This window comes from Carya illinoinensis, chromosome 4, assembly GCF_018687715.1.
Source record: "Carya illinoinensis cultivar Pawnee chromosome 4, C.illinoinensisPawnee_v1, whole genome shotgun sequence".
Classification (NCBI taxonomy): domain Eukaryota; kingdom Viridiplantae; phylum Streptophyta; class Magnoliopsida; order Fagales; family Juglandaceae; genus Carya; species Carya illinoinensis.
Window position 1 is genome coordinate 43,567,107 of NC_056755.1, and position 120,558 is coordinate 43,687,664.

The window sequence follows — 120,558 nt, forward strand, 5'->3', positions numbered from 1 at the left end:
ATTGTCGACCTTTGCATTTTAAAAAAAAAAAAAAAAATTGGTTAAGGCCTCGTGAGTGTTATTATGTTAGCTTCAAGGTAGGTCCAATATTCATCTCCTCTCTTCAGCACAACCTACTCTTCTCCCTTTTCAGTTTTTATTCTCTATTTTTGTTCCCTCTTGTTGATGCCAAACGAACTAATAAATAGTGGCTTTAGCAGAGTTGAAGATGCCACCATCTAACGGAATGTGCGGACTAAGCCATCTCTCTCTCTCTCTCTCTCTCTCTCTGGTTTGACCCTTCGACTCTAATTCTGACAACTCCAATCAGAGTCGAACTTCGACTCCAACACTCCGACTCCTATTGGAGTTGGAGTCCAAAATGATCTTCGACTACAGTAAGAGGTTGGAGGTGGGATTTCTGACTCCGTCAGAATCATAGCCCACTGAAGATGGCACTTTTTAAAGGTGAATAGGAACCGACTAGACCGACTGTCACCAACAGTAGACCGACCACCAGATTCAGGAATTGGCCAAAACTTGCGGAGAACCAGTTAGTCGGTGGCAGAAAATAATGCTAATTTAAATTTTGAATATGAAAGAATCAGTATTAGTATGTAGATTAGTACGTGACTTTACTTATACATAGCAAAACTATTTTTTTAGTGATGTGAGAATTTATGAGTTTAGTTAATCAACCAAGAATAATCTTTAATATGGATTTCCATATAGAATCTGAATACAAAGAAGATCCATTGATCGTATCCGCCCAATCCACTACAATTTACCACGTGTCCAGTTGCATTATGCAAATTATTTTCAGAATACAAATGACCTGATATTTTAAAAGAAAAAATGATATTTATAATTATAGACTGTGTAAGTGTTGAGCATTCATTTTGAAAAAAGTAATTAAATATGATATCACATGAAAAAATTAATTTTCTAATAATATATTGTACTTTTTTTCAAAAGAATTGTGTAATATTTACAAAATTTATGACTATATTTAGTATTACTTGAATGTGTCATTTGTAACTTCATGGTATAAAGCTCTTCTTTTAATTTTCAAGAGAATATTGGTCAGGGCTGGAACCAGAAAATATAAAATAGTGGGTAGGTAAATTATATAAATATTTTTTTTGTGGGTCAAAATTAAATTGTATCAAGATTTTCTTGTGTAAAAGCCATAAAAATGAAGAACTTTGGGTCTTTTTAGATTTAATTTTGCAATGTCATGTGCATTCATAATTTGATACCACTTATTTTCTTGATCAAGAGGAGACTTGATAAAATTGAATGCATTTTAGGTCCGCAGGGTGTTTAGACTTTCAAGAAGGCTAGAAATTCATATGATGAACATGGAGGGCATATATGCATGCATGGACGGTGATGGGACCCACACAACAAAGGGTTTTAATTCCAGCCGTATGAAATTGTACTTACATATGAACACAATATGCATGTGTGTCCAGTCTATAGGACATAATCTTGTGTGAATTGTAGTAATATTGATGGAGTTAATTGTCTTTTGCTTCATGATTGTTAGATGATTCCCTTTGAACAAAGAATATAATGTTATTAATATGCTACACTCCATTCATTTAACTAAAAATTAATCTTCGGATCTTACCCGACTATTAAATCTGAAGGATATGATCATTTAATAGTAATAAATATACTATATTTTATTTAATAAAATAATAATATGGTATATAAAATTTTCCTAAGGATATACATGTTGACCTAAATAAGTCATCACCCATCTTAAATATGAGACGGTGTGATAAACTGTCGAAAACTCTCTTCATTTTGAGAGAAACAAGAAAAAATATATTTCTAACTTTGTTTTTAGATACACTTAACATAACATTAAAGTAAATGCTGCAATGATAATAAAGTATTAATAATCCCACAACAAGTAGTCGGAAGTACGAAACTCACAAATAGCAAAACTCAATAGATTATGCCTATTTTAGTGGCATCAATGTCCTTGGAGTGCATATTTGTACCGGATTAAATTGAAATGTATTTATGAAATTACTTTGAGGGCCTTTTGATGATCCAAACACAACAAACATGGCATGGGATAAGCATTGCCAACTCCATTTTCCTAGGAAGAAAGGGATAGGGTGAAGATTAGGGGTGGGCAAAAACTTTGCTAGCTTTGACTCCAGCTGACGTCTGCTCCAATTTTGACTCTATTAGAGTCGAAAAAATTGAAATTCAAAGTTGGAGTCGGAGCTATTGTGAAAAAAAATTGTTAGAATTAAGAGTTGATATCCTCTCCAACTTCTAAACTCTGAACTATGACTAAAAGGAAAATATATGGTGCGATCTCATTTTCCTTATTCGAACAAACAAAGAAAGTCTACATTTTCTGTTTGTCATCAATTTTTAGCAATCTATCATCTCTATCTCAGTCTATATATCAGTCTGTCTCAGCTTGTATATCTCTTTGTCACTATTTTTAGCAATTTGTCACAATCATTTTACAAGCTTTTCTTTGAGTTCAAAATTTAAATCATTGTTGACCTTTGCATTTTTTTTTTTTAAAAAAAAAAAAATTGGTTAAGGCCTCATGAGTGTTATTATGTTAGCTTCAAGGTAGGTCCAATATTCATCTCCTCTCTTCAGCACAATCTACTCTTCTCCCTTTTCAGTTTTCATTCTCTATTTTTGTCCCCTCTTACTGATGCCAAACGAACTAATAAATAGTGGCTTTAGCAGAGTTGAAGATGCCACCATCTAACGGAATGTGCAGACTAAGCCATCTCTCTCTCTCTCTCTCTCTCTCTCTCTCTCTCTCTCTCTCTCTCTCTCTCTCTCTCTCTCTCTCTCTCTCTCTCTCTCTCCCCCTCCCCCCGGCTTTGACCCTTCGACTCTAATTCCGACAACTCCAATCAGAGTTGAACTTCGACTCCAACACTCCGACTTCTGTTGGAGTTGGAGTCCAAAATGATCTTCGACTACAGTCAAAGGTTGGAGGTGGGATTTCCGACTTCGTTAGAATCATAGCCCACTGAAGATGACACTTTTTAAAGGTGAATAGGAACTGGCTAGACCAACTGTCACCAACAGTAGACCGACCACCAGATTTAGGAATTGGCCAAAACTTGCGGAGAACCAATTAGTCGGTGGCAGAAAATAGGTAAAATGACGTTGACCGGCTTAGTTCCAGTTTAAACTAGGTTAAAACAGTCGAACTGGCCAATATAATATTTTTTTATATATATTTCTGATACAAAATATTGCTATTTCACTTAATTAATTTAAATAACATCGTTTGGTTTAATACACCAAACAGAGCCGTTTTCCCCCATCCCCCTCACTTCAGTCTTCCTATGGTTGTTCTCTCTCTCTCTCTCTCTCTCTCTCTCTCTCTCTCTCTCTCTCTCTCCCCCCGTCCGATGCCATCTATCCATCTAAGATTTGTTGATGGTTCATTTGTGCCGTTTCATGCTCTCTCATCTATGATTCATTTGAGGTTTGTTGATGGGATTTTTTTTTTTTAATTTTTCTAGTGATTTTTTTGTGAATCTTGTGATATTTGTTTTGAGATTTGTTTATGGGATTCTTTTAGTTTTTCTAGTTTTTTGTTATGGCTCAATTCTATGATATTTGTTGTGAATCTTGTGATATTTGTTGTGAGACTTGTAAACATATGAGAATACGGATGAACTAATGGTCACTGATGAATCGATGGTAATCGATTTTATCCCCCTTCATTAGCGGTTTCAGTCGATATCTCCTCCCAAAAAATACATCGGTGCGGTTTCAATTTTTAGGATCGGTTTTCATCCCTAGCACTTTTTCTTGAGGTTTGTGACCATTGTAGCAAATGATGTGAGCAACAAGATCCTTAGAGTGTGCATCAATAGTAAATTGAAGTCTACGCTCTCGCTTGTTAATTTAATGGGTTTATAGAATTGAAGTCCTTTCAAATAGCAATTTCTCAGATTCCATTTCAAATTAAAAATGGGCTAAATCTAGAGCTCAGCACCATTGCACAACCTGTGAGTAGTTCCAAAAGTTAACCAGGCTGGCCAATCATATGTCATATGTGAAAATCAGATTGGTTGTAGGACAAAGTGATCCCACAGATAGTGTCAACTGTTATGGACGTGTTTTACCGCCACTCACGTACGATCACTTGTAACCAAAGAGTAGAATGGCCTGGGGTTCTTGGGAACATCTCCAATGCTTAAGTTAGTAATCATAATGAAACTCTCTTCAATACCAATGAATCAGATAATCTTTACGTACCTGGGCCCTCCGCTTATATAGAACCCGTGAAATGTCTATTATTATGTGATAGCAAACTTATCTGCTATTCAAAATTCAAGTCTTGGGATGAGGGGCTTATCTAGTATTCAAATAATAGCTACCCTCATCCAATGAACTTCCAAATAGTTATCCTTTCGGTGACTAGGGTGGATTGGCCTTGGGTTGGACCCTTTGAGGTGGGCTAAGTTCCCAGGGACCGTACCGTGGGCTAGGGGCTTGATTGGCGACCCAGATCCACTAATCAGCCCCCATAGGCCTCATAATAGTATCGAGCTCTCTCCAGCCATGAACAGTGATAGAGGAATTGTGAACTAGTGTGCGGAAGGGTTGACACAGCAGAAGTTGATTTGTTTAAAATAAATTAAAATTTTTAGAAATGTTAAAGCCACAAATGTTGGATCTGACTGCTTTTTTTTTTTTTACTTGGTGATTAAGAATGTATTTTTTAATAATGTTGTGATTTTCTTTAAATATTTAAAGACATTAAAAAATACATAAAAAAATAATATATATATTGCACTATTGGGATTCCTATGCGTGGTTATAGAGCTGCTCTAAATTTTTTACTTTTAAACCTTTTCAATTTGACGTGTCAATAGTGTAAATGATGTATGTCCACGTTGACTTATACATAAATTATTGATATATTAATGTGTCTCCGTATATATATGTGTGTGTGTGTCGTGTGTAAGTGGTCCCTCCCATATTTTATGCATCTTTTTCTCTTTTCAATTTCAATTACTTTTTTCCGTATTGAATTGGGAAAGATTGACCCTTCGTATCCCCCAAGGCCGAACCCCAAGAGGCAAGGACAGAGCCCATTGGTATTAAAATGCTTTTGCCTCGTTAGTATGCTATCTGCATGCCCGAATGGTATGCCTTTTCCACAATCAAACGGGCAATCAGCACTATTATAGTCAAGTTTTTGTACCCTTTATGGAGGTGTAATGCTAATAATCATTGGGGAAAAAATAATTGAAAAAGAGCTTTTGGAATAGCTATCTTGTTATTCTCAATAGAAAAATGATATTTATAATATGAGTGTATAAGTATCATATAATTATTTAAAAAAATAAATAAATAAGGAACTTATGAAAAGAAAATTAATTTTTTAATAGTAGATTCTACTCTTTTTCAAAACGACTATACAACACTTGCATACTTCACGGTTGTACTTAGCATTACAAAAAAAAAAAAGCAAATATAATCTATACAACCTCAACTGATCAACCCTCTTTGCTGGAGGTCACGCAGTGTTTATAGGATGATGCCATTGGTTTATTCATATTTGCACAGAAATTGTCTTTGCCACTTTGCATCACATGCAGAGAGACAAATTAGGCTACAGTAATGAATCTATTGAAAGGAAACCAAAAAAACCCTTTCTTCTTGGTCAGTTAAATCTTGTTGTCTACATGAACTAAATGATCCTAGCAAATTCCTAGCAAACATTACAAGAGAAATATTTTAGAGTTACATATACAAACATTTTCCTTCACTTGCTTAAAAAAGGGCTTCCTCGGAAGTCATTCATTAGATGCCACTTGCCTGCTAGCATGCAGGTTGGGTAGCTTTCTGCTTGGTAGTTAGGCATCAAACATTTTAGAGGAGAGTGGGCAGCCACTAACCTGTTTAAGTACATACAGACAAGTTGTGGGATGATATCTCTAATATTGAAGTTTATAGCTTGTGGTGATGGTTCAAGGAATAAGACATCTTTTGGACTTGTGATACATCTGCATGTTTGTCTTTTCTAACGTAGGACCTCAATGTTTGCCATGATTATTCTATTTTGACTTCATTGGAAGATTCTCATGATGCCAAATGTCAAATGTCAATTAAACATTTCAAACATTTGGAAGACAAATGAAAGTTTGATCATTAACACAAATAGATTTGAGAAAAAGATGTCAACTGCAATGCTTTTGATTTAACCATGGCCAATAAATGAAAGAGGAAATGAGCTTTTAAACAGAAAATATCTATTTGCAAGTCTAGTTATTGACACCCAACGCATTATTAATATGATAGTTTTATCAAAGGAAACTAGGGTTTTCTTTTCTTAAGATGTGACAATCTCCTAATAGGTTGTGTTTTCTAATAGTTATCTTGTATTTAAATTCAACTTGTACATATTTAGATAAGATAAAATCAGATTAGTTTAGATAGAGATAAAGATTTAGTTTGTTAAGATTAGATAGAGATAAAGATGTAGTTTGTTGAGATTCAAATTTGAATTCTCAATCTTATCTTTGTAATTATTTCTATATAATGAGAATGAAACACCTCAAATGGATTATTCAGCCAAATCTGACATGATATCTAGAGCAGGTTCCTAATTGCCGTACCTTCTGCAATTTTTTTTCCTGGGATTGTATTCTTGGTCTGGGTATTCTTGGCACTTCTGTGCCTTCATGCTTATCATAGACAACCAGGGTTCTCTTAGTCTGTCGGCATTTTCTGTGCTGATTTATACTGTTTTCAGCAACTGGGTTGCCTTGTTCTGGCACTCGGCTGTTTAGTGACTTTTGTGATCTTGGTCCAGACCACCAGGGAATTTTTTGACAATCTATGTCTCAGTTTTTGGCTCTCGAGTAGGGATGAGAATCGGCCGGTCCAGACCGGCCAAACCGACTGGACCGGCCATTTTTGGACTAGATCGGACCGGATCGAATGAAAAAAAATAAAAAAAATAAATATAATTTATATAAATAATTTTATAAATTAATTATATAATTTTTTACTTATACTAATATTTATAATTATATACTAATACTAATAGTCTAATATGGTATTAAAAAAAATAATACTAATAGTCTAATATTATAATATACTATGGTTATACTTATATTAATATAGACTATATAGTTATATTAAATACTATAAGTAATACTAATACTAATATATAGCTAAATCACTATAAGTATAACTATATAACTATATATATTTAGTATGAATATATTATTATATTCTTTAATGTATAACTATAATATATAGTACTACTATATATATATATATTAATATATTAACATATTATAAGAGTTATAGTATAAATTATAATATAGAAATTATAATATACTAAATCACTATAACAATGTAACTAATACTAATATATAGCTATACAATTAGTCTACTATTAATACTATTATATAGTTATACTTTTCACTATAATTAGTATTAATGTATAGTTATACAATTGTACTAATACCATTAATCTATTATATAATCTAAGACTCTTAAGTCTAATATAGGATATATGGTTATAACTAATACTAATATTATTAATACTAATAATAAAGAAAATAGTTATACTAACTGATTGATTCAACATAACTAATACTACTGATATAATATAGCTATACTAAATTACTAATAGTTCAATACAAATTACTGATAGTTATACTAATTGATTGATTCAATATAACTAATATTACTAATACTAGTATAAGTCTATAATTATATATATTACTAATAGTTATACACTATTAGTATAGTCTATAAATTCTTATAGACTATACTAATAGTCTATACTAATCGTAAATTATAATACTAATACTATAAGTAATACTATACTAATTTATACCGTAACTCTTATAATATGTTAATGTATTAATATATATTAGTACTATTTATTATAGTTAATAGTTATACATTAAATAGTATAATAATATATTAATATTAAATATATATAGTTATAGACTTAAAATGGATTCGTAATATATAGACTTTACTAATAGTCTATAACTAATCATAAATTTATAATAATTAAATTATTATAAGTCTATAACTATATATATTTAGTATCAATGTATTATTATACTATTTAATGTATAACTATTAACTATAATATATAGTACTAGTATATATTAATATATTAACATATTATAAGAGTTATGGTATAAATTATAATATATCATATATGTATAAATTTATAATAATGTATTAGTATAGTTAACTTAATATGTAATATGTTAGTATTAAATCACTATAACTATATAGAGTATTAGTAATATAGTATTTAATATAACTACATAGAGTATTAGTAATAAGAGTATTACTATTATTTAATATAGTATGATATAGAGTATTAATAAATGTGTAGTGTTTGAAGAGATATAGTAATACTAGTATATTACATATAGTATTACTATTATTACATATAGTTATTAGTTATAGTATTAGTACTAGTGTATTATTAGTTATAGCAAATAAGTTAATAACTATTACTAACTTACTATATACTAATAGACTAATAGTATTAGCATATTATTAATATATATAATAGTATACTATATATATTAAATATATCACAACATAATTACATAAGCATTCAACAAAATGTCATAGGATTAAAAAAAAAAAAGTCAACTGTGGATCGAATGGATCGACCGGACCGAATGGGACCGGACCGTCCTAACCCTTAGGGAGTTCGGTCTAGTCTAGGGTGGGAAAACCCTAGACCGAATAGGTTCGGTCTGGTCCGTAAAACCTCCCCGGACCGGACAGGACCGGACCGAACTCACCCCTACTCTCTAGACTCTGTTTGGTGGTGATTTCCCAATTCTGGCCATTTTTTTACTCTTGGAATTTGATAGGTTTGTTCTCATGGCATCTGAAAAATCTGATTCCTTGTGCATTGAAATAAAAATTATTCTACATGCGCATTTCATTTTCAACTTCTTGTCAAGGGTAAAGAACTTTAGGGTCATATTGATGGCAATAATCCAGCCCCAAAAAGTGATACGGAGAAGTCTAAGTGGGAAAGTAAGGATGCCAAGATTATGTCTTGGACCCTAGGCTCTATGGAGCCTCACATCATTCTCAATCTTCGACCCTACAGAACCTCCAAGGCTATGTGGGAGTATTTGAAGAGAATCTATACTTAAAATAATTCTGCTAGACTGTTTCGGTTAGAATTTGAGATGACTAATTTTTCTCAAGGTGCCTAATCTATAGAGGAATTCTATTCTGATTTTTCAAATCTGTGGGCTGAATACACTGACATTGTGTATTCTTCTGTCATTATTGCTGGTCTCCCTCATGTGCAAAGAGTGCATGAAACCAGTAGGAGGGATCAATTTCTTATGAAACTACGTCTAGATTTTGAATTTGTTCATTCTCAATTAATAAATAGAGATCCAATTCCTTCTCTCGATGATTGTTTGGGTGATTTACTTCGGGAGGAGCAACGGTTATTTACTCGAAGTACAATGGAACAGCAGCTGGCTCCTCCAGCTCAAGTGGCATTTACAGCATAAGGGAAATCAATGGGCCGAGACTATAGCACTACACAATGCTATAGTTGCAAGGGTTTTGGTCATATTGCCACCCATTGTCCGAAGAAATTTTGTAATTATTGCAAAAAATCTGGACATATTATCAAGGATTGTCCAATCCGACCACCTCGAAAGCAAGAGCGTGCCTATTCCACTTTGGTTGATTCGTCAGGTGCATCCTCTTCTATAGCTCCTGCTGTTGCCACTCATGTTTCAGTGCCTGCTGGTTCCAGTTCTACTACTCTTACTCCTGATATGGTACAACAAATGATTATTTCTGCCTTTTCCGCTTTAGGCCTCTTAGGTAAAACAAAATCATCCCCTAATTCATGGCTTATGGGTTCTGGTGCCTCAAATCATATGACTAATAATTTCACTTCCTTACATAATCTTCGGTCCTATAACGGTCCTCTCAAAATACACACGGCAAGTGGTAGTTCACTACCAATTTCTGCTGTGGGTGATGTGTCTACTATCATTCGAAATGTTTTGGTTTCTCCTAACCTTTCCTCCAGTTTACTTTCAGTTGGACAACTTGTTGAAAATGATTGTAATGTCTCTTTTTCATCTTCTGGTTGTATTGTACAGGATCGAGTGTCCAGGAGAATGATTGCGAGGGGTCCTAAGGAGGGTCGGCTATTTCCAATAAATCCTAGTACAGCTTTTCTTGAGTCTAATTTTTTTTATTTCTTGTAATGTTGCCAAAACAAGTACTAAAGATTGACATCGTCGTTTAGGTCATCCCAATCCTAATGTACTCCAAACTTTGTTTAAATCTGGTGCTATTGACAATAAAAATTCAGTTTCAATGGAAATGAGTTCTTTTGATTGTACCTCTTGCAAACTTGCTAAAAGTAAAGTGTTACCGTTTTCACAATCTGGTTCTCATGCCTCTCGGGTGTTTGATATAATTCATAGTGATGTTTGGGGTATATCTCTGGTTATATCACATGCTCACTACAAGTATTTTGTTACTTTTATTGACAATTGCAGTAGATTCACTTGGATATATTTTCTTCGTAATAAAAGTGAAGTTTTTTATGTTTTCAAGCTTTTTTCGCACTCATTCAGACACAATTTGCTTCCTTTATCAAGGTCTTATGATCTGATTCTGGGGGTGAATATATGTCTCATGAATTTCAGAATTTTCTTTAAGAAAAATGTATTATTTCCCAACGTTCTTGCACATCTACACCACAACAAAATGGGGTAGTTGAACCTAAGAATCGACATTTACTTGATATGGTTTTGATATGGTTCGGGCTCTTCTTATTGATTCATCTGTTCCATCTTGTTTTTGGTGTGAAGCATTAGCTATTGCTGTCCATTTAATTAATCGATTGCCCACACCAGTTTTACATAATATTTCTCCCTATTTCATACTATTTGGTCACACACCTAACTATTCTGATTTGCATATCTTTGGTTGTGTATGTTTTGTTCATCTCCCACTACATAAAAGACATAAATTGACTACTCAATCAGTTCGGTATGCTTTTCTTGGATATAGTTCAACTCAAAAAGGATTTCTTTGCTACGATCTTAATGCACGAAGAATTCAAATTTTCAGGAATGTCGTGTTTTTTGAACATCAGCAATTTTTTCTCTCTCATGTTGATCCTATCTCACCTTGTTTTTCAATTCTTCATGATGAGTCCATTCCCTTCCCTATGCCAAATCCAGATATTTTGTCTGCTCCAGTGACTCGTTTTAAACCTGGTTTTGTCTACACTCAACGTCATCGCACTCCTTTGGCCAAGTCTTCTATGACTTCTCAAGATTCTCCTCCTCTGGCACCTGATCCGACACCCACCATAGCTTCTGTTGCTCCAGTTCTTAGGAAATCTATCCGTGTCTCTCGCCCACCTGATCGGTATAGTTTTTCTTCCCCTACTTCTATGACTACTACATTATCTTCCATTGCTATCCCTTATTCTTACAAACGGGCTATGGAACATGAGTGCTGGAAGCAAGCCATGTAAACAGAACTTGATGCACTTGAGGATAATCAAACTTGGGATGTGGTACAATGTCCTCCTTCGATCAAACCCATTGGTAGTAAATGGGTATACTCAGTCAAACTTCGTTCCGATGGCTCACTGGAATGATACAAAGCTAGATTGGTTGCTTGGGAGAATCGCTAATAGTATGGTATAGATTATGATGAGACCTTTGCTCCGGTTGCCAAGATGACTATTGTTCGCTTGTTACTTGCCATTGCTTTGTCCGGTTGCCATCGCTTGTTACAAGATGACTAAATCTTGGCAATTATATCAAATTTATGTCAAGAATGCTATCTTCATGGCGATCTAAAGGAAGATATCTACATGAAGCTCCCATCTAGTATGCCTATTTCCTTCCCTACAATTGTATGTAGGTCTTAAACAAGCTCCCCGAGCTTGGTTTGAGAAATTCCGTAATACTTTGCTAGGGTTTCTTTTTTTAAGCAAAATAAGTACGATGCTTCTTTATTTTTGCATAAGAGCAATGCTGGAGTAGTATTTTTCTTGGTTTATGTAGATGATATTATCATCTCTGGTTCGGATAGACCATTGATTCAAAAACTTTAGCAACATCTTCATAATGTGTTTCACATGAAGGATCTTGGGGATCTTACCTATTTTTTAGGGTTGGAAGTTCTGTCTCAGCCACATGGTTTATTTCTTAATCAACACAAGTATATTCAAGATTTAATTCAGTTAGGGAGATTGGAAGATACTACTCCAGTTGATACTCCTCTGGAGGTGAATGTTAAGTATAGAAAAGATGAAGGCAAACTACTCCCAGATCCTACCTTATATCGTAAGTTAGTTGGCAGCTTGATTTATCTCACCATCACGCGCCTTGATATCTCTTATGTTGTCCACACTGTTAGTAAGTTCATGGATTCACCTCGACATCTCTATTTGGTAGCTGTTCATCAGATTATTCATTATCTACTTGGGACTCCTAATGGTGGACTGTTTTTTCCTAAGGGTTCTTCTCTTCACTTGATTGTCTATAGTGATGCAAATTGGGCTGGCTGTCCAAACTCTTGACGTTCTACTACTGGATGGTGTGTCTTCCTTGGGGATTCACTTATCTCTTGGAAGTGTAAGAAGCAAGCTTGTGTATCTAAGTCTTCTACAGAAGCTGAATATAGGGCAATGTCTGCCGCATGTTCAGAAATCATGTGGTTGCGTGGTATTCTTTCAGAACTCGGGTTTGCACAAACACATCCCACACCTCTTCATGGTGATAATACAAGTGCCATTCAAATTGTAGCCAATCCAGTTTTTCATGAACGTACGAAGCACATCGAGGTTAATTGTCACTATATCCGAGATGCCTATGAGTCTAAAGCTATCATTCTCCCTCATGTGCCAATTAAACACCAAGTAGTTGATATCTTCACCAAAGCTTTAACTCGACAACGACAGCAATATCTAGTTAGCAAATTGCTGCTAGTTGACTCACTAGCATCAATTTGAGGGAGGGTATCAAAGGAAACTAGGGTTTTCTTTTCTTAAGATGTGGTAGTCTTCTAATAAGATATGTTTTCTAATAGTTATCTTGTATTTAAATTCAACTTGTACATATTTAGATAGGATAAAATCAGTTTAGTTTAGATAGAGATAAAGATTTAGTTTGTTAAGATTAGATAGAGATAACGATGTAGTTTGTTGATATTCAAATTTGAATTCTCAATCTTATCTTTGTAATTATTTCTATATAATGAGAAGGAAGCACCTCAAATGGATTATTCAGTCAAATTTGACAAGTTTTTGCATCGGTTAGCATTTAAAAGTACAAAAACAAAAAAGTAACTCCTCCAAGAGTTTTTGAGGTGACAATATGAAATCATTGACAAAATGGCAATAAAGGCCAACCTATTCTTTGTAAAGCAAATATGTCAACAAAAAAAAACAAAAAACAAAAAAACAAACTCAATACACAACATATTTCGAAAGAAAAATTATTCAAATAGTTCTCATTTTTCCTACCCACTTTCATAAAACCTAATATAAAACACATCTCAAAATTTGCTTCAAGAATCCTAAATCAAAATTTTGACTAACCAAACATGGCATCCAAACTTTTATTAGTAAGAGTTTACTGGGCATCACTGTGCATTCTCCATCATGAAAAAAATATATGAATGCTCCTACCCTTAAAAATCTATTTCAATTTACCAAGAGAAATTGGAGGCATTACAGGCCTGTTTCGAAGTTGTCAACCAGGTTAGCTAAACACTTCAAGAATAAAGGATCCACAGAACTTCATGGCCAAGAATCAGGAGAGACTTTTTCACTGACCGTAGAACCAAACTGGGGACCACCCTTACGATATTGTATAAGGTACTCGACAGGGTATCCTTTTAGTTTATGAGGCACAATCCCAAGATCATTGAAAGGCAAAGCTGTAGATCCCATCACAAAATTCAAGAGAAATGATGGAATATGGTAAACAAAAGGGAAAACTTAGTTTACCAAAAAAGAGGAGATCATGAGACAAGAAATGTGAAAAGAAAGCATGACAATCCATGAGCTAAAGTTCAATGAACTCACCATTTTCTGAAATGACGGTATCTGTAGTTGATGCAAGGATCTTATCTAGGTTGAAAATCTCAGGAATGGGTAATGGAAAGGGAACTTTTTTAAGAAGTATTTCTCATGGCATAGCAAGAGCCTGAAAGCATTTATACACATTTTATAATTAAGAAAGCATGCAAAAACAAATGTTAAATCCACTCATTCACTAAGACCTACTAATAAGCACATACAACCACAAGCAGCAATGCCTATGCCTTAAAATAAATGGCAGCCAGGGTAGGTCACAGTTGATTGGAAACGAGCTACCCATGAGAGCCTCACTAAGATGCACTCCCAGGTATATATAGCACATATAATCACTTTGACAAGGATGATTTGGTATGAATGGCATCCTTCTACATTTCATAATCGAGCTGCAAAAAGGCAAACTTGATCTCCCATTGGGATGATGAGGAAGAGAAATTATTTGACAGTTTATCTATGTACCTTTGCAACAGGAAAAGGAACTTTGACATTGCGAGGCCATTCCTGAATCATATCATACATAACCTCTGCCTGCAGCTCACTAAAATCTCAGTAAACATCAGATCATATAAATGCAACAGCTAGGATGATGAGGAAGAGAATTTACCAATTCATGTGTGGTAGAGACCTCTGGCTCATCAAGCTCATAGATTTTTCCCATGCTGGTGCCAAAACAATTGCACTGGCAACATCAACAACACAGACAGGTTGGATTCTGCAAAAAGCAGAAAATGTCCGTAAAAAACTAGAAATTATATCCATGACTTGTAATGGAAGGTTTCTATCCATGACTTGTAATGGAAGGTTTTGAAATTAATTGTTAAATAATTTTAGAAGCAGGGAATTCAAAGATTTGAGACATAATTGGTAGATCCATCCCTAATGAGTGGAAGAAAGCCATATTTTTTTATGACGTGTGCCCATTGATTCAAAATCCTATCCTCCGTGCCAATCATTACAGCAGGTCTCATAATTGTGGCCTGTACAAGGAACTGCATGGCATAAACTCTGCACTCCAAAGCAGTATGGTCAGATTTAAAATTATGAAAGCTCATAGTATAGACATTGTTTTCTCAATCATTCAAGCAAATCTTTGCAGATAAATATCATGCATTGATACAAATTCTACAACCATCACCATTAAACCACTAATACATCAAACTTTTGCTTGAGGATGATATAAATTTATTTCATAAGTAACCTAGGATAATCATAAACTATTATTTGAAGTGGAGAAAGAGTCACAAAGATTTTTAGAAGGACTTTCACACTCGTCATCAAGAAGAAGCATGAAGCCCGTAAGCATGTAAGACAAAGCACATTACAAGGACATATGATAAAGTAATGCTATATACAGTCACTTTTGCGTACTCTCTACATATTTCACTGATATGATTGACTGCATCAACTTTTTTTAATACACAACCAATCACATCAATGAAGTGCACAAAAAAGTACGCTAAAGTGACTGCACATAGAATTTTTACAGATGATATGAGAAACTATATAATGTAGAAAATAGGGATGATCGAACGCTGAAATGGGGGTGAATCTGTGGACCATCTCCTATTGCACTGTGAAGTAGTTCGAGGGTTATGGAACGAGGTATTTAGTAGATTAGACTTGGGTTGGGTTATGCCCAAGACAGTAATGGCGGTTTTGGCTAGGTAGACGGACCTAAGAGACAATCAACAGATCAAGGCTATATGGAAGATGATTCCTATATGCATCATGTGGTGTGTGTGGTAAGAGTGCAATGAACGGATATTCAAGGACAAAGAGAGATCGATGGAGGAACTTAAAACTTTCTTTTTTAGAACTCCTTGCACTTGGGCTATCGCCGTTAATTTTAATGGTCTTGATTTTCATGATTTTCTTATATCTATTGTCCCTACGTAGTTAGGGCATTCTTTGTACTACACATGGCTTTGCCTATTCTTTTATTAATACATTTTGTTTACTTATCAAAAAGATTTGGGCTTGGGCATTGAATATAAAGCTAAGTGGCTCACGGGTTCCTATATCCTTTGAACCCCATATGAATGATATACTAATACTATAATGCCTCACTGCAAATCCACCCTAACAATTGAAAGTGCAAGATAAAGATGAAGCCCATTCTGCACTCAGCTTTCCCAATGTATAGATTTATTAGTTAATTTTCCTCTCGTTTACAATAATTTATGTAAAAGTCACCAAAGAAAAAAAAATGTAAACGTCACAATAATGGCATTATCAACTTAGGCTTCAAAGAACCAAAAAAAGTTTACCTCCAGTAATTCTCTCAACACAGCTTCCTCTACTGCAGCTTTAGCCTTTAGCAATCTGGATGGAGATGATGGAGATGTCCCAAAGCAAGAAACATGAATGAATCTCATGATACCACCATGTTCTTTGGCAATTTGCACAATTAAAGACCACAACTTAATAAGATGAGAAAGTTCTCCAGGAAATGAATGTATATTTAAGTCTCACAAATCAACTTTCAGATATACACAAAACATAATATATTACATCCTATAATTTCAAGCTTTTACCTTAAGGGAATGCTTGAGGAATGAGATGAGATGAAATGAGAATTTTGTAAATGGTAGAAAGATGGTTTGTGAATAGTAGTGAGATAGTTTGAGTTAAGTATTTATTGGGTAATGAGAAAAAAAATTGAATAAAAAATATTATGAAGTTAAAATATTGTTAGAATATAATTTTTTAATACAATTTTTGTTTTGAGATTTGAAAATGTTGAATTGATTTTCGTTAGAAAGTTTGGGAAAGTTGTAATAATTAGTTTGAAAGTATTTGTATTTGAATGATATTTGAAAAGGAAATGAGATGGGATGAGATTAAAATTATTTCCAAACATCCCCTTAATTTTGACCACTCTTTGCCTCTACTATTCTCTTAAACTTTTCTGAAGACTGACAAATATAAAACCAACGGAACTCCAATCTCTTCACCCATAAGCATCATGCCTATTGTTCACCCCCACCCCCAACCTCCAAAGAAAATTGAGGAGTGTGGTTGACATTTTAATTTCCAATGCTATCTCATTTCTGAATTTAATTTCCACTTTCTCTCGATTTCCAGCGCATCACTTTTAGAGCATATTATAGGCACTATTAAAGACCCTATCAGTAATACTCGGTCCCTATTTTTGATAGATAATAATATATTTTAATAATTTTATTCCAAGTAAATAGGTATAGCCCAAGTACACAGGATCTATACAAGTGAAAACTCGATCCCTATGATCTGAGATAGAATGAAATTTCATAGCTCCCAAAGCTGAGCTTTTCTATTTTGTTTCTTTCTTTTTCTTTTTTTTATTTTTTCTTTTTTTTTTTTATTTTTTCACTCTTCCCACAATGTACACAACTAGTAGTAAAATCAAACCTAGAAGGAATGCTCAGTTTAAGGCTACATTCGTCAAGAATCAAACATATTCTAGAATATCCTAGGTGTCAATTTTTCCAACACGTCTAAAATTTGTTGAAATCATAGACATCCAGTGAGAATGTTTGCAGTTTTTCTCTCTTGTTATTGATGATGCTTGCTCAAATAAACATGAAAGAGTAGGGCAACAATAGTTTTACGAATGAATAGGAACTATAAAATAAAGCCATCGTATGTGCAAGAACCTACCCCTGCAAGTTGCTCAGCCATGGAATGGTTCACTTCCTCAAAGCTGAAGTTTCTTGTCTCATATTCCCTTCCTCTCAACAAGGGTAGTTACTTAGGTAAGTTTTTTTATTTTATTTTGGCACAATGTGTCTGAATTAGAATCCCGACTAATCCCAGGGGTGCATAGGCTCTTGGCAAGAAGTTTCCCGCAAAGTGCACCTCGGGTAATTCAAGGAGAAAATCCCTCAGTCCAATGACCCCTAGAAACTATTTGCACCTAAGGGGATTTGAACCTTAGACATAGGGGAAGCATACCCTCAAGTCCAAGGCCTTTACCACTTGAGCCAACCCCTAGGGAGAAACAAGCCTGTAACACATAAGTTCCTTCAAAGCCTCCAAGATTGATGAAACTTTAGCAAAAAGCTATAACATGTAGAAATACAAGTGACAAACTCTTAACAATCAGATTGAGAACAACATTAGGCTTCACCATTACAGCCTTAATTGAATTTTCATCTCTTGGGTTGTATTTCATTGGTACAATCTGAGCAAGTGAACAGTGAGATTAACAAGTAACACAGTCGAATGAGGATATGAATGCTCTGCAGCATAACTTGAACGTAAAAAATGAAAGTAGAAAGACTTAAATTTCAGAAAGATGAAAACATTATCGACTATTCTACCTGTCCCAAATCACCCATCAACTTGAAATGGCGAAGAGAATCCTCAGAACCTTAGAAAGGAACTAATATTTGAGATCTCATTTTAGCTGAATGAAAAGTGAAGTATCAGCACAACCCATACAAAGTGCCACACTTACTCACACAAGTGCTTGCACGCCTTTTTTGCAATAATCATGTTCTGGCTAACTCAAATTAGAATTGCTCCCAAATAAAGAAAATGCACAGTACATTCAACTCACCAAGTAGTTGCACAACATAACAACCAAGGAAGCCTGTAGCTCCAAAGACTGTTGCAACAAGACCGTTGCAAAACACAACATTCTTCTTTTCAAAATTATATAAGCAATCACATTAAGGTGCCTTCCAAGATTGCTTTCTTGGTTTGGATTGCGTCCCTTGGGAAGATTCTTAACATTGACAATTTGAGGAAACAGGGTCTCATTATTATGGATTGGTGTATTTTATGTAAGAAAAATGGGAAAACTGTGAACCATCTATTATTACATTGTGAGGTGGCTAGGTTTTTATAGGATGAGATCTTTAACCAGACCGGTGTGGCATGGGTTATGCCTCAAAGAGTAATGTATATCTTTAAGTGTTGGAAAGGTCTTAGGAGTAGTGTTCACCTCACTGCTGTGTGGAAAATGATTCCTCGTTGTAATTATCAAAAGAAGAAAATGATTCCTCATTGTATTATGAGGTGTTTGTGGATGGAGTGAAATGTAGGTGCTTTCAAGATCAGGAACATTCATTGGATGAGTTGAAGAGTTTTTTTTTTTTTTTTTAACTCTCTATTTTCTTGGGCTTCGGTAATTGTTTGTAATGGGGATAGTTTTCATAATGTGCTTGTAACCATCACTTGTGCTTAGTGGGTGTTAGATGTATTTTGGATATACTTCCTGTGTACTTTAGGCTATGCCTTTTACTATCAATAAAGTTTTGCTTTTATATATTAAAATAAAAAATAATAATAATAATAATAATAAATAAATAAATAAATAAAAACTAGTATGAATAAACCATTTATTGCTGCTGTATCTGATCTAGATTTGAATCAATAAAAAGACAAAAAAACAAAATGAAAATTTTGATTTCTCATAATTTGAACTCTGGTTTTCATCTCAGGTTACACCTTCCACAAATAGTTTTCTTCTCAAGTTACATAACAAAACGAAAAATTACGCTTTGTTTGGTTACTGATAGAATATCAGGAAACACAAAAACGACACGCAGTGATGAAAATTTCATATTACTTTCACACCAGGCCCAGTTGAGTTCAAGTTTTGTTTCCTCGAGTCGAAAGTCCCGAGAGAGGGAGAGAGAGAGAAGGAGAAGAAGAATGTTGAACCCAAGGTTTCAAGTTTCATATGATTATAAATCTACACATGGATTTTGATGATGACAAATGAATTTAAAGAATAAAGGAGTTTCAAGCTCAAGTTGTTCACACAATAGAATCAAGCACATCAAAGAACCAAGCATGAGCAAGAAGGAAACAAGTTCACATTAAAATCATAGAGTAATGTTGTAAATCTCTTAAAATTCGAAATTAGGATTAATGCTCAAAATTAATATTTTATCATAAAGCATTAAAATACATTTTCCACATGTGCATGAATATTTTTAAAAATTAAATTTGAAAATTTTGAAAGATGATTGATTGTCATCTTTTACATGTGCATGCCTTGATTAAAGGGTTGAATTTTGAAAATATTAAAGATGATTGATTGTCATCTCTCACATGTGCATGTTTTATTTGAATATTTTTAAAAGTGATTGATGCTTTTTTAGACTTATATAAAAGATAGATGATTTTGTTTGAAAAATTTGAAAAGTAAAGTGTGCTCATTTTGTCATATACAAAAAGTAAAAGATTAGGTTTGAATTTTTTGAAAAGGAAAGTGTGCTCCTTTTGTCATATGCAAAAAGTAAAAGATTAGGTTTGAATTTTTTGAAAAAAGAAAGTGTGCTCATTTTGTTATATGCCAAAAGTAAAAGATTAGGTTTGATTTTTTTTGAAAAAGTGAATGATGTTGTCTTTGACAATTGAAAAAGAAGAACCTTTTATTTGAATTTTTTGAAAAAGTGAATGATGTTGTTTTTGACATGTGAATCTTTTTAAATTTGAATATGTAGTCTCATATGCCTATAAATAGATCATTTGAGAGTTTCACATTTACAACACCAAGAGCATACAACATTCATTCAAAACTTTCATTCTCTCTTCTCTAAGCATTGAGCCTTAATCCTTATTCATTTTGAAAGATATAGTTTGCACTGTATTGTTCTTATTTTACTTATTGAGGAGTGTTTTCTGATAACCTACCCACTATCAGCTATTGTATTAGAAAAAGGGTGTGTATAACCCTTGTGCGTGTAGAAAGTATTCTACACGGGGAATAGTTGAATCACCACGTGTAAGGTGATTGCAAGTGTAGAGGGTGTTCTACACGGATCCTTTGTAACGGTGTTGTTCAAAGGTGTAATAGGTTTCTATCTCCACCTGAAGAATGTTGAATAGTGAATTTGGAAATCCTCAAGGGGTAGCTTGAGGCGAGAACGTAGGCAGTGAGGCCGAACCTCGTTAACATACTGAGTTTGCTTCTCTCTTACTCTTACTCTTTATATTTATTGTTATTTCATATTTTGTTTATATTTTATATTATATATTTGATTTATAATTGTTATTTTTTTTAATACAACTCAATTCACCCCCCCTCTTGTATTAGTCATCTGGGCAACAAAGAAGAAAAATTCATTTCTAAGAATTACAACCACGACTCTCTCTCATTTCCCTATATTCTCAGAGGAAATACGTACCTAACAGATGATCTTCCACCAGTGCCGTTGCGTACGAGGTGCTCCACACCCTTTGTTGCCAAAGTAGATTTGTACCAAGGATGATCAACTCTGTAACCTGAAGACAGTCATTGATATCCAAATATACCATATCAATTAACAAAAACTACAACTATAAAAATTAAAAAAAAAAACAAAACAAAAAGGAACTGGTGGGTGATTCTTCTTTACAGTTGATCGGAGATGGGGCAGATGGAATTGAGGGACGAGACTGAAGGCGAGGGCTCGAGGTATTGGTGCTCTAAATTCCTCGAAATAGCCTGCATCCTTTTCTCAGCTACAAAGCCAGAGAGGGAGAGGAGAAGAAGAGGAGGAGGAAGGTGTGAGGTAGTGTCAACTGTCAAGTATAAGTGGAATATTGATAATTAACTATGATTAATAGTAGTTTTCATATTCATAGACACTCATAGCTTATTAATGGATTATGCATATATAAAAGATAATTTTGATGAATATAAGATAAATTTAAATTTTAACTATTTTATTTACAAAAGTCTTTATATTGAAATAGTTTTTTTTTATTATATAATAATAAAATAATATAAAATGAATTTGAATTTAACTATTCATATCAAATTTCTATATTGTATATTTATTTATTTATTTATTATATAGTAATGAGTAATTAATAATTTAAAAAAATATTTAATTTTTTTAATTATTAATTTATTTTAATTTATCATATTTTAATTATTAATTATTATTTTATCACATTTTATTATTTAATTTAAAGAAACTTATGGAAATTTGTATATGTATATAGAGAAAAGAGAGAGTGTTATAAAAAAATAAAAAAATAGTATTTGGTATATACACAGTAATATCAAATTTGATATTTTCTTTATCATTATTGTAACTAAAAGTTATAAAATTTATTAATAGTTAATCTATTACAAGTGAATTTTCTATCTTATAGTTAAAAAGTATACTGACTTTTAGATATAGATAATCTAACGAGACTGCTTTTAATTCAACTTAAATGACAGCAAGAGTTCGCTGTAACAACTCTAATTATATAGAAATGATATTTGACATATCTTTTTTTAAATAATATTAATTGAGAAAAAAATAATAATAAGACTAATCGAGTTGGTACTCTATTATTAAAAAGAAAAATAATATTTATATTTAAAAGAAAAATAATATTAGTAGTCATGTTCAGACTATTGAAAATGGTACTTATGCGACCTCTTTCACTAACTCGATTGAGATTCAGTTTGGACTATTAAAATTTTTATTTTAAATTTAAAATTTTTATCTTATCATTATAATTTTGTCAAATTTTTATATAAAATATAATAAATAATTTAAATTTTTCTTAATTTTTTTAAATTTTAAAATAATAATAATATTAAAATATAATATTTTAATATTTTATCTTAAAATTTAAAATTTTCATCTTACTATCAAATCATACCAATAGTCAAATGTTGATCTTGCTTACATGTATGTCATGACACTATCATATCAGCATGATTGCCAATATCATTTCCGTATATTTAATTTGTTAAAAAAATTATATTTTTAAGTTTATATATATAATATATTTAATAATTTAATAAAGTGTTTATATGATACAATTTAATTTAAAATATAAAATTTTAAATTTAAATTTTATAAATTAAATCTTATTATTGAAATAAAATTAATGATATATTTCAATTTAAAAATAGAATAATTCTTATGTGAGAGTTGTGTGCAAGTTGCCATGTTATGGGTAACATTTCCTCCCGTAAAATATGTTTTGGGTTGGGCCTGGTCTACATTTCAGTTTCCAATATACAAAATGGGCTTTGTCGGGCCAGATAGTGTAGCTTGGTCCATAAGCAATCGAATCATCTTCTACCGTAAATTGCAGTCGAGCCGAGACGACGAAGCAGAAGTAGCTAAGAAGTTTAGCCGAGAAGCGAAAATGGAGGACGATGCGGAAATATACGATGGGATCAGAGCTGAGTTCCCTATGACATTCGGCAAGCAATCCAAGCCTCAAACCTCTCTCGAAGCCATTCACAGCGCCACTCGTCGCACCGCCACCGCGAACCTTCCAGAAAAACTACCCCCATCCTCTTCCTCCTCCGCCAACCAGGCCAAAGACCTCCCTTCTATTTCCTCCTCCTCCAAAGAATGGCTCACCTCCCTCCGTAACTCCAAATCCGCCAACCCTAAACCTGATTTTTCGAGCAACGGAGGGTCCGCAACCGACGAAACTGGATTAGTTGGGCCGCCTCGGCCTCCGGCGTATCCGAATTCGAATTCGGATGAGGATGGAGGCGTGATGATTGGTCCGCCGAGGCCGCCGCCGGTCCAATCAGGTTCCGACGATGAGGAGGAGGAGGAGGAGATGATTGGACCGCCGAGACCGCCTCCTGGACTGAATGAGGGCGATTTAGGTTCGGACGAAGAAGAAGAGGAGGAGAATCGGTACCGGATTCCGCAAAGTAATGAGATTGTTCTCAAGGGACACACCAAGGTGTTTCTTTTCACCTCCCCATCTATAATTTTCTTTTCCAATAGCTCGCACATATCCAATTGAAAACCCAAAAATGAGATTAAGCTGATTGAATACTTTATATGTAAAATATTTATTTGTAGTGTTGTGCGTCGTTTTGAGTTTAGGCCAATAGTTGGTACTGAGAACTTGGTTCTTTTTCATCTTTTGACAGGTTGTTTCAGCTCTTGCAGTTGACCACTCTGGCTCTAGGGTTCTTTCCGGCAGTTATGACTATACAGTACATATGTATGATTTTCAAGGAATGAATTCTCGTCTGGCTTCATTTAGACAGCTTGAACCGTCTGAGGGCCATCAAGTTCGTAATCTTAGCTGGAGTCCGACAGCAGATCGTTTCTTGTGTGTGACTGGCTCAGCTCAAGCAAAGGTATTAGACACCATCTTTTTTCTTTTGTCATTGCTTAAAGCTGTCGTCTATGGGGGACAAAGCTCATGTTGGTGTTCCTTGTCCTTCAGATTTATGACAGGGATGGACTTACTCTAGGTGAGTTCGTTAAGGGGGATATGTACATTCGTGATCTGAAGAACACCAAGGGCCACATATCTGGGTTGACTTGGGGAGAGTGGCACCCTAAAAATAAGGAGACAATACTAACGTCGTCAGAGGATGGATCACTTCGTATATGGGATGTAAATGACTTCAAAAGTCAGAAGCAGGTTTGTCTCATTTTGTTACCGGGGAATGACGCCATGCATTTGTCAATGACCTTAACTTAAAAAGCTGACTAGGTTTTGCTCGATCTATTTCTCTCTTATTTTCTTTAAACGTTTTACACAAACGTATGGCCTTGAATGAATAGTCATGTTTTGCACACATTGGCCCAAGTGATTCCTATATCATTCATAATTTAGTAATTCATGCAAGCATATTATAAAGGGAGGTGGTGAGTTGCTCCATCCTGACCTCCCTCATTCTGTCGTAGTTTGATATGCAACCAGGAAATTAAGTGACCTTAAACTAAATGCTTGAGTTATTCATATGGTAGGTCATAAAACCAAAACTTGCAAGGCCTGGAAGGGTGCCAGTTACCACATGCACTTGGGATCGTGAAGGAAAATGCATTGCTGGTGGCATAGCAGATGGTTCTATACAGGTACTAGCTGCTTTTCTCCTTTTATATTTGATAAGTGATTCAATTTTTTTACTTATAAAAAAAAATAAGTGATTCAATTTTTTTTACCTATCAAAAATAAAAAAAGCAATTCAAATTTTATTGAATGCATAGGGCATAGAGTGGCACAACCCAAGCACATTTATTTATTTATTGATTAGTAAGAAGGAAATAGGAAGTATTTACCAAAGAAGGACCTAGGAAGTATACAAAAGGATAAAACCCACTAGCAAGAAGAAGAAGAGCAAAATTTGCTAAAATTTTATAGGCTGGAAACTTGAGGGCTGTTGTGAGCATTTTTCTGAGCATAGAGATTGTTGAGTGTTATGGCTTTTAGTCAGTCGCTGTCCTCTCACAGCCTTCAAAAGTTCAGGCATTACTTTCCTTCCAAACTTCTGAGTTTCTGCGGTCATGACAAGGATTTTGCCAACATGTCAACAGGTCTACCACCCTCTGGGGACGCATTCCAAATGTGCTAATTTCTTCTTGTTTTTCTCTTGACATCTTGGTGCCAATTGATTGCAATAGGATAGAAATATCTACGTTCTTGATGTTTGCATTGTGATAGCCGATTGTTATAGTGTGGACCTTTGCCATGATGGACATTTCATCAGCTTCTTTTCACATTGGGTGCTCAATTTATTTTTCAGATATGGAATCTTAAGCCTGGATGGGGAAGCAGGCCAGACATATATGTTGAAAACAGTCATTCAGATGATATTACTGGTCTTAAGTTCTCTAGTGACGGGCGACTTCTACTGTCAAGAAGCTTTGATGGTTCACTGAAGGTGCTAATAGACATGTTTAAAGACTCTTTCTATTTAAATTCCATTGAATTTGTAGCTGTTATATATATCTACCTAGCTCATTTTGTCGTTGTAATTTGTGAAATGCATGTCAGGTTTGGGATTTACGCCAAATTAAAGTGCCGCTTAAGGTGTTTGAGGATCTCCCAAACCACTATGCTCAAACTAATATTGCATTCAGTCCAGATGAGCAACTATTCTTAACTGGAACATCTGTTGAAAGGGAGAGCACAACTGGAGGTTTGCTATGCCTTTATGATCGAGCCAAACTTGAGCTTGTTTCAAGGGTTGGGATATCCCCTACTTGTAGTGTTGTGCAGTGTACTTGGCACCCAAAGCTAAATCAGGTAAACATGATATCACATGCTTTATGGTACAAATAACATTGTACAATCCTGATTCTTACATGCAGTACAGCAGCATGATTGTAGATCATAGTCATATAGTCCTTGTAAACTAATAAAACTTCAGTTCCCAAGCAATTTTGTTGTGAATAACTAAAGATTTTGTTCTACTTGGATTGCAGCTTTTGCATTTTTTTATGAAATCTATATTACTAAAAAGAAAGGAGCGAGAAAACATACTGATTTTCATCCATGTTTTTCTTTGTTTCTGAAGATCTTTGCAACGTCTGGGAACAAAAGCCAAGGAGGAACTCACGTATTATATGATCCAACCCTCAGCGAGAGGGGGGCTCTTGTGTGTGTTGCTCGGGCTCCAAGGAAAAAATCTGTTGATGATTTTGAGGCAAAACCTGTTATTCACAACCCTCATGCTCTTCCTTTATTTAGAGATCAGCCAAGTCGAAAGCGCCTTCGAGAGAAAGAATTGAAGGACCCGATGAAGTCCCACAAGCCTGAACTGCCTGTAACAGGACCAGGCTTTGGTGGAAGGGTTGGCGTAAGTGCAGGCAGCTTATTGACCCAATACCTTCTTAAGGTAATGGTTCTCTCTCTCTTTCTCTCTCTCTCTCTCTCTCAAAATTTGAAAGTAGTGGTTGAGACTTATTTGAGTTCCATTGCAGCAAGGGGGTATGATCAAGGAGACATGGATGGAGGAAGATCCAAGAGAAGCTATACTAAAGCACGCTGATGCTGCAGAAAAAGATCCCAAGTATATTGCTCCAGCATATGCACAAACCCAGCCTGAGCCAGTTTTTGCAAAGTCAGACTCTGACGATGAAGAGAAATGAGCCGATGGTGGTTCTTGATAGCAGCTGCTACTGCCAGGGGAAGGCCGCCACCAAAGGAACTAAGGCTGGCTGGGGTGGAAAATGTGAGAGCCCCATGGCCTTGCACCTTCAACCCCCTATGTTTTCGCAGCCATAGAAGGTGCTGCTCGCATCAAAGGGAGCTGTGCCACTTTCCTTCAACCATACTGGATTCGGGATCCCTATAATCTGGGATCAAATTCTCGACTGAGAAATGAGAATCTGGTAGTTGGTCAAAGCGGACTTAACAGGATTTGCTTCAAATAGTATTAGTGAGTGATAAAATAGAATAACAAGATTTTGCTGGAGCTTTCTTGAAGAAACAACCTAACACTAGGCATGTACAATTATCAATGTAGTGATTATTCTCTTCTATTTTCCGTCAACTCTCCATCCTTTTTAAGGTTTCTTGACTAACTAAACTGTGTTGCAATTGGCAATTTTCTGTTTGATATGGAGTGGTATCTGGTGGATCATCTACATGCGAGATGGAAAATACCACTACCACTGTGGTATTTTCCTTTCATATTCTTTTCCTTTTGGTCTACTTTTTAACGATTAGAACGGAGAGTTATTGGCATAGATATAAATCAATTTTAGTTTTAGTACAAAATATAATGACCACGATTGTTAAGTTGCCAAGCGAAATTTGTAGAGTTCTTGAAGCTAATGAAAGAGGTAAGCAGATGTAACTTTTATCAAACGTGTTTTAACTCTAGTTAGTAGTTACCAATCCTTCTTTGGAAGCCCCTTCAGAGGACATGCCATATTTGCAAGTTTATTCAAATGTTTTTATGTTGCATGCTTCCCAAAGGAAAGACTGAAAGGAAATGAGGATGATATATGAATGATTGTTAAGTGAAATAAATCAGAGACAAAATCATGCGATCAGGTAAAAGTAAAACTCTCTCATTGATTCTTTCAAAGTTATTTACAGAAATTTTGAGTGAAGCGAAGCTATATAATAAGCCCAAAATGCGATCCACCATAAAGATTGGGATCATGATCCTTTCTGCTAGGCATTACAACGGGTATCGGTGTGTGGTATTTGTTACAAGCTTCAGCTATGTGCAAGTTCACAGTCAATGCTCCAAAACTGTTGAATTTGACACAAATTTGTTGAGAGATCGTCATGATCAGTGAGAGAGGACAATTATCCCTCAATTAGTCATTCAGACAGATAGAATCTTTGTTTGTACCTATGAGTTTTGAAGTGTTACATTGCTACTAACAGGATTGAGTTAAGTGTACCCATTCTCAAAACTGGACAAATGAGAGTCTGATAGAACTGTGAACAGTTGTGTATCTACAAATAGCTGCAAAACCCAAACAATGAATTCATAAGCAATAAAATCATTGACTTGACAACTTGCTAGAAACCTAAAAATGAAGATTGTAGATTTAAATGCACTCAATTATCAATCCAATTAAGTCATTCAAACTCAACTTTAAATTATGACAAGTTTTGAGTCACAAATAGATATCAATCCAGTGGAAACATCACCGATCCAAAAATAGTTAGCACCAGCAAGTACAATGAAATTTCTTGCAATTACTTAAGTGTACTAAAAAAAGGGCTAATTAATAATACTAACAGTTCAGCAGTCCATAAATGAAAGGGCATGGAAAGCACCCAAAAAATAAAGTAAAGACAAAATAATCTAGGACTCATTTTGGTCATTCCCGAGTGTTTTTTAGGAGATCGGAAGAAATTTCTATCCCGAAATCACAACCTTCAGGTGGACCACAAGAGCACTAGGATTCTTTCATAATATACTCGAACAAACATGGATCAAAGTAAAACATATCTGCTGTGCCAGTTTGGAAACCCAATACCTGCTTGTGTCTTATACTTTCAAAATAAACAGAGAGAGGGACAGCACATAAAAACACAAGGAATGTGCAAATGGGATGAGATATTTAAGCTCAAAAGGGTATTAAAGGAGTATTGACTTCCAAACTGAACTTAAGGGTGAGTATCCAAGTTACGACTAAGAAAAATCAATGAACTTGTCAGTCCAGTTTTCCAGTGCTGAGCAAACATGTAGTTTCTGCAGGAAAATAGGTAACCAAAATGCTCTATTTGTTTTCTAAAAATAAATGGTTCACAAATCTTCAAGAAAGAGGGCATCCTCTGAACATTAGCACAGAATCAAGCATATTTTTTCCTGGGCAGAGACTCATTAAGCTAGGATGTGTTAGAAATAGGTAGCCGATGTAAATATTTTCTATTGGCTTTTGCCTGCTGATGTAGGCCAAAGGCTGAACCATGTAAATTGCACTGCCCTTCATCTTATAAAAAGTTAGCAACCTGACTATATTGTGGATGAGTATCACCAATTCACAAGAATTTGGACCATGACACTGTGTTCCATATATTGTTGGTGAAGACTCATGATGATGATGATGATTTCATCACTTCTGTACTTAAGCTAAATAAATGCACAAAGTTGTGCCTCATCTGGCTAGATGTTGCCAATCCTTCCATAGGAAATTACTAAACTGCTTTTACATTGTGAAATCACCACTTGTCCCAAAAGCTTAAGTTGATGGGAATAGGTAAATTTTATTATTTATATCATATTCTTGACACTCCCCTTCACGTGTGAGCTAGACTCTCTCAATAAGTGGCCCAACATGTGAAATATTTAGGTATGGTTTGGTAAGTGAGAATTTTGAGTTTTAAGATGAAATATTAAAATATTATATTTTAATATTATTATTGTTTTGGGATTTGAAAAAGTTAAGAAAAAATTAAATTATTTATTATATTTTGTATGGGGATTTGGGAAAATTGTAATGATGAGATGAGAATTTTGAGTTTGAGATGAGAATTTTCTTGGACCAAACCGAACCTAATTAAATGGTGTAGAGTGTAGAGCCAAGGTTTGAACTCAGGACCTCTGCTCTGAAACCGTGTGAAATCATCACTTGTCTCAAAAGCTTAAACTGATGGGAAGAGGTAGATTTTATTATTTATATCATATTCTTAACATACACAATAGAACAAACTTGCAAATATAGTGAAGAACACAAAATTACCTTGATAAATGGTCTGTCCCTACCAAGAAAGGAATCGATAAAGCTATCTTTAAGAAGTAAAGATACCTGGAAAGGTAACCAAAGATTTAGATGTCAAAGAAGCATAACAAGCTAGTCTCTCCAGGTATTTGCTGTATTTCATGGAAAATTTATGGAAATGTCAGCCGATAATGAGTTTAGTTACTCTAACCCTGTCATTGTTTGACTGTACACTAGTTATTGTATAAGACCTCAGATCTGAACAAAGTGACTCCAAGTAGCGCCTCATGACATTCAAAAACTTGGCTGCAGCTTCAGCCTGGAAATTGGTACTACAAAGATTACTTGCTGCCTAAAAGAAAAGACATGAAGAGCAAACTATCCTATATACGGTAGTAAGATGTTGAAAAAGGAGGAAAATGAAAAGGCATTTCAGTGCTTGATGCTACAAAAATTTGGGTTTTAGGGTGGTACAGAGCAAAATGATAAATTAAGTACGATCAGAAAAATTAAAGTTCTAGAGCAGGGAAGAGCGCAAGGAATAACAAAATTGCCCTTTGAAGCTACAAAATTTTCATAAAGCCTATTGCAAAAATGTAAAAAAAATCTCAAAACTCCTATTTTTGTCAGTTATTTACAAAGTCGATAGGTTTTGTACCTAAGACTTCATCCTCCACTTTACTTTTACAAGAGAAGTGATATGGCAAAAATAAGACTTATTAGCTTTTCAAACAGTGCTATGCATTGACCCCCATCTCTCTCTCTCTCTCTCTCTCTCTCTCTCTCTCTCTCTCTCTCTCTCTCTCTCTCTCTCTCTCTCTCTCTCTCTCTCTCTCTCTCTCTCTCTCTCTCTCGTTTTAGCAACTAGCATTTATATGATAACAGAATATAACTTTTATATATATATATGTATATGCATATATATATAGTTAGGGGAGAGCATTGACCAGTCTGGACCTGATAAACTGATCGGACCAGATCGGATTGGTCTAGACCGGTCCTAAAATTGGGAGGACCGAATTCATTCGGTCTGGTCTGAGGTTCAGGGAGTTTTCACCCTGGATTGGACCGAATGAAAAATTAAAAAAAAAATGTATATATATTATTTATATAAGTAATTGTATAAATTAATTATATATATCACAATATTACATAACTATTATATTCTTTAATGTGTAACTATAATATATAGTACTAGAATATATTAACATATTATAAGAGTTATAGTATAAATTATAGTATACGTATAAATTTATAGTAGTATTAGTATAGTTAACTTAATATGTTAGTATTAAATTACTATAACTACAAAGTATTATTTAATATAGTATTACCAATTTATCACTAACATATAATATATTAGTAATACTACTAGTATAGTTATTAGTTACAGTATTGGTACTAAGTCTATAACTATATATATATATATTTAAATCAATGTATTATTATATTCTTTAATGCATAACTATAATATATAGTATTAGTATATATTAATAATTGTACAATTTATTATGTAATTCTCATTTAATAAATCACTCAATTTTAATTTAGTATTTTAAATATTTTTCTTTATTAATTAATTTTTTTTTTTTTAAAAAAAGGTTGGACTGACCGGGCTGGAACGATATGGGAATAATTTACAGAGAAAGGAGGTAGGACAAATCACATCTAGTGCAGGGAAGAAATCAGCGTCCTCCACACACCCAGAAAAGTACACGATATGGGAATAAAAGTGATCACAGAATCCTCCAAAGGTCCTTCCTCAGCCTATAAATCTGTTCCAGAGTTTGTCATCTTTAAATTCGTTTCAGATAAAAGTAGAGACAAGTGTGAGGATCTCTCAGAATCTTGATGCAGAATTTTAACCCAACAAACAACAATAATGAACCACTCATAACAAGTATCTTGGTGAATCCACGATGTCAAGATTCCTCATTGTCCACTTTCCATCAGTTGGGTACAAAACGGCTGAATGATATTTCATAATTTGTAAGTTCTTGATAGCAGAATGAAGTGAAAAAAGCAATTAAAATTCAAATAAGATTTCAGTTTAACTAATAAAGTGAAATTCTAAGTTCGGGATAATTTAGCTATTTTCTATCATGCTTCTGCTATTTCTATTAATGTCACCCGATGCAGTTTCTAACAAGAAAAACAAGCAGACTTGGAAGATGAAACATCAAATTCTTCAAGTGTGGAACAGAATAATAACCTGCACTTCATTGCACCTATATACAGGATGCCTCTTAGCAATTGAACTTTCATGTGACAGTCTAGCATGGATTGGCCCCAGTTGAGAAACAAGCTCTTTATGCCTGGGAAGTGTTGGCAAATAACACGTTTTCACCTGCTCAAACAAAAAAGTAACACAGAATATATTGAACTTAACAAGATTGAAAAACTTAAACAACAATTAACTTAAATATATTGGAAAAAGATATTCCATAAATATGTTTTTAAGATCACTGCAAAGATCTTCGACTTCCTTACTCAATTTATTGATTGTTGTGACACGTGATACATGTACATGATGAAAACAAGTGATACAGTAATATCAAAGTGGGGCACTAGGAAAACCAAGCGAATATATTTTTCTTATTTTGCTTTCTTTTTACTATTCAAGTACTTGATATTCTGCACTACAAATAAAACATGATAAGCCCGAAAGATTTACTGTTACATTTGGTATATGGCTGGGAACCAATTCCAGCCTACACAATTAAAAAGGACCTTCCCCATTATGTTACCGAAGACAATATACTTCTCAACTAGTTATGTACAATATAAGAACAACAGAGAATGCTCCAAGGCCCTAACCAACCTGGTCATTGAGAACATTGACATGCACAAGATTTGATGTTTTCATCTTCAAATCAGTGTGTATATGTTGTACACCAACCTGAAAAATGTGACATCAAAAGACAATGTTGAAACATTGATACAATTATCTAATAAGTTTGGATTTGAAGCCCCTAAACTCAAATTTCTGTGAACTATGAAAATATGTTTTGGTTTTATACATAATAATACTACACAAACTCACAAAGCACAACATCAATCCAAGAGACTCAAGCATACAAGTTCTTGGACGACTTTTCACATAATAGACACCTCGAATCAATATTTTTTGTAACAATTTAGTGAAAAGCCTCGCCAATAGAGAGTTTGGACTTGCTTCAGAAACTCTTGAAAGAAAGTACTACACGAGCAATTCTAGTTGAATTAGTTAAAACGCTCACAATATAAGGAACTGGAGCATCAAGAAAATCAAGCATCCTGCCTGGGAGAACCTGGAAAAATCAGTAGAAACCTGGTGTCAAGAGTAAGCAAACCGAAACTGGAAATACCTAACCCATGTAAAAATCCATTTCTTATAAGTAAAACAATGATATAATAAGCGCAAGCCCATGTGAAAATACATTTAAGACAAAATTTCCCACAAACACTTCCAAAATAGTTTTTGTGTGTGTGTGTGGGCGCGCGTGCACGAGAGAGAGAGAGAGAGAGAGAGAGAGAGAGAGAGAGAGAGAGAGAGAGAGAGAAGCAACTTACCTGATTAAACTACAAAATATGAAGTCTAGGCTCATTTATTTATACTGCCAACTTCTGTTTCTAAAAACAGGAAACATTCCTTTAATTTCTAAAAATAGGAAACATAGCATTTCCAGTTTTCAGGAACTAGAAAGTATTTTTGGCATCAAGGCATTGTGGCAAGCTTGGATGTCTTGTACAATTGTGGTGGTAGTAGAAACCTAGAGTCGATGGTTGGGAAGACAGTGATATTGTTGATGCCAGTAACAGTACCAGTGGTTAGGTGGGGTGGTGCTTCTTGTGAATGGCATTAAAAATATTTGCCATTTTTCATGGAAAAGAAACACTTTTGGGTACCAACAATGAACCAATAGTATTATTTTCAATTGCTGCCCCTTATAACAGAACAGAAAATAGAAAGGGCAAAGTAATCAACAACTCTAATTAACTAAATTAACATAAAAGTTCATGCTTTGGATGTTATCCCCGTCAAAGGAAATCCTTGCCCTATTGCAGGGTGATAATAGTAACCTAAAAGGTTTCGAAACACTTGCAAAAGAATCAAGACATAGAAATTTCTTTATACTTCTTTGATAAAGGGAGTATAAATGCAAAATTGTCAAAATCCTTTTGAAAACCTTTGTTTTCTGGCTGAAAAATGTTAAAATAGCCTGAACATACCAGTAAAGAATGTCCAACCATCACTAAGAATGACCAATCCCATCCCCTTCTCTATCTCTCTCTCTCTCTCTCTCTCTCTCTCTCTCTCTGAAACATAGTGTACAGATCTTATGTTTTAAGGCATATGTCTCGCCTTGAAGAAATTAAAACACCTAATTGTAGACAATTCCCTTCAACAAAAAGTACAGCAGATTAAACAATTTTTACCAACTGATCAGAAACTTCACGTTTAAAAAATATTTCAAAAAGAAATGATCATATGTGTTATGCTTAATTTCAAGGTTTTAGCTATATCCAAAGTGCTTTTGATCGATAATTGATCCTAAAAATGCAAAAATGCTGATTGAATTGCATCAAACTTACAGGAAGCAATAAACTCTGCCACTGAAATGGACGGATCATGGGAATAAAAGACAACACTATAGCTGATAGAACACCCTGCATAATTTTAATTTTGTGTCAAAGCATAAACCAAATAAGAAAAATAGGAAATTTATGCAAGTAAACAACCAAGTATAAAGCATGGTCACAAGCAAATATTGATTTATGGGTTGAGAATTGTTTCTGGTAACGCAACAACCTACCAAATTTGGGCACACTACAACCACTTGTTTTTCTAATAATACTCCTGCAATCAATGTCAAAACCTGAAACAAACACCATTTATCATATTCTTGACACAACAAAAAGGGCCAGTGCTAAAGTTATAACGTCAAAAAATCACTTATCCAAAAAACTTAAGCGAATAAGAAGAGATGGGTTTAATCATATAATCTATGTTCTAACATGTGCTCTCCCAAGTGCTGGTCAGATTATCCCTTAATAAGTGGGATCAACTCATTTGATACTTAATTAAAGTGTGGCAAAGGGTGTAGTCAATGTTTGAACTCAAGAGCTCTCTACTTTGATAACCATGTTAAATCACCACTTATCCTAAATGCTTAAACTAATGGAAAGAGGGGAAATTAATCTTATAATTTATATTTTAATAAGTATATGGCTAAAGTACTAGAACAAAGGCCTATCTATCACATGAATAAAAAATAAAATGTCGGACAGCATTAAAAGTAGAAAAAGTTGATTAACATTCACATACCATCAACTTCAACAAAAGCTTGATCTATTGTTAGAGTTCATTTCTCTTGTCATTTCTTGAAAAGTAGCATATATCTCGCCGATACACCTTAATTAGCCAACAAGTAGGCTTACGCTTGCTCTTGCACCCTGACTTTTGCAATTTTGGATTTATTTATATCATAAAGAAAGCCATCAGGCATTAATTGCATCTCACAAAATGTGATACAATATTACTTATGGCATCAGGCATTCAAAACTGTTTCCATATATTTAAAATCTGGCTTGCAATTTTGCATTGTAACAATGATGATAATTCAAACAGATTGAAGGGCTACTTTTGATATTGTTTCAACAACCTTTATAGGTTCTTGAGAAATATCTGTGTTTTTTAAAGGCTTTCTACCTTTTTAACAAATTTCAGAAAATATTGATCAGAAGAAGAAAAGTCCCAGACAGGGTGACAAGTCCAAGACATGTTTTCAAAGAACTACTCAAGGCAGATTCTGGAAAAGAAGAACACTTTTTAACTCAAGCCAAGACAATCATGCTTACACTTTCAAGGGAGAGCACTCGGCAAATAGTTGCAGTTGTCCATATTGATAGAGTAAGTGCTTCCTCAGCAGCTGCCAACTTTGCATTGACCTTTTATCAAGTTCAGTAATATGGAGAAAGTAAAAATGAAGGAGCAAAGACTACAAATATACTACAAAGCATTGAAACACCTAGGGAGTGGAGTGTCCCCGTGTCCAACAGAGACTGCTAAATAGAATGGACATTAGGCATATCTCCGGCCATGTCAGATTCATGTTCACACATATTTTAAAAGAATCTCATAAAGGTGTATTGAAATCTTCCAAAGTATAAATTGGGCCTGGCTTGAACACATTAAAACCGTTATTAAATGGGTTTTGGGTAGATATTAATGAAGGTGAAGGACTTCTTTAAAATTACTGAAACAATGAGAAACCTGATTCAGGTTTATCTTTTCCATTTGAGAGAAAAAGAGAGGAGTGTTTTAACTCCAAGAATTGACCTCAGTTTCTCCTATGTTTTACTAATAAATGAACAATTGAAGACATGATCACTCAAATTGTGTGAGTGGGGTGCGTTGTCATGTTCGTGTTTGTGCTTCCAAGATGAACATTAACCAAAGAATTACCTCAGCAGCTTCAAATGAAACTAAATTATTTTCTTGTAAGCCAAGGGTAGAAATTGGAGGTCGCCTATACTTGATAGCCTGTAAATGCTCAAGAGGCTTAAAAACTAATTCACTTCCTTGTGCAGGAAGAGGCAGAGCATGATATCCACAAACTATTTGTAGCAAATCGTTTTTATTCTCCTGTCCAAGGACACACGGGAAAAAAAAAAAAAAGTAACAAGAATGATCAAATGACAATAATACTACCACCCACATTGATAAAAATGCATAAACACGGGCAACAAAGTTGAACTAACCTTAGCCCATTCCATTATTAAGTCATCCCCAAAATCCTTAACCCCATTCGCCAAAGTTTCATCATCATTATCCTCTGATGCAATGCTTCTAACTGGACTGCCAAAATTAGCAATATATTACTGGAGTTATACCAGAGATTCAAAGAAAAGAAGTTTACTAAATATAAAAAATGATGCCTAGATATCAAAGATGAAGTCCATCCTTAGGACAAAGGTGATACAAAATTAACTTCAATGAAAATTGTGTAGATTTATCAAGTACTAGCCATGTGCATATAATTATTTTTTTATAATCAGTAAATAAGAATTTTATTAAAAAAAGCGAAGCCAAGTACATGGGACATATACAAGAGAAGCACCTATGCATGATACAAGGAACTAGCCATGTTGGTATGATATCTGAATAAGATATAGTGAACAATAATCCACCGAGTTTAGTCTTATCTATAATGAAATAGCACAGCAAATAAAATAACTCTACCACCTGAATAAGGATTCAGAACTCCCAAGACGATCCAGTGCGGGATTCCTAGAGGAGAATGATGTCCCTACCTCCGGAGAAGTTTGACCATTTTCATAGCATTTGCACATTTTTTCCAAAGGTTCTGATCGAGTTTCTGAGGCCTCAAAAGCACACTCATCAGAATACCTTGAATTCTTACTACCATCTTTGTCTATTTCCCTAGCTAGGCTAGAATCTGAAGCCTCACTGATGGCAACACTTTCAGGGGACTGAGGTTCCCACATCCTCAATGGAGAAGGTGGTATCTCATCATCAGGTATAATTCCTGCAGCAGCTGCAGTTAGCACCAGCTCACTATCAACAGGTATGGCAGAAGCCATCCAATCGTTAAAGGACTCCCTTTCAGTGGAATCAACATTCCCATTCGTTTGATCATGTGATTTTCTTACCGAAGGAACATAATCACTGAGAGTCAGTTCACTAACAAACTTCGTTATTCGATTCAGACGCTCCTGTGCAATGATACTGCATCCAGACAAGAAAAAATCATACTTTATGTGTGATAATTCATGACAGCCAATGCTTGTGAGTTTTGAATGAGTTTCAGCTAACCTGTTCAACATCTCAAAGTGTAACTCAAAGAACGGAACTCTTGTAAGCACACAATAGCAGCGAGGAGCAGAAACCAAAAAACGCTTGCATCCTCCAGATGGATGAGAAGGAGACGATGGGATGCCTAAGATACCAGGTGGCCTCTGAACAATTTCAGGAATGTGTAAACAAACGCCATAAAGTGTTGCATTGTTTGCCACCTGATCAAGGGCACATGAAATTCTTCAGCAACCACATACCCAAGATTCTTGCATAAACCATTGCACTAAAAAGCAAATGGATTCAAACTAGGGAATGACAAAAATTATAATGTGCAGCAAAAGATCCTATTTTCTTTTTTCTTTTTTCTTTTTTTCCAAAATATAAGAAGACCATACATTTCTTTTAATAAAATACCCATCATATATATATATATATATTACTCCATCTTCCAGAAATAAATGTTTTCCTTTTCTTTGGCACATCCCAAAATAAGGGAAGTGGAAGCACTCATCACTTTATAAGTTATCTACATCTCAAATATGAAGTAAATGGATTTTTCAGAAGACTACTGTAAATATTGCTTTTCATTGACGATTGTGCTATTTGGAATTGAGAAATACAAATTTTGGATTGGTGGGTATTTAAAAAGCAAAAGCACAATAAATAATACATGAATGAGAAAAAGGGTACACGATGCAAACAAGAAACAAAGAAATGCAAATGCATAAAGAAAGTCATTTCATAGGATTAAAGCAAACAAAGTGGATTAAAAATGATTTCCTTAATAACGGCAGCACAATGTCATAGTCCAAGACATGTAAATCAATCTCAAAAGAAATGAGTTGTCGAGGCTACATAAATACCATACTGTGAAAGTAACAGAACAGTTCAGTTATACTAATGAAAGAGTGGAAAACATACAAAGAGCAACACTTACCTTAAGTGAAAAAACAAACGCTAAATCATCTCTGTTTAAATGCTCCTGTTGATAATATCAGTAATGAAAGCATCATTTATTTGGTGAGGGATATTAACACCTTAAAAGAAAAGTTTTAAACACTCATATATAATGGCGATAAAACATATAAGTGGAATACAAACTTGAAATAATTCCACAAGAAGATTACTAGAAAAGATTATCTAGATTGTCATATACCTGACAAGAACGACTCTGTAGTGACAGATGAAAGAAAATGTTAAAATACCCATATCAAGTGAAGATAACAAAAAATAATAAATAAACTCCCAAAGCATAAGGCATCTTTAAAATCCAAATCCTCATCGAGTGAAGTACAAGACAGCTGTAAAGAATTGAAACCCAGGAGATGAAGTCTTGAGAAGCCCCATTTTCATTTCCCCCAGAAGATTACAACCTTTGACTCAAAGGCAAAAGTCTCCTCCTTTACGTCTCCAACCAAATAATCCACATCAAAAAGGATGGCATGGGTCTTCAAGCAACAATATATTCAGATCCATATATGCAGATCATTTTTTGGGGGGAATAAGTATATGGCAGATCTTCAACAAATGAGGAATTGGGGATGAAGAAGCAAAAATAACACGTATGGAGGGCAAATGGCGTAACCAATCTCTTTTGTTTTTTAATTTATAGCGCCTTCTGTATAAACTATGGAATTGCAATGTCTAAAATTTGAAACAGGCGAACTTATCAAAAAAATGACGAAGAAAATGTTATTGTGCCTCTGATGGGTCTCTTGAAGCAAAAGCTGATTTAGCCATGCAAATGAAAGCTGATTACACTAAGACCAAGCAATGGCACCAGCTAAGAGTGATTTCATTTCACTCCAGTATCATCTATTAAACTTCCAAGATTTTTTCCGATTTAAAAGCAATGTGATTTTGAGGTGTACAAGTAGAGAAAAAAGTTTATGAATATAGAGGAAGAAAGGAAAAAGACAGAGAAAGATAGAGCTCCAGGGTTTCTCCATATGTCTGAGTAAGTATACTTCACCACAGATATTCTGACAACTAATGTATTGCTTCCATTATATTCTTTGAAGATAACATATCTCAAAGGAAGGAAGATGATAAGGAACTATAGATGTGACAAATGTAGGAACTAATGACAGCACAGAACACAACACTTTTTTGGCTTACCTGTCCATAAACAAGTTCATTTAGCTCACTTAGCGATGGAGTCCTCTCTATCATACGTGCCTGTAGTATAACAATCCTTGAATAAAAAAAAATGTGATGAAAAAAGAAAGAATAACATTGAGTTTTAAATTCACCTAAATTGGGTAAACATCATAGAAAATCAGCAACATCACACCTTAACCCCACCAGGAAAACAGAAGTCAGCTAGATCTTTTAGACGCATTGCTAACCTCTTTCCGGGAGGGTACTTAAAAAGTACCTGTAGATCCAAAACGGGAAAAAAGAATAATAAAAGACAAAACCATAGTAGTATATGTCAGCCAATTTGTTGCCAAGGCAAAATATATCTCAGCCAATATAAGATGAGGACCAAAATATACCATCGTTCAATATATCCTCACAATAGAAGAGGAATGAAAAAATTAACAAATGGAAAAGAAAAAAAAAATCAATTATGGCCAATTAAATGTAGCCAGAAAATTCAGTCCACTGAAATCATTGCCATCTGCTCCAGAATATCAAATTGGTTTTAGTCACAAGGAAAAAAGCAACACAGAATAAATACGATCAAAAAGTTTCCTTTTTTTCTCTTTTGCGAGCTAATATAGATGTTATAAAGAGATCATGAAGGCATAAATGTGCAAGAATAAGCATGACCCAGTACATATCAGATCGTATATTGTTGAGTATAGAAAAGAAAGAGTGAGAAAAGGATTCAATCAAGTAGTCAACCTGAGGTTCCAGCGTTGGAACTGAGGACGCCCGTGGATGCAGCATTTTAAAATCTAATAATTCAGAGTTTGCCATTTCTGACTCCCATTTCTTATTTTTAACAAATGCATCCTCCACAACCTCAAGATTCGCATCTGGATGAAGCCCCGCAATAATAAAGTGTTCAAAAAGTGAAGTAGGTTTTTTATATTTTATGTGTTCCTGCAATAGCATCCACAGATATGTTACTTGGATCGGCAGAATCAAAAAATGAGATTTATGGCAGAAGAACAGATTAAAAGATGTAAATAAAGCCATCAGAATGAGCACTCTCACAACATAGAAAGGCATGGATCAAATCTTCAATACGATTGAGTAATGGACACCAATCGGTCTTAAAAAATTGAACTTCTACAACATTTTTCTAAAACTTATCCTTGCACGAATCTCCAAATATGTATGCATCCCATTACTCGAGTCTTTTCGATTTTACTAGGAAATTATTATTGCGAATCAAAAAATAAGTCAAGATCTTTCAACTTCCTGCATCGAAGGTCCCTCAAACCAATTTAGCAAGCCACACTCCAAAGCATCACAACGTGCACAAGTTCTATACATTGCGGCATATATGAATATAGGAATGGCATGTATGGTGATCGCTACTTTAGCATCATCTAAGCCAAAATATTGAGCTTATTGTCCCAAGGCAGTCTCTCGACCATAACTTAACAAAAAATCTGTTTTATTCACTGTCAGGCAGAATAACAGCAGAATTCGGGTAGTGATCAAACTCCAGTTCCAGAATATATAAATGAACAAAAAACAACTTTAGTTGTAAACAAGCTAAGAACGAAAAGGAAGCAAATTACTAGTCAAATGTCCGTGTTAACAGTTGCTGTTCTCTTATCCAAACACAACCTTTCGATTTAAGTTTTTTGCAACCTCCGGAATCCGGATAAAATACAAAGTAAGTAACCAACCATGTGAGATTCACTTGCAAAAAAAATAAAAAATAAAAATCCAGATAATAAGAAGCAATACCGGAGATTTTGTGTGAAGCTGATACCACTGGCGTTTTTGGTTTGCCAAGACCTCAGGATTGAAACTCCGCTTGTAATCTTCTTCACGAGAATTGCTACTCCACTTCCAAGCCTTCTGCATCTGACTTTTCAATCTCTGAAAGCTATTATTACGTCTGTGAGCTGTAGTCACAACTTCACTTCGAGTGCGTCGGTGTCCCTGCCCCAGCCCAGGTCTTGGGAAGTTCGAATTACCCGAGTACACATTATGTAATGCTTCACCGGCCACTCTAAATGCCTCCTCGGATATATGCTGCAATACCAAGATCGGCGAAATAGACATCTCTTCTTGCACTTCATAATCGTCCTTTGTATCCATCTTTAAAAGCTTATTAGCTCATCTTTTTACGCTCATTCCACCGATAAATCACACCTTCAACCCCCTCGCACTAGACAACCCAAAGACCAGCTTAACATTGAACACCCTTTCATTGAATTTGACCGATTCTATGCGATAACGACCAAATTAATACAGCAGTCTCAAAGGAAAAATAACGCCAATTTCAAATGGTTTCGCTTTAATTCTTCGTGATCTTCAATTTTAGGAATACCCAAATCGAGAAAATATGAATTTATCTCCTGAACAATGAGTATAAATGGATTCAAACGAGTTGATGCATTTAACGGAAAGCCTGTCAGCACAAGAACAAAAACAACGCAAAAATTACAAACACAATAATGCAGGCGCTACAAGAAGGGAAAAAAAAATCAAGCGTTAAAAGTTCCGTGTGTTTCATAATGTGAAGGATATCAAAGCATATAACCGAAGGCACGCATTAATGACCTAGCATTGAGATTCAAAAAGCAGGAAGAGATAAAATACCAGAATCTCATGAACATAAAGCAAAGAAAGAATAGCAAAATATTCGAGACAAAATGGAGAAATATTCAGTATCCCTTTTCGGTTTCTCGGGTCTTGTAAGGAAAGAGAGAGAGATAAAAATAGAAAGGTTTTCCCAAAGGGAAGAGGAAGTTAGACATGAGAGAAGGAGAAACTGTGAGCGAACTCTGCTTTAGAACAACAGGGAAAAAGACGAGCTCGTTTTAAAAATAAAATAAAATTTAAATCCTCCGACAATGTTAAATAAAATCGAAATAAAAAAACAACCTCATTTTATCCTCTTTAATCATTTAATATTTAATTAATGATAAAATCCATGAAAAATATATCAATTCACAGCTTAGAAAATGAATGAAAATGTAAGGAAATAGATCAAACAAAGAGAATATAACTTCCAATAACGATAAAGTGGGTTTGACTTTAGAATTAAACGTGTCGCATGCATGAAGTACGTTCAGGCAGGTGGGCTCCAACCAATGTGTACGACTTCGATAGTTCTCAACCGTTGGATCTTCCGTTCATTCCTTATCGGGCGGGGGTTTAAACTTTTTCACAGCCAAAACTACATCAATATTGAATGGACGAAGAATCCCATTATTTCACTCTCATTTCGGGCGCGTCCATTGCACGCTTTAATCCTGATTCTAATCAATTAGAGGGAGAGCGCTGTATTTTTAAGTAGAATGAAAGATCCAAACCATAAGGTAGATTATGTCAACCAATATTAAAAGGAAAAGGTATATCAAAGTATAAAAACCATATATCTTCCAAGCAGCATGTGCAAAATGTTAAAGAAATTCATGATGTCTGTGGACATCACCATGTGGAGCCAAGTTGTGTTTTGATTGGTAACATTGTAATTAACAAAGAGCGCTCGCCAATGCAGTGGACAGAAGAAGCGTTGAAACTTGAAACTTTAGGCATCGGTCGCGGGAATTACTCCCAGGCTCCGCTGCGCTGCGCGCACATGCGCACAGGCCCCCGCCGTCCACTTCTCGACTACCGTTCCCTTCTCCTCTTCTTTTTTTTCGTTTAAACACTTTTCTTTTTTGAAGTTTTTTCTTTTCACGTGAGAAAATTTGTAAACTTCATCATCATGATTCATGAAGTGCTTTCAATAGATATTCATTGCTTCGCGGGTAATTTCTTGGCATTATTCATTAGCCGTTGAGTTGTCATTTTCTTTGAAAAATAACAATGCATGTGATTTGTTGGCTCGTACTAATGCAGTTCATATTTATGATCTATGTATTGCACATGACATTTTTTTGTTTTTTTCAGGTGATAAACTTCTTAAATTCTTAATAGCAAGCTGAAGTTGATTTGGAGACTAGTGGAGGCAAACATATATGGATGGTACAGTCCACATGCATGCCACATGTGGGGAATGAGTCATATTCCATTAATAATATACACGACCCTCTGTCATAGAAAATGACTTTTGTTACTCATTATTTTCACACACTACATACCATGCAATCAAAAAATTACACTACTCTTATAATTTTCTTCTTATCAAAAAATAAGTTTTGACTAATTTCGAGAGTGGGCATGTCCTTGCGGCCACCCATGTAGTTGAATACTATAGAGTACGTGCTTTTATCTATATTTGCTCTAGGAGAGTAAGTTGCTGATTGAAAGATCGAAACCCATCTCATCTCTTTCTAAACTGTTCAATGTCTTACCATTTGGAAAAGAGGCACAAGATATATGACCCCTTGTCAAGATAAAAAATGCTAAACAAGCACCTCTCGTGTCAATAGGACTGGAAAGGATGCGATTCAATGTTATATCAACTCCTCCCGTACACTTTAAGTGGCTCTATAAGTTAATTACTTAAATGAAAAGTCATTTAAAACACAATGCATTAACTGATTTGATTGAGAATGAGAAGATGAAGGACCAACATTTTTTTAATGGATGTTAGTGTGGGCCCATTTGTATATTTTGGAGGCCCGAGTTTTGGTTCTTTAACGGGCCTTCTCTGTTCTCTTTGGGGGCCCATCCAAGTGGACAGCACACGGCCTCCAACCATATCAATTTCGTGGTCTCTTTTCCTATACATTCATTCGTGGTCTGCTTGCATATTTATTTGAGTTCTTCTATATGCAAGCAGACCACGAATGAAAATGCAGACCATTGATAACATGGCAAGTGAAAAAAAAAAAAAAAGAAAAAAAAAGAAGCAAAACAGGAAAAAGAGGGAAAACACGAAACGTGTTTCAGAAGCTTCGTTGGTTTCTCTCTTATCCGCTGTAGCATTTGCGAGCGTCTTTGCGAGCACTTCCTTTGCGACTACGCACATCCTCCAAGTTCACTTCACATATCTTCTCCACCATTTTCAATGTCGCAATCAACCCTCTCATCAGTTAACTCTATTTTCATCTATCTCTCACTTTCTCTAATTTCATCTGTCATTAGTCTCTGTTCCAGTCCATTTTCTACCATTAGAGTACATGGTAGTCTCAAAAGGAGAATCTCACCTAACATTCGACTTTCACATGTAAAAATCGGCTTCCCAAAAAGTATTGGCTTCCATATTTTTAGTTTTCTTGTTTATTTGAAAACAAGCATGTAACTTTTCACCATTTTTTTGCTCTTGTATAACGAGGTGGTGTTTGCCTTTACTTTATAAGGTGTTATTTATTTTGGTTTACAACCAAACATAATGTACATACCTGCGGATTGAGGAAACCGGTCGAAGAAAGGAGGTTGAGGCTGTGTTGGTTGGTTTCTTGAAAGCAGGGGAGATTGAGGCTAGAGTGAGGGTCTTAGGCTTGTTGGAATAGAAGGTAATTTTTCCTGACTTTGGATTTCATAGGGATTATATAGTTTATAATAGTTAATTAGTCAAGTAGAAAGTACTGAAAGAAGCCGCCCTCATATCTCATAAACATTATAGAAGTGTTATATATGGTCTTAGGGGCATTATTACCAACCAATGATGGATTTCAGACCATGTTGTTAGAATTATTTCTCATGTGCAGGCAAAAATTCACTTGTTTCGGTGCTTCAGAACATGAAAAGAGTAAATCACGTTGAGTTTATTTCTCAGGGGCAGGGGAGTTTTCACCCCAACCATTTTCATCCAAAAAAGGAGAGAAGTTTATTTGTGGTTTTTGTTTCCTCTGGGTAGCTTTCCTAAAACTGGGCTGAAATTTTGTTATGAGGTTGAGTTTATGGTTCTAAGTTCTAACTCAGAGGTCTTCCTCCCCTTAAATATGATCACAAGCACTATATTTTGGTTTTAACACTGGGTTTAGAAAGGTGCATCCTTATTTGCGTTTAATAATGGATTTCCACTTTAGTATGGAAATAAGTTAACGAGTTTTTTCTTCTGGTTTGGCAAAAAGAGTCTTAATATTTTCATGCTAAATACAAAAACAATTGTTTGTTTACACTGCTTATGGTGCAGCGCTTAAAGTAGTGATTTTTCCTCTACTTTTGGTTTTACTGTTTTTATCTCTGTTTTTGTTTTCTTTACTATGAACTGCAGATCATTGACTTATATTTATCTCTAGTTTGGCAAAATGAAACTGAATGTGGTAGTAATTACATATGATAGTATCGTTAGAACCAATATTTGTGACTTAACCAATATTACACTAGCTAAATTAGCACCTATATTAACCTTGAGTTGGAGGAAACATGACCAGATTAGCAAGTAACTTGTATTATATTCTAATAATCTGTTTTCAACACCATAACTTTTATTATATTTGTGATTAGCAATTAACTTGTATTTTGGCAAGTGGTGTTGCTGATAGGACCACTTCAGTCACTTGATTTTTGTCCTGGCATGTTGTATGGCTATTCTCCATGGCCTGCTGACTTTTACACTTAGGGAATATTAATATGCGTTAAGGCATTTCCATAGAATCATTGACCGATGACTGCATTATATAATTTGCAAAGCACTCATATGACATAGTATAATCGTAATATAAATTTAATTTTATTTGTTTTCCATGAGAAATGCTATTTTTAGTTGAGTAGCATATCAAAGATTGATCATCAAGATTTACCAACCCAAACAACCTGAGGCAGTGATTAATCATCAGGATTTACCAGCCCAAACAACCTGAGGCAGTGATTAGTTATGTTAAATAAGCTTAATTCAAATTATTTCAAAAAGTATAATTTTTACAAGGTTGGATTTTTACTCGTCTTATAGCCCATATCATTTTATTGTTTGCACTTCTACGTCGCTTAGGAGACTACTAGAGTCTCCTAAAAAATTTCACACTTCAAGATCAAGAAATTTAGATGGTTTTTATTAAAAATTATAGAGAGATGAGAGTTTTTCTTTATTTGAAGTAAATTCAAAAGATACACGGGCTAAATTAGCACCTATATTTCCAGAATGCATGCAAAAGTCTCAATTAATTGAAGAGTACAATGAACTCTACTCTTCCTTTTTCGTCCATCATGGTTCTCGCTAGTACAAACAGCAGATTAAGATAGCATACTGCTCCCTTAGGTAATGATACCATGCTTCCTACAAAGGGTAGCTTGAGACAAACACCCTCCAAAAGGCCTTCAGCCATTTTAGTGGAGGGAAATACACATCTGAATCAAGCTTCCAACAAAGCATATAAAGATCAAATTGAGGAACTAACACTTTATACCACTCTTAGAATTAACATAAAATTTATTGATTAAAAAAGAGAACTAACATAAAAGTAATAACTATGGGCAAAGCCCAAAGGAAAGACTTTATTGCATTTGAATAAATTTATATAAGATGATTTTTAATGTATAAAAATATTCTCTAGATGGAGAAAGGGAAGGAGTATGTATCTTCCTCTACACCTCCTACCGCAGATCCAACAACAAATCCTCTGTGCCAGGTAGGAATTTTACGCTTTTGTAATATTCAGATTTTAAACCATTATCATGACTGGTTTTGTTCCATAGTTGTTCTGTAGTTGTCACGAGTACATCTTTGTTCATAATCATTTTTATTTTATATGTTAAGCGATACTAATACCATTTTATCCGGATTTGTCAAATTATTTGCATGGTTTCAATCCACCAATGTCACATGCGTGGTTACCACTATTTGTGGAGCGTCCTGATGCAAACCCATCTACATGGACTAGTTAGGTAATAAATTCATTTGTTAAATACTGCGCTTATTTTTATCAATGTTTGTAATCAATTTAATTCATTTTGTGGGTGTAAACTGCAGGGAAATCCACTGCCCCCATTTCACTCATCAGTTAACTCTCTGATTGGTTTACACTCGACAAATTCAAGCCATGTGGATGAAATCCAAAATTTATCACCCGAGTCTACTGGAAAAAGTATGTCTACGCCCTCTATTAATGATACTATTGAACCCAAAGATGCTCATCAATCCGGAGATACTGTTGTGTTGAACCCAAAGATGCCGATCAATCCGGACTACAAAATACTATGCATACTGAAGGGGCTGATATCGTTGCGAAACTAAAGTTGGGAATGGTGTTTAAATCTGAAGATGAGTTACTTTTTTATTATAAAAGATATGGGCAACGATGTGGTTTTGAGATTATGAAACAAAAGAGTCATATGTTTGAGAATGGGAGCATTAGATATGTCATATTGGGTTGTGCTCGTGGAGGGAAGGTACGAAACCGTATGACAAATGTCGCGAGGCCACATCCGACATCAAAGACAGAATATAAGACAAGGATAAATGTTATGTTAGAAAAAAAGGTGTTGAAGGTGTCGAGTGTTAACAATTTCCATAATCACGACCTAAGTTCACAAAAGTCAAAGTTCTTTTGCTACAATAGAGAAGTGAGTGAGTCTGTTAAGAGAGTGTTAAATATAAATGATCATGCTGATATCAGAATGAACAAGAGTTTTGCCTCTCTTGTGCAAGAAGTGGGTGGGTTTGATAACTTTTCATTCAATGAAAAAGACTATCGTAATTATATTGACAAAGCACGCCCCCTTTGACTTGAGAAAGGTGGTGCTAGGGCCCTCCGTGAGTATTTTGCTCAAATGCAATATAAGAATGATGGGTTTTTTTTACTAATGGATATGGATGATCATGGGTGGTTGAGGAATGTATTCTGGGTGAATGCACAAAGTAGGGCAGCCTACAAATATTTTGGAGATGTCATCACATTTGACACGACATATTTGACAAACAGATATGGAATGCCGTTTGCACCGTTTGTTAGTGTAAACCACCATGGTCAGTCAATTCTATTGGAGGTAGTATTAATTTCTAGTGAGGATACAGAAACGTTTACATGGTTATTTCGGACTTGGTTCACCTATATGGATGGTGAAGCTCTCAAGGCTATTATCACATATCAAGATAGAGCCATAAAAAATGCAATAAGTCTCATCTTTCCAAACAACCAACACAGATTTTGCTTATGACATATATTGAAAAAATTGCCTAAGAAGTTAGGTTCACATGGTGCATACAAAACTGGTTTGAAAAGTCAGTTGCTAAATTGTGTGTACTCTCACACAATAGAGGAGTTTGAGGGCTCTTGGAAAGTGTTGATTACGAAGTACAACATGTAGGAGAATGCTTGGTTGAAGAGTTTATAAGCTGAGCGTATGTATTGGGCACCGATATTCATAAAAGAAGTTTTTTGGGCTGGAATGAGTACAACCCAACGAAGCAAGAGCATGAATGCTTTTTTCGATGGGTATGTTTATGCTAAGATAAACTTAAAAGAGTTTGTCGATCAGTTCGATAATACATTGAGGAAGAAGATTGAGAGTGAAAGTGAGGCGAACTTCCACTCATTCTACGTCACAAGACATATATACTTGCAATAAATTTAGAGAAGTTTATAAAGAAGTAATAGGGATGCTTGCAACTCTTCCAACTCTACACCCGAAGGATGGTGTAATTGCAACATACCATGTAGAAGATGAAGTGAATGTTGATGATTTTATCAAGAAGGCAACCCACATAATGTACTTTAATGAGGCCGAATGCGAAGTGAAGTATTCATGTGCCTTGTTTGAGATGAGAGGGATATTGTGCAGACATGTATTAGGCATTATGAGAGTTAACCAAGTCCATTCGATTTCAGAAAAGTACATACTAGATCGATGGAGGAAATACATAAAAGGACATACAGTTTTATATGAAGTAGTTATGATTTAGTTGATCAGAGGCCTGAAGTTAGCAGATATTCACATATTATCAAGAAATGCTACGAAATAGCCACAAATGCATCTTCATATGATGAGCACATTGAGGATATGCTAGCTAAGCTAGATGCGATGAACTTAGGCTACCGCAACAACAAGTCGCCCTCGAAGGTTGTAATTTATAATGCCGACACAATGACAACTGCGAGTTCTAAGAAAGTATTGAGTTCTCATGTAGTGAGAGGAAAAGGTAAACCGCCATCTCTTAGAAAAAAAATCAATGATTGAGAGAGTGAAACCCACGACGAAGAAGGCTAGTCAAAAAGGAAAACGTACACAAGTTAACTTAGTGCACTGTTCTGAATATTTTAACTTTTATACTGTGATATTTTACTGTTATAAAATACATATATAAATTGGAATTTATTAATATATATATTTGATTTTTTTGCTTTGTAGCCACATGGAATAGAATGCGAAATTGTTGGAACGTGCATGAATTTATTTAGCCAAACAGATGTTGTGACATAACAAAATGTCCCAGTTGAGGTAGCTTTACGAGTTTTTAATGATATGACAAATTTTATTTAGATTTTAATACATATTGAAAAATTCTATGCTATAGCTTTACTTTGATCTAATATTCTATTTATATATTGTTAGCCGTTACAAAACACTACCGAAGTGTTGGACTTTAGTGCCACCGAGTTAGGCTTTGCAATGAATGAGACTCAAGAAAGTATAAATAGTCTTCTTTAACTTGGTCATACTATGTAAATGTTCCATATATTTCATTTGTGAGTATGTAAGTTTGATTTTTAACTGATATTGTAATGTTTGTATCTCGAATGCTTCTTCACTAATATTCTCTCTAAATTTGCTTGCTTACGGAGTAATGGAAAAATATGACTTTATGGTTTTGTGTCAGAATATTAATCTGTTTTTCATGAATTATTGATCATTCATGTTCAAGAAATATACTCAGGAAATTTCTTTGGCCTACTGGTGTGGTGGAGTATTAATAACCCAGAGTTGTTGGGAAGGAAGTTTTCTTTAAATATTTTCAGTTAGCTTGGGATTGGGCACTAATACCTGTGCTTGTTAGTTTTTTTTTTTTTTTTTTTAAATCAAGTTTCATCTTAATTTATGCTATCGATTGAGCATATATACTTGATTTAGTGTGCTCTGATTTCAATTGGAGAATGGGTAGATTCATGGTAGTTTTGTACAAAAATAGGAAGAGTAAGAAGAAGAACGATGGGGAGTCGAACACATTAGTGGAGCAAGACTTGCAAAAAATCTACCCATATGGTGAACATTTTTTTTTTATGGGTGGACTTGAGCTGTTGCAATTATTTTTTTATGGGTGGACATTCGTATATAATTATTTTTTGATAGGTAACTTGAACAGTTGTAATTAGTTTTTGATTATACGAGAGTATGAGCTGTTCTATGTTCTCAAATTACCACAGGTTTGAACTAGAAGTTGTAATAGATACACAAATAGAGAGTAGAAATATTTATCATGATTTTTCTACTCCCTATTTTTCATCAATTAATCTGTACTATGTATTCTTTTACTTGAATGTCGGTGCTTTTGGATTTAGAGAACGAATTTTTCTTGGATTCAACAGATTTGATAGATTAATCTATCCATGATCAGGCTTAAAATTTACAGGAGTCACTGATATTGTCAATTTACAGGATTTCATTTTTCTTGGATTCAGGCATGAAAAGTCGAGTTATAAATGGAACCTGCCAATTTTGCACCATTTTTACCTTGGGCATTTTTCTGATGCTTGAATGCCCGAATTGAGTGCTTGGTAGGATTAACATCATGCAAAAATGAGGATGTGGCAAAAATGTTGTAACGTGATAAGTCCCTTTCTAAAATTTTGTGATTGAAACTGAGATTTAAGTGTACAAGTGTTATATATTTCCGAATTACATTAACAACCAGACATTTCAGCCATCATCATACTTCTACATACCTTACAAAAATTGAATAACAATGTTTTTATGTACAATATGCATTGGCAAGGCCCGCACCTAGACAATTTGCAAAAGAGATAGTTGCCTACTACATCCACCTTGCATAGAAAAGTTCAGATACACAAATTGCCTACTTTTTCAAATGTTGTCCCACAAGTTTCAAAATATTGTACATATATTTCTTACAATTTTGTAGGCATTTCCATAACTACTATTCTAAATGATAGATTTGCAAGTGTCCAAAAAAGTACACTAAATTCCCATTTAGTGGGTATTCAATATGATCGTAAATAGTACAAATAAAATAATATTAAAATTGCTCAACATATACAAATTTGTGTGGGTTGATGCCGAACTTCCAACTCCATCTTGACAATTTCGCCCTCTCTTTTGCGAACCTCTTCCATAGTTTTTCGAACATTTTCTTCTAATTTTCAAAACTCTTCCCATGTTTTCTGAAACTTCTTTTGTGTTTTCTAAAGCTCATCCTTCTTCCTTAACAGCTCAATTTCTATTTTCACAAGTTCTTATTCTCTTTCCTAACCGCTATCTACCCATTTGAAAAGGTTGCAATGTGATAACCCCTGTATAAACAACCAAATGACAAGCATATTATGTGAATATAAATATAAAAAATTTGAGTCAAACCCAACTGCAAGTTAAAGTGAATGAAATACAATTTTTGTACCTTAATATTGTAGTTTGAACACCCAAAAAATGCTCGCCCCGGATTTCTTGGCGTATTTGATGTTCTAAGTGAAGCGGGTGATCCACAGGTGCACATTGGGTTGTTTTCCAAAATATGATTAGTAATAGAAGATTACAAAATCGACGATGATACTTTTTCTTTACTCAACATTTTCCACCAATCTACTATGGAGTATACTGTTGCTAAAAAAAGTGTTTTTCATTCATTGATTTATGTTAGGGATTAGTATTTTTTTAACTAGTTGGTTTATCATAAAACTAGAGCTTGAGATCACTTTGCAAAAGTTTTCCAGCTGATCAACTAACATCAAATGCATTAGATCCAACAAAAATATTTCGTGTTATCAAGTACAATATCACCACCAAGTCATAACGAATGGACATTTCCTCCTCTTCCTCTAAATTCATCCTCAAGTGGAATGCAATCAATCATATGAAATAATAAATCTTAAAATCATACTACAAAATTGATCAAAATTGGAAAACCTGAGACTCAGTCTCAGGTATCTGGCCATTTATTTACAGCATGTTGGTCTACCATCTTCATTATCTAATTTTTTTTATATTTTGTATTTATGGCAATGATATTCAATGCTATCATTGTTGCAAGTTTCACATGACAAATAATTATCATTAAAAAGAGGACGAAGGTTCTTAGATTGTGGACACTGTTTTTATGCACATATCCACCAAATTAGTTTTGTTAGACTGTGTATTGTTTTGCAGGTATGCATTTCAGCACTAATCCTCTTTTCTATCCCACATTGATTGTCCCTTTCCAAAAATTTGAAATATATAACTCTCTCATTTCACAACCCCGTCATTCATACCTAAAAGAAACTTATTCAAACCCTCCATTATAGTGTATAGGAAAAACTCAATTAACTCATTGCTTTTGGGTGCTTTCAGGTGTTAAGTGCTCCGTATTTCCAAAGTAACCTGAGTATAATGTAGGTGAGCATGAGGCAGCCATGAATTGAATGGCTATAGGATATAGTTAACATGGAATGACCAATTTTATTTTTTCCCCCTCAATCATCTTTGATAAAAGGGTGTTCTATGGTACCTTCAAATGGTAGTAAGAGTGTAGTCGGAACCTATGGACATGAAACTAATCATTCTGTGGTTATATAGAATTATCTAAACTAAATTTACATAAATAGGAAAGAAAAATTATTGTAACTAGTCATGGCTCCAACTTTATGGTTACCCAATCACCAAAATGCCATTTAACTGAACATAGTTGGTGAGGAGTTATGACTAGAATATAAAAAGTATTAGTTATTCTGTCTCGAGGACTTAAGACCAAATAGTTTGAGAAGCATTGGTTATTCTCTCAGCTTTGAGCAGGCTATTTAACTCATAAATTGGGATTATTTACTGTGCTTCCCATGAAACAATGAAATTTTCAAGAAAGAAAAAAACTGAAATCTTACAAATGCTATTCTACGTTCTACTTTATGGTTTTTAAAGCTTCATTTCTCATATACTCATCTAATGGAAAACTCTATCTGCAGGCGTCTCGTGGACTGATTATTTGTCCACTAGATTGGCCTAAACGTCCCTCAGAACTCTATATTTCTCACGTCCATTCTTCCACATTTATTTGTTTGGGTTTCGGTATTGAGAGATTTTCCTGGGTGACTCTTTTTCCATCCAAGAAAATTAGATTGTGTCTAGGTCTTGAATGTTTCTTGGAAAAAATTTTTGAATGGATCCAGTGCCCGTGATATTGGACATAAGCTCCAACAAAGAAATGGGTTTGGGCGAGCCCTGGGGTAGTGGCGACGGCGGCTTGGATTGGTTATCTAAGTTTTTTGGTTGCACTAATGACAAACAACCAGAAGATGATTCCGATGATGTAGTGGTGGTGAGGGAGGTAATCAACGCCAAGCGAAAGTTAAAGCCTTTGAAATTGTCGTTGAGAGATGCAGACGATGATTGCGGGGTGACCCAGATGACCCGATCGCAGTGGTGGACGCCGAGACTGTCGGGTCGAACGAATTGCTTATAGTTGGAGGGTAGGGGCAGGTGAATATATGAATTTGGTTATCTTTGCTTTGAGATGATATTGTAGAATTTTCCTGTGGATTATTATATACTTTATTTGGTTGTCGAGGATTTATTGCTGGGAGGAAAAGTTGTAGTTTAAGTAAATTTTATTCACTGACGTAGTTGTAATAGGCCGTTTATATGTTACATGAAATGGAGATACACAACCAAAGTAGCCTTTTTGACTATGGGAAATTTGTAATAGTTTCGTTGTGGATTATGTGCTTCATCTGGTTGCCAGGAATTGTTGTGGGGGCGTAAAACAAAATAGCATGTTTTTTCTTTTCCTGAATTTGTTTGTTATTGATGTAAAATAACTGGTATATTACTTTCTTTTTGACTAAACAACACAACACTCAATTCTTTTTGGTGGGTGACTTTGATTTTGATAGGGGGAAGTTATTGTTCTTTTCTTTGTTTACTTGCTTCATTGTAATCTAACGTAGGGGGACTGCCAAACACTCCCCAATCTTGGTAAAACAAGGTTCAAGATGGAAAATTTTCAGAAGTATAGTCTAGTTTTTATGCGAGACTTACTTGATTTTTTAAAACAAGACTGAAGACGGAGAATTCTCAAAAGCTAATGTTTCCATTATAAGTAGGATTTATTAAGACATAAGTAATTGGTAATTTGTAGATTTTTTGGGCCATGCTAGAAGCCTACAAATCTTTTCTTTTCCTTTTTTCATTTAGTTTTATTAATCCCTACTTGATTTAGAAGTTCTTTCAATTATGTGCCAAAACTACATGCAAGACAAATTGAACAACAAGAGCACGTGGAATTCATTTTAAACCAGCATACATTACATGCGTGGTTATCCTTGTCGCAATTCATTCAGATCACTAAAGATACATGTTTTCGAAAATAATTTGATAGAGTTCTGAAAATGGTAGTTTCTTTTTGGATTTTATGATTTATCTTAAGGCTATAACATGCCATGAGATACTGGGAATTATATAATTTAATCTTCAATATTGTTTTACAATCAGGAACTACAAAATCATGTTGTTCCCTTTAATGAACTGGCCTTTCATTAGCATGTATTCCTGATTCCTGATCTCATATCTGATTTCTAATCAACAAGAGTTAGGTTGTCTTGGGAGCACTGTGGCCCGCACTCGTTTGTTAGGCCACATCATCTTTAGTTGTGTTCTTTTTTTTTTTTTTTTGTTTGGGGGTTGGGGGGGGGGGGGGGGGGGGGGGGGGGGGGGGGGGGGGGGGGGGAGGAAGCCTGCATGCTCATGACCAAATTCTCCATTTTCAATCGGGAAAATCTATTTTATTTATTTATTTCTGATGACATCACATTATGAATTATCCTACCTGTTGTGCATGATTTGTTAACCTGTAACCGATCAAAAAAATTATATTTTATCTTCTCATTTCCTTCATTTGCAGATTGCATGCAGAGATTACCCTCATCCATGTCATCTTTGTGCCAAATTTCCTTTCAGTTCTACACCCCATGATAGGCACTGTGAACAAGTTAGATCAGTCTTTCAGTTAACACTTGTGTAGTCTAATGTTTTTGTTCTGCCATCTTGATTGTTGTCCATGTTGAAATGTAGTGCCACTATTTTGTCTATGAACCTCTTGCGCCGTGTTTACATTGGATCACAAGCATATCCAATATTGACCATTGTCATGCCTCTAATAGAGAGGAGATCTGGAAAATTTAGAGGAAAACTTTCAAGTTGGGGAAAAACGCTTCATTACTTCTTTTTAAGTCTCCTAGTGCTTCTTTGCCTACAATGCTTTCTCGAATTAAACAAGCTCAACCACACAACATTATTCAATAGGCACCTGACCCCATGCCTCAGAAACAGGTCTTTAGACTAAATGTAATCCGTGCTTGCTCCACCTTGCCCCCTTATTCTGTGCCAAGTATCATAAGCCAAGGTAGAAGCACATTGTCAATATCGGTTTTAGCAAAAAATAGATTTCATTTATCCCTGATTTCACAACATCTGTTTGGTGTACGTAATAATGTCACCCAAAGGGACTGAAATATGAGCATTGGGAATTGGGGCCTTGGGTTTGCCCCTTCCCACACAATGTTTAAAAGGGCATGAGCTCTTAGGGGTGCCTTGCCAATGCATCCTTCAGTGTCTGGTTCGTCAGGAGACATTAATTGTGCCCATGCAATACAATATACCAGAAACAGTACTCCAGCGACATCAACAAATGATAGAATTCTTTTTGGGTGGCCAAATGTTTCCCCCAGCATCAATTTGGAGTCATATGGCCCTTAGGACTCCTCTCTGCTCAACTCAAGTAGCTTCGTTACAAATACTGTCGAGTAGCTTCATTACAAATACTGTACCTTCCCAACTGCAAATAAATACTTAGCCAATTGCTCAATCAAATGTCAGACAAAATTTTTGCCCAAATGGCAGGGAAAATTATTGTCTGCATGGGTATCATGGTCAAATTGTTCGTCAAGGTATTTATCACAATGAGAATCAGAGTCTATGTCAGCCTGGGAGTCAAAATAAAGGTGCCACAGATGCAAGTTTTTCAGATTTTAATATGCCTGTCGATTATTGCTTAAACAATTGATATGTTCCAATTGAAAATTCTCAACTTCACTGTAGACAATCTACATTTGATCCAAACCCTGTCGAGGAGTCTAATCCCCAGTTAAGACCTGAGATTATTTAAAGTACAGGGTCTCTATGTGAGCCATCACTCATTAAGGAGGCTAATTGCAAGTCTGCCAAAAACCTTAATCCCAGTTTGATGGACTTTGAATTTGAGAACTAGCTCTTTGAAAACCATCCAGATCCAGTTTGTTTCATATGGATCTGTGTCTGAAATGAATCTATTTTCTCATTGAGACTTCCTTGATCTATACGGGTATGCTTTTGTTCAATTTTGAAACCTCCTTGAATGGTCTTGCACATGCATAGCCCATATAACTAGGGTTTAAAGTTTGATAGAGTTTTCTGGTGTACAGTCATTTTAAACTAAAGTGCATAGAAGTGCCTGTAGGTTAAATAATGTTGTATAGGTTGGTAGATTTTGATTGATTATAATCACAAATCTCATGCGTTAAGTTATATATCTAACTTGTGTATTGTTCTTTCCCTTCTGAGTTTTGCTGACCGGTTTAGGTTATGGTAGGTGAGTATTTAGTTGTTGAAGACGATCCCTCTCGTTTTCGCCCCAGTATGAAGTTGCTTTGGTTTTCTGAGATGAGAGTGAATGAACTTGTTCTTCAAGGTATAAATCTTCAACAGGTTATTGCTGCCTTTGGATGCTTAATGGACCGAACATCTGCATTTGCATTGAGAAAGGAGGCCAATCTCAAACATCTGCATTAGTTGAGCTGACTTTCCAGTTGAAAATATATGACCAGTTTTGAAGAGCGTCATTTTAGCAATGAAGCATACCCCTCTACTATTATATTAGCCGAACCCATGTTCTTTGCCTAGGACTATGCCTGAATCCAGACCGCCGGAGGATATTTCTCAGTTCAATGTAAGACTGTTCATCTAAGTAACCATGGATTGCGGGTATCATTTTCACCTCATATACCCGTACTCGTCTCTGGATATATAAGCAGATGGATAATTTGGTTATCGATCCTTATAAACCACCTTTGGAACCTAATTATGGTTCGAAACAAACCGAGAAAAAAGTAGTCTATGTTAATTTATTGTATTGCAATCAATTGAGTAATGTTACATACAATCTTGAAGCGTGTAAGTTTTTCACACTTAATTTTTATATATATCTTAGATTTATCAACCTTTTTTAATAGAAATAAGTGAGATTTACACACCTTAAGACTGTAAGTATCATTAACGCTAAAAGTATTTCTATTATCATATAATTTTCAAGACAAGATTTTACTTTGTCAATAAATTTCAGAACATAAAATCTTGCTCTCATGAAAGCATCGTCGTATTAGTAAAGCGTGGAATTAAAAAAATAATAGACTAAACTAAAATTGTAATTTATTTGAAAATAAAACTATCAAATGAAAATAATATATTTAAAATTAATTGTATTTAAATTATGGAGTGCTTTTTTGTTTTGTCAATCAATAGCTTAATTTTAAACATTATATAAACAGCTCTTGGTCGTATCTTCACGAAATTTGAACATCAAGGAAAGATACGGACTTTCATTCACAAACTCATATATAGTTGATAGAGACAATCGCAGACATAAGAGGAATCTTTCACACTAAACATTATTATTTTACTCATCAACAAGAAGTCCAGCTTGGTAGGCAAAGCAAGAAGTCCACTCCACAAAGTAAAAAGAACACTTTTAATACTTTATACTTCATGCGCTGCAAGCACGCACCGGAGACAACCCCCTTCATGCAGCAGATCAAATGCCTTGTTGATCTCCTGAAGAGTCAGATTGTGAGTAATGTATTCATCGACCTTTATTTCCTGCAGTATGCAAAAGGAAGAAATATGAGTTCATAACCTCTACACTGAAAGTAACAAAAACTCTTTTTTTTTAATACATTTTCAGATGTATTACCTTCTTCAAGTACTTCTCTACAAGCCAAGGAACTTGGGAACGACTCTTGAAACCGCCAAAAGCTGTGCCTTTCCATACACGGCCAGTCACCAACTGAAAAGGACGGGTGCTTATCTCCTGCCCTGATGCTGCAACACCGACAATGACCGATGTTCCCCAGCCCTGAGAGTTTTTTTGGCAAATCAGATGCATTTTATACATGTAGATGGCATCTAAGCCACATATTCACAACAAATACTAGCCTTATGGCAGCACTCCAAAGCCGCCCTCATAACTAAGACATTCCCAATGCACTCAAAACTGTAGTCAACACCACCATCCGTGAGATCAACAATGATCTGTTGAATTGGTTTCTTATGATCCTTTGGATTCACAAATTCAGTAACTCCAAAATTCTTTGCTGCATGTCACGATGTAATATGAGAGAATAGTTTAAAAGTCAAAAACAGGACAAAATTATCTTAATGCAGTAATTTAAATAATCGTGGTTTTTAAAGACTATCATCAAGGTGCCAAAAGTTGCTATAAATTTCATCGTGCTCAGGAATAAAGAGTCCAGCTTGATTGAATACCAGATCATGATCTATTGTCATATTATCACATATGTTGCTCAAAGAAAGGGAAAAGCCTATCAAAAGTTGCAAGATTGAAATAAATGAATGAGAAAACTTATTCTTAGGAAAAGCTTCCTCAAGTACAAGACAACTTTTTCTCCCTTTTTTCACTCACTACTCAGGGCTGATCTACAAGTGCCATTGAACATTCAAAAGATGGAATAGCAAAAGTCAAATGATATCTCGTAAGATTTAATAAAATTCTTTTTTTTGATAAGTAGATTTAATAAAATTCTTATTTACTGATAAAAAAAAAAAACATCTATGAGCTTTATTTATTTATTTATTTATAGGTAATCAAGAAGTTTTATTCATAAGAGAAGGCAATCTATGAGCTTTAATAAAAGGATAGAAAGTAACTGCCAAAATGTAAGCTTTAATAACCTTACACCAGATCAGTCCCAAATATCATGCTATATGAGAAATGCAGAAAAGCGAGAACTCAAGATTTACCTCTTTCAAACTTATTGCTGTCAATATCTATGCCAATGATACGTGAAGCACCAGCTGCCTTTGCACCCTCTGCAACCTGTCAAGTAATTCTTTAATCAATCACTAAAATAAATCGTGAGTAAGTACAATAACAAGACAAAAAGCAACAACACTGGGCTTACTGCAAGACCGACAGTCCCAAGCCCAAAAACAGCAACTGTAGACCCTGGTTCTACTTTTGCAGTGTTCCAAACAGCTCCAAGACCTAAAAGCCAAGCCAAATATTATGATGATTAGGATCTGAACAAAGAAACATAGACGAGGCATTTAATGAAAAGAAAAAGACTGGGTAATGGCCATTGAACTAGTTATGGAACTGTACGTAAGCTGGAGTAGGTACCTAAATTAAGGAAAGCCAGGAACAGCCTTTTAAGATTTAGGCTCATGACTAGCCCCAATTTTATGTCCAAGTCTTAAGCCAAAGCCAATTTTTCATAAAACCTCCTTCACAATAAGTTTCTAGTCCAAAACAAACTGAAAATGACAATATACAGGATGGGTAGTAGAAGTAGTGATATGTGGCTCAATCCATGATCGGAAACTATTAGATACATTAAACTTGGCTAATGAAACTATGAGAAGAGATTTGGTGAGTGGATATAACCAGCTTCAAGCCATGCAACATGATAACACTGAGTTCTGAGCTGATTAAACAGAACAATCGACTTAAGAAAATCCGATGGAAGCAGAACAAATTCTTACCAGTGGGAACACCGCACCCCAGAAGGCAAACTTTCTCCAAAGGAGCTTTTGGATCAATCTTTGCAACACTGACATCATGAACAACAGTGTACTGGCTAAATGTTGAGGTTCCCATGAAATGATAGATAGACTTTCCATTTACAGAGAAACGGCTCTTGCGATCATTCATCATGACTCCAACTCCAGTCGCAGACCGAACTTTGCCACAGAGATTTGTTTTCCCGGATTTGCAAAACTTGCATTCTCGACATTCTGCTTGGTAACAGGGAATAACATGGTCACCAGGCTGAACTTCAGTTACGCCTTCACCTACACTCTCCACAATCCTGTGTCAAATTAAATTAATCATTTTCTCAGCATTCAAAACCACAAAATAATTACTAACTCATATGATATATGTCCACTTCACATACCCAGCAGCCTCATGGCCAAGAATGCATGGGAAGAGACCTTCAGGGTCCTACACACAGATAACGTGATTCCATATCAGAATATATAATAAATAGAAACTAAGGACATCAACTGAAAAGAGTGGGAAAAAATGGACAGTAATGATACCAGAGCCAAAAGGCATAAAAGAGGCTGTGTCTGTGTGCGGGTGTGTGCGTGTGTACATGTATATATTTGTGTGACTCTGTGTATCTGAGACAGATAGACAGATAGACAGAGAGACAGACAAGATAGACTAACAAACAAAAAAACGATAATGTAAACAAGTTATTTCCAATCAAACACAGAATAAAACATAATACTGCTATCAACAATATCTCTGCATTTGCAATAAGCAGAAATTTTATTTTGTCATAAGAATTAGATGGCCTCGTTATATATCACATGAAGGAATTAATCCATCATAAGAAAGGTCGCCAGTCAACAAAACTTGGCCACAACTACAAGCATAAGCACACCTATTAAAAAAACTACAAACATGAGTTCATTTCTATTCTACCATTCAACCCTATTTGCGTTAATGCCTTCCATTTTCAACGAATCAGCAATGCCCTAGAGCCAATCATGGCTTTTGAACAATAAATTTATAACAAAAGACAAATGGGAAAATTTAAATTCTATGGAAAGGCCGCACCTTCATTTTAAAAATTCGAGTAAATTTCATGTTTCCAAGTAAAATTCAAAAGATAAAAAGAAACCCAACTTTAAATTTACAGGAAATAAAAATCTAAAGAGAAGGTATACCTTGCCACTCCAAGTGTAGGCATCAGTGTGGCAGAGAGCAGTGAAGAGGATCTTGATTCGGACCTCACCGGCCTGCGGTGGAGCCACCTGCACGTCCTCGATAACGAGTGGCTTATTGGGTTCCCAGGCCACCGCCGCTTTTTCATTTCCATTGCATATAAACAAAGATCACAATCAGAATCGAAGTTATTTTAATGTTTTCACATGTGCATGCACACAAATATATAGATAAGAGGGAGAGAGAAAGTACCTTTGCAGGTGATTACTTGACCTTGAGTCGCCATGGCTGAAAGCAAAAGCAGAAACTAGAGAGAGGGGGAGGGGGACAGGGGAACGTTGATTGAAGTGAGGAGGGTGACACAGGCGAAATACAGCTATATATGTACGTGTGTGGGGTCGGTTAGAGCTACCCGAAAAGTGAAACGAGTCGGGCTCGGTACAGTACAGTTCGGAAGTTCGATATATTTTTCGGCCCGTATAGGCTTTCTTTCGGCCCAATGGAGCCCGTCTTGGAACTTTTTCTTTTCTCTTTTTTTTTTGGACAATGAAGGTGTGTGGGATCTGTCATCTGAGTGCCTGATTAAAATAATAAAAAAAATAGAGATATGGCTATTGTTGTAATTATTATTATTATTTTGATAAACAGCTATTTTTTATATGGAAGGTTTCGAATATAGATTTTTTATTTGAAGAATCAGGTCATATATTAATAATTTATCAGGTTTTTGGTAGATAAAGAATTATTATTATTGAAAAAAAGAGTAAGAATTTGGATTTTATAAATTAAATTATGCCGTATATGTGGTGTGTGGTGTAAATGATTTTAAATAGATTATTCTAAATTAAATATTTAGTTGATATTGAATCTTGTTCCCAAACAGATTTTATGACCGAATTAGTGGCCAAATAAAAATATTATTGTATCTCTTTAAATAATATTAGGAGATGGAATCATCATACCTCTAATCTTGTATAAACAAATTTACAAGGATTTGAATAATTTTGAGACAGTCTATCACTAAATATTTAGTTAATATATCATCTAAATATTTATTCAGATGGAAATGATAAATCTACAACTATTTTACAATTCTATTTAAAATCAAGGGTAATTATGTAAAATTGAAAAGTATTTTTTAATGAAATGGCACAGTTACATTAGTTAATTCGAAGTGAGTAGTAAAAAAATTATAAAAAAGTAAAAAAATCTAGTTGCAAGCACAACTGCGCACTAATATGTGCACTAATCTACTTTGATTGGTCAAAAAATAGATTTTATTGAAAATAATACTAATTTAATTTTTGAATATGAAGAAATCAATATTGATACGAAGATTAGTACGCGACTTTATTTATAAGAAAACACAAATAATAAGGGAGATAGAGTACTTCAACAGACAATCCAAATAAGAAGACGATTCCAATTAAATTGGTTTGGTTCCATATGTTCCTTACCATGACCCCAAAATTAGGTATCGCCACATGTAGGGCTGAGCAAAAATTAGATTTTGAATCCGTTTCCACTCCGACGTTGACAAAAAAGAATTAGAGTTGGATTTCTTTTTTTAGTTGGAATTAGAGGTGTCGTCAGACCCAACTCCGGCTCTGATCCAATTCAACTCTGCCTTTATGCTTCGACTTTGCTTTGAATCCAATATTATACATATATTAGAAAAATGTGTATTTATCTATATATTGATCATATATACTAGTATAATTATATAACTAGAATTTATATAGTTTAGTATACTTATACATTTAAATTCAATAATATACATACATTTAAATTCAATAATATACTGATGTGAGCTAGTTATTATAAAATAATATACTTACACTATAATATAAATAGACTAATAATAGTTTAGTCTATGCAAACATCATATTAATATTAGCATACATACTCAAGTATCAAAATAAGTTAGGCACTAGTATTGAAATAAGTTTTGTATAATAAGTTAATAACAGTAAACACACAATACTAATTTACTAAAGTATAATAATATGTAATTAGATACTAGAAAGTCTATAGTATATAATTAAGTTAGACATAAGCTAGTCACTAGTATAATATAATAACATGTAATTAGACACTATAGCATAGAGCTAGCATATAAATAAATGAGATACTAATATAGAAATCAGACACATAATACTAATTTACTAAAGTATAATAACATGTAATCAGACACTAGAAATAAGTTTAGTATAGGAATAAGTTATAAATAAGTTAAACACTAGTCTAATATAATAAGTTAATACCACATAATAATATAGTATAATAATATGTAATTAGGCACATTAATATGTAATACTGTAATATGATAACATATTATTAGACATTATAGTGAAATACTATTTACTAATAATCAATACTAACAATTATAAAAACCATAAATAAATAAATAAATAAACTTAAGAGTTGAAACAAAGATTAAATTTACTTTAAAAGAGCAGGGTTTAGTTTAGGATTTAGGGAAAAAAGCCCAAAATAGGGTTTAGGCCTTTTAGGATGAAAAAAAAAAAAAATAGATTTAGAAGCTCAAAACCAAAGCAACCTAGCCCAAAACTCACAACCTAACTCACACTCAAGCAAAACAATGTCATTTTAGAGGAAAAACAGTATTATTTTTACTATAGTTTCTAAATTTTTATCCACCCCCTTCCCTGGCGAGAAGTCACCCTCAATTTCTCACTTTCTCTAAGAGCACTGGCATCGGATTAGCCAAATGCCAAATGCCAGTTCTCTTCATATTTTATAGAATGTTGATGTAATTGAGGATACATTGAATTAGCTAAACACTTTTTATATAAAATATTAGTTACAGTAAATCCATCCCACATTCCATATATGAAAAGAATTGTAACTTCTTTAAACTAGTATTTTATTACTTATTGTCCCACATTCATCCCACATTTAAGATTATAATATTATAGATATGAGATTTTTATTTATATATGAGATTTCACCATCTATGTATTTATTAGATTATTATATTATAGATTGTTGGATTGTGAAAATGAAAATGAATATGATTGTTGGAGGTTATTGAAGATTATGAAAATAAAATAAAAAAGTAATTAAAAAATATAAATTAATTAAAGAAATATAAATAATAAAAATAATAATATTCTATTATTATAAAGAATGTGATGGCTAATCTAATGTAGATTTTAAGTGTTGAATGATTAGCTAAAAGTTAAAAAGTTACATATTTTTCAAATTTTGAAGATTGGGATGACCAATCTAATACTAGTACTCTAAGTTTTTAAGAAATCCTAAGTCCCTTGACCCAGCTTCTCCCACCCACCCCCTCTCTATTTTCTCGTTGTGCAGTTGTCCCTCCACTCCCCCTCGTCATGCGGCCTCACTAAGTGACTCACTCAAAAATGAGTAGCACAAAGGTTATTCCAAGTGCAGGAGGATATCGTGTAATAATTATGAATAAATTCCTAAATAGTCTCTTCAGGAAAAATTACTTAAAATCAAACTCGTTTAAAATGGTGAAAATATTCACAAAGAGAAAAATAAAAATGATGTATGTGCAATGGATGGAAGAGTGCAACAAGAATGAAAAAGGGTACTAGTTATGGACTAGATTCATATTTTTAGATTTTTGAGTGTCAAAATGAAATGTAAAAGACTAAAAAATTGAAATTAGCAATCAAAGAGTCAACTAAACTGAACAATCTTAATTAATCTAAAAATTAAACAATGAATATGAAATTATTTAAATCCTAATTCAACTTTAATCAATCTAATATATAATAGAACTAAGAGATTAATAAAACTAAGTTAAGAATTAAACTAGATTAGAAAGTAATTGATAAAATACAAATTGAAAATTGAAAAGCCTCAAAACTAAGATTCTAGAGTTCATCCTTGTATTTAAATCACAAATTCTTAAAATTAATCCATAGCAATTGTAATCACTATTAAATGAAAGCTTAAAGAAGTGAAAAAAATAAATAATACGAAATAAATAAACAGCAAATACATTATCCAAACTTCTAAGCCAAAAATCTCAAAAATATTCTATAAACTTTAAACTGAAATTAAATAAAAAATAAAGAATGAAAAGAGTAAACCAAATAAATAGAGATGAAGATGAAAAACAGTGGAGGAGGCTGGTAGCGGCAATGGACCTTTCAAGGTTCTTCAACGGTGCTGCGAATGCCAGAGACTCACTTTACTTTCTCCTCTCCATCGACTTCTCTCAATGAAAACTCAAGAGAAATCAGACCAGCCAATAAATCTCCCTCCACGTTTCTTCTCTACGTCCCTCTCTACTCCAACCGACTTCCCTCTTTTATTTCCCTCACCTCCTGGCTTCTCTCAAATACTTCCACGTTCCTCTCTCCTTTCTTTTCACAACCTCTCTCCTTTTTTTTCACAACCCCCTACCCCCAATGAACCGACTGACTCTTTCTTTCATAAAAAACTCCAACACCAACCTTCAGACTCCCATTTTCAATCTCTGAAAAATAATCTTCAAACCGACTAAAACTGACACTTCATTGTTCACTCTGAAAATTAATCTCAACCAACTGAAACTTCACTCCAGAAAAATTAATCCAAACCGACTAAAACTTCACTTCACTATTCAGTCTGAAAATTAATCTCAACTGACTAAAACTTCACTTCAAGAATGAAAAGCTCAACTCCCTCTACTTCCCATGTATCACTCTGAAAAATCATATCCCCTCCATGAAACCGACTAACACTCTTATCTAATAAACCAACCCATCGACTTCTTTTAATGATGTAAAATTCGGTAGCCTCTCTCCACGTTTCAGCCAGCCTTTAATCATGAACTTGCTTTACTTTGCTTTCAACCGATTCTCTTCTTTCTTTTAGCTCATCACCAACTTTGCTTTCACTTTAATCATGCACCAGCTCTCTTCTTTCTTTCAGACGTGGGATCATGTTTCAGCTCAATTCTCTTTTTCCTGCACCGACTCCTCTTTTCATTCAATCATGAACCCACTTTCTCTTCTTTCTTCCAGCCTCTTCCAACCAATCACGTTTCAACCAGCTCAAAATCATCCTCGCCTCATCACTTCTTTGCCTCAATGATGAACCCAATTTTTCTTTATTTATTCAATCATGCACCGGCTCCTCCTTTATTTACGCATGCACCAGCTCTCTTTTATTTAATCATCATGCATCCAGCTTTGCTTTCATTTAATCATATTTCTGTTTGTGTGTTTCCACTAATGTTGGTCCTACGTGCATCTATAAACAACCACCAAAAAGTCATCTTGTCTTGGATCTCATGTGAATTTTATTTAAGCTGAAAATAAATAGATAAAAATAACACTCAAACATAAATTAAAATGAAAAATAGATTATCAAAAATATGTTATATATGTGAGGAAATATTACCCAATTACATCATAGTTGTAAAATTAAGCATAAACATGATATCAATTAATTAAAAATCATAACTCGTATTTTTGCTTATTAACCATTTTTCTTTCTAAAACTAATAATAATGTCACGAAGAATTTAAAATATATTGGTTTTAAATAGTTAAAATATGCAATATTTCAGCTCAATCACTGAGTTACTCACTCTTTAGACTTATTGCGATTCACGACCTCACTCACTGAGCTAAATAGTGCCATTGCCCATCGATTTCAGTCCCATCATTGCAAGTGCCTCATCCGTTTACCACTGTAGTTAATTTTTTATATGCTTATTTCCATATTTGGTGTCTGCTAGTGCTTACTTTCGAGATTTGGTTCACTATAGTAAGTCTCTCTACTGCCTATTGTCATGCTTTGTTTTTTGGTTTATTACCATTATGTGACTTTTTTGGTTTATTACACGGCATGTTATTGTTTTTGTTGGGACTTTTTGTGGCTTACTTGCTGCTATGTTTTGTGGTATCAATTGCTTTATCTTTATCAAATAATTTTGTATATAATGCATAATAATTTCTTAATGATATTTTGGTAGTTTTAATTTGAATGTTAGTACTGTTTTTGAATGATATTTCACGTAGAGTCTGTTTTTGGCTTGCTTGCTGAATGATTTCTTAATGATGTTTTTGTTTCCTGTTTGGTACCCAATCGTCTATGCAGACGACATGTTTCTGTTTAAATTTGAATGTTGGGGTTGTTTTTGAGAGGCACACTTGGAATGACACTAAGATTTTGGTTTTCTTTTATTGTTGGAAATTTGGAATTGAAACATTGAATTTGGTTTTATTTTCTTCACGCACAACTTATTTCCTCTGTTGTTTTAGGCTTTCTTTTATTGTTGGAACTTAGAATGAGAAGCAAGAAAATATTGGTTGTTGTTGTAATTGGGAACAAAAAAATTATTGTTGCTGGTTGTTGATTTTAGATTGGTTTTAAATTGTGTTGTTAGTTGTTGATTTTAATTTACCTACAATTTGATAGGGGTGCTACCCGCACCATACGGTACGGGATAGACACCCCCCCAGCACCTGCATGGGGCGGATGGGGAAATTTTTCCTAGTCCCTCGCCCCCAATGTGCGGGGGTGGTGTACCCCATCCCGCATGACGAGATACAGTGTGGGGGGGCAATCCATCCGCTCTCCCACACCCCCTTCTGGGCCTTAGGCACAGAAGCATTTTCTGAGTCGAAAATGGCTCAGAAACCTCAGCAATGGGCCAAAAATGGTCCACAAGGTTGTATTTTTGACCAAAAAAAAGCTTGCAGGTCATTTTCATTTTTCAGCCCATAAAATTATAAGTAAAAAGAAAAAAAAATTTAAAAACCAGATTAAAAAAAATGTTATGAATGGTAATTGATTTTATGGCTAATAAAAGTTACTAGTCTAAGAGTCTAATATGTAATAAACTAATAATAATAACTAAACTATTACAAAATTAAAAGGCTAAACAATTACAAAATTACAAATATAAAAGTGTCCAAGTAACATTATATCAACATTACAAATCATTGAATATAAAATATGAACAAATAATTAAAAATTGAATATTCTAAAGAGGCTTGTCAGTTGTGGCTTGTCTTTGAGTCAAGGGGTGTGACACTTGGGGCAACTCGGGCTTGAGTACATTTTTATGTTGCAGAGGTGCTAGACATCTCATGTGTTACTACAAAAATTAATATTAAAATTAATAACGATGAAATCAAAATGAATATAAATAAATTAAAATAATAAAATAAAAAACAATTACCAGGTGGTTTAAATCCAGACTGATCACCACCCTCATCGGTCTCCTTAAAATCTAAAATATCCAGAACATGAATATCCTTTCATATCGTCCAACTCTGTGGTGCATATCAATGCCTCTACAATTGTAGGAGACAATGAATTACAGAAAGGATCCAATATACGACTTCCGGTACTAAAGGCTAACTATGATGCAACGGTACTAATAGGGATGGCCAAAATACAACGGGCAATCTCAGAAATGATGGAATATTTCTTTAAGACATTCTTCCACCATCCTAATATATCGAAATTATCATCATCATCTTGGATCATATCTACTGACAAATAGTTGTCTAACTCAGAAACCACCTCCGTAGATTGATAGACTAGTGTGGGATTCTATGTGAGGGTCTTAATCCACGGCATTCTGCGCTTCTTTGTAAGAGAACCGGTCACGGTGTCTGTAGAAGGCGTTGGGGTAGGTGTATGTATCTTCGATGTAGTACCACCCTTAATTGCATTAAACTCATCATACAATTTTTTCAGGGTATCTCGGGCCAATTCACCAATAAGTTTAGTCCATACCTGATCGTGAACAAGTCTCAACCCATATAACAAGCATGAAACTTTCAGACGGGAATCAAGAATAACAGCCACATATAACAAAATATTCATTATAGTCAAATCTCCCCAATACTTATCATATTTTAGCATCATGGTCACTGTCATTCCCCTCATCCTTTCATTGGAACCCCTACGCATATCTTATAATTCTTCTTTTACTCTACATATTTGTTGACAAAACTCATGGGATGTAGGGTACAAAGAACCAGATATATTCAATGTGACATCATAAAATAATCCAAGAAAATCAATGAAAATAGAAACTATCACCCAATCATCATCATTAGGCTTTCGTAATCCCCTGTGCACATCAAAGTATTTGACGAATTGAATGTCTTCATCACCCAATAATTGAAAGGCTGCCTTATATTCTTGGGTTGCCTCCAACATCAAGAAGGTTGAGTTCCATCTGGTAGGAACATCAGTACAAAGACCCTTCTTTAATATTATGCATGTAACCTTTACAGCAACTTTGAATTTCTCTAATCTAGAAGGAGAAGACCTCACAAATTTCACAGTCATTCTAACTCATGCAACTGAGTCATCAATATCTTTCAATCCCTCAGTCACAATTAAATTCAAAATATGTGCAGCACATCTAACATGCAAATATTCACCACCCAAGAATGTCTTATTTGCATCTTTACGATAATTCTTTAGATATCCCAAGGCGACATCATTACACGACGCATTATCAATTGACACAGACAAAACCTTTTCCAACCCCCACTTCTTTATTGCGGCCTCCAAGGCCTTCCCAATCTTCTCACCCTTATGATCAGTTATTTGATAAAATTTAATAATCTTTTTGTGTAAAATCCAATCAGCATCAACAAAATGCACAGTCAACGACATGTAATTCATATTTTGGATAGAAGTCCAAGTATCGGTAGTGAGGCAAACTACCAAATCCGCCAATTGGCCCCTCAAAACATCTTTATCACGGATGTACATCTTCTTAATATCTTTTACCACAGTGTAACAAGAAAGAAGTACAAATCTCGGTTTCAACCCTTTGACAAATTCTTGGAACCCTTTACCCTCCACAAACTGAAAAGGCAGCTCGTCCATGACAATCATACGAGCTAACTTCCTTCTACACTTATCGGGGTTATACTTCGTATGCCCCTTCAATGTTGGCCCCCCTGCCCCACTACTCTCATCCGCCATTTTAAAATCTAGTCTAGATTGACCTTTCTTTACTAAGGATTTTAAAATTGGACTCTTCTTGCATTGTTCCTCTAAATGAACCTTCAGCTGGGATGTACCATGTTTCCTATAGTGACATCCATACATTTTTTCACAGTGATTACATTTAGATTGTGGATTGTTAGGGTCACCACCTTCTAGTTTGGTAAAGTGTTGCCAAACTATGGATACAGGTTTCTTGCCCTGTGTGGGTTTCGAGGCAAGGCAAGGTGTACTCGTTATAGAGGTAGGAGTAGGGTTAGGTTCTGGGGTGGGGTGTTGGCTGGGATAGGCGAGATATCACTGAAATCTGAAGACATTCCTGATTCTCCAACACCAAAAAAAAAAAAAAAAAAATCAAAGTGCAATCCAACACAATCATAAAAAACTACATATAAATAGTTAACCCACACATCTTTTGGATTTTTTTTTAGGGTTTCAATCTAAAGGCCTGAAACTCCTCAATTAACATGTATGCATAAAATTATTAAAAATCATATATAATGTTATTCAAGTATTTAATATCATGTATAAAAGAGTATAAAATATAAAATAATAAATAAATAAATAATTTAGGGTTGATAGTAAGTTAGTAACCATTTCATCTTAGTGATTTCAATCAATGAAACCCAAAAAAAAAATAATTGGGTTTCGGATTGGAATCCCAATTTAATTTGGGGTTCCAATCCAAATTAAATCAATTTAGGGGTTTCATTGATTTAGGGGTTTCATTGAATGAAACCCCAAACAAAATTATTAGAACACCAAATTAAATTGGAGTTCCAATCCAAAACCCCAAATCAATTTAGGGGTTTCAATCAATGAAACTCCAAACAAAATTAGGGTTTCGGATTAGAATCCCAAATTAAATTGGGGTTCCAATCCAAAACCCTAAATCAATTTAGGGGTTTAAACCCCTCAATTTGGGGGTTTCAATCAATGAAACCCCTCAATTATTTTAGGGTCGGATTGAAACCCTAATTTAATTTAGGGTTCCAATTCAAAACTCTAACCCCTAAATTGATTTAGGGGTTTTCAATACAATGAAATTTACACGAAAAATCATTAATTTAGACGAAATCTGAAACAATCACAGCAAGAAAAGTAAACTCTAACATATAATACAGTCAATACACATGCACAATGATCACGAATTCACAGCACACAAGTCACAAATCCCATCCTCCATCTTTGATTCAACCCATCCTTCCTCCAATCTCTGATAAAAATTCAGAAAAAAATAAAAAAATAAAAATCAACGGAAAAAGGAGAGAGAGGAGAGAACGAGCTAACTTACTGTGTACCGTGCAGCGTGCATTTGGCGTCATGCGAGAGAGAGGAGAGAATGAGAGCGACTCCAAGGACTGGTTACGAGAGGGAGAAGGGAACGGGTACTGGAGAGAGAGAGAGAGAGAGAGAGAGAGAGAGAGAGAGAGAGAGAGAGAGAGAGAGAGAGAGAGAGAGAGAGAGAGAGAACTGCTGAAGGGAGGGGGCGACGCGAGGGGGGGGGGAGGGGGTTTAAGTTTTTTGTTAAAACTAAATAAAACGGTACCGTTTTATCCATGACAAAACGGTGCCGTTTCATTTAGTGGGTTATTGATTCGGGGGTTTATAGATGAAATGGTGCCGTTTTATCATGTACAAAATGACGCCGTTTCATATATAGGTTTTATTATATACATATATATAATATAATATATTATATTTATATATATATAAGTAAACGGGGCAGGGCGGGAGAAAAAGGGACCAGGGGGAGGCCGTATCCGTCTCCTGCCTCCGCTGGGGGGTGGGGCAAATGGGGCGGAGCAGCTGGTCCTGGGGCCCCACTGCCACCCCTAAAATTTGAGATGATCTTGCCCGAATGCCCTAAGTAAAGTACTACTCTATCTTCTTCTTCCCTTTTTTTTTTTTTTGGTAATCTTCCTGAAAACATGTGTTACATGTAATTTTAGATTATTATGAAGGCTCTAACTTTTATAATATCAAAATGCTCAAGACCGATTTTCATGATCAACATTCCCACAAAATAAGATAGTTTCATTGACTTTCATTAGAGTGACAAATGCATATAGCGCATTTGTGTGGAACGAACAAGAGGGATGTTTGCTCCCCACCTCCACTAGGATTATTGATTAAGTTCAATCGACTTTATTGTAGACTAAGCTTCTATATGTAAATTTTATTATGACTCTAACTTAGTCGGTGCTTAACCTTAGCTAAATGAATAATTTGAAATGAAATGTTAGAAACATTGTGTGTGACATGACGAGTGGCAGTGGAATTGGGTAGTTCTAAATTTTACTTTAAAAAAAATCAATAAAAACGAGGAAAAGAACATTAAAAAGAAATAATTAGGTGATAAATGAGGATAAAATGGCCAAAGAGAGCATGAAGATGGTTAAGCTACTGGTTTTGTCGAACAGAATATAATGTAGGCATATCCCTTTTCGATGAAACAGAAACAAGTATATTAAATAAAAAAAAATCAAAACAGTTTTAAGTAATTTATTACCAATGATACAGTGCCAGGTGTCTAATGTCAGATAGAATATCCTCCGGTCAATTGTTTGACCAGGCCCATAACCTTGGTTAGTGCAAAGAGTTATACTAATAAATGCAAGATAAATAATATTTGTGATAAAAAAGTACACAAGTGTTGTATATTCTTTTTTAAAAAAGTGAGTTGTACAAGTGTCATGTATTTTTTTTTTTAAAAGAGTGGGCAGATGGGTGATTGACCAACTACGACAACTACAATTTAAATGAATCTAATAAACATATATTATGATTGTGCTATTTACATCAATTTGTAGATTGCAGTAAGTTGTCCTCTGGAAGTCCATATGGGATAAAATTCTACAATGAGCAGTAGCATATTGTGGCAGATGGGTGATTGACCAACAACTGCAACAAAGTTCTACACGACACAAAGAAGCTGTAGTAATAGTAGGCTTTCACTAGAAGATTCTTCTCAAACCTTTTGAAATAAGAAATAAAAATAAGTCAATTCTAATAACCATATTATTCATGACTTTGGAATGAAACTCCAAGTTTAATATGATGAACAAGGTTACCAACCAATTCCTTAAATTCAGTAAAATCAACACAATGATTTAACATCTTTATTAAGTTCCAATACGGCATAGTCCACTCACTTTTAAACTAGACCATAATTGCCTAAAAATTTCATTAGAAATCTCTGCACTTAGATATGAAAAGCGATGGGAGAGAGATTCACCAAAAGAATATGATGCAATCTTGCCCTTGGTATATGTGGTAGCTAGCTCTCGGATTTTTTGCATAGCAATAAATGAGCCCAATTGTGATTATTTATTGAGCCAAACTGTGATTATTTATTGAGAAATAATTGAATCTTAGATGTTATAGAAGATAAAGAAGTCATATGTGAACATTGTGAGCTAGAAAAGTAAAGTTAGAAAAGCTTACAAGTGCATTTTAGTGTACATACTTGGGGATCTCTAGGCTTGAAAATTAGAGACAATAAAAAACTTTAAAAAAATGACTATGAACACAAAGTAACTACAACTAACAAAAAGTAAAACAAATCAACTCAATGAGTAAAGCTAGCCAAAGTTGTCATTTGAGGAACATTTTTGCAAGACTTAGAACATAATGGCCCAAGTCAAAGGTAACTTCTTATATGATTACCATTTTTTTAGTTGGGTACTAGGAGATAACTCATCCATCTCATCCGGCATAGTAGTAGAAGATTGACCAAACCCTTTTAATTTGTCTTTGATAATGTTAACAATTTGGCAGTGATCAAGTTGTCTCCAATACCCTCTCCATGAATCCCTGATCAACCCTCACTTTTCTACCATAAACAAAACTTAGTCATGTTAAAATATGAGAAACCATTGATAAAAAGATAAACTAAAACTCCAATGCAAAAAGTTATGCAAACCTTGGATACCAATTAAGTATCTTGCGAGGGTGACCAATGTAACAAGCCAGAGTTTCATTTGGTCTTAAAAAAATTTAAACTTTTAACTCTATTTCCTTGGAGATTGAGGGAGTGAAAGAGACGCATTAAGGTTGACTCCTCAACAATGGAGTAGTGAACTGGCTATGCACTAGGCCCCTTCCAGTCGCCTCAGTTGCCTACATCTCTCATCAATCTTCCCCAACTGCATGAAGCATTTCCCTATTCTAGTTTCGCATGTGATATATACACATGTACATATAAGGCCTCTTCTTCATCCTTTCATCAATCATCATGACATTCTCCAAAAATAAAGTGTCAAAAGTAGCAGAGCCTCAACCATCTTCTCAACCTCCTAAAAGTCTGTGACAGATTAGGTAAATGGGAAAGCTTTGAATTTGGATTCCAATAAAGCTAGCTATTTAGCTAGGTGTAATCAATATTCAAACCCACTAATTCATTTCTTGTCTTGTCTTGATCATCTTCTAGCTAGCTAGCTAGCATTTGATAATTTTTTTTTTTATAAGTAACTAGCACTTGATAATTAAGAAATTTTTACTCCTAATCATTTCGATAATCTTTTGATAAAAATATCAACAACTCCACCAGTACAACATCGTCATCATTGATGTTAAAGGAGTAAACAATAGTTGTACAACTGAAAAAAATGAAAAACAATCATAGGCAGAAAATCAGATACACTATGCCATTTCTTTTAAGCATGAAAAAAATTCCAAGCTATTGATAAAGAAAATTCTTTTCATTGGTTAATGGATAACCGAAAGTATATACCAAGCCCAAATCAAGCTGTGAACCAGACCAAGCTTCAAGAGACTTTCTTGTAGATGTACTAAAAATTTTGTAGTAAGAATCAATATTAACATTCTGCATGGAACACAACGATATTATGGTGAGTATGATATGAAATTATAGCATCAATTCATGTATGATAGAGGGACACAATTAGAGGAAATTTCATGACAAAGGAAGACGACGAAGTTAGAAGAAATTTCTGAAATAAATTTCTACGATCCCAAATCCAACAACCACTATACAAACCCTAGCACCTCATAAAATGAACCTACCAAATCAGATAAAACCAAAACAGATGCAAAAATATATGTTGATATGCGAAAGAGGAAATTTTTTTAGAGAAATGGACGGCTAGAGAGAAAAGAGAGAGAGAGGGAGAGAGAGAGAAGATAGAGATTGAGGAAGGAGAGACACACCAGCTAAGTGAGACAACGGTAATGCGTCAGTAGATGGACGACGTAGGGACAGGTGGGAGAAAACTCATAGGAGAGAAATAGGTATCGACTGTGAGGAGAAGAAATAAGGAGAGAAAAGAATGGAGAATGAAAAATACACTGTTTTGAGATTTTTGAAAATTGATCTACAATTTATTGCAGCGATTTAATTTCGTCTGAAAACACTAAAGACATGCTAGAAACACGTATTGCAATGATTTAATTCCGTTGCAAACTAGTAAAAAACGCTAGAAACTTATATTATATTTGCAGCGATTTACTTATGCTGCCCAAAATAAAACAAAGAGCACTGCAAATATTGGCCATTCATCAAGATTTATTTGCAACAATACAATTTTGCCGAAAAGAGTGAGTTTTAGCGACACTTTCTTATATATTCATTGGAAATGAAACGATGGCAATGCAGTTTTGTTTTCCAACAAAAGAATTAGGGGGGAGTTCGGTATGGTCTGGGGAGATTTTGTGAACCGGACCAGACCTATTCGGTCCAGAGTTTTCTCACCCTAGACCGTACCGAACTCTATAAGGACCGGGATGGTACAGTCCGTTCGGTCCACCCTTCCCCCTCCCCCCCATTTTTTTAATCCAATGGCATTTTATTTAATACTTATGTAATTATATTGTAATATATTTAATATATATACATATGGTATACTATTATATATATATTAGTAATACACTAATACTAATACTATTAGTCTATTAGTATATAGTAAATTAGTAATAGTTCTACTTATTTATTATAATTAATAATACACTAGTACTAATATTATAACTAATAACTATATGTAATAACTAATAACTAATAATATGTAATAACACTAGTACTAATAGATAATAACTAATAACTAGTATTACTAATTTACTATATCTCTTCATTGTCTTCAAACTCAACACATTTACTAATACTCTATGTAATACTATATTCATTTATTAAATAAGACTAATACTCTTATAGTCTTATAATCTTATTATTAATACTAGCATATTAGATATTAAGTTAACTAATACCAATACTCTTAGTCTCTTATAATCTTATTACCAATACTAGCATATTAGATATTAAATTAACTAATACTAATACTCTTATAATCTTATTACTAATATAGTAATACTAGCATATTAGATATTAAGTTAACTAATACTAATACTCTTAGTCTCTTATAATCTTATTACTAATACTAGTATATTAGTATTAATTTAGGTTATTAGTAATTTAGTCTTAGTATAAATATTAGTATTAGTATAAAATTATAAATATTAGTATTATAAATATTAACCTATTAGGTTAGATAAAATTATAATTAATTATATAAAATTATAATTAATTATATACAATTATAAATATTATATAAATATATATTATTTATTCGGTCTGGTCCGGGATAAAAAATCCCTGAACCGGGACTGGACCGAAACTATTCGGTCTATCAAAATTTAGACCGAGACCGACAGGATCTACTCTTGGTCCGGTCCAATCGATTTTGCCGGTCCAGACCGGCCGTTACTCTACCCTAAAAAGAATCTTGTGAGATCAACTCAGTACGTATTATCCACCAGGTTGCTCTTGGGACAAAAAATCGCAGCAATAGTCCATATATATTGTAGTGTATAATCGAGAAATTACACTTTAAACTACGTACTTCATGTGATTTACGTAGAGTTCGAATTATTTATAACCGTACGTGGTTTCTATTTTTTTTATATACAAAAAAGGCACACTTTATGACCCTAATTATTTCATGCTATGAATTTGTTTGAATCGAATAGTACTGTAGTTATAAGATAAATGATGTTTTATTTTTCATTTTTCCATGTTCTTTCAAATTATAATGTGGTTTACTTGGAATGGACGGATCGAGCAGATATGTAATGTGAAATTCTAGATAGCAGCCCATACTTTTTCATATTATTAAAAAATATGATTTTACTCTTTTTTTTTTATTTTTTATTTTATATTTTAAAAATATTAGTGTGTTGGATATGAGGATGCCTCATGTCAAATATATGTCACATTTAAAGATATGTCAAATAGGAATGGACGGAGCAGATCAACCCTAATTAATTAGAGATATGGTTTATGGTTTGGGAATGTGAAATGCAGGTGTGTATGATGTGATAAGTCAATGTTTAATAATGAGGTTGGCGCAATGCATGCCATCCACCTTCATCAAACCCTTTCCTATAAATATATGTATTAGCTGGATTTCTTATCTCTCCACTCTCTCTCTCTCTACTTCCACTATACAGATAACCAAACTCAACAAGGAACAGGAAAACCTTGCCCCAAAAAACAAGCAGGAACTGAAAAAGATAGCTTCCCTTCTTGATCTTCTTCTTCTTCTTCGTCACTAGTCCTCCTATTTCAAACGTTTCTTCCTTAATGGCTGCAGACTCCAACCCAAGCTCCTCACACAACCTGAGAATCACGGTTGAAAGAAACCCATCTGAATCGCGGCTAACCGAGTTGAACATCAAGTGCTGGCCCAAGTAAGCCTCTCTCTCTCTCTCTCTCTCTCTCTCTCTCTCTCTCTCTCTCTCTCTCAGATTTTTCTGCATACATGTATTTATTTTTTGTGTGGGTGTGTGTAAAAATAGATGGGGTTGCTCGCCAGGAAAGTACCAGCTTAAGTTTGATGCAGAGGAAACATGCTATTTGTTGAGAGGGAAGGTGAAGGCATACCCAAAAGGCTCATCATCTGAGTTTGTAGAGTTTGGTGCCGGAGACCTTGTGACCATCCCAAAGGGACTTAGTTGCACTTGGGACGTGTCTGTTGCAGTGGACAAACACTACAAATTCGAATCAAATTCATCATCATCATCGTCATGAACTTCTTCTAAATAAGTACTCCGATTATTATTTACCTTCTGATCTATTCATCAACATATTAATATTCTTTGAAAAGAAAAAAAAAAGTTTATGTTTATATTTATGTCTTTCTGTCTGTTTTTTAGATCTTTTTTTATTTTTTTTTTCCTTCTGTGTACTGATATGTCTTTAGTCAAAGTTTTGCGAACACAATTAGTCAATGCATGTCCCCATTCATACTAATCTACTTTACGTGTTTAAATAAAGCATTTAATGTTCCCTTGACTGGTCAAAGCAGCTGACAAAACAGTACCTTCAGTTGTAGGGAATGATTTAGACACCTCCTTTGTTGTTTAATTTTATCGGAGCGCTAGGCCTCCTTCAGCAAGCGTTTACTTCTCTAAACCCCGTTTGGTTAAAAAGAAAATTAAAAGAAAAAGAATTAAGCTTCGACGACCTTACCTTCAAGGCTTACACAGCATTTTTTTTTTCCCGGTAAAAGCATTAATTATATATTGCTTGTGTGTTTGGAAATTAATGACGTCCGTTCCATGATAATTTCCATATTTAAATCCTTGCAGATTCATTTCACTTACATTTAAGGTTGCTTTTCTCAGATTTTATGACATCATTTTTAACAAAAAGACAAAATAAAATAAAACACAGCTTCGATCTGCATATATAATTAAAGTACTTCTCTTCACAGGAACTCTATCGAAGCTGCATCATTTCTGAGCTTTTAATTGACCCCAACATGACAAGGGGATCATCATTCTCATGTTTTCATGTTTTTAATATATATATTTTTCTGGAAGGTCTCAAGTTCTCAATAGATGAATCTTAAACTGTAGGGTTAGCATAATTAGGTCACCAATATATATGGTAACTAGAAAAGATTGATCGATAAGTAATATATCGATATATATATATATATACACACAAACACACAATAATGTGATAGTTACGGGTAATAAACAACATATAACAAAACGTAGGGTGTGGATCAAAACTGTAGAAACGTCGATGGAAAAAGTAATATTATACCATGATCATCATGTCGTGGCTTAGAGATCAGGGTTTGCTCGATTTGGTAAAAGGTGGTTTGTACAGATCAATCCTTGGTTCGTAGTTTTCGATTTGAATAATTTTGAGGCTGTCGAGGGTCCCAATATTTGTCTCTGTATGAGTAGCTGGATGGATGGATATTGGATATCTGTTCCGTAATGTAATATAAATATTGTGTTGTGGTTGGAGTGGATGGCTCAATATATAATGCATGCTGACGTTCGGTCGATTGAGTTTGGTTTGTCTCCTAACGAACGTGTCCTTATTATTATTTCTGGCCGTTCTTTCCTTATTCAACTGAATTAGATAAGGCAGAAAATAAATGCTTATACTAAGAGCGTTTATTTCACGCGCCACCCTCTGGCCTGCATGACTCCAAGAACTTCTGATATCAGGAGTCGTATTATATGTTGATCTTTGGAAAGTAATTATATAATAATCAGTAATAAATATGGAGTATATTGATCAACTTCTTGTGTTTTTACAATTTGAATTAAAGTTTTATTTTAAGAGGATTGAAAATATTTAATACATGGCAGAGAGTAGGTGCAAATATTCAATGAAAAGAACAGCAGGTCTAGCCCTTTATTTCTGGTTCATCAAACACAGAGACCTGAATAAATTGGGAAATGGATCTGCACCCCTTTGCCTGCTAATTCATTAGTTTTACATCTATCATACTATTGTTTTTTCCCAGAAAAGAACAGGGAAATGGGCCCGTGCATGACATGGAGTGCTCATGCAAAGTAGAATTGATGAAACAGAACTACGTACATGAGATCATATATAAATCCCTCGAGATAAACTTTTTCCCCCCAGTACTCAACGTGCGTAAACTCGAGTCATAGTGCTGATATATATGATCATGTCCACCCAATTAAGATCAACATAATCATATGATACTATATTTAATAAGCAGCCGATCAGATTAACAGAGATAATGAGTTTCGATCGTGAGATATATATATATATATATATATATGTACGTACATTTATGTGTATATATATGGTGTGTCCATTAATATAAATTAGATGGTGTTGTTTTCTAGTTGATCATAGTGTTTTATCCAATGCATGCATGCATGGACATCGAATGTTTCAATATTTCTGAAGTAGATCACGTACGTACGATGATCAATAATTAGTTGTCACCAACACGAAAAGCGTTTTGCATACGGCGATCGACGAAATTAATTGCTCATAAGATATTTAGTGAATCTCCCTGCAGCATGATCATAATTCCAAGGAGCTGATCAATTAATATCAAATGCATGCATGCCACAGGTCATCGTATTATCTCACATATTGGTGTAAGCATATACGTACAATATACTACATATATCATATATGACACATATGCACGTGAGGAAGGTTCGCTAATTGCCTTATTAATGTCTCGTACGCAGTAGTGCAATGAAAAAGTAGGTTGAGAAATTGAGGCTGTTTCCTTTATTTGAGTTGATATGTAAATAGTAATTAATAATAATTCTGGATTCTATTGAAATATGTAAATATAAATAGATTGAGATATATGTTTGAATGTGTAAGGAGATTTTTTCTCTTAGGCCAAAGGCCCAGAAGACAAACCTAAATCATGACACCTCGTTCTCAGACGACTTGCGGATAAAAACAAGCAACGTTAATGAACATGGAAGCAGGATAAGTGGTAATGGAATAGTTGGTAGGAAAGTTGACTACTGAGGTGGATACTCTCCGAAAAGAGAATGAGTCACTGAATAAAGGAACCACTAATGAGTCAAGGAATGATGTGAAAACCAGAAGCAGCGAGCACGTTAGGTCCAGAAACATTTGAGGGGAAGGTGACGCGGAAGAGGAGAGGAGGAACATGCAGAATGAGCTATATAAATTCGTCATCAAAGAAAAGTACGAGGAAATGGCGAGAAAGATGGGCATGACCTCGTCATCAGTGGACTAACTCTTACCAACATGGGCTTACCCTACAGCGAGGAGGTGATGGCTGTGCCGTTACCATCGAAGTTCTAGGTCCCCCTCATGGAGATGTATGATGGGACTAGGGACCCTCTCAAGCACTTGGAAACCTTCAAAGCTCATGTCACATGACCATGCACGGTTTCCAAGAGGAGGTGGCCTGCAGAGCCTTCTTGTTGACTTTGAAGGGATCAACGAGGGTGTGGTCTAGGTCCTTGGCACTTGGGTTCATAGACAGTTTCAGTGAATTGACTCGTTTGTTCCTAACATAGTTTATGGCGAGTAGGAGAAGAAGGCACCATGCAGTGTACCTCCTCACCATTAAATAAGGAGATGACGAGAGCTTGAAGGCATACTTAGCCAAATTCAACAAGGAGCGCATAGCAACAAATGACCAGGACGAAAAGACAACTCTGGTAGCGCTTTTGGGAAGAGTATAGCCTCAGTCCCAGTTCATGGATCAAGCCATAACTTCATCAACATTAAAGACATGCTCCACACCTTAATCGAGCCCAGGTGGAAAGAACTAGAGTGGGCAAATAAGAAGGGGAGGGCCCCAGCCAAGGGCAAAGCTCGCGAGAAGACGGACTGAGGACCACATGACGGGAGGAGAGAAGAAAGCCCTTCAAAGGGCCTGAGATTTCGGATAGGTCGGTGCTTGCCATTCAAAAGGGCAACCTCAACTCGTAGGAGAACATATTGAGGAAGAGAGCAACATGTGAGGTGAAGCCCTCGACGTCGATAGCCCCTTCCTATGGCCTAGGAACCTTGAAGACCACCTTCTCAGGGATGTGGTAGGTAGAAATTAGCAATACCAAGAAGTCGCCCGGGGGGGGGGGGGGAGGGCTTCTAAGCGCAAGTGATAGCCAGCGTAGGTTTGCTCCAAGATTCGAACCTCAGGCCCATCTAACTCCCCATGTATCTTGGGTTGGGCAGTCTTCTTGGAAGCCATTGGAGTTGAGAACAAAGATTGTAACAAAAGAGAGGAGTAAAGCATGAAAGAATAAGAAAGTTGTGATGTAGGGAGAATGCAAATATGGTAAATACGGAACGAGAAGGACAAGATGAAGCTTACATAGGAAAGTGACATTTGGTTTTCCACACCCATGAATGGAGCAATTCAAATCCCACGAAATACATGGCATGAATTGACGTGGAGAGAGCCACCTCACAACCATCAATGCGGAAGGGACAGAACGAGTGCAATCAAGTGTCAAAACCCAACCATCAGAAAACGTGGCAATAAAGTCGGGAATGGAATTGTCGCAAATGTATGCGAAATATGACGATAATATGATGTATAAAATAGGTTTAAATGAATTTCACTTTTTTTTAAGAAGTTAAAAAAATAATAAATCTCGTCAATAATTAATTTGAGATAAGTTAAACTCATTTCAACAATTAAACACAATCTCGATCATGTCTTGCCTACCAACTTTATAAGTAATAAATATATATATGTATATATATATATATATAGATACAGTAGTTTTGTAGATACGAAACTCCTAGTACTAATGAATCATTGATGAAGTTATTGATACGGCGCCGTTTCCAATCAAAGTTCACATTTGAAGTACCTATATTATCAGTTTGCAATATTATCACCTGGTATATATATATATATATATATATATACACATACACACGAGGCTGTCCAGCATCATCTTGATCCAATCCTGAAAATTTGGACTATTAATATATTAATGTTTAAAGCATCGCCGTCGTCAATAATATTGGCGCTAGTCTTGTCCCCTATATAACGCCATCAATATCATTGAAATATATTCTAAATTATCCACTTTCAAAAAAGTTGACTGACTCTCCGCAACTTGCGGGCATTGCATGGCCCAATCGATTTCATTATCTGCAAATTGGCCGGGTGGGTTTAGTTAGCACAGTATTGGTTGATTATCAGACAGACGATCCATCCATTTACTTACTTTTTCAAACTTTAACTAAAAACTGACAACAAACTTTCCAATGTACTGTAATAATTTTCTGATCGTATTTCCAAAGGAACCAATAAAGCATTTTTGACTCAGAAATATTTCTTCAATTTTGTACTTTCATCTTCTTATCGCATGCTATTCTTTCTTTATGCGATCAAATACGCCAAAGCAATATCTGCTTTTACCTCATCTTTCTCTCTGATCTCTCTCGTCCTGTTTCTTTATCTGCAATAAGTACAAGAAAGAAGCTTTGCTGCGGTCCCGTTTGGATTCGCAACAAATTTTATTTTATTATTATAATTTTTTTAAAATTTATATAAAATATAATAAATAAATTAATTTTTTTTAAATCTCAAAATAATAATATTTTATTTTTAATTTTCATCTTTTATTTAAAATCATTTCATCTATGAATCTAAATCAAAAACTTGTCGTGAACAAATTTTCCTTTAATGGGTCTCCTAATCCACTCACAAACCTAGTAAAAATAAGTGTAATATTATATACAATTATTTTTATATATTTTTTGTGTACTCCACTGATGTGATTGATTATATTAATTTTTTTAATACACAATCAATCATATCATTAAAATGTACAAAAGAATACGTAAAGGTGACTGTAAATAAAATTTTTGGTAAAAATAACCCAGTAAAAATTAACATGAGGGTTAAGACCAGTTGACTGTTCGATTCCAAGTTTGACCTGTTGACAATTTATAAAATTGAGTAACATTATGTATAAATTCTAAATAGATAAGTTCTATATAAGTCTTTTATAAAAAATAATATAAATTTCACTAAAAACAACAAAGAATTTTTTACACTTTTTGAAGTGAGGTCCACCATTTTATAGAGAGATTGTGTGAAAATTTGTTTATTTAAGAATTATACAAATCATAGATTTGCAAAACTAATCTACTTGAGAAAAAAGAAATCACTCTCACCCCCAAACAACTGCATGCCTACAATTGATGCGTTGAATTTGGGTGTTAATTAAAAGACCGGCCATTTTGATTATTTGGAGACCACATAGCAAAACAGAGAATATACGTCTAGCCTTCTTAAAAATTTTATGTTCTGCCAACAAAGTTGTGAATTACATATAGAGTATTGTTATAGACAGTTATTTTTGTGTACTCTCTGCATACTTTATTGATGTGATTGGTTACATAATTTTTTTTAATATATAACCAACCACTTTAATAGAATACGTAAAAGAGTATGCAAAAATACTTTTGCACATAGAATTTTTGTTCTAGACCACATAATAAAAATTTTATATGCAGTTATTTTTGCATATTTTTTTGCACACGCCCCTAATGTAATTGGTTGAGTATTAAAAAAATTTAATGCAGCTAATCACATTAGAAGAGTGAACAGAAAGCACGCAAAATTTTTCTTCTTTGATCTCCTCTCTCGGCGATGTCTCTAAACCAAGTATATTTTTTGACACGCATTTCACCTAGGCTTGGAAGCAAACTCTTCCAATTGCCTTTTTCTGCAAATGCTTCGTCCTAGGAGACATATTTCTCAATGTTATAAAACAAATAACATTTCTACCATACACTAATAATATTGGAAAGGTGACTGTATCAGCAGGTTCCTAAGAGGAACATGAAGTCATGAAATTGGAGTCTCACGAGCAAGGTACGTACGTAGGAACAAGGAAAACTCAAACAAAGGAGACCTGCCTAATAAATCAGAGAGTGTAACAGAGGATTTGAAGCAATCAAATCAGAAAGTATAAGAGAGTATCACGAAGGATGATTTGAATTTTATTGGAAACTCTGGAGTTTCTGCTATATAGTTGGATGAAGGATTGGTTGTAATTGGAAACTCTAGAAACAACACTACCCAAAGATTAAGGCACCAGATCAGCTTGTATTAAATAAATATTCTGTAAAAATTAGCATTTTATACTGATGTAAACGGATTGTAAAAGTCTATAAATAAAGATCAATCACACACATTTCTGGTGTGGTGAGATTTCTGCATCATCATTTCTTTTTTCTTCTTGGTATCAGAGAAGGGGGAAAAAAATGTCTTCTGCTTCACTCAATGTTGGTAATTTTGTTACTCTCAGACTTAAAATAAAAAATTATCCACTTTGGTGCGAGCAAGTTCTTGCTCTCGCAGAAAGTCAAGAGCTCACCGAGTTCCTCACTGGAGAGAGCCAACCTCCATCTGCTGTACTTCTAGCAACTGCAAGCTCAAATCCTCTTCCCAACCCAGAATACAAAAAATGGAAAACTGCTGAACAACTCCTTCAGCAATGGATCATCAGAACTTTAGCAGAGGAAGCCCTTGGTCAAGCCATTGGCCTTGATACCTTTGCACAAGTCTGGGCTGCGCTCAAAGAGGCCTATGCTCAAGCCTTTTAAGAGCGTCAGTTTCAACTTGTACAATAGCTCACTTATATGAAGAAAACTTCTAATCTTTCACTCAATGAATACCTTCAAAAATTCAAAGGTGTATGCGACAATCTTGTTGCTATTGGACATCCTATTAGTGACCAAAACAAAGTTTTTTCTCTTCTTACAAGGCTTGGTGCACACTATGAATATTTCACAACCTCGATGCTCAAGCAGCCTATGCCTTCTTACACCGAAGTTGTTCCTCTTCTACAGAGTTATGAGACTTGTTTGAGCCTCCATACACCTGACTCCTTGCAATACACTACCTTTTATACCCACAAAAATGATGAAAGATCACATCATAAGAATTCGAAGCAATCGGGTCAATTCTCCTCCAGAGGACGTGGCTTTGTTCCTGCCTATCAATCTACCAAAAACAATTTGGCCAAGTATTATCTTCAGCATTATCTCAGCGTGAGAATCATCGGGATATCATATGTCAAATATGTGGAAAGCGAGGGCACCCTGCTATTCGGTGCTGGCACTACTTCAACCATTAAGTTCAACCTGACAATCTTCCTTAGGCCTTCACAGCTTTGCAACTTGACTCCGACGTGGCAAATGAGGAATGGACTTTCGACATTGGTGCCTCTGCCCATATGACTTCTCATAAAGGTAGCTTATCTAATCTTCGTCCTTATAAAGGTGTTGATCATGTTATGCTTGGTAATGATGATTTCTTGAATATTACACTTATTGGTGATGCTACACTTAGTTTTGGTACTTTCGAAATAATTTTACACGATGTGCTTTTAGCTCCTGAGTTAGAAAGGAGTCTTCTATCTATAGGTCAGCTTACTTTTGACTATCCAGTCAATCGCAAATTTTCTAATCATGATTTTGTGATAAAGAATCAGCAAACCAACTAGGTATTGATGAAGGGAATAAAATGGGGTAACTTGTACACCATTTGTACTTCCCTAGTGGCTCTATTCTCTACAAGATTTTGGATTGCCTCAAAAGAAACATGGCATCAACATCTTGGACATCCTTAAGTTGCTGTGGTTGTGCATCTTCGACATTCAAGATTAATTAATGTTGTATGCAATAAAGCAACTCCATTGTGTGAATGTTGCTAATTAGAAAAATTGTCTAAGTTGCCTTTTACTATGTTTGGTTCTAAAACTGTTACTCATTTCGAGAAGATTCATATTGATCTTTAGGACCAACCCTTGTTATGTCTTTGCATCACTTTCGGTTTTATGCAACTATTGTTGATGATTTTTCAAAGTTTGTTTGACTCATTCCCTTGAAACACAAATTTGACTTTTTTGATCAGTTTCTCTTATTTGAAAAATATGTCAAATGTCGATTTGATACCCTCATTAAAATTATTCAAATTGATGGAGGGGGTGAGTTTGTCAATCAATGCTTTAACAAGCATCTACAAGAATTTTATATTGTTCACCACCTCTCTTGCCCGTACACCCCTAAGCAAAATGAAACTGTTGAAAGGCGTAACTGGGTAATAAGAGAATTAGGTATGACCATGATGCTTTGTGCTAATGTACCCAAGCATTTTTGGGTAGAATCCTTCACTACATCAATATTTCTCCTCAATCGAATTCCTACTGCAACACTTCAATGGGACTCACTTCAATGGGACTCTCCATTTCATCATCTATATGGCAAAAAATCTAATTACACCTCCTTGCATATTTTTGGGTCATGATGCTACCCATATTTGTGGGACATGAAACGTGGTAAATTTGATAGCAAATCTTTACCTTGTGTGTTCATGGGTTACAGTGACAGGTACAAAGGGTATTGTTGTTTTTCTCCTACAACAAATAAATTCTACATCTCGCAGCACGTGGTATTCAATGAATCAACCTTGCCTTAAAAAAATTCAATTCGGCCACTTGTACCATCGCCCGAACCACATGCCACCACTTTCAAAGAGTTGGCTTCGTCATTTTGTTCATCCCCTACTAAGCTTCCTAGTTCTTTAGAAACTATAGAGGAACCTCCCACCACAGATGTCCCATTAAAGACTCAATTTCTTATCACTAATCTTGCAACTGATAAGGAGCCTTTATCGACACCTATGCCTCCTATGGATTGTATGGATTGTACTGATCAATATCCAATACTACATTCTCCTCTTCGAATGGTTACATGAAGTCAGGTAGGTGTCCGAAAGCTGAATCCCAAATATGCCTTAATTCATGATTATAATTTAATACCAAAGGAGCTTCGCATAGTCAAAGTTGCCTTGTCTCATAGTGGCTGGAGAGAAGCTATGAATGATGAACTTGCAGCTTTGTCTTAGAATAACACATGGGTCCTTGTTCCTCTTACCTCCTCAATGAACGTGGTTGGATCTCGCTGGGTCTTCAAAATTAAACTTAAGGCTGATGGGACGGTGGAACGCTTAAAAGCTAGACTTGTTGCCAAAGGGTATCACCAGCTTGATGGCTTAGATTTTACTGAGACATATTCTCCAGTGGTAAAACCAGGAACCATTCGGTTAGTGCTCTCTCTTGCTATAGTCAAAGGTTGGGATATTCATCATTAGACGTTAAAAATGCTTTCTTACATGGCTTTCTTAACGAAGAGGTTTCCAGTGGTAAAAATGCTTTCTTACATGGCTTTCTTAACCTCCGGGGTTCCAAGATGATGAGTTTCCTGATCATGTTTGTCACTTAAACAAAGCGATTTATGGATTAAAACAAGCCCCGAGGGCTTGGTTCGATCAATTCAGTTCATTCCTCTTACAATCTGGTTTTGAATGCAGCTCGACAGATCCAAGCTTGTTTGTACATCATTCGGATCAAGCTACAATGGTATTATTACTCTACGTTGATGATATAATTCTTACGAGTTTCTCTTCATCTCTTATTTAGAACTTTACAACAAGTTTGCACGATGAGTTTGCGATGAAGGACCTTGGATCACTTAACTATTTCTTAGGAGTCTAGGTCTCTTCAGTTTCAAGTGGTCTTTTTCTGCAACAAACCAAGTATGCTATAGATATTCTAGAACGAGGAGGAATGCATGAGTCCAAACCCATCAACACTCCTATGTGCACGAAGACCAAACCTGATCATGATTCTTCACTACATCGTGATCCTTATCTCTATTGCTCTCAAGTCGGTGCTCTTCAATATCTCACATTGACACATCTAGATCTCTCATATAGCGTCAACTTTGTATCTCAATTCATGCATGCACCTACAGAGCCTCATTTTAGTCTAGTTAGGAGAATATTACGCTATGTTGAAGGAACAATTCATCTTGGTCTTCACATTCAAGCTTCAAGCTCTCTTGATCTCTATGGCTTCTCAGATGCAGATTGGGCTGGCTGTCCACTTACGAGAGGATCGACTATAGGATATTGCACATTTTTAGGCAGTAACATCATCTCTTGGTGTGCAAAAACAAGTTTACAGTTGCTTGTTCAGGTTCGGAAGTAGAGCATCGTGCCCTTGCTCAAGTTGTTGCAGAATCACATGGATCACATTTTTAATTCGAGATCTTATTGTCCCTATGCTTAATCCTCCTATCTTATTTTGTTATAACATGAGCTCTTTGTTTATGACAATGAATCCTGTCTTTCATGCTAGGAGCAAACATATCGAGCTCGACTATCATTACATTCGTGAACATGTTTCTCTTAGCTTACTGGTTACTAAACATATCTCCACTCACTTTCAGATTGCATATGTGTTCACCAAGCCTCAATCTCGACTAGATTTGATCCGCTTGCGTGACAAATTATGCATGTCAACCATGCACAATTTGAGGGGAGGTAATAAATCAGAGAGTATCATGGAGGATTTGAAGCAATCAAATCAGAAAGTATTAGAGAGTATCACGAAGGATGATTTGAATTTCATTGGAAACTCTGGAGTTGCTGCTATACATTCGGATGAAAAGATTGGCTGTAATTGGAAACTCTAGAAACAACAATACCCAAAGATTAAGGCACCAGATCAGCTTGTATTAAATGAAATATTCTATAAAACTTAGCATTTTATATTGATGTAAACAGATTGTAAAAGTCTATAACTAAAGATCAATCATCCACCTTTTTGGTGTGGTGAGATTTCTGCATCATCGTTTATTCTTTCTTCTCTATCGAAATACATCAACTAATGACAAGGAAATTACTTGAATTCTTAACCAGTGGAGCATTAAAATATAATTTTATCATGTTGAAAATGAACCAAAGATACAAAAAAGGGGTAGGGTTCCTAAAAAAACCAGGTACCGAATCAGATATACCAGGGTTTTTCTATGCAGTTGCTTGCTTGGATTTTTCCTACCTAAAATCACCCCAAGCTTGTAGGAACATTATTTTTTTTTATAAGTGGGAACATTATAAATCAACTAAAAGAGGAAAAAAATATGTGTTGGTAAAGTTTCTGCTGCCAAGACCAACTCTTCAATCTTCCTACCCTGTAAGAGAAGACGAGCTATGCTGGTGGTTTCCGAGGGGATAGTTTTCGATGGTTAATTCTGGTGATGATTACTTTTAGAAGTAAGAGAATTTCACCCCCCGTTTGGATACAAGAAGTATTTTATTTCATCTAATCTCATTACAACTTTCCTGAATTTTCATATAAAATATAATAAACAATTCAATTTTTTCAAATCCTAAAATAATAATAATATTAAAAAATAATGTTTCAATAATATTTTATTTAACTTTCATCTCAACTTATTATCCAAACCGCACCTATATTCTGTCATAATATGCATAAGTGCAAACAAATGTCAACTATAAATTTTACATTAGTAAAACTGCTAACAATCAAAGGAAGATATCATGTTTTTCCCAAAAAAATAAAAGGGAAGATATCATGTTTAATCTTAGTGCTCTTGCAATTGAACAGCATCATTCTTTTAACAAAATAAAAGTTGTCCGCATAATAAATATCTACGTAAATTGCCTCTTAACTGACGGGGCATTATCAACCCCAACATTTGACCAAGAATTTGAAAATCGACACCAGCTAAGCTTATCAGAAAAATTGTGCCAGCATGCTTATAGAACACAAGATGACAAGACGACATGAAGGTTAAGAGAATCCTATAGTCTGGATGTAAAATTGTTGTCCAGGATCCTTTACACCTCATTGTGATACTGAAAAATGGTGAGAACGACTGAATCCCATGTTCTCCACTTATAGGTTGTGTCCTCACTCCAAGATTAACAATATACCATAGTATTCAGAAACTGCATTGATAATATTCACGCTGGCATCATTTGCATTTCCCAATAAGAATAAACAGAGATGATCACATTTTCGCATCCTTTTTACTGCTTTTCTGTTTCATAAAACCAAAAATACCATCTAAGTCTAACTTGAAGAAACAAGGAAAAATAACGTTTAACATTCAATAAATTGAGTCAATACAAAGGCTATGCTGGACAGAATTTGAGATCCTTATTTGGAACAATATCCAATACGTATCCAGAACTATATTCACAAGCATCTACTACATTATTTACCCAATCATCGAGAGAGAATCTTCAAGAAGACTTAGGTTATCATCATCTTGCAGGGATGTGGTTAGGAAACAGGAATTTGTGATAAATGACATCCTATAGCTACCTTTTTCTTTGAGTAAAAGCAAATTTAATTAGTACAAGTAAATAGATGTAGCGCAAGTACAAAGGAAGTACACAAAAGAGAACACTTGATTACAAGTTAGGAGCTAGAAATGAATGATAAAAGATCATGAAAACTAATCCCATTGAACATCCTACAGCTACCTTAGAATAATCTTATTCACAAAAGGGTTGAAAGGTTAGATCTTAGTCAAGTTTTAAAAGACTGGTTGATATACCTTGCCTTAAGGCCCTTGCTAGTCAAGTCAAACTTTCCATTCAGCAGATTGCAACTGTCTATTGTAGAAGACGGTTCCTAATTGCCTCGTTTGGTGTATTTGGAAGGAAATAAATGGTAACATCTTTGAGGATCACGAAAGGGCATTGGAGGAGCTCAAAACAGATTTTCTCAATACTCTTTCGTCTTCGACTGTCTCTATAGACTTCAATGGCTAAATCTACATGACTTTTTTATATCTTTATCTTCTTAGATACGTGTCTCTTTTGTATATTTCCAGTGTACTTGTTTTGTGCTTATTGATGATGAACTATTACTTATAAAAAACATGTTTAATTCATGTGATATATATGACTATGGTCCACTGCTTAAAAAAGTGTATGCAATGATCATATCTTTAGATTATATTTCTATAGAGCTATTGCCAAGAAGATGAATTGCACAAAATTTTCCCATGAATTTAAACGTGTCTCAAAATATACTAAGGGTGAAAAACAAAGAACATCATGAAACTAAGATTGGCTGCGAAGCACCTGAACAATCTCAGTGGGGATCTGATCCTACAACAGCAATGATACTCATAAAGTGGAACTGCATCTACGTATTTTTGTGCATACATGAATCAATATGGACCGAACAGCAGTTTCAACCAGATGTTCCAGCCTTCTTTCAGGCAGCATTATTCACAAGGAAGCAATTTTTCCAACTCTGACAACTTCTTTTGCAATTCACAAACAATATCATCATCTATTACCAAACTCCATATCCTTGAAGGAAAAGCTACTCTTAGCAAGGTTGAGAACCTCATCTTTGCCCAACTTTAATGCAGAAACCTCCTTTCGTAAAACAGCCAAAGCCATTGCATCATCCCCGTGATTCAAGCACTCCAGTAAACACTGTTTGAATATAATAAACAAAGCCAAAAGCTCTTGTCTCATCAATCAGATCCTAAATTGCATTAAGGGTATCAATGCAACCATCGTAGTTCCCACCGAGTATCTGTGATTCGAGCATATCAAAATCTGGGGAATTATTTGACACTTTGAAATCACAGACTCTGTGATACCAACCATGATGCAGACTTTCCGTAGCCTAATGAATGTAAGCATTGAATTACGACTCTTACAAACTCGTGCCTCCTTCTCTAGCCAAGCATTGTCAACGAATTCTCCAGTAAAATGGGGTTGTCACAGGTTCTATGACGTTCTCGCTTTTTGTAATAAAAAAACTCTCATTTCTTTCACCCGCCAGAATTTGCTGGTTTAAAAGAAACACCCAATAGAAGTAATACTCCGGTGAAGATTGATACCTCATTTTCTAGGAAAAGCTTAGCAAAAGGGTCTCCAATTTCCCAGGAGTCCCAAATGCCCAAAATAGCAAAATATGTAGATATTAGAAGAGGTAGAAAGTCAACCATCCAAACTGGAATTTGAATTAAATGCTGAGGATTGGAAACATGCCCAGGATTTGTCATAACCCAAAACCTCAAAATTATGATTGAACGAAGTAACAAAACTAAACAGAAGTAACTTCATATTCCTATTGATGATATAGAAGTTCTAGACTCCAAACAATCCAAAAGTCCGTTGTACCAAAAGGACCAATGACACACCTATATATACATATAGCAAAAAGCCAATTAAAGAACTCAATATGAAAGCCCAGAATCCCGAAACCTTTACAAAGAAACAGAGAATATGCAAAACCACAAAAGCTTATGTAAGCAAAGAGGGAAAGTGAGTACAAAGAGATTCAAGCGTAGAAATTGAGAAATTTTTTTTCTACAGAGCACAAAAGACGGCTACTTGTTGTTAAATTAAGAACAATAAATCGTAGAACGAGAGCGAGACTGAAAATACAGAAGCTTTGCTGGAATTTGCAGGTTTGGTGAATAAAATTATAAATGGTGGTTCATGTGAAAGGCAGCTTCGGACGTATGGTCTGTAACAGTGTAACTCTACAGACCATAGAGAAGTAGACCAGACGAGAAGAACTAGCACGGCAAGTCCTTGTACACGCTGTCGTCTCTTTCCTTCTTTCTTTTGGGTTTCTCCAACAACACAGCTGTCGAGTATTTTCTTCTCCTCCTCCTTCGGAAAATTACGCTACGGCTTTTATAGTTATCTAAAAATAACATATTTCAATTATCAAATAATAAATAATAAAAAATAAAAAATCTTCAACCATCGCTTAGCTCATTATCATCTCAATATTAAAATTGATCAAATATAAAATAAAAATTTTATATATAATTATTTTTATTATTATTTTTATATATTTTATTAATATAATTAACTATATATTAAAAAAAATTAATACAATCAATAATATCAATAAAGTACATAAAGAGTACATATATTATATATCTTAATGAGTTATTAAATTTTAAAAATAACACTAATCACAATTCTTTTAATTATCATATTTTATTTTCTCCTATATCAAATTCAATGTTAACATTACTCTTAAATTTTTGATAATTTATAAAGTAATTAAAATGATAATAATTTTTCAAAATTAAATAATTTAGAATGAATTTAAAATATATATTATAAAAATGTTATAATTTGAGAAAAATTAATATAACAAGAAATAATGATAAATATAATATTTACTTAAAAATTTTCGTTAAAATAACATTAATTAGGGTGAAAAATGATTAAGATTCCTTTTAAGGTTTTACTTAGTCATTAAAATTTTTTAGATGAGAATTTTAAATTTTAAAATTAAATATTAAAATATAATATTTTAATATTATTATTATTTTAAAATTTAAAAAAATAGAAAAAAATTAAATTATTTATTATATTTTATATAAAAATTTAAAAAAATTATAATAATAAAATAAAAATTCTTGATCACTAAACAGTATTTTAGTATTTTAAAATCTAAAGGTCAGAATTGTTTAAAAATGAGATATTTTTGTGTAAAATGAAAAAACAAAAAAAGAAATGAGGTGGACCGACGAACCGAAGCCCCTGCTTGTCGTTTCCGAAATGTGTTCTAACACGCAAAGTGGTCGCGCGTGAGCCTGACAGCATCATCATCAATCGCCAAAAGGCAGTTGACACTGGAGCGTCACACTCCAAGCAATTAAAGTCTAACCCCTCCACCACCACCACCACTATAACCTTCACATCCACACTTCTCTCTCTCTCGGTTTCTTCCCTTTCAATTTTCTTCAGGATCTCTCTCTACTAGCTCTAGAGATATACATGTATCTATACATACACTGTACTATATATGTGCATCGGGGGTTCTTTTGCTAGATCTTCTAACGCATTTCATGGATCTAAAAACTGACCTACCCGCATTGTCTTCTCCTCCGTCTTCATCTTTATTGCTTTCCGTTTCTCTCTCTTAGGGTTTTTTTCTGAGCAGCTCATGCCTCATTGCGCGCTCTCCATAAGCTCTTAGCAATGCGGTCTCCCTTCTCGACCTCCGGATGCCATGGAGAGATTCTCCGCTGCATATTGCTTCACCTCAAACCTAGAAATCCGTGGAGAGTCTCCGGCGAGTCCACCGAGTTCGAAATTTTTGGTTACTGACGATGGTCTTTGTGGGTTTTGGTTCGCCCAGAGAAAATGCCGGCTCTGATTCTGCTCCTCCTTCCTCTGCTCAACTTGGTTCTCTCTTGCTCGGGTATTGTTACTTATTTATGTTTTTACTGCTTTTTGGGTTTTACAGCTTATGGTCTATGTCTTTTGCTGGGAAAAACAGTAAGTTGTGAATGCGACATTTTTGGTGTTGCCTTTTTTTTTTTTTCTTTTTCTTTTTCGGTTGATGTGGAACAAATTGAATAATCTGAATTATTGAACAAATTGAAGACGAGCGTTGTTCACTTTGTATTTCAGGGCATTCATTGTTGCAAATCTACTTGTCTCCTTCTCTTCTACCAAACCGGGCATTATCTACAAGAGAAATCTTTGCGGAAAATGGTAAGGGTGCAAATTGTTATAATTCGATGTAGATAAATGTTTCTTTTTTTTTTTCAAATTTTACATAATAAAGTGTTTTTCTTAATCCAAGTCTATAGCCTGAATAATGCGTTGCCCTGAATGAATCAATTTTGTATTCGAGGCTCTCGAGTCTTGACCTATCCTGACAAAACCTGTAGTGGTATGCTTATCCTGATATGACCAAAGAATTACTGTGAATTCTTGCTTATCTGTTTATTAGCTGAATTCTTTGCATATCTCATTTTTGTATACATTTCTCAAGAAAGTGTTACTGAAAGCTTTTTATGTTGGTTTGAACCTTTCCCAAGTAAAGTAGATCCAATGATTTGTTGCTCCTCTCGCCTGCCCTGCTCCTCTTGTGTGCTTGGACGCGATCAGTGCAATAGTCATTTGTCCCCTCAGTGCAATGCTTTCGTTTGATAAAAAGAGGAATATGAAATCGATCATCTATCTTTATAGGTCCCTTCTAGCCTCTATTGATAACTGTCCGTGCATATCATATGTTCATTTACTGTTTGCAGCGAAGTCCATTTGGAAGAGTGTGTCATTTTCCCCATCAAACCCTGCCAAAAGGTGGGTGGTTAAGCCTTCTTTGGAACCTTCCACTGCCCCTGCATCTTCTCCAATTTACCAAGGTATTTACCATGCTTATAATTACAACAGCATGTCATTACATCATTTCTTACAGTTTTGTTGCAATTACTCTTCTTTTTTCTTTGATAGGTAAAAAGAAATTTATTAAACCAAGTAATTAGGCATAGCCCAGGTACACAGTGATGTTTACTCTCTTCTATTTCAGGACCTAGCAGCAATCCCTTACCAAGACGCCACCATCATCATCAACATCAGCACAGGAGACCTCATGCAGTTGCCCCAGCCCCTTCAAGAAACCAAGGTATGCCCTGTCCCCTTCAAGATTTGTGATTGGGTCCCTCTAAAGGGACTGATGGTTTGCACTGAAGAAATGTGCATTTCTGTTTTTTTTTTTTGAAATAACCATTGGTCCCCTTAGCGTGATTTAGAACTCTCTTTGTCTCTCTTCATTTATGTTATTAACAAAAAGATAGTAGAGAAATCTGCAATTTTGGTACTATGCACTTTTATGCCTGACAATAAGTCCCTAATATAAGAACAAAAACGTTTCAATTGGTTTAGCATGCGGAGACAGGGCTGTAATCGAGCCGAGCCGAGTTTTGGCTTGTTGAGCTCGGCTCGACTCAAAATACTCGAGCTCAAACTCGAGATTTTTTTAATTTTTTGTTCGAACTCACTCGATAAGCTAAAATCTCAACTCGAGCTCGAGCTCGTCCTAGAAACGAATTCGAGTCAAGCCGAGCTTGAGCTTGAATTTTTTTTTTAATAAGAGTTAATAATTAATAAATTAACTAAATAAATAAAAAAGAACTAATATTGAATTTATACAACTAACAAGTAGAACCTCTATTAAATTATAAAATTTTAAAAAATTTATAAATAATTAATATCTAACTAGTTGATATTCATCCAAAATAACAACATATTATATGCCTACATATATTATTAATACATACACTTAATATAATAGAATATATCTATTTCATATATGGTTCCCACGTACTAGTATATGAAATTATTAAATTTTATCAACTAATTATTATACAAATTAAAAAATATACCTATGAAGTATATTTATTATATAGACATAAGTAATTAGAATACATATATTATATTTAATTATAAAAGTGGTATGTTTATATTATTAGCTAATACATATATACATGCATAGGTGTATGTATATATTTATAAATATATGAATGAGTTTTAATCGAGTCGAGCTAATGAGCCAACTTGAGCATAAACGAGCGAGCCTAAACAAGCGTTAGTCGAGTCGAGTTGAGTTTTGTCGAGTATGTGTCATTTACAAATCGAGTGAGTATCTGCTTTAACGAACGAGCTTTTTTTTTTCATGAGTCGAGTTCGATTCGAGTTTAACCGAGCGAGCTATCGAACAATCTGGTTCATTTACAGCCCTATGCGGAGTGTTTCTGATAACTAGGAGAGGTTTTATTTGAGAATTTCCTGTCCTGATCAATGGCATTAATCTGTGTATGGGTGGTTCCATGCCCTGGTAACAATAAAGAATGCTAATGATTGAAACAGAAGCATCAAGATCAAGAACAAAGTTCACCCCCAGGATTACTCAGGACTTTGTTCCTGAATATCCGGTGTCGATAAAAAAAGGATCAAGAACAAAGTGCTCATTGTTGGCAATATCTCTTAAATATGTGTGGCGGATGTGGTGGACAAGTAACCCATGATTTTTGCTTGTTGTTGAGGCAAATACCAATTGTGACTTAGTGCTGACTCATTGAGTCAATATCTGATTTACATTCATGTTTGTATTGGTCTGTGGGAGTTGAAATCAAAGGGTTGTCACTGTAAAAGATAAAAAATGGCTCAACAAAATTTGTAAATTTGAATATTTGTTAAAAAAATAGATTGTAACTTCTATTTTAAGGTTCTCTGCACTATGCGCTTTAAAAAATCATAGCTACTTATCCAAAAAAAAAAAAAAAAAAAAAGAAGAAAGAAAAGCTTCCAATGACTTTCGTGCTGTTTTTCCGCTTTAGTTTGTAATTAGGTGTTTTCTCTTGTATACTTCATGTGTACTTGGGTTATGCCTAATTACGTGGTTTTTTTAGTAAATTTCTTCCTTATCAAAAAGAAAAAACGAAGCTTGTTGTTCATTTGAAGCCTACAACTTTGTTAAAGGTGATCTGCAATATGCTGCTGGCTTTTCCTTACCTCCCTTCCTTTTCTACATCTTATCATGGAGTTCTTACTCATATCTTTCACAATGGATTTATTGGCAGCTTGTGATCAAATTTGTATAGATCCACTTACTGCAACACCCTTTGGTTCACCTTGTGGTTGTGTGTTTCCAATGAAAGTCAGACTTCTATTGGATGTAGCTCCTTATGCTGTTTTCCCAGTAATGAGTGAGCTAGAGATTGAAGTTGCAACGGGAACTTATTTGGAACAAAGTCAAGTTAAAATAATGGGTGCTACAGCTGATAGTCAAAATCAAGGGAGAACAGTTGTGGATATCAACTTGGTTCCACTGGGTGAGAAGTTTGATAATACTACCGCAATACTGACGTATGAGAGATTTTGGCACAGGAAAGTGCCTCTAAATAGCACTCTATTTGGTAATTATGAAGTAGAATTTGTTCGTTATCCAGGTAGCTACCTTGAACTCTTTTGAATTTTCAGCCAAAAGGGAAAAATAATAAAATAAAAAAGAGCTCCTTTTAATGCGTTTCTTTACATTTTATTATCAGCATTTTGGCTGAGCCTGAAATAATTATCATCAGGAATTCCTTCTTCACCACCATATGGGAATTATGGAGGAAATGAACCAAGTGGAAGTGCTGGAGATCTCCCTATCTCTGCTAATTTTGTCAAGAAGAGCCAGCGGATGAATATTAAAACCATTGCCATAATTTCTTTGTCTGCATTTGTGCTCTTATTGGTTTTCATTGGAGCAGTCTCCGTCTTTTTGAAGTGGAGGGTTGGAAGACCATCAAATGCTGTTGGTCCTGCATTTACATCTTCTACAAACAAAAGATCTGGTGAGTTTATTGATCTTTTGAAGTCTTTATGCCAAGTGATGCTCTTCATGCCAGCACTTATATCTTGGTCCTCTCTTAACTTGAGGATGGCTACTTTGCTGTTACTCTATTTTTAATATGCCTGTAAATTATTCTTTGTAAAGAAAATTCCATAAAGATCTTTGTCTAGTCATTTTTGGTTTATCATGTTTCGCTTGAACAATACCTTGAACTTTGAAATTTTACTTTTCATCTTTTGGTAATGATTTAATTCCACAATTATATCATACGTCCTTGATAGTCCATGTGTTTGACATGATTGGTCTCTGCATGTAATTCAGGCATTGGATCGATATTATCAAGTAGTATTGCGAGCTCAACATCAGTATCCCTCATGTCCAACATGGCTACGCGTGTTCTCTCTGCTAAAACATTTTCACTTGCTGAGCTTGAGAAGGCAACAGATAAGTTCAGTTCAAAGAGGGTTTTGGGTGAAGGAGGATTTGGACGTGTTTACCTTGGGATTATGGAAGATAGAGTTGAGGTTGCGGTTAAAATGCTTACTAGAGATAATCAAAATGGAGACCGTGAATTTATTGCAGAAGTTGAGATGCTAAGTCGATTGCATCACCGTAATCTTGTGAAACTGATTGGTATATGCATTGAAGGGCCAATGCGCTGCTTGGTCTATGAGCTTGTACGCAATGGCAGCGTTGAGTCCCATTTGCATGGTATATTCTCTGCATTTGCTTTGACTTTATTTTGGTGTGAAATATAAGTGTGGCCACTACCACCACAGCTGCTAAAACTTTTGAGCAGAAGCACCTGACCTGACAATATTGATACTGAATTCCAATCCTTTTTTTGAGGATACTTTTTTTTGAAAATGAATCAATTGCAAATTAACTTGTTAAATTACACGTGTTGGTGTTTTAGGTGTTGACAAAGAAAAGGGACCACTCGACTGGGATGCACGGTTGAAGATTGCTCTTGGAGCAGCAAGAGGATTGGCTTATCTTCACGAAGATTCTAATCCTCGTGTAATACACCGAGATTTCAAGGCCAGTAATGTTTTGCTCGAAGATGACTTCACCCCCAAGGTTTCGGATTTTGGGTTGGCTAGGGAAGCAACTGAAGGAAGTCATCATATTTCTACTCGGGTTATGGGAACTTTTGGGTAATCATACAATGTTTTTTTCTTTTTATGAGTAGGTAATCGTACTTTGTTAAAGAGTAATAGTTTTGCCATTCTATAACTGAATAGATCATTAATGACAGCAAATACCACTCCCTCTTTTTTCCCTTTGTATTTCTTCACCCCCACTCAAATATACCAGTGTGCAGTTCCTGTTAGTTACAATTTTCTCTCGTCGCTTTCAGGTTCTTACTTTTTCACGTTCTCTGAACTAGAATATATAATTTTTTTCTAGAATTTTTAGAGCTCTTTCTTTTTGTTAGTAGATGGGTTTATCATATGCATCATACATACTGAATTGCACCACACCCTTTTGTATCTCAACAAAATTGATATTATCCAAAAAGAAAAGGGGTTAGCCTTACACAACCATACTACTGTCTTTTCCTCTGGTGATTCCAACCATTTATGAAATTTGAAATTATGGATTTGCAGGTATGTCGCCCCTGAATATGCAATGACTGGGCATCTACTTGTCAAAAGCGATGTCTACAGCTATGGGGTAGTGCTTCTTGAGCTTCTTACTGGAAGAAAGCCTGTGGACATGTCCCAACCTCCGGGACAAGAGAATTTGGTAACTTGGGCACGGCCGCTTCTGACCACTAGAGAAGGTTTGGAGCAGTTGGTTGATCCTTCTTTGGCTGGAAGTTATGACTTTGATGACATGGCTAAAGTTGCAGCCATTGCTTCAATGTGTGTTCACCCAGAGGTGACAAATAGACCTTTTATGGGTGAAGTTGTCCAAGCTTTAAAACTAATATACAATGACACGGGTGAGACTTGTGGGGATGCCTGTAGTCAAAAGGAATCTTCTGCTCGAGATTCTGACTTTAAAGGTGATCTCGCCCCTTCAGACAGCAGTTGGTGGAATGCTGGCGGTATCACTCCTCGGCTAACCTATGGGAATGCCTCTTCCTTCATCACAATGGAGTACAGTTCTGGTCCGCTTGAAGAAATGGAAAACAGACCGTTTTCAACTTCAAGCTTGTTTGGGGGTGAGATGTCTTTACCAATAAGGCATGGGAACAGATCAGGCCCCTTGAGAACTGTCCGAAGCAAGGTGGCCCTTTATAGATTCACGGGAAGTAGGAGTGAGCATGGGGGACTGCTTCCGAGGCATGTTTCGAATAATGGGTTTTGGGTTTGAGATTTTATTCCTAGCGTTTTGAATCGTACAGTTTCAAAGGATCAGAGGTTTTTCAATAGATTGGTGTAGTTTAGGTGTGAGATTTCTGCAGCTTCCCTCTTTGGAGGGAGGGGAGAGAAATTGTCTTCTAATTTTGGGAATCTTTTATTCATTAACGATACAAGTTATGGAGATATATAAGTTGGGAACACTTTGTGTAATCATATATGCTTATAATGTATTCATGTGATTCGATGCGTCTGTTAAACCATTCGGCTTTGACCCTCATTTGTTAGGCTGCCAGTCTGAAATGGTGTTGGCTGAATATAAATTTTTATTTGCACCCTCAAACTATGAAAGTTTTGCACTTTATATCTTAAAAATTAGCACGATTACCATAAATACTAGTTCTTTGTAGAGTAATCTATCATTTTTACGTTAAAAATTTTATGTATAGTCATATTTTTACGAATTTTTTTTTACATATTTTATTGATACGATTAGGTCTTTACGTGTGCGCAAAGAGTACGCCCGCAAAGGTGCAGATTCCCTTTTTAAAAGATGAAAAGGTGCAAATTCCTTTCAAGTACCATGGTGATCTTTTGTTTGATGCTTGTTTGTACATGGGAACGGCCACAGCGTCGTGTAAAAGTCGTTCAACGCAAGTGATGGGACGGGAAAAGGACTCCTTATCCCAAACAGAGGAGTAAAATAAGCTTTTAATTTTGGCGTCGCATGCATCGTCGTCCACAGCCAGACACTGGAGAAAAATAAAAATAAGCACAGAGGGAGGGAGGGAATTAGGAAGAAATGTCGAGCTCTCATTGGTTTCCTTGTACTACATCTCCTATTCCTTGCTCTTCTATCTCTCGCCACTACTTTATCCGCCTACCCGCCTTGCCGACTCCGGCTATCTCAACCAACTCCGCCAGGTCTCCCTACTCTCTTTCCCTCTTTTATTCGTACACTTAACCTTTTGCCCTGCTCTCTCTCTCTCTCTCTCTCTCTCTCTCTCTCCATTTATTTATAAGTGTCTTTCTGCAGAAATCTCAGGGTCAAATTGACATCCGATTCTCTTACTCCGCCTGAAAACCGCATCGTTGTGTGTTCTTCTGTTTCATTTATACATATATCTTATATCCATGGGGATAACTTAAACTGAAGCCTTACGTAAGCAGGTGGGATGTGGAATTGCGGTCGTTGATTACTTGGCGGCTGTGGCGGCGTATCCTAAGCCCGACGAAAAGATCAGAACCACGAGCTCGAAGGTTTTTTTTCCTGTTCTCCTTATTTTTTTTTTCCCTTTGGCATATGTATATTTATATATGGAAAGTGCTGATTGAACTGATACAATTGACCGATAAAAATGGCGGATTGAATTATTTTATTTTATTTTAATTTTTTTAATTAAGGAAGTGAATATTAGTCGTCGTCTGTTATGACGCCGAAATATTGTATTTTCTCGGAATATAGTTTTCTGAACAAGGTTTTAAGATGATGTTTCTTTTCTTGACATCGATACTGAGGTCTCTCGAAATACTGGTCTTGCAAATACTTTAACCCTTGTTTGAGTCAAATTTAATCATATGAATTTGGACCTCTTAGCTCAATTTAGGTACTCTTTTCTCAAAGTTTGGTATTGGGATCAATTTCAGCCCTCGTACCAGATTCATAGCATTATTTATACAATTTACGTATACCCACGAATGTTATAGACTTTTGCATTCATAATATCAGACCTGGCAAATGTTTGCTGCTTCTGCAACATTGAAGATATTATCATGATGCTTGGATGATTGGTTTTTCAGGTTCAAGGAGGTGGAAACGCGGGAAATGCATTAACCTGTTTGGCTCGTTTGGGCTTAAATCCAAGGCTAATTTCCAAGGTTTCAATTATCCCTAGCATGTTCTCTTTTTTTACTCATTAGTGTCTCCTGTTAAACGTACGTTCCAATTTTCCAAGGTTTCAATCTCATCAGACTGAATATTATTATAATATATATTTTAATTTTTTTACATGTCTGTAGTTTAAAATCATTAGGTTGCGGATGACACTCAAGGTAGGGGTATTTTGGACGAGCTCAAAGCTGATGGTGTGGATACTTCCTTTTTCGTGGTAAGCTTCAGATAACAAATTATGATAAAAATGTGACTATAGGGATTATGTGGATATATTTAACTGCTGATTGACTTATCAATTTTTTTTTTTTTTTAAAAAAAAAAAAAATAACTTATCAAAAAAAAAAATTTAACTGCTGATTGACAAACTAATGGTCAATATTCTCTTCTGTTTAGTAACTTTAGATGCTCAAATTTCTCTTCATTTTTAAGTGTTGATCCATTGTTTCCATTACTTTATTACAAAAACTTGCAGCTATATTTCTTGGAAGTTTCGAAGTTCTATGATATGATACCAATGGTTTTGTCTCTTGGTATCACAATTATGGTTAACATGCATCTGTTTTCAATATAATAGATAACGTGCATCTACTTTCGGTATAATGTATGGGGCTTTAATGCTTTTATTGGTCAAATCTCTTCCCACTCTCCCCTTTTGCTTGCTTAAATATCTTTAAAATTTTTTGAGTTCAATTCCTTTTAAATCTTATTGATCATCAGTGCTAAGTGAACACTTCCCAGACCAAATGAAAAATCTCAAGCAGCATGGACGTGGGGTTTAGCATGTCTGAAGTAAACTGTCTGTACTGGTGTTGAGATTGAATTAAAAAATTATGAAATAATATTTAAAAAAAATCCTGCTGAAACTGCCAAGAATAAGTGAAGAAAAGATTGAGAACTTAATTCATTAGAGTTTGCATTAGGTTTGTAGACTCTCATTCTTCAGACTAGGGTTGAATATTATACAAACTACTGTAGTTTTGTCATTGCACTATTCATGTTAGTTTCTTGTTGGTATACTTTGAGAGTAAAGTGCAATATCTCAAGCCAGTAAATCCTTGAAAAGAAGTGATGACTAATTTCCATTTCACTCGAATGTAGCCAATAGCCTCAATTCTATATCTTTATGTCTATTACATTTTTCTTCTGGAATTTGGCCATGACAAGTAACACAGTTCCACTATGTGATCTTACATAATTACTTAATTTTCTTTTGACTCGAGTTTTTTTATTTACAGGTTTCCAAGGAGGGTAATTCACCATTTACCTATATCATTGTTGACAACCAAATGTGAGGGCCCTTGTCTATACTTTCATTCTCTCTTGCAGTGCTCAAAGACCTCTTTTTGTAGACAAAATGAAAACTCCTTTTTTCAAGATTAAAAATGCCATGGTGTTGGCAACTGTAAATCCTTTAAATCAGATGTAATGCGAATGTATTATATCAAATTTGCCAATATTCCTGACAAACTTTACCTAGATTCAAGGATTTCACTGAAACAAATTTCTCCTTCACAACATGACATAATGGGTCTAATCTGTTATCCTTAAATTCTCTAAATCGGATGTAATGTGAATGGATTATATTAATTTTTTCATTATTCCTGACGAACTTTGACTATATTTCTGAAAGAAAAGTTTTGACAATGACAGATCAGAAAAAAATGTTACGGATGTACTAGATTTGAGAAATGTCCACTCTAATTCTTCTCTCTGTTTGATGCCTTTTGACGTATTCAAGCATTCCCAATTCGGGAAAATATGACCTTCCAGTGACAAAGTATTAGTATGTTTACTTTCTATTTGTAGGTTCCTTTTTAGTTTCCAGCTACGTCAAATAAGCCATTTTTATAAAGTATGATCTATTTTCATCTTTATATTACACCATGAAACATGACTCTTGATCTTTGGGCAACTAAATAGCTACCCTGTAGAATCTTGGTAATGCCTAGAATGTCTGAATATTGTAGTTACAGGACAAGAATTTCCCTGGCAGTGCTTTGACATCAAAATGGGTTTGATGATATATAAAAGATAGGGCTTGATTTACTGAAGTCCTTTGTCATGATTTATAATTTATGATTTAATAAATAAAACAAGTGGACATTACTGAGGTTGTTTTGTATATTTTATTGCCAGTTGATTTCTTTTGACTGATATCTTCAGGAAAACTCGTACTTGTATCCAAACCCTCGGATATCCTCCAATGAAACCAGATGACCTTTCCCGAGCACGTTTATTATCTGCATTAGATGGTGCGAGAATTTTCTATTCTGATGGAAGATTGCATGAAACTGCTTTAATTCTTGCGCAAGAGGTAATATTCATTCGCGATATACACCAATGAGAACTGATGACCCTAGGTACTTCACTCCTATTCTTCAGGATAACTGTGATTCTGCTGCTTGAGGTAGATAGAATTAAGAAGATTATCCTCATGATAAAATACAAATTGAAGCAAGAAAATAATATTGTTTTCTTTGATTGTCGCACAGTTCTGTTAATTAGCTTGAATGCCCATTATCTGGCATTTTGAAATCTTCTCATTCTGGCTTTCCATCTTGGACAGAAGTCAGAAAAAATTAACATTGAAGAATGGGGAAATAACTAGTATATTTTTCCTTCAGGCAGTTCGCAGGAGGATACCCATCTTAATTGAAGCAGAAAGGGTAAGAGAAGGGTTGGATGATCTCCTGAAATTAGCTGATTATGCCATATGCTCAGCAAAATTTCCACAGGCAAGTTGACTATTCTTCATGAATAAGTATGGGTGGTAGGCTATAATTGGTGAGTCTTATCATGAGCAAATTGCTTGGTTTGCATAGATGTGGATTTGTATGAGCATGGTGTGTCTAATTCATTATTTGTTTCTCAAACTAAAATATCCACTAAGTTTCTAGGCTTCCATTTTTTATAAGTAAAAAAGATATTCGATATAGATTTTTTTGACCATGTACACATTTTTTATGTAGAAAGAAACCCTGATCATGAATCTGTTGAATATAAACTTTATGCATCTTTGAGGAATTTCCCATGCTATCTAATTTTCTATATCTGTTCATCTATCCATCACAGTACAAATATTTTGTGTTGAAGTTTTATCTTGAAGTGATTATTATGATTTGATTATATTTGATCACATTTATTAAAACGTTTAGTCCTCATTTCAGTTTTAGAAATTGAAAGATTTTTGTGTCCCTAAGGTTGAAAAGATTATAAAGGCATGATATATCTGAAAAATGGGCAAACATTGATTTCTTGGGTGTGGCAGGCATGGACAGAGGCACCATCTGTTCCAAGTGCACTTGTTTCGATTCTTTTGAGATTGCCAAATATCAAGTTTGTGATTGTGACCTTGGGTGAAGAAGGATGCATAATGCTTGAGAGAAGTGTTGGGGGTAATTAATCAATCACCCATCTTTCTAGTGTCAACGATGAAAATGATGCGCAAGCGTTAGGGTCAGATACTTTCTTGGAATTGCCAAATTTTCTTTTGTTTGATATGCTTTAAACACATACAGGGTTTTCATTGTAACACTTTTTGTGGCAGAGGGTCCGCAGACAGAAGAAATTGATGTAGAAATCTTAATAGAATCATTAAAGCAGAAAAAGGATGAAAGTGTAGCCATCCCAACATACATATTATCGGTAGTATACTTCCCAATGAACCTAAAAACTCTCTCTCTCTCTCTCTCTCTCTATAGAGGATTGGTTACTTTCTACCTTGTAATGGTTCTGCTGCAGTCTATTGTGGGAGAAAGGTACATGAAATTGAGTAATTAATCTTGGTTGGTTTTGAGAAATTTTAGATAGTGTTAGTGAGAAATTCAAGGGAAATCCACCTTGGTACAGAACATGTTCCACATATATAAGTCATGTGGCACTTGCTATATTTCATGTGCCAATATGCAGTTGATGAAATTTCCCGTGTCACAGGATGCCTGTTTCTGTAACATGGTTATTAAAGATGATACAGCTTAATTGACTACTGATAGATAGATTCTCTCTTATTGTTCGAAGTCATATCATCTTAAATTGGCCATTACCTAGTACTTGTCCCACTAAAGCAGTCCCTTGCAAGGAAGATTGGTTATGGCCCTAACTTCCAATTTTTCAATAGCACTTTGCATGCAGTGACTGCTCTCAAGTCTCTCCCCATTGCACATACAATGGCCTGCCCTAAGTCATTACTATTTAATTCAGTCTAATTACATCTTTACATATTTAAATAACCAAAAAATTGACTTCTGAATTAGTATTTATTCTGTTCAGATTGCCAACCTGAAAGCATTTATTTACCCATCCCGGGAACTATATATTATACCAAATAATATCCAGTATGTTCCAGATTGAAAGGCAGATGTTCTGGGGAACTGAAGATGGCATAGTTTTATATAATATATGTGGAGTTCTTATTGAATTACCCCTGAAATTCTGCCTTACTGGGGAAAAAAAAATTAATTAACCCTGAACGTCTGATAATGCTGTAAAATAGTTGCTTGTTGGTCAGATAGAATCCCAGCAGCATAGAATTAACTGATGGTGTCCACATATGGTAAGGATTTACTCTTCTTTTTTGTTTTACTTGCACAGCCAGTGACAAGATTGAGAGCGAATGGCATAGGGACAGTATGTGGGCGGTTATTACTTGGAACGGCTGAGAAGATACCACCATCAGAACTTATTGATACAACTGGTGCTGGGGATGCATTTATTGGAGCTGTAGTTTATGGTGTGTGCAACCATTCAACAAAATTCTCTTTTTTTTTTTTTTTTTTTTTTTTTTCTGTAGGCTCTATTTCTGTATCTATATGCTTGTGTTTGTGGGTGCTTTGTAATTTTGCCTGTCGATTCTGTTGCTTTCCAATGAAGGTATGCACAGATCATTTGTCTCTAAGATCATATCGTTTCATTTTCAACGCCCAAGTGACCATCAATTCATGTTTTTCATCTTTAAAGTTGATATTTCTGTTTTTAATCCTAACCAATCTATGACCTGATGTTTGAGAATAAACTATACTAGCGCACACATAGAAGGCAACATCAGTTTGATCTAGTCAGGAGGTCAGGCAAGGCTCACAGCAGGAGTCTGTTGATAGTTTTGTTTATAAATGTAGAATCAATTGTATACGAGTGTGGATACATTCCTCTTGAATTGAATAAGTTGTCCACGTCTTGGGACTTTAGTGCATTTTGGCATTCGGGTTGATTCTGTTTTCTGACAATTCAGGCCTTTGCATCACCCTATACAAATACCTGGTCCCGACTTTTGACTGGATAAACTTAAAGTTGGTGCCTTGGAAAATTCTATTTTTTCTATCATCCTCTCTCGGCAACTTTATGCCCCTTGTTTTTTGCCTACCTTTTACTTGGCATCTCATTAACCAAGTTTGTTTATCGTCCTTGGCATATATGTTACACAATTACATTTCAAAATTCTTTGCCAATTGATCCGTCACTTGCAAAGCTTTGGGGCTGCTGTCTTTTTTATATTTTTTATTGATGGAAACATTGATGAGTTTCATAATTCTTTAATTACACCTTGTAGCTTTATGTACCGACATGCAGCCAGAAACAATGCTGCCATTTGCAGCTCAAGTGGTAAGTAGACTTATTTCCAAGGGGCAAATGAACTGAAATGTAAAGCTATCATCAAGGAAAATTGTTTGACCTGTGTCGTTCTGATGGCAGGCAGCAGCAAACTGTAGAGCTTTGGGGGCTCGAACTGGTCTTCCACTACGCTCGGATCCACGCCTGGCATCGTTTTTACATCAGAGTTCCAAAGTGAGGGTCACATCTTCAGCGATGTAAATGGGAAGCATGGGATTCAGCATGCAAGATGGGCTTTTTATGTTTTATGTTTATTCGTCCACTTGTTTTCGGTTGTCTTTTTATAAAAATAAAAAATAAACGTTTTGTTTATATTTATTTCAGATTTTCTTGTATCTATGATCATTTCACTATTTTAGTAAAAGGATCAGGATGCCACACATGCTTTCCTTCAACAGCAATGTGATTGTTTAAAAGATGTGATCTATTCCGTTGGAGCAACGAAGCAATATTAGATCCTATCATATTTCAATATCAACTAATCCACACTTCTCAGTACAGCATCTCGGTTGATGCATGGCCTCTCCACTTCTTTGCAAGAAAAGGACTTCTGGAGAGTCCAGCCTTCCAATTTTTACACGAGGAGTAACCCAAAGGAAGCTCAAGTAAAAATTGTCTCGTGTTTTGTCGTAGTTGATGCAGTTTCTCTGGTCATTGCCGTACTGGTGATTGTAAAACGGGTATGTTTTTCTTTCCTTCTCTCTTTTGTTTTATCCCCCATTTTGATTAACCTAATTTAAATCATTTGTACATGTACTTTAATTAAGCATAAAAAAATAATGTCACATGTGGTGTGGAGGACATTGGCCTTTAGATAGATAGATAGATAGATAGATATATGAACAAGAAAAATCCTAAAAAAAAAAAAACCATGCACGTCCCATTAATTAATTAAGAAATACCATTACATGATGCCCACATTGAAATTATCCTCTTTATTTTTTTAATCAAAACAGCATGAACTGATGATCACTACCTACCTACCCTTTAATTATGATCAAAGATATATAAACTAATCTTTGATCTCCAACTTAAAAGTTAAGGTCTAACATCTAAATATCTAATTCTTAAATTATTAAATTTATCTAAATTTAAAATCTCTTTACATGTGCATGGGACTCACAATTTTGATATGCGGTACTCACGAACTTTTTTAACTTTTTATGAATAGATATAAATTTATTTTAACATCTAAATACATTTAAATTTATTTTAAATAATTTTCATAAAATTCAAATTTGATTTATTTAAATTCAATTTAACATCAAAACAAGCATAAATCTGTGTGTAGTTTACGAGGTTTTGCCATAACCATGGAATTAATTAGCTAGCTAGCTAGGGGCCGGCACCTAGGATGAAGATAAAATTAATAAATCCACATAAAATATTAATATAGACATTTATGTACTTCTAATTGATCGTCTTTGCAGACACATGCATGCAGTTCTTTCATGAATTGGTTGTGCAGATCGAGGTGCAATGCCCCTAACATGGTATCTGGATCATGTCTAATTATAGGGATCAGGTGCATGGAGGCAGCTTCAAACTTCATTAATCGATTAAAATGTTTTACCGACCTGATGATCCTCAACTCATCTATATTAACATTAATCAATCTTAATATTGCCGTTGGGATCAAGTGTTTCAACAAATTGAGCAATTAAGGAATGAAAATCACATGAAGGGATTAACATTAATGATTATGAGATCACCCGTCAATTAAGCTGCCCCAAATAAAATTCCTTATATATATATATATAAATAAATATATTAATGGCCATTCCCTTAATGCATTTTTTACTCATTAATTAATGAACTCTCAGCTCCATGTTCAATCGCATGTGATTAAAAAATAAATTATATAGAGATATGCTCCTAATCATCTTAGTTAATTAATTACGGCATGTCTCGACTATTTAATTAGTGTATTAATCCAATGTTTTGGGTGATTTTACTATATTAGTTTTTGCTACATATAATTGTAAAGTGTGCAAGTATCGTGTAGTCACTTTAAAAAAAATGAGATTCACTGTTAAAAAATAATTTTTTTTTATGTAGATCCCGTATCATCAAAGAGTACGCCCACAAAGGTGCAAATTTCCTTTTTCAAAAGATGAAAAAGTTCAAATTCTTTTCAGAATTGTTAGATGCAGTCGGTACATATAAGCGGGATGTAAACAGTTGTATGGAATGAATAAAAAAAAGTTATAAAAATAATTTTTTTCATGTGAGTCTCATATTAATTCACTTTTTTTAAAATAACTACACGTCGCTTGCATAACTACGACTGTAAATATCATTTCTCAATTCCTTTCGAGTACCACGGTGATCTTTTGTTTGATCCTTGTTTGGACATAGGAACGGCCACAGCGTCGCGTAAAAGTTGTTCAACATAAGTGATGGGACGGGGAAAAGGAGACTCCTTGTCCCAAACAGAGGAGTAAAATAAGCTTTTAATTTTGGCGTCGCATGCATCGTCGTCCACAGCCAGACACTGGAGAAAAATAAAATAAGCAAAAAGGAAGGGAGGGAAGTAAGAAATGCCGAGCTCTAATTGGTTTCCTTGTAATGCATCTCCTAGTCCTTGCTCTTCTATCTCTCGCCATTACTTTATCCCCATACCCGCCTTGCCGACCCCGGCTACCTCAACCAACTCCGCCAGGTCTCCCTACTCTCTTTCCCTCTTTTATTCGTACACTTACCTTTTGCCCTGCTTTTTCTGTTATCTTCTTTGCTCTCTCTCTCTCCATTTATTTATACGTGTCTTATTGCAGAAATCTCAGGGTCAAAATGGCATCCGATTCTCTTACTCCGCCTGAAAACCGCATCGTTGTGCGCTCTTCTCTCTCATGTATACATATATCTTATGTCTATGGGTATAACTTAAACTGAAGCTTTACGTAAGCAGGTGGGATGTGGAAGTGCGGTCGTTGATTACTTAGCGGCGGTGGCGGCGTATCCTAAGCCCGACGAAAAGATCAGAACCACGAGCTTGATGGTTTTTTTCATCTGTTCTCCTTATTTTTTTTTCCCTTTGGCATATGTATATTTATATATTCGTCGTCCGTTATGACGCCGAAATATTGTATTTTCTCGGAATATAGTTTTCTGAACGAGGTTTTAAGATAATGTTTCTTTTCTTGACATCGATACTGAGGTCTCGCGAAATACTGGTCTTGCAAATACTTTAACCCTTGCTTGAGTCAAATTTAATTATATGAATTTGGACCTCTTGGCTCAATTTAGGTACTTTTTTCTCAAAGTTAGGTATTGGGATCAATTTCAGCCCTCGTGTTAGATTCATAGCATTATTTATACAATTTACGTATACCCACGAATGTTATAGACTTTTGCATTCATAATATCAGACCTGGCAAATGATTGCTGCTTCTGCAACGTTGAAGATATTATCATGATGTTTGGATGATTGGTTTTTCAGGTTCAAGGAGGTGGAAACGCGGGAAATGCATTAACCTGTGTGGCTCGTTTGGGCTTAAATCCAAGGCTTATTTCCAAGGTTTCAATTATCCCTAGCATGTTCTCTTGTTTTACTCATCAGTATCTCCTGTTAAACGTTCCAATTTTCCAAGTTTTCAATCTCATCAGACTGAATATTATTATAATATATATTTTAATTTTTTTAAATGTTTTTAGTTTAAAATCACTAGGTTGCAGATGACACTCAAGGTAGGGATATTTTGGACGAGCTCAAAGCTGATGGTGTGGATACTTCCTTTTTCGTGGTAAGCTTCAGATAACAAACTATGATAAAAATGTGACTATATGGGATTATGTGGATATATATTCAACTGGTGATTGACAAACTAATGGTCAATATTTTCTTCTGTTTAGTAACTCTAGATGCTCAAATTTCTCTTCATTTTAAGTGTTGATCCATTGTTTCCATTACTTTATTACAAAAACTTGCAGCTATATTTCTTGAAGTTTCGAAGTTCTATGATATGATACCAATGGTTTTGTCTCTTGGTATCAATTATGGTTAACATGCATCTGTTTTCAATATAATAGATAACATGCATCTACTTTCGGTATAATGCATGGGGCTTTAATGCTTTTATTGGTCAAATCTCTTGCCACTCCCCGTGTTTGCTTGCTTAAATATTTATTGAGTTCAATTCCTTCTAAATCTTATTGATCATCAGTGCTAAGTGAACACTTCCCAGACCAAATGAAAAATCTCAAGCAGCATGGACGTGGGGTTTAGCATGTCTGAAGTAAACTGCCTGTACTGGTGTTGAGATTGAATTAAAAAATTATTAAATAATATTTAAAAAAAAATCCTGCTGAAACTGCCAAGAATAAGTGAAGAGAAGATTGAGAACTTAATTCATTAGAGTTTGCATTAGGTTTGTAGACTCTCATCCTTCAGACTAGGGTTGAATATTATACAAACTACCGTCGTTTTGTCATTGCACCATTCATGTTAGTTTCTTGTTGGTATACTTCGAGAGAAAAGTGCAATATCTCAAGCAGGTAAATCCTTGAAAAGAAGTGACGACTAATTTCCATTTCACTCGTATGTAGCCAATAGCCTCAATTCCATATCTTTATTTCTATTACATTTTTCTTCTGGAATTTGGCCATGACAAGTAACAAAGTTCTACCATGTGATCTTACATAATTAATTAATTTTCTTTTGACTCGATTTGTTTTATTTACAGGTTTCCAAGGAGGGTAATTCACCATTTACCTATATCATTGTTGACAACCAAATGTGAGGGCCCTTGTCTATACTTTCTTTCTCTCTTGCATTGCTCAAAGACCTCTTTTTGTTGACAAAATGAAAACTCCCTTTTTCAAGATTACAAATGCCATGGTGTTGGGAACTGTAAATTCTTTAAATCAGATGTAATGCGAATGTATTATATCAAATTTGCCAATGTTCCTGACAAACTTTACCTAGGTTCAAGGATTTCCCTGAAACAAATTTCTCCTTCACAACATGACATAATGGGTCTAATCTGTTATCCATAAATTCTTTAAATAGGATGTAATGTGAATGGATTAGATTAATTTTTTCATTATTCCTGACGAATTTTGCCTATATTTCTGAAAGAAAAGTTTTGACAATGACAGATCAGAAAAAAAATGTTACAGATGTACTAGATTTGAGAAATGTCCACTCTAATTCTTCTCTCTGTTTGATGCCTTTTGACGTATTCAAGCATTCCCAATACGGGAAAATATTACCTTCCAGTGAAAAAGTATTAGTACGTTTACTTTCTATTTGTAGGTTCCCTTTTAGTTTCCAGCTACGTCAAATAAGCCATTTTTAGAATATATGATCTGTTTTCATCTTTATATTACATCGTGAAACATGACTCTTGATCTTTGGGCAACTTAATAACTACCCTGTAGAATCTTGGTAATGCCTAGAATGTCTGAATATTGTAGTTACAGGACAAGAATTTCCCTGGGCAGTGCTTTGAGATCAAAATGAGTTTGATGTTATATAAAAGATATGGCTTGATTTACTGAAGTCCTTTGTCATGATTTAGAATTTATGATTTAATAAATAAAACAAGTGAACATTACTGAGGTGGTTTTGGATATTTTATTGCCAGTTGATTTCTTTTGACTGATATTTTCAGGAAAACTCGTACTTGTATCAACACCCCAGGATATCCTCCAATGAAACCAGATGACCTTTCCCGAGCAAGTTTATTATCTGCATTAGATGGTGGGAGAATTTTCTATTCTGATGGAAGATTACATGAAACTGCTTTAATTCTTGCACAAGAGGTAATATTCATTCGTGATATACACCCATGAGAACTGATGACCCTAGGTACTTCACTCCTAGTCCTTAGGATAACTGTGATTCTGCTGCTTGAGGTAGATAGAATTAAGAAGATTATCCTCATGATAAAATACAAATTGAAGCAAGAAAATAATATTGTTTTCTTTGATCGTCGCACAGTTCTGTTAATTAGCTTGAATGCCCATTATCTGGCATTTTGAAACCTTCTCATTCTGGCTTTCCATCTTGGACAAAAGTCAGAAAAAAGGAACATTGAAGAATGGGGAAATAACTAGTATATTTTTCCTTCAGGCAGTTCGCAGGAGGATACCCATCTTAATTGAAGCAGAAAGGGTAAGAGAAGGGTTGGATGATCTCCTGAAATTAGCTGATTATGCCATATGCTCAGCAAAATTTCCACAGGCAAGTTGACTATTCTTCATGAATAAGTATGGGTGGTAGGCTATAATTGGTGAGTCTTATCATGAGCAAATTACTTGGTTTGCATAGATGTGGATTTGTATGAGCATGGTGTGTCTAATTCATTATGAGTAATGCTACGTCCAATAAGGAATCACACAAAAACAATTCCACAAATTGATGTGGCTTTATTTGAACTATTAGTTCTGCTTTACAATAAAAATAACTTTACAATCTAACGAACCCCATTAAGCCACGTCAGTTTGTGGGATTACTTTTGTGCAATCTCTTTGTGACTAGAATGTTTCCCATTCATTATTTGTTTCACAAACTAAAATATCCACTAAGTTTCTAGGCTTCCATTTTTTTTAAGAAAAAAGATATTCGACATAGATTTTTTTGACCATGTACACATATTTTATGTAGAAAGCAACCCTGATCATGATGTTGAATATAAACTTTATGCATCTTTGAGGAATTTCTCATGCTATCTAATTTTATATATCTGTTCATCTATCCATCACAGTACAAATATTTTGTGTCGAAGTTTTATCTCGAAGTGATTATTATGATTTGATTATATTTGATCACATTTGTAAAAACGTTTAGTCCTTATTTCAGTTTTAGAAATTGAAAGATTTTTGTGTCCCTAAGGTTGAACAAATTATAAAGGCATGATATATCTGAAAAATGGGCAAACATTGATTTCTTGGGTGTGGCAGGCATGGACAGAGGCACCATCCGTTCCAAGTGCACTTGTTTCAATTCTTTTGAGATTGCCAAATATCAAGTTTGTGATTGTGACCTTGGGTGAAGAAGGATGCATAATGCTTGAGAGAAGCGTCGGGGGTAATTAATCAATCACCCATCTTTCTAGTGTCAACGATGAAAATGATGTGCAAGCGTTAGGGTCAGATACTTTCTTGGAATTGCAAAATTTTCTTCTGTTTGATATGCTTTAAACACATACAGGGTTTTCATTGTAACACTTTTTGTGGCAGAGGGTCCGCAGACAGAAGAAATTGGTGTAGAAATCTTATTAGAATCATTAAAGCGGCAACAGGATGAAAGTGTAGCCATCCCAACATACATATCATCGGTAGTATACTTCCCAATGAACCTAAAAACTCTCTTTCTATGGAGGATTGGTTACTTTCCACCTTGTAATGGTTCTTCTGTAATCTATTGTGGGAGAAAGGTACAGTTGAGTTGCATGAAATTGAGCAATTAATCTTGGTTGGTTTTGAGAAATTTTGGATAGTGTTAGTGAGAAATTCAAGGGAAATCCGCCTTGGTACAGAGCATGTTCCACATATATAAGTCATGTGGCACTTGCTATATTTCATGTGTCAATATGCAGTTGATGAAATTTCCCGTGTCACAGGATGCCTGTTTCTGTAACATGGTTATTAAAGATGATACAGCTTAATTGACTACTGATAGATAGTCTCTCTTATTGTTCGAAGTCATATCATCTTAAATTGGCCATTACCTAGCGTTTGTCCCACTAAAGCAGTCCCTTGCAAGGAAGATTGGTTATGGCCCTAACTTCCAATTTTTCAATAGCACTTTGCATGCAGTGACTGCTCTCAAGACTCTCCCCATTGCACATACAATGGCCCGCCCTAAGTCATTACTGTTTAATTCAGTCTAATTACATCTTTACATATTTAAATAACCAAAAAATTGACTTCTGAATTAGTATTTATTCTGTTCAGATTGCCAACCTGAAAGCATTTATTTACCCATCCTTGGAACTATATATTATACCAAATAATATCCAGTATGTTCCAGATTGAAAGGCACATGTTCTGGGGAACTGAAGATGGCATGGTTGTATATAATGTATGTGTATTTCTTATTGAATTACCCCTGAAATTCTGCCTCACCCAAAAAAATAAAAATTAATTAACCCTGAACGTCTGATAATGCTGTAAAATAGTTGCTTGTTGGTCAGATAGAATCCCAGCAGCGTAGAATTAACTGATGGTGTCCACATATGATAATGATTTACTCTTCTTTTTTGTTTTACTTGCACAGCCAGTGACAAGATTGAGAGGGAATGGCATAGGGACAGTATGTGGGCGGTTATTGCTTGGAACGGCTGAGAAGATACCACCATCAGAACTTATCGATACAACTGGTGCTGGGGATGCATTTATTGGAGCTGTAGTTTATGGTGTGTGCAACCATTCAACAAAATTCTCTGTTTTCTGTAGGCTCTATCTTATGCTTGTGTTTGTGGGTGCTTTGTAATTTTGCCTGTCGATTCTGTTGCTTGCCAATGAAGGTATGCACAGATCATTTGTCTCTAAAGATCATATCATTTCATTTTCAACGCCCAAGTGATAATCAATTCATGTTTTTCATCTTTAAAGTTGATATTTCTGTTTTTATTCCTAACCAATCTATGACCTGATGTTTGAGAATAAACTATACTAGCGCGCACATAGAAGGTAACATCAGTTTGATCTAGTCAGGTGGTCAGGCAAGGCTCACAGCAGGAGTCTGTTGATAGTTTTGTTTATAAATGTAGAATCAATTGTATACGAGTGTGGATACATTCCTCTTGAATTGAATAAGTTGTCCATGTCTTGGGAGTTTTGTGCATTTTGGCACTCAGTTTGATTCTGTTTTCTGACAATTCAGGCCTTTGCATCACCCTATACAAATACCTGGCCCTGACTTTTGACTGGATAAACTTAAAGTTGATGCCTTGGCAAATTCTATTTTTTCTATCATCCTCTCTTAGCAACTTTATGCCCCTTGTTTTTTGCCAACTTTTTTCATGGCATCTCATTAACCAAGTTTGTTTATCGCCCTTGGAATATATGTTACACAATTACATTTCAAAATTCTTTGCCAGTTGATCCGTCACTTGCAAAGCTTTGGGGCTGCTGTCTTTTGTATATTTTTTATTGATGGAAACATTGGTGAGTTTCATAATTCTTTAATTACACCTTGTAGCTTTATGTACCGACATGCAGCCAGAAACAATGTTGCCATTTGCAGCTCAAGTGGTAAGTAGACTTATTTCCAAGGGGCAAATGAACTGAAATGTAAAGCTATCATCAAGGAAAATTGTTTGACCTGTGTCATTCTGATGGCAGGCAGCAGGAAACTGTAGAGCTTTGGGGGCTCGAACTGGTCTTCCACTACGCTCGGATCCACGCCTGGCATCGTTTTTACATCAGCATTCCAAAGTGAGGGTCACATCTTCAGCGACGTAATGAGAAGCATGGGATTCAGCATGCAAGATGGGCTTTTTATGTTTTATGTTTCTTCATACACTTGTTTTCGGTTGTCTTTTTTAAAAATAAAAAATAAAAAATAAAAAACAAACATTTTGTTTATATTTATTTCAGATTTTCTTGTATCTATGATCATTTCACTATTTTAGTAAAAGGTTGCCACACATGCTTCCTTCAACAGCGATGTCATTGTTTAAAAGATGTGATCTATTCCATTGGAGCAACGAAGCAATATTAGATCCTATCATTTTTCAATATCAACTAATCCACCTTCTCGGTACAGCATCTCGGTTGATGCGTGGCCTCTCCACTTCTTTGCAAGAAAAGGACTTCTGGAGAATCCAGCCTTCCAATTTTCACACGTGAAGTAACCCAAAGGAAGTTGAAGTAAAAATTGTCTCGTGTATCGTCGTAGTTCATGCAGTTTCTCTGGTCATTGCCGTACTGGTGGTTGTAAAACGGGTATCTTTTTCTTTCCTTCTCTCTTTTGTTTTACCCCAATTTGATGCCCCCATTGTCAAGTTATTTTTTATTTATAATTAGAAGGTGGGGGTGGCGATGTATTTCAGGTTTTGGTTGTGTTCATTTTGTCGATATTGATTTTGTTTTTCTGCCACCGGGCAGCATTTTTTCGTTTTTCTCCTCTCCACCCAATTTTTCGTTGTATGAGATAGAGAACCAATTTATTTATTTTATTTTATTTTAAATAACAGGTTCTACATACATTTTGAAACATCTTATTGGCTATTTCTTAATTCCTCTCCTACATGTAACTTTCTAATTTTCAATATATATGAGCTAATATTAAATATGTTTTTTTTTTTTAGGCTTTATATGAGTTATATTGCACTTGGATATATCTGTGCGATAAGTACTAATCTACAAATGGATTTCATAAAAACAAGTTCGCAAATTGATGTTGCTCGATATGACGATCTACTTTAAGTTTATGATAAGGAGTTTTGTAATTTGACATCCTGTATCAAGTCATATCAATTTTAAGTTATATAAGCTTGTAAGTATGTTTTTGTAAGATTTTGAATTTTTCTATAACAAGAAAAAAATAATAATAAAGAGAGAGAGGAAAGAAGATGCTATTCATATTTCATGATCTTGTTAATCATGATTCTTTCATCATGCTTAGATCTTTCTAAGTGATTTCTAGTTCTCATCTTCGTCTCTATATGGGTGGTGTGAAAATGGAAAAACGTAGCAGCATTGAGGAAGGATAGAGAAGCCAACACATAGTCAGCTTAAAAACCAATTGGGTTTGGATATGGACCCAATTGTTTGTGAAGGTTTTATTGGATAAATGTCTATTCTACCAGGCTTTTGAGTGGGTTGGATTTGGATCCAAATGCTTGTTTTGAGTCCATTAGATTTAAGAAGGAATCTGAAGTACTGATCAGAATGGTCATCAATTTGAAGCCTTACAGTTAAAAGACTTTGCTGAGTTGAGTTATTTATTTATTTTTTTCTAATTTTATCTTCATATAAACAAAGTGAAACAAAGATTCATGATTACACAAGATTGCATTAAAATTGGAATGGGTCGATGAAATCATGCAACTGATATGGACTGGGATAGAGAGAGAGATTAATAGGCAACAATGACTTGGTGCACAATAAATGGACAATGACAAGTACTTTGAAAACTAAACCTAAACTTGATTTTGATTATAATGCCAATGACATTTAACACCGACTGATCTCTCCGCTGCACAATAAATGAATCAGGACTCAACTTG

General features: G+C 34.9%; 7 protein-coding genes, 1 long non-coding RNA gene and 1 pseudogene across 18 annotated transcripts; 6 read left to right on the top strand and 3 right to left on the bottom strand.

Moving 5' to 3' along the window:
- Positions 1-13,801: 13,801 nt before the first annotated feature.
- Positions 13,802-21,527, bottom strand: LOC122306704 (annotated as a pseudogene).
- A 1,579-nt stretch (positions 21,528-23,106) lies between these two features.
- LOC122306088 (WD repeat-containing protein 70) lies at positions 23,107-27,352 on the top strand. Its single transcript, XM_043118480.1, has 8 exons — positions 23,107-23,731; positions 23,925-24,137; positions 24,227-24,427; positions 24,757-24,864; positions 25,533-25,670; positions 25,784-26,035; positions 26,307-26,627; positions 26,713-27,352. Exons 1-8 carry the CDS (start codon positions 23,174-23,176, stop codon positions 26,878-26,880), a joined length of 1,959 nt encoding a protein of 652 aa, XP_042974414.1. The 5' UTR covers positions 23,107-23,173; the 3' UTR covers positions 26,881-27,352.
- A 429-nt stretch (positions 27,353-27,781) lies between these two features.
- LOC122306087 lies at positions 27,782-42,695 on the bottom strand. 6 transcript variants are annotated; one of them, XM_043118474.1, is made up of 20 exons: positions 42,452-42,691; positions 41,591-42,260; positions 40,571-40,771; positions 40,014-40,097; positions 39,839-39,898; positions 38,658-38,702; positions 37,739-37,938; positions 37,148-37,651; positions 36,664-36,760; positions 36,368-36,547; positions 35,761-35,850; positions 34,716-34,778; positions 34,495-34,569; positions 33,159-33,209; positions 32,741-32,818; positions 32,132-32,266; positions 30,131-30,238; positions 29,941-30,006; positions 28,098-28,214; positions 27,782-27,994 (listed from the first exon to the last, which is right to left on the bottom strand). In XM_043118474.1, the coding sequence occupies exons 2-19, from the start codon at positions 41,945-41,947 to the stop codon at positions 28,140-28,142; spliced, it is 2,469 nt and encodes an 822-aa protein (XP_042974408.1). In that variant the 5' UTR covers positions 41,948-42,260; positions 42,452-42,691; the 3' UTR covers positions 27,782-27,994; positions 28,098-28,139. The 6 variants fall into 6 exon arrangements, with proteins under 6 accessions (XP_042974408.1, XP_042974409.1, XP_042974407.1 ...); XM_043118475.1 differs by having other exon boundaries at positions 27,782-28,214; positions 35,761-35,838; positions 42,452-42,694; XM_043118473.1 differs by having other exon boundaries at positions 27,782-28,214.
- A 10,872-nt stretch (positions 42,696-53,567) lies between these two features.
- On the top strand, positions 53,568-58,082 carry LOC122306092. Its single transcript, XR_006241444.1, has 2 exons — positions 53,568-54,310; positions 57,456-58,082. It is a non-coding gene; the product is annotated as an uncharacterized LOC122306092 (long non-coding RNA).
- A 359-nt stretch (positions 58,083-58,441) lies between these two features.
- On the bottom strand, positions 58,442-62,229 carry LOC122306091 (alcohol dehydrogenase class-3). The gene is made up of 9 exons (XM_043118483.1): positions 62,085-62,229; positions 61,835-61,971; positions 61,054-61,100; positions 60,641-60,966; positions 60,061-60,143; positions 59,900-59,975; positions 59,075-59,232; positions 58,833-58,994; positions 58,442-58,738 (listed from the first exon to the last, which is right to left on the bottom strand). The coding sequence occupies exons 1-9, from the start codon at positions 62,116-62,118 to the stop codon at positions 58,619-58,621; spliced, it is 1,143 nt and encodes a 380-aa protein (XP_042974417.1). The 5' UTR covers positions 62,119-62,229; the 3' UTR covers positions 58,442-58,618.
- A 15,983-nt stretch (positions 62,230-78,212) lies between these two features.
- LOC122306992 lies at positions 78,213-78,939 on the top strand. The gene is made up of 2 exons (XM_043119583.1): positions 78,213-78,502; positions 78,611-78,939. The coding sequence occupies exons 1-2, from the start codon at positions 78,396-78,398 to the stop codon at positions 78,840-78,842; spliced, it is 339 nt and encodes a 112-aa protein (XP_042975517.1). The 5' UTR covers positions 78,213-78,395; the 3' UTR covers positions 78,843-78,939.
- A 16,162-nt stretch (positions 78,940-95,101) lies between these two features.
- Positions 95,102-102,140, top strand: LOC122306093 (receptor-like serine/threonine-protein kinase ALE2). The gene is made up of 9 exons (XM_043118485.1): positions 95,102-95,641; positions 95,854-95,937; positions 96,480-96,593; positions 96,758-96,853; positions 98,811-99,179; positions 99,312-99,569; positions 99,890-100,279; positions 100,485-100,725; positions 101,179-102,140. Exons 1-9 carry the CDS (start codon positions 95,584-95,586, stop codon positions 101,888-101,890), a joined length of 2,322 nt encoding a protein of 773 aa, XP_042974419.1. The 5' UTR covers positions 95,102-95,583; the 3' UTR covers positions 101,891-102,140.
- A 288-nt stretch (positions 102,141-102,428) lies between these two features.
- On the top strand, positions 102,429-109,779 carry LOC122306095 (ketohexokinase-like). 2 transcript variants are annotated; one of them, XM_043118492.1, is made up of 13 exons: positions 102,434-102,801; positions 102,914-102,971; positions 103,048-103,137; positions 103,678-103,755; positions 103,911-103,985; positions 105,007-105,059; positions 105,935-106,085; positions 106,396-106,506; positions 107,040-107,166; positions 107,319-107,416; positions 108,362-108,500; positions 109,317-109,369; positions 109,460-109,779. In XM_043118492.1, the coding sequence occupies exons 1-13, from the start codon at positions 102,680-102,682 to the stop codon at positions 109,577-109,579; spliced, it is 1,275 nt and encodes a 424-aa protein (XP_042974426.1). In that variant the 5' UTR covers positions 102,434-102,679; the 3' UTR covers positions 109,580-109,779. The 2 variants fall into 2 exon arrangements, with proteins under 2 accessions (XP_042974427.1, XP_042974426.1); XM_043118493.1 differs by lacking the exons at positions 107,040-107,166; positions 107,319-107,416 and having other exon boundaries at positions 102,429-102,801.
- Positions 109,780-109,919: 140 nt separating this feature from the next.
- LOC122306094 (ribokinase-like) lies at positions 109,920-119,052 on the top strand. Of its 5 annotated transcripts, XM_043118488.1 has the most exons (15): positions 109,920-110,058; positions 111,737-112,040; positions 112,153-112,210; positions 112,287-112,376; positions 112,818-112,895; positions 113,047-113,121; positions 114,061-114,113; positions 114,991-115,141; positions 115,452-115,562; positions 116,282-116,408; positions 116,561-116,658; positions 117,354-117,404; positions 117,600-117,738; positions 118,527-118,579; positions 118,670-119,052. In XM_043118488.1, the coding sequence occupies exons 2-15, from the start codon at positions 111,919-111,921 to the stop codon at positions 118,787-118,789; spliced, it is 1,326 nt and encodes a 441-aa protein (XP_042974422.1). In that variant the 5' UTR covers positions 109,920-110,058; positions 111,737-111,918; the 3' UTR covers positions 118,790-119,052. The 5 variants fall into 5 exon arrangements, with proteins under 5 accessions (XP_042974422.1, XP_042974420.1, XP_042974423.1 ...); XM_043118486.1 differs by lacking the exon at positions 117,354-117,404 and having other exon boundaries at positions 116,561-116,757; XM_043118489.1 differs by lacking the exon at positions 117,354-117,404.
- Positions 119,053-120,558: the final 1,506 nt, after the last annotated feature.

Excerpts from the sequence above, each read along its gene's own strand:
- LOC122306088 (XM_043118480.1), top strand. The coding sequence starts at position 23,174 with ATGGAGGACGATGCGGAAATATACGATGGGATCAGAGCTGAGTTCCCT. Across the intron at positions 24,428-24,756 it reads ACTTCAAAAGTCAGAAGCAG|GTCATAAAACCAAAACTTGC; the intron begins GTTTGTCTCATT and ends TTCATATGGTAG. Across the intron at positions 26,036-26,306 it reads GGCACCCAAAGCTAAATCAG|ATCTTTGCAACGTCTGGGAA; the intron begins GTAAACATGATA and ends TTGTTTCTGAAG.
- LOC122306087 (XM_043118474.1), bottom strand. The coding sequence starts at position 41,947 with ATGGATACAAAGGACGATTATGAAGTGCAAGAAGAGATGTCTATTTCG. Across the intron at positions 37,939-38,657 it reads CGTTTGTTTTTTCACTTAAG|GTGGCAAACAATGCAACACT; the intron begins GTAAGTGTTGCT and ends GCCCTTGATCAG. Across the intron at positions 32,819-33,158 it reads ATGCTCCAGTTCCTTATATT|GTTGGTGTACAACATATACA; the intron begins GTGAGCGTTTTA and ends CACATTTTTCAG.
- LOC122306091 (XM_043118483.1), bottom strand. The coding sequence starts at position 62,118 with ATGGCGACTCAAGGTCAAGTAATCACCTGCAAAG. Across the intron at positions 61,972-62,084 it reads TCAAGTAATCACCTGCAAAG|CGGCGGTGGCCTGGGAACCC; the intron begins GTACTTTCTCTC and ends GAAATGAAAAAG. Across the intron at positions 60,144-60,640 it reads GGGGTGCGGTGTTCCCACTG|GTCTTGGAGCTGTTTGGAAC; the intron begins GTAAGAATTTGT and ends CTTGGCTTTTAG.
- LOC122306992 (XM_043119583.1), top strand. The coding sequence starts at position 78,396 with ATGGCTGCAGACTCCAACCCAAGCTCCTCACACAACCTGAGAATCACG. Across the intron at positions 78,503-78,610 it reads AACATCAAGTGCTGGCCCAA|ATGGGGTTGCTCGCCAGGAA; the intron begins GTAAGCCTCTCT and ends GTGTAAAAATAG.
- LOC122306093 (XM_043118485.1), top strand. The coding sequence starts at position 95,584 with ATGCCGGCTCTGATTCTGCTCCTCCTTCCTCTGCTCAACTTGGTTCTC. Across the intron at positions 95,938-96,479 it reads AGAAATCTTTGCGGAAAATG|CGAAGTCCATTTGGAAGAGT; the intron begins GTAAGGGTGCAA and ends TACTGTTTGCAG. Across the intron at positions 99,570-99,889 it reads TTCTACAAACAAAAGATCTG|GCATTGGATCGATATTATCA; the intron begins GTGAGTTTATTG and ends CATGTAATTCAG.
- LOC122306095 (XM_043118492.1), top strand. The coding sequence starts at position 102,680 with ATGTCGAGCTCTCATTGGTTTCCTTGTACTACATCTCCTATTCCTTGC. Across the intron at positions 108,501-109,316 it reads TATTGGAGCTGTAGTTTATG|CTTTATGTACCGACATGCAG; the intron begins GTGTGTGCAACC and ends TACACCTTGTAG. Across the intron at positions 109,370-109,459 it reads TGCCATTTGCAGCTCAAGTG|GCAGCAGCAAACTGTAGAGC; the intron begins GTAAGTAGACTT and ends TTCTGATGGCAG.
- LOC122306094 (XM_043118486.1), top strand. The coding sequence starts at position 111,919 with ATGCCGAGCTCTAATTGGTTTCCTTGTAATGCATCTCCTAGTCCTTGC. Across the intron at positions 112,896-113,046 it reads ATCCAAGGCTTATTTCCAAG|GTTGCAGATGACACTCAAGG; the intron begins GTTTCAATTATC and ends TAAAATCACTAG. Across the intron at positions 116,409-116,560 it reads GCTTGAGAGAAGCGTCGGGG|AGGGTCCGCAGACAGAAGAA; the intron begins GTAATTAATCAA and ends TTTTTGTGGCAG.